The sequence below is a fragment of the Chenopodium album genome, chromosome 12 (genome assembly GCF_948465745.1).
Source record: "Chenopodium album chromosome 12, dcCheAlbu1.1, whole genome shotgun sequence".
Classification (NCBI taxonomy): domain Eukaryota; kingdom Viridiplantae; phylum Streptophyta; class Magnoliopsida; order Caryophyllales; family Amaranthaceae; genus Chenopodium; species Chenopodium album.
In genome coordinates, this window is record NC_137845.1 from 6516643 (window position 1) to 6652431 (window position 135789).

A 135789-nucleotide genomic window follows, 5' to 3' on the forward strand; every position below is an offset into this window, starting at 1 on the left:
ACCCTATGGTACAGTCGTACAGACTACATATCATACATTTTTTTTTTGGCATGCACATCTCTTTAGATTGATGACTTGCTGTCATGCATGATTATTGATTACCGTTTATAATATATATACCTTGCTAAATGTATCAGTTTGTAGTTGGAACATCTTTATTAATATCGTATATACTACTAATATCAATCAACTATGTCGCATCTTCAATAGGACCACCAGTCCAAATTAACACTATACTTCACCATTATTAATGGCTTCCTATATTATCACAATAATATTAAAGATGAAACAACAAGAATATTAAAGATGAAGGCCTTATACTCTAATAATTGGGCAGCCTTGATCAATAATATTCTAATCTTTTCACTTGTATTCATTTTTATTAGTTCCAAATCTTCCAATTATGTTAGAGCTGCTTCATCATTTACAACCATTGATAATTTTCTTGAATGCCTCCACTATTCATCAATTTCAAATCCATCATTTCCAATCTCTAGAGCAATCTACACTCGTAACAACTCTTCTTTCTTACAAGTTCTTCAAGCCTACATACGAGAGAGTAGGTTTAACACATCATCTACCCCGAAACCTCTAGCCATAGTCACGGCCTTGGATGTATCCCATGTCCAAGCAACCGTGATTTGTGCAAAAGAAAATGGCTTACAAATTAGGATTAGAAGTGGAGGTCATGATTATGAAGGCCTCTCATACGTTGCACACGTTCCTTTTGTTGTCCTAGACATGTTCAACCTTCGATCAATTAATATTGACTTACCAAAAGAGACTGCTTGGGTTCAAGCCGGTGCAACTCTTGGTGAGCTATATTATAAGATTTCTGAAAAGAGTAAGGTCCATGGCTTCCCTGCAGGAGTATGCTTTACCGTTGGTATTGGAGGCCATTTTACCGGGGGAGGGTATGGGAACATGTTACGGAAATATGGCTTATCCATCGATAATGTTATTGATGCACAAGTTGTTGATGTTGGTGGTAGAATTCTCAATCGCGAAAGCATGGGTGAAGATCTTTTTTGGGCCATTAGGGGAGGTGGTGCAGCAAGCTTTTGTGTTGTTATATCATGGAAAATCAAATTAGTACGTGTACCAAAAATCGTTACACATTTTGATGTTCCAAGGACTTTAGAAGAAGGTGCTACGGATATAGTTCTTCAGTGGCAACAAGTGACTTCTACAATCGATAGAAACCTGTTCATTAGAATGCAACCAATAGTATATAAACAAGAATGTAACAAGACGATACAAATTTCATTTTCAGGGCTATATCTTGGACGTGCAAAATCACTTGTTTCCTTGATAAACAAGAGTTTTCCTCTTTTGAGATTACAAGCACAAGATCTCATTGAAATGTCATGGGTAGAATCAACTGTATCTTATTATAGTGGCAATATAAGTCCTCTAGAGGTGCTATTGCAACGAACACCTACACCGCCTAACGCATATTTGAAGCACAAGTCCGATTATGTAAAAACGCCTATTCCAAGGGAAGGGTTGGAGATGATATGGAAAAAGATGATGGAGTCGGAAAATATATTTCTTCAATGGAATCCTTATGGTGGGAGGATGAGTGAGATTCGAGAGAATGCAACTGCGTTTCCTCATAGAGCAGGAAATTTATTTAAGATGCAATATCTTGCAACTTGGGAAGATGATAGTGCTGAGGCTACAAGAAGGAATATTGAATCGATTCGAGATCTTTATGCTACATTAACTCCTTTTGTGTCTAGGAACCCAAGGGAAGCATACTTAAATTATAGGGATATTGATATTGGGACAAATGAAAATGGGAGCTTAGAGTTTGCTATGGACTTTTTTAAGGACAATTTAAAGAGATTGTTGCAAGTTAAGGCCAAGGTTGATCCAAGCGATTTTTTCAGTTACGAACAAAGTATTCCAATTTAAGCTAGATTATCAGGAAGGTTATTTTAGCTTGCATGAATTTGGGAGATTATATATGTTACTTTTAAATTGTTATTTAAGAATTTAATTTCTGTGCAACGAAATGTTGTAAAATTAATGATCCCTTGAATTGCTTAAAATGCATTTATGCATGGTAAGAGTTTATTCATGTAATCTGTAGTTGTTGTAATAATGAAACCAACATATATATATGCTACCTAAAACTTGGTGTTAAGCCACATATTAGAGTACTCGAAAGTGTAGAGTTTACTAGATACAACTAGGGGTACGGTGAAGTGATCTTATTTGGGCGGTTGGGCCATTAGGGCCTTTAGGGGTGGCCTGGGGGTGCTAGTTTTTGCGTCATTTTGTTAAAGAAAATCATACTATTACACGTCCCAGAGATTGTGACGGTTTACAATATAATGTTCTAAGGACCTCACAACAATGTGCTGGGTATCGGTGTAGATGATAGATGATGCTGATACAATGCACCAGCTTATTACCTTAGCTACGTAACTCCCAAAGTGTTTTTTTTTTTTTTTTTTTTTTTTGACAATAGCAAAACTCCCAAAGTTGGGTTATGGTAAATATATTTAATTATGAATATGAAATATAATTTAAAATTTTATTAAAAAGGTACCTTATTAATTACCTTATACGAGTATTATACTTCCTCTGTTTTTTTTTTTATTTAGATTCATCGCTTTTGAAATTGCAGATTCATGGTTAATTTTTGGAGTAAAGAGATAGAGAGAAAATAAAGAGGGAGGAAGTAAAACAATAGATGACTTTAAAAAATAAAGCAATGATAATTCTCAAACAGGTACGGATCTAGGGGGGGTTCATTGAACCCAGTGATTTTTTGAAAAAAAAATTAAAAGTGTTTTTTTTTTTTTTTTTTTTTTTTTTTTTTTTTTTTTTGTGAAAAATAATTATAAGTTTTTTTTTGAAAAAAATTTATAAGTTTTTTTTTTTAAAAAAAATTTATAAGTTTTTTTTTTTTTTTTTTTTTTAAAAAAAAAAGAAAAAAAAATAAGGCTAAAACAAATTTTTGTGAGGTTAATAACCAAATGTCTCCTCTTAGGTCTTGGGTTTGATTCATTTTTTTGTTTTTTTTTCGAGTTCTTCTGTTCTTCGTGAGTCCTTGTTGGTTGTACTTGTACTGCTTCAAAATAGTGGGTTGTGCACGCATGAGAAGTTAGCTATAATTTAGGAAGTTGTCCATAGTTGGGTCAGTAATTTTAGGAGTATTATGTTGGTCATTCCGTTAAGTTAGAGAGTCAAATGAATTTAGAAGTTAATGGGTTTGTGAGTGGGTTTAATCATGGCATTATGTTTCCACCTTTTTAGCTTATTATTTTTTGTTTGTTAGCCTATATATATGGCTCTTGTATTTGGTGAGTTAAGCATGAAGAAATATTATTGAGTTCCTTATTTTACTTGCATCATACTTATCTAATATTATTATTTTTATCCTTTAGTATTAGTTTCAACAGTTCTCTTATTCTTCTACTCCTTTTAATTCTTAAATCTTTATTCGTTTGTAAATTAGTCATAATTAGATTAATTACTGATTTGTTTAATTAGTTTTGATATATTGTTGAATACTTGAATTGTTGACAAATTGATTGTAGAAACTTAGAATTTAAAATTTTTACTTGGTCTTTTAATTAATAATTAGAAGAAGTTTACATTGTCAAATTTGTGTTTATTGGGGACTTGGGATTTTTGTTTTATGTGTAATATTGATTTTTTGCAATAGAATTATAGATTTATAGAAGTAGTAATGTATTAGCACGCTTTCAAAGTATGAAAACTCGAAAAATGCTTTTGAATTTTTTTTCTTTTTTTAATTTTTATTTATTTTTAATAACTATGTGATCCATCATCCATTTGTAAAAAAAAAAAAAAAAAGAAAAGAATATTGAACTTATGTATTGAATATTTAATTAATATATGATCATCGTTTGTTTTTTAAGATTCTGAACCCACAGTTCGGAATTCCTGGATGCGTCACTGTTCTCAAATGAAATTATTATAAAGTCATATGTTCAATGATAAAATGTTCTTAGTTTGAAATATCTTAATTTGATATTCTTGATGTATACCTTACCATTATCTATTGGCATAATAATTGAATTTCTTGATGTATACCTTATCATCATCTTTAAATTCCACCAAAGAAGTCACCCATGATTAACATGTGCAGCATGGTTAAATAGACCGATGACATTTGAAATTTCATGTCAACAAAAAAGGACATTTGAAAAGTCTAACATTAATGTATTTGTTAATATAAACCATTACTTTCTTAAGTAGTTTAAACATAATACTATTAATAGAAGCAACAATGCAAGCTATTAGAGATGCACTAAAGTTTTAATTCGAAAATTGAAACCCCTATTCTCTAATATGATTCACTTTAACATTCTACTATTTCCATTCCTAATTTTATTTTTAGGATTCCATGTTACAGCTTCATGTTCCTCAATTGATAATTTTCTCCATTGCCTTCCATCTCAAGCAAAATCATCACATCTGATTTCTAATGTCATATACACCCCCGATAATTCTTCTTTCTTGAATGTACTTCAAAACTATGTACGGGAGAGTAGATTTAATAGATCATCAACCCCGAAACCTCTAGCCATAGTCACGGCCTTGGACGTGTCCCATGTCCAAGCAACCGTGATATGTGCTAAAACAAGTGGGATTCAAATTAGAATAAGAAGTGGGGGGCATGATTATGAAGGCATGTCATATGTTGCACATCATGGTCCATTTGTACTCCTTGATATGTTCAATCTTCGTTCCATCGATATTGACATACCAAACGAGACTGCTTGGGTCCAAGCCGGGGCAACTATTGGTGAGCTTTATTATAAGATTGCCCAAAAGAGTAAGGTCCATGCCTTCCCTGCAGGGGTGTGCCTTACTGTTGGCGCCGGAGGCCATTTTAGTGGGGGTGGCTTTGGAAACATACTAAGGCAATATGGTTTATCTATCGATAACATTATTGATGCACAAGTTGTCGATGCAAATGGTAGGATTCTTAACCGCGAAAGTATGGGTGAAGATCTATTTTGGGCCATTAGGGGTGGTGGAGGTGCTAGTTTTTGTGTCATTTTATCATGGAAAATCAAACTAGTACGAATCCCAAATATTGTTACAGTCTTCAACGTAACAAGAACCCTTGAACAAAATGCTACAGATATAGTCTTGGAGTGGCAACAAGTAGCTTCGACAATAGATAAGAAGCTATTCATTAGAGCACAACCACAAGTAGTTCAACAAGGAGGGAGCAAGACGGTCCAAGTTACATTCATAGGGTTATACCTAGGACGTGCCAACGTGTTACTTTCCTTAATAAACAAGAAAATTCCATTATTAGGTTTACAACAACACAATTGCACTGAGATGCCATGGATAGAAACAACCTTATTTTGGAATGCCCTCCCAGAGGATACTCCCCTAGAAGAGTTAACACAAAGGACACCAACACCAGCCCACTCCTACACGAAAAAGAAGTCCGATTATGTGCAAACACCTATACCAAGGGCGGGCTTGGAGACAATATGGCAAAAGATGATTGAGTTGCAAATGGAAAATAATATTATGTTTTTACAATGGAATCCTTACGGTGGGAGGATGAATGAGATATCTAAGACCGCTACACCATTCCCTCATCGATCAAGAATACTCTATGAAATTCAATACCTAATATTTTGGCAAGATGATAGTGTTGAGGCTACTAATAGGAATCTCCAAATTGCTCGAGAACTACATGATACATTTACTCCTTTTGTGTCTAAGAACCCGAGGGAAGCGTTTTTGAACTATAGGGACATCGAAATTGGGACGAACAAGGATGGAAGTTTGGATTTTGCCTTGGACTATTTTAAGGACAATTTGAAGAGATTGTTGCGGGTCAAGGCCAAGGTTGATCCAAGCAATTTCTTCAGATATGAACAAAGTATACCAGTTTATCCTAAGAAACAATAAATATTATGTTGAAAGAAATAAAATTAGCATGTAGTAGAAAATTGTCGTTATTTGCCCAGATTTTAGTAGATATTTACAATGCATGATGATGTAACATCTTTTCAATAGTTAAGGATGATGTAGCTTATTATTGACTTACTGTATACAGATAGAACAAGTCACTCACTAGCTAGTGACTTTATCAAAGTTCATGCATTAAGTTGTTATAAAAAAATCTGGTTGAGTTTGAACTCTGTGAAGATTCTTCAAAACTGTTAAGGTATTGATTCTCGTGGAAGTTTCACTGAAGTTATATGCACGACGTGTTGGAGTTTTTAAAAAGAATTTTCTCTATCACATAGAAAAGTGTTAGATTTTGGGAAAACTCCTTGGGTTGGAGTGTGTACCATTGAATAATATATAGAGTTACAATACTAGTCCTAATCTTGTTAGGAAACCTAGTACGATAAGAATACAAACTATATCACAAATATATACAAATATATCCTACTCTGCGACACATATTATAATAATCCTATAATATCTATCACACCCCCGCAGTCGTAGCGGGAGGAGAGCGTACGCTAAGACTGGATCTAAATTCCAGAAATAAATCTCGTGGTAGGCCTTTGGTGAAAATGTCTGCAAACTGATATCTAGTAGGAACATGCAGAACCCGAACTTGTCCCAAAGCAACCTTTTCTCGAACAAAATGAATATCCATCTCCACATGTTTGGTACGTTGGTGTTGTACCGGGTTGCCAGAAAGGTAGATAGCACTGACATTATCACAATAAAGAATAGTAGCCTGCCGTAGAGGACAATGTAACTCAAGTAAAAGATTACGAAGCCAGCATGCCTCTGAGACAACATTTGCGACGCCTCGATATTCCGCTTCTGCACTCGACTTAGACAAAGTATGCTGACGCTTAGATGACCAAGACACGAGGTTGTCCCCAAGGAAACAACAATAGCCCGATGTGGAACGTCGGGTATCGGGACAACCTCCCCAGTCAGCGTCAGTGTAAGTAATAAGTCGATGAGAAACAGTCGGATATAAATGTAAGCCGTGATCAATGGTACCCTGAATATAACGCAGAATGCGTTTCAATGCCTCAAAGTGAGGTTCCCGAGGATCATGCATAAAAAGACACACCTGTTGTACCGCATAGGCAATATCCGGCCTAGTGAAAGTGAGGTACTGAAGAGCACCTGCTAAACTGCGATACAAAGTCGGATCCCGAAATGGTGGTCCTGCATCTGCACTAAGTTTGGACTTAGTGTCAACTGGAGTGGCTGCAGGTTTACATGAGCCCATACCTGCGCGCTCTAAAATCTCCTGTGCATACTTTTCCTGTGAAAGTAGCAGATAAGAGGGAGTACGGGTTACCGCTATCCCTTAAAAAAAACTCAACGGACCCAAATCAGTCATAGGGAACTCAGTTTGTAACTGAGAGATGATCCCTGCACGCAACTTGTCAGAAGAGGTAGTTAATATAATATCATCAACATATAGAAGCAAATATGCCATATCATCACCCTGTCGAAAAGTAAACAGAGAGTTGTCACTCTGTGAGATGACAAAACCCAATTTAATGAGAAAATTTGCAAAGCGTTGGTACCAAGCTCTGGGAGCTTGTTTCAAACCATAGAGAGCCCTGCGAAGTCGACAAACATGAGTGGGTGCTTTCTGATCAATAAAACCCGGAGGTTGGTGCATATAAACAGTTTCCTGCAAGTCACCATGTAAAAAGGCATTTTTGACATCTAATTGATGTATCGACCACTTTTTAGCCATAGCTAAACTGAGAACAGTGCGAATAGTGGCCGGTTTAACTACCGGACTGAAAGTCTCATCACAATCCACACCAATTTCCTGCGATCTGCCATCACATACAAGACGAGCTTTGTGCCTTTCAAGGTCACCATTAGACTTGTATTTATGCTTAAATAGCCACATACAATTAACAATATTCACCCCCGCAGGCCTAGGCACTAATTCCCATGTCCCTGTCTTAATTAAAGCACTATATTCATCATTCATCGCTGCATTCCAGTTATGGTCATTTAAAGCTTGTTTATAGGATTTTGAAAGCGGTGATTTATGATGGTGGGGACCCGAAGGTTGAACGGTAAGGTTGCAATATTTTGGATTAGGCTTAAAAATTCCCCGTTGACTACGGGTGACTCGGGGTGAAGGAGGTGGTGGCCGAGTGGGTTGTATGGGCGGAATGCCACGCATAGGTGGCGGGGAGTAAGCGGGGGTGGGTGTGGTGGCGCTGCTGGCTGTTGGTGGTGTTGGCAGTGGAGTCCGCGGGCTACCCGCGGCTGACGCTGGGCTGCCGCAGCCAACCTGCGGAGTAGCCTGCTGGACAGGCTGTTGGGCAGGAGATAATGGCTGGGCGGGGTTTGATTGTGGGTTGACTGGGCTTGCTGGAGCATGGAGTGGGCTGGCAGAAGCTGTTGGGCCAGTTTGTGGGGTGACAGAACCTGCTGGGCCATTTTCTTGGTGAAGTGTATGTGGGTTTTGTTGTTGCGGGGTGTGAAACGTGGGCTGCAACAAATGAGGGGAGGGGGAATCATCACCTAGAAACTCATAATCAAGGCTACGAAATTGATGAATATTTCGTAATGGGAAAGTTGCTTCATCAAAAATAACATGACGCGATATGATTATTTTATTTGTGGTGAGATCAAGACACCGATACCCTCTATGGTCAATAGGATAACCCAAGAACACACATGGTGTAGATCGAGGAGCTAATTTGTGTGGAGCTGTGGCAGATAAGTTAGGAAAACAAAGACACCCAAAAACACGAATGTGATCATATGAAGGAGTTTTTCCAAACAAGGCGAAAGCAGGAGTATTGTTTTTAAGAGCTTTTGTTGGCAAGATATTTAGAAGGTAAGTGGCCGTTTCAAGAGCATAAAACCAATACGAGGGAGGGGGAGACGCATGAAAAAAAATAGTACGCTTAATATTATTAAGAGTGCGAATCATACGCTCGGCTTTGCCATTTTGTGAGGAAGTGTGTGGACAAGAAAAACGGAATATCATTCCATGGTCAATACATTTTTGCTTAAAAGGGTCATTATCAAATTCCCTACCATGATCACATTGAAAGGATTTAATTTGACGTTCAAATTGGGTTTCAACATATTTTCGGAAATTGATAAAGGATTGAAAGGCTTGAGATTTGTATTTTAACGGAATGGTCCACACAAAGTGAGTATGATCATCTAATAAGACTAGATAATATTTGTGACCTTGAGAACTACGAATAGGAGAAGTCCATAAATCGGCATGTATAATATCAAAAGCACAAATAGTAGTATTATTAGAATTTTCAAAAGGGAGTCGAGTATGTTTTCCTAATTGACAAGAATTGCAAAACTGGGAGTCATGCTCCTTATTACAATAAATATGATTTTTGGACTTTAGAAAGCTAAAAACTTGAGCTCCAGGATGTCCTAGACGACTATGCCAAGTAGAAGGTGAAGCAGCAGTGAGTGAGGTAGCAAGACAGGTGGATGGAGTGGAGTTTGTGGTTTTGACTGGATATAAGTCTCCCGAACTATCACATCTCATTATTATTGTCCCCGTACGAAGATCCTTCACAGAAAAACCAAAAGGATCAAACTCAATAGACACAGAATTATCAGTGGTAAATTTACGAACTGAAATAAGGTTCTTTATGAGTTGAGGTGCAAGGAGGATATCACGAAGGATGAGAGGTGTTTTGGGATGGGGAAGGGAGCCATGACCATAACCTGTTACTGGAATACGATGACCATTACCAACTAAAATATGATTTTTAGTGCTTAAATTAAACAGGGGTAAGAGATTACCAGCGTTGTTCGTCATGTGTGATGTGGCACCCGAATCCACGTACCACTGATTGTCGGGATTTGGAAGTGTCATTGTGGAGAAAGATGCTGCCAAATCCGTGGGAGTCATGGGCTGCCCATATTGGGCCGTGTAAGCCTGCTGTGGTCTGGGTTGTCCAAGGATGGACCTTTGTTGCTGCTGAACTGGAAAAGGAGCTGGCGGCCTGGCCCAAGTTGATTGCTGAGCCCACTGTTGGAAACTAGCCCACAACTGCTGCTGACTTGGGCTTGCTTGGTTAGGAGGGGTGGACTGGGCCTGGGCCTGTTGTTGTTGTTGCTGCTGTCCACGCCCCCTGCCTTTGGGTTTGGACTTGCCACCACGCCCCTTATTGCCACGGCCACTGCCACCACCACCCCTGCCTTGCTGTTGCGACGGCTGCTGCTGCTGGCCGACCGCCGCGGTGGTGGTGGTGCTACTGCTCGCTTGTGCTACAAAAGCTTGCCTGGAGTTGTCTTTTGCGGATTTGCGGGACTCTTCTAAGAGAATTCGGGATCTTGCTTCATCAAACCCGGGGAGAGGTCGGATTTGAGTGATAGATTGAGCCACCCCATCATAGTCGGAGTCAATTAAACCTGCAAAAAGACGTAAAACCAAAGTTCTCTTGGACACGGGCTGACCAACATTAGCTAGTTGATCTTTGAGTTCCTTCAATTTCTGACAGTAAGAAGACACATCTGGGAAATTTTCAACAAAGAGATTGTTAAATTGGTTTTCGAGATAAATTGCACGAATTTCACCATTATCTTGAAAAATATTGGCGAGCCTATCCCAAGTTTCTTGTGCCGTAGCATTTTTGTACAACACCGTGCTTCGTAAGTCCGCAGAAATTGTGTTATAGATCCACTTTTTCACAATTGAGTCAAGGCGGTTCCACTGCGCCGTTGTGAGGTCCGTAGGACGGGGTGATTTAGGATCTATATGGTCGATAACATTGCAGGAGTGACAATGAATTTCGAAAAGTTCAACCCAACTACCATAATTCCCTTTGTCACGATCAAGGATTTCAGGAACCTCATTCTTGATGTTGCTAATGGAATTAGCAGGGTGGTAGTCATTAGAGGGTGGAGGAGGAGAAGGTGTGAGTGGTTGATCATCATCCTTGGCCATTGCTTAGGAAACCAAAACAAAATGCTACTGTAAAATAGAATTAATTAAAAAAGCTAGAAGTTGCAGCAAAGTGGACAAAAACAAGGCAGCAAATTAATGTGATGAATTAACCATGAGAGATTAGAGTATGCGGAAGAAAGAAAGGATCGGATTTTTTTAGGAAAAAAAAAAAAAAAAAAAAAAAAAAAAAAAAAAAAAAAAAAATTGTGGAACCCTAAAAAAATCTAGGCTGTGATACCATGTTAGATTTCGGGAAAACTCCTTGGGTTGGAGTGTGTACCATTGAATAATATATATAGAGTTACAATACTAGTCCTAATCTTGTTAGGAAACCTAGTACGATAAGAATACAAACTATATCACAAATATATACAAATATATCCTACTCTGCGACACATATTATAATAATCCTATAATATCTATCAAAAAGGAAAATACAATATTATTTTTTACAAGTTTGAACGAACATGTTATCTCAAGTTCTAACCTAGAATTCTCATCAGCATTAAGCTATGTCATAATTTATGTTCTCTATTGTAAACAAATATAATAGATAGTCCAAGACCCAAAAAAAAAAAATTATGAATTAAATGATGTATGTTGTGTAATGACCTGGGACATTGCTCAGATGAAAGATTAAAAAGAAATAATTGAAAATTATCAGGCATTATCATCAATAATAGTTGTTTAATTTTTATTTATTTTTTTAAAATTCTCACACTCATAATTTTGTAAGAAAATGTATTTAAATTTTATATAAAGGGAGCTCTTAGAAATTTAAAAAAAAAAATTATACAAAAATATAAAATTAATAATTTTGCAAACGGCTAATAACAACAGTTGATATAATGAAAAAATTATGAATCCTTCTTTCTTATATTATAGCTAGTTTGACAATTAAAGGAAAGTTGTTAGATGATACCTATTTATTTTATTTTTTTATGGTAAAAAGAAGACTCATCCTAGTAGGGAGGATGTAAGGAATTATTTTTTTTTTATTAGAATATGCTTGGTGAAATTCGACCCCTGGCTTCACGTCTATAAGTCGAAGAACTAGCCAACTAGTCTAGCCTCCTATCTTTAGATGTACCAATTTTAATTGGTTGTGAGCATGTATAGCTGGTTGTATGAACTACTCCGTATTTACATAGTACATTAGCCTGTTAAATCACCAATATTGTTGAGGGGCCACCAAACAAAGTTTGGTCTAGTGGTAAGGTTTGTCACCTCATAACCAAAAGGTTGTGGGATCAAACCCCACTAGAGGCAATTTGGGGTGGGGATTCCCTTACCCTTCCCCCCACTCCCAAATTGTCTAGCCCGTTAACCCGGGTTGGGTTGGACCCGTGAGAGGTTCCGGCCCGATAGGACCCTCCTTCTTACTTTTTTTAAAAAAAATAAATAAATAAAATAAAAATAAAAAAAAATGTTGAGGGGCCAAAATCTTTGATACAACCGTACAAGGAAATTAATTAACCACTGCACATGTAAGCTGGAATGGTTATTTTATCACTACAATCACAAAGCTGTTAGAAGGCTACAAACAGCTCTTTCAATTCAAAATGAGCCTTTTCGGCTTAAATCTCTCTCAATCAAACACTCCCAAGTAGTAGTTTGAACTAGCCAAAACCTCTCTCGTTTCCCTATTTAATTCCTCTATTTTTATTTTTTTTTGACAAGAAATTCCTCTATTTTAACGAAGTAACGAGTACGGAATACTACTCTAATAAACAAGCTTGTACAGATCTGATCATACTTTTTTTTGGCATGCACATTTCTATACATGGATGATTAGTGTTTATAATATACACTCCTTGCTAAATGTATGTATCAGAATGACAGTATGTAGTTGGAACATCTTTATTACGGATTAATAAAACAAATTACAAATCTGCATCGTATTTATTTAATTTAATCCATTAAACATATTGCATCTTCACTAGGACCACCAGTCCGAATTAATTAACTACGAAGTAATATAAATCATGAAATCATCCAATACGAGCTCCATTATTAATGTCTTCCATACTACTATTAATTATATTGTATAATATAGATCTAACAAGTTACTTACTTGTATTAAAATTGAAACAGGAAACAAAAGAAACCAAAAAAAAACATAAAATATGAAGGCCTCCAATATTATTCTAATATGTTTACTTGTATTCAATTATTTTGGTTCCAATGTTAGAGCTTCATGTTCAACCATTGATGATTTTCTTGACTGCCTTCACTATTCATCGATCTCAAATCCGTTATTTCCAATCTCTAACGCGATCTACACTCGTAGCAACCCTTCGTTCCTAAAAGTTCTTCAAGCCTACATCCACGAGAGTAGGTTTAACACATCATCAACACCGAAACCTCTAGCCATAGTCACGGCCTTGGATATATCCCACGTCCAAGCAACCGTGATTTGTGCAAAAGAAAATGACGTACAAATTAGAATTAGAAGTGGAGGCCATGATAATGAAGGCTTCTCATACGTTGCACATGTTCCTTTTGTTATCCTAGACATGTTCAACCTTCAATCAATTGATATTGACATACCAAGTGAGACTGCTTGGGTTGAGGCCGGAGCTACTATTGGTGAGCTTTATTATAAGATAGGCAATACGAGTAAGATCCATGGCTTCCCTGCAGGATTATGCTTTACTGTTGGCGCCGGAGGCCATTTTAGTGGGGGTGGCTATGGGAACATGTTGCGAAAATATGGCTTATCTATCGATAACATTGTCAATGCACAAGTTGTCGATGTAAATGGTAGAATTTTTAACCGTGAAAGTATGGGTGAAGATCTTTTTTGGGCTATTACGGGTGGTGGTGCAGCAAGCTTTTGTGTTGTTATATCATGGAAAATCAAATTAGTACGTGTACCTAAAGTTGTAACGTTTTTCGATGTTGCAAGGACTTTAGAGGAAGGTGTTACTAATATTGTTCTTCAATGGCAACAAGTTTCTTCTACAATTAACAAGAAGCTTTTCATTCGCATGCAACCAATGGTATCGAAACAAAGATGGAACACAACGATACGAATTTCGTTCTTAGGATTATATCTTGGACGTGCAAAATCCCTTGTTACATTAATAAACAAGGAATTTCCACTTTTGAGGTTACAAGAACAAGATCTTAATGAAATGTCATGGGTAGAATCAACTGTATCTTATTATATTGGCAACGGAAATCCTCTTGAGGTGTTACTGCAACGAACACCTTCACCGCCCCACTCGTATTGGAAACACAAGTCCGATTATGTAAATACGCCTATTCCAAGGGAAGGGTTGGAGAAGATATGGAAAAAGATGATCGAGTTAGAAAATCATGTAATTATTCTTCAATGGAATCCTTATGGTGGAAGGATGAGCGAGATTAAAGAGAATGCAACCGCGTTTCCTCATAGATCAGGGTACATATTTAAGATGCAATATCTAGTAACATGGAAAGATGATAGTGCTGAGGCTACAAGTAGGAATATCGAAGCCATTCGAGATCTTCATGCTACATTTACTCCTTATGTGTCTAACCCAAGGGTAGCGTACTGGAATTATAGGGATATCGATGTTGGGACGAACGAAAATGGGAGCTTAGATTTTGCTGTGGAGTTTTTTAAGGACAATGTTAAGAGATTGTTGCATGTTAAGGCTAAGGTTGATCCTGATAATTTTTTCAGGTATGAACAAAGTATTCCAGTTATACTTAGCTAGATGAATTAGAAAGATTTAATATATTGAATAGGATCTTGTTAACGAACGCCCTCGGGGCGTTGGATAAGCATTTAAAATATTGCCTAAAATAGTATTAATTTGGGAAAGCATGACAAAATCATGCGATCGGTGTTATTAATGTTCATTTTAATTTAATCTTTCTACTTTTAGTTAGCTTATCCAACGCTCCGGGACGTTCGTTAGCTTTTGCCTATTGAATATCATACTTTATATTCATTGTTTTAATTGATTATTTGTGAAACATGTGGTCTGTGTTTGCGTGCAACAAGTTGCATTAATAAAACCAATAGATAATGCCCGGATAAATATCATTGTAAATATAACTAGTATCTAATTATTTATGGATTTACATAGCACACTCACGTTATTGACATCAAAATTGCATTAGTATCTAATTTATCTAATTGTAACCCTTCCACTTAATTAAAGGCCCAAATTAGTCAATACCAAACTTTATACTTCGTATATAGCTATTCAAAAGTCTGCCCATGATCTTTGGATTCCAAACATTGATTAATTGATCTTAATGAGTGTATTGCTTCCATGCATGATGAGAGTTTATAAATAAAAACCTTGCTTAACTAATCGGTAGTTGAAACATCCTTATTACTGATTAATTTGTTACAAATTTACAACGACTTTATATTAGTCAAATACATCAAATCCATCCAAGAATCAGCAATTCAATTTTACTAATCCATCATACATTGCGTAATTACTGGCTTCATACACCACGAAAATTTTTCTTAAATAGATCCAACTAGTCATCATTAGACAAGCAACAAAGATATACAAAATGGCCCTATACACTAACATACTACTATCTCTGCTTCTATCCATGTTTGTTGTTTCCCATGTTAAGACTTCATGTTCATCCATTGATAACTTTCTTGAATGCCTTCCATCTCACTCGAATCCATTAATTCCAATCTCTAATGCAATCTACACTCGTAACAACCCTTCCTTCTTACAAGTTCTTCAAGCCTACATACGAGAGAGTAGGTTTAACACATCATCTACCCCGAAACCTCTAGCCATAGTCACGGCCTTGGATGTATCCCATGTCCAAGCAACCGTGATATGTGCAAAAGTAAATGGCTTACAAATTAGGATTAGAAGTGGAGGGCATGATAATGAAGGCCTCTCATACGTTGCACATGTTCCTTTTGTTGTCCTAGACATGTTCAATCTTCGATCAATTGATGTTGACATACCTTGTGAGGTTGCTTGGGTTCAGGCCGGGGCAACTCTTGGTGAACTTTATTATAAGATTGCCGAAAAGAGTAAAATTCATGGCTTCCCTGCAGGAGTATGCTTTACCGTTGGTATTGGAGGCCATTTTACAGGGGGGGGCTATGGGAACATGTTACGAAAATATGGCTTATCCATCGATAATGTTATTGATGCACAAGTTGTCGATGTACATGGTAGAATCCTCAATCGCAAAAGCATGGGTGAAGATCTTTTTTGGGCCATTAGGGGTGGTGGTGCAGCAAGCTTTTGTGTTGTTATTTCATGGAAAATCAAATTAGTACGTGTACCAAAAATCGTTACACGTTATGATGTTCCAAGGACTTTAGAAGAAGGTGCTACGGATATAGTTCTTCAGTGGCAACAAGTGACTTCTACAATCGATAAAAACCTTTTCATTAGAATGCAACCAATGGTATATAAACAAGATTGTAACAAGACGATACAAATTTCATTTTCAGGGTTGTATCTTGGACGTGCAAAATCACTTGTTTCCTTAGTAAACAAGAGATTTCCTCTTCTGAAATTAAAAGCACAAGATGTCACAGAAATGTCATGGGTAGAGTCAACTGTTTCTTATTTTATAGGCAACGGAAATCCTCTTGAGGTGCTATTGCAACGAACACCTACACCGCCTCGCTCATATTGGAAGCACAAGTCCGATTATGTAAAAACACCAATTCCAAGGGCGGGGTTGGAGATGTTATGGAAAAAGATGATCGAGTTGGAAACTATATTTCTTCAATGGAATCCTTATGGTGGGAGGATGAGTGAGATTCAAGAGAATGCAACCGCGTTTCCTCATAGAGCAGGAAACATATTTAAGATGCAATATCTTGCAAATTGGGTAGATGATAGTGCTGAGGCTACAAGAAGGAATATTGAATCGATTCGAGATCTTTATGCTACATTAACTCCTTTTGTGTCTAGGAACCCAAGGGAAGCATACTTGAATTATAGGGATATTGATATTGGGACAAACAAAAATGGGAGCTTAGAATTTGCTATGGACTTTTTTAAGGGGAATGTGAAGAGATTGTTGCAAGTTAAGGCCAAGGTTGATCCGAGCAATTTTTTCAGATATGAACAAAGCATTCCCATTTTAGTTACCTAGCTAGATGGATTAGAAGATCATTGTTGTTTTAGCTTGCATTAATTTGTGAGATCGTTTTACTCTGATTGTATTGTTTGATTTAATTCACTGCATGTAACATTTTAATCCATAGTTTTAAAATAATGTGTGTGCAACATGTTTTATACTTGTTTTAATGATCTCTTACGTAATACAAGTATATGTTGTGTTAGAATTTGATTTTATTCATGTAACATGTACTCTTGGTTATTAGTGCAACAAGTTGTATTAATTAAATTAAACTAACATAAATTAATTCCCTATTACTTGGTGATTAAGTGAGTATTATAGTACGTAGTACGAGAGTGTACAGGAATACAGGATATAGAACCATGCAACGGTCAATATCAAATGACAAATTAACAATATTACATATTTTTCAAAGTACAATTCGTTGACTTCAAAATTGAATTTTTTTTATCCTCTATTTTTTGTCTTGGAAACTGAATATACAATCCATTGAGACCATTCTAACTAATATCATATTAACCTTATATATTAAGCACCAACATTGGTTAAAAAAGATGGTGTTTATGTATAAGAATAGCGCAGAAGTAAAACAAAAGAAATTGGAGTATATATCATATCATATTCTTTCATTTTCTTTTTGTTTCTCTTAGAGACAGAGCTGAAAATGCCAACCATGAGTCCATGACAATAGCTTTGTGCAACATTAAAAAAGATAACCTTTAATTTATTGTTTCCAAGATAGACATGATTTTATCAACAACAAATTAAAACTTTATGAAATTAACAATTTTATGATAAGAAACTAAAGGTTAGACTAGTAGGACAATAGTACCTCACAAAAGCCAAGCATTGTCAAATAAGAAAAAAAAAATTCATAAAAGCCAACCACTTAACCAGGCCATTAACTACGTATTTTCTCTTTGTATAGTGATGAAATACTAAAGTTTGGAGCTCCTTTTATAAAGCCCCTATATAGTCCCTTATTCCACTCATGCTCAGAACCATCCCCAACCCCTCTCACAATAGACACAAACATTTCAAAAAGTCAGATGTACAATAAAATATTGTACATCCGCTACAAAATTACCTTAAAATGATCAAAAGTTAATCTTTAATGAATGAAAGTTACCCAATATATATAAGTTACTCTGATATAAATAAAAGTTATATATGTTTTATTGATAAAAGTTATCCAAAAAAGTATAAAAATTACCCTAAATTCAACAAAAGTTATCCCGATATGATGTACAGTAATATTACTATACATCGGATGTATACAAAAGTTTTTGTACATTAGAAATGGACTTGCAATCAGTTATTTAAATTAAGATTCGGATTTAACCCAAAGATGAGGACCCAAGGTTAAACGTTCATTTCAAATTATCTTCTTTTCTTTTTCCTCTCTTGACCCTCATTGTGATCCTAGGAAGGCTTTAAAGCCTCTAATTGTCCAATTCTCACAATTCTCTTTTGTCAGTCTAAGCTAGGAAATTGAAACGGAACCAAACCATTCACCATTCTGTATTTATTAGGAACTTTAACTGCAGATGGACGCCGAGTATATATATCCGTTATTTGCACCATTTTGTATTTATTAGAAACTTTAACTACAGATGGACGCCGAGTATATATATCTGTTATCAGATATTATTGCTAAGGATGTTTGTACAAAATAGAAAATCAAATTTATTCACTAAAGAGATCATTGCTAAGGACGTTTGTACATATACAACAACCTTACGTTGAAAGTAAAACATACTTATCACATTATTCACAAATTTAACTTATTTTAGAAATTTTCATTAATAACTTAAAAAATAATAATAATAAAATAAATACAAAAAAAATTAAATAAACCCTCATGACAAAATAAAAGTCAAACTTTTGAGTTGTCGGCCAAAGAAGTAGTAGATTCGTTCGTTATTCACCTACTTTGAACCTTTTTCTTCACCAACCTACCATACTTGGTCTTTTTTTCTACGACTATTGCTAAAAAGAGCACCTAACCTTATCTTTTATACCACTATATAACATCCACTCACCCTTATAAATTATAATACTTCAAAGTTCAAACCACTTAATAATATGAACTTCTCAAACTCTTCCTATACTCGTTTTTTTCTCCTTACAACAATTCTTGCCTTGTTCTTGATTAGGTCTTATGTAAGCGCCTCGAATTCGGCCATCGACAACTTCCTTCAATGTCTTCCTCGCTACTCGAATTCGTTATATCCAATCTCCAATGCTATGTACAGCCGCGAAAACACTCCTTCTTTATCCTTCTTACAGTTCTACATAGGAGATCATAGGCTTAATGACACGAGTTCGACCTCGAAATATAGTATAGAGACCTTGGAGCAAAATTATGTTAAAGCTATTATAGTATGTGCAAGGGTTTGTGGGTTACAAATTATGATTAAGAGTGGTGAACGTGATTTCGAGGGTCTCTCTTACGTATCGGATGTTCCTCTCGTCCACCTATGATATCGCGAATTCGCGGTGTTCCTTAGATGGTTGGGTGTTTCGCATCGGAGTTGTTCCTTATTGTTTTTCTTTTGTTACCTTATTGTACACAGAATGTATATAAAAAACAAAAGTTGTAGATAAATTAGGGTCCCAAGTTGAAAGTTGATAGAATGTTTGGTAATGTGAGTCACTCGATCGTTTTGTGAATATTAAAAGCATCCCTGAAAGTGAAAGTGCAAAAATTATTCAATTGTTTAGATACAAAGTAATCTAATAAATTTGCTTTGTATGAAGTTATAATTAGGGATGTCCCGGTTGGATGGGGATGGGTCTTGGTTTGACGGGTGGTGGGGCTGGAATGGGGGTAAAAATCATACTGGTCATGGGTGATGGGCAGGGGTGGATTTTACATTGTACCCGCCCCACTCCACCTGCCTCACTTCATACCCGCCTCATCCCCACCTCACACCTACATATATATATATTTTAAAAATAAAATTATATATTTTTATATAATTCTATAAAAAAAAAATTATGTAAAATAAAATAGTAGATATAAAAATTGTAAAATACACTAATATTATAATAAAAGAGTGTGTAATATTAACAAATTTATTTTTCTTGTAATCTATGTTAATTATGTTGGATTGTGTATTGGGAGGTGGGGATTAGGCAGGTCTTAGGTGGGGATTAAGTGGGGATACATATCCAAGTGGAGGGTGGGGCGGAGATGGTTTTGAAATTGTACCCACCAGGACGGGGATGGGGATGTATTATGGACCCATTGCGGGAATGGGGATAGGGATGAAAATTTTTGGTGGGGATGGGGACGGAAAGGCCAACATCTATCCCGTCCCGCCCCATTAACATCCCTAGTTATAATTGTCACCCCTACTAGAATCATATGCTGTCATTTTTATTTCACTTTGTTTTCCACGGAATACTTAAATACTTTGTAACTCTTAAGAAGTACATACCTATAAATTTCTCTGAATAACTTTGACTGTCAAATTTCTTCCTTTACAATGACCACGTATGAGATTTGTTTATTCTAGTAGATAAGTAAGGACTAAGAAGAGTGTATCTTATTAGATCGTAGTCTCTTATAAGTCAACTCTGTCCAAATACGTAAACAAGACCCTTTGGAGCTCATAAAAATAGTATGAAAATCTCCATCCCTAAATGGTCTTATAGGATTGATCACACAATCTCATAATTGTGAGATACTAATTCTTTTCATTAGAATGACAAAATATGCATATATATTATTGTTTTATTATAAAAATCAAATACAGAAATAAAATTTGTTGGAGTACTATATACTTACAGTACTATGATCGCCAATAGAGAGATGGGGAGTACGTGTAGCATGCTGAAACTTACTGTACTTTTTTTTGGGTGTACAAGTGTCAGATGCAGAATATGATGCAATTATTGACCAAATGTACGACTTAATCATCGACAAATGTACGACCTAGTGCAGAAAATGATGCAGTTACTTTCTAAAATAAAATCTAAAGTAGTGTACTTCACCACTCATAAAACTCTTACAGTATCATGATTGTTGATAAAGCCCAACTAGCTAAATTTATTGAGAAATGTCTACACTAGGAACTATCAAGGCACAATACTGCAATAGCTAATTATACCAGCCCAAGCCCCAAGATCAAGCCCAACACTTTCAAAACTAACTTCCTAGACTGTTTGTTCGGGATAGTGTTATTAATATAAATTACTTCCTAGTTTTAAGCTAGAATTTGTAAGTAGACTTGGTTATTGGGCGGGTCGGCTTAGTGTTGGTGCGGGTTGATTACGAGTCAAAGAGGGTCATATTTTATAGGGTCAATATCATATTGGGCCAATAAGGATCACATGTCAATAGAGGGTTAATAATGGGAAAAAAATATCAATTAAAATAAATATTAGACAAATCTATGATACAAATTTAAGTGATTAAATTATTTTACATTTTTTTTTCATCTATTAAATTAGAAACACACTTTGACCTTACATTGACCCTACCCAATCATGAACTTTTCCATTAAAAACCCAGTCTATTAAAAGCCCTTTAAGGTTGACCCTGACTCTCTTATCATTGGATTACCCTACTCAATAACCAGGTCTAATTACAAGTAAGAGAGACAAATAGATAATCTCCTTTGATTAAAAGCACCTTCACCTAGTAAGATTTTAACCTTAAGACGGGTGTCTAAACTGTAACATCAAAATGTAAATGTAAAATGTGTGACTACATGTATTACTGCAACAATAAACACCCCTTCAAGTATAACATTTACGAAGGATCATGTCAGAGCCGAGTGTTAAGAATTTGATACGCTATTACTAAGACGGAAATCGCTAGGCTAGTACCCTGGGCTGTAACACTATTGGTGACTGAAAATGACGTAAATGAGTCGGTATGAATAGTAAATCTCGTTCAAAGTTGAGTGAAGAGAAATAGCATGAGTATCATTGTCGTAATAAATGTAATGTTGTATCTTGCTTTGTGTTGGTTGTGTCTTACATTCTCACATGCTTCCAGCTTCCTGCCTATTGTCTGCTCTATCATGTTTAATGTTGTAACATTACTGTGGAAATGGGTTTGGGTCCATGATAAGGATTACTCCTATCTGACAACTAGCCTAGGGTTGTACATTTTTTTGATCTAGATCAAAATATCCTTAACATTTAAGGACATGTTTCATATGTGGTAATAACTTATACGAGTAAGTATATCTACGGATTTAATATTGTTTAGTTAGTTTATAGCCGCTTACCAAACAAAATACGAAGGCTTTAATTTCTTGAAATTTTGAATTGAAGTTCGTTTGATTTTTTTTTTTTTTTTTTTTTTTTTTTTTTTTAAAGAAATATGTACAATTAACATACAACTGTCAATTGATGAATGGAAATGGAAGTGACAATTGGTGGTTGAGCATAACAATCAAGTAATGTCTTCACTTTTTGAGTTTGTGCTGTCAATATTTGTGCATGAACCTCATGTTGTTCACTGGTAAAGTAGTAATTTATCCTACATTGGAGAAATAAAAATGTACTAATTACTCTATAAGAATATTATTTATGATTGCAATTTAAAATCCAATTTCTAGTGTCTAGGACTGTCTACTAAACATGTTTTAGAAGTCAGAATACAGCCCATTATCAAAATGGCATATATTTCTAATTTGGGCCTTATTTCGGCCCAATAGATGACAGTCCAAGATATTAGAGTTACATACTTATATTTGACTAATATCCATTCAAGACCCTTCGGTCCTCGTTTGTGTTTCTTTCATAATTTACCGGTCAAAATCGAGTTAGTATTATATAATCCTAGATCATGTATTCCATTTCCATACCAATTATAATTGAGTTATTTTGCCTAAACCTAATATTATTTTGCTTAAATCTTGTATTATTTTGCTAAAACACTATGTTATTTACTTCAACAACATTTATAAAAAAAAACAACATGCAAGAATAAAATAACATGTACTTATTTAAAAATAACATATATGTAAATTGAAATGATAATAAGTTCATATCAGAGAGAGAGAGAGAAAACATAAGAAAAAAAAAATTAGAACCATAAGAAAAAAAATTAGAACATAAGAAAAAAAAAATAGAACATAAGCAGAAAAAATTAGAACATAAGCAGAAAAAAAAAATTAGAACATAAGCAGAAAAAAAAAATTAGAACATAAGCAGAAAAAAAAAATTAGAACATAAGCAGAAAAAAAAATTAGAACATAAGAAAAAAAATTTAGAACATAGCAAAAATTTAGAATATAAGCAAATAAAAATTTAGAACATAAGTTGAAAAAATGATTTGTACCATAGGAAAAAATTTATAACACAAGCTAAAAAAATAATTTAGAACATAGGAAAAAAATTTAGAACATAAGTTGAAAAAATAATTTAGAACATAGGAACAAATTTAGAACATAAGATAAAAAATAAATAAAAAATTAGAAAAAAATTAGAACATAGAAAATGATTTGAAACATAAGTAGAAAAAATTTAGAATATAGAAAAAACTTTAGAACATAAGCAGAAAAAAATTTAGAACATAGAAAAGTGTTTAAAACATAAGGTGTTCTTACATAAGAAAGGGTTCTTATATAAGGAGAAATTCTTACCGGATCCCCCCTTATATATATATATATATATATATATATATATATATATCAAAATAATATAAATTTTATAAACCTGGAGTAGCTGGTGCATGGTACTCCAAAAGTAAGATAGAAATTGTGATCAAAATCCAGTATGACCCATTTGGGTATTTAGAGTCATTTTTTTTATTTTTATTAATGCCTAGATTCATTACTCTCGTTAGATGGGTGGACAATGGACATTAATATGATTATGAATCTATGATGAAATATTGTCTCATGATATCATTTTTGAATCGACTTAATATAGCTTTTCATATTTACTGTTTTTATACTTTTTATTTATTGATAATTAGAGATATCAATCACTGAACTTGTACGCGGACAAATATAATTAATTAAAATATACAAAATCTAGTAACGTAAGAATTAAGTCTTGAGAAATCACTTGCACTCTACATATTGTAAGAAATTGCCCTTTACTTCTAGCATGAACTCAACTGTAAATTGTAAAATTTGTTTCCTATAAGCCATAACACGTATCGTTATACATCAATCAATCGTTGGGGACATTTTTAACCTTTACCAAATGTATTAATGCACATTCCTTAACCGGCCATCATATAGGGCCCTTTAGGGGGGGGGGGGGGGGGACGATTTCTCAATCGTGTGGTCGAGACCCTTTCAATGAAGTGTAACATACACTAAAAATTCCACAAAACACTCAAAATTAATAACTCAGGGACAAAAAATGGAAAGATAGGGTCCTTGATTCATTAACATATACTAGTAAATAATTTAGTCAGATTATTCCATTTGCTATTACTTGCTTGCTATATGCGTCCAACGAGGGGCCGATCCATATCTCATTCAAGTATTAATCATATACTATATCATATACCTAATTGGCTAATCGATCTTATATTTATTTCAACCTCATTTATATTTTAATAATTCATACTACACTATACTAGTACTACTTGTCAAAGATAAAGACGTTGAGTTTCATTGGTTGAAAACAACTGCCCTACTACCAACTTGGACATCTTTTTCTTGCTAAAAGCTTAGGGCTTTCTCGAAGAAAATTTTAAGGAATCTTTGCAATTTGTTGATGTTTAATTTGTTGATGTATTACTATTAAAAAAAAGGCATTGTAATTATTAGGGTCCTATGTATTGAATTAATTATAAAAAGTAATTGAATTAAGTGCCCAAATATATGTAGTTAATTAGCTAGCTGGCCAAAAAATGTAGGCTCCAAGTCTCCAACATTGCAATATTTTGAAAACATAGGCCGGACAAGGCTAACTGGCTATGGTATCTATATTTCGAAGGAATATTATTGCACTTTAGCTGTGACATGGTTTAAATAGGTTAAAAAGAAAGGTGTCTAGGTCTGTATAAGTAATTCAGTATAATTTGTTAATGTTTGGACATTTACAATTTTATTAATATGATTCCATCTTTGATGATATACTCTTAACCACAGAGTAAATTTTTTCTAAAAAAAAGGGCAATTTGTGTACTATACACATGTTAAAATATTAAGATCATACGGAGTATTAACAAATCATGTATGAGTAGTGGTTTTATCCCTCATTATAAAAAAAAATTAAAAAAAAAATAAAAAAAGTTGATAAATTATATGTTTATGAGTTATTCCTCTTGTTATTAATTGGTTTAATTAAAAATGGAACCTTATAGTGGTTTTACTTTCCTTCTCATTAACTAAGGAATAAGGACTTAAGGAGTGCAATCCGAATTCCGAACCAATCTAAAAGTAACTTAAATTTAACAATGATCAACGATGAATTTAGGATTTTAGCTAAGATTTATAACTCCATCCAATCAAGTGATTTATTATCTAGAATATATATGCATAGAGTATAATAATTGGTCTTAAAAGAAAAGTAATTCGCTTAAAAAAAAGACTCTTGAATAGGATAGTACAAAAATGACTTCCCACCTACGTTCATGTCAAAGTTATCTAAGTCAAGTATACAACGAACCACTCATAGCTTATAGTCATATACATATAATAACTCTCATAACGTAAGAACTTTATATGCTTGTGTTTTAGGGACCGATTAGAATTACTTTATTTTCTTCTTTCAAAAAAGAATTACTTCATTTTGGATACAGAGAAATCATAAATGATAAATAATGCACACAATATAAAATTAGATCTTAAATTTTAGGAGTTAGTCTTAAAATTTTAGACAACTAGACTACTATTGACATTTGTTTATAAATTGTTAGTTGTTTATAAATTGTTAGTTACAATTACGAAATAGTTTGTCACTCCCTTCATTTCATAATTTTAGTCTCATTTAGGGTCTATTCACATTTATTGAACTGAGCTGAACTGAACTGAACTGAACTGATTGAAACTGAACTGAACTGAACTGATTGGAGCTGAACTGAACTGAATAGAGTTAAAATGTATATTTTATTAGAGAAGGAAATAAAGAGCTGAACTGAACTGAACTGATTGGAACTGAACTGAACCAAACTGAACTAAAATTAAGCTGAAGTGAACAGACCCTTAGAATATACTCGTTTATTGCGAGTATATTGTACTCGTATTATTTAATATATATTTAATATTGACAAAAGGCTATAGCTATCATATTTAATTATGTAGTGTTGTACAAATCTTTGCAAACAATTAATTAAAAGTGTGAATCCCATTTATGAGAAATTATATCGAAGCCTTCATATTTTTGACAATTTTGTTATCTTTGTATGATGACGCAATTTACGAATTTAGCAAGAAATTACTCGTAATTTATATGATAACAATAAGTATTATGCTTTTCCTTAATTCCTCCTCGAGCATATTGAAGTCAAATATGTTGTTTTCGTTGACAAATAATTAGGGGTCGTTTGGTTCACATAAGGGAATCGGAATGGAATGAAGAAAGGGAATAAAAGAGAAAGGAATGGATTTCCCTGATTTAGCGTAGTCGTTTGGTTGTGTTCAAGAAACGGAATGAACTGCTCAGTGATTACCTTTGTGACTGTTTGGTTCAAGCCAAGGAATCAAATTTTGAGTTTTTTAATTTTTTTTTTTTTTCCAAAATAACTTGTTATTATATGATAAACCTGTTTCTTCATTGAGTAACACATCAAATGTAGCAACACAACACAATTCTTCATAGTAATTATCCCAATTTCTCTTCCTTTTCAAAGAAGTACCGATTCGAGCCATTTTCTATAGAAAAGAACAACAACACCATATCATTGACTAGTTTACATATTATTTATACTCAAGATATATAAAAATCTCAAGCTAAACAAATATATACATATATATGAACATTAGTATATATAAACATCAAATTAGTATTCATTCAAGGAAAAAAAAAATCAACAAATAACAACTGATTTTGTCATTCCCAACATAAAAAAAAATAAAATAAAAAATAAATAAAAAAAAATAAAAAAAAAAACCGTTCATGAAACCCTTCAAAACGAAACAGTGAACAAAACATGAACAACTATTATTTAGGGTCTCCGGTGGTCGATAACGTGACAAATTCTTCAAAAGTCAGAAATAAAGTATAAATTCCACAACAATTCATGAATAAAACAAAAAAAAAGACATGACGTAGATAACCGTGAAAATTAGAACAAGAACATGATTATTAGGGTCGCCGGTGGTCGTAGCTTGTCGGAACCGCTCGGATATCGTCGCCGGTGTACAAACTCGGGTGGTTGTCGTGGTGGCCAGAGGTTCAGTGACGGGTGACGGCTACTGGGGATTTTAGGGTTTGAGAGGAGAGAGAAAGTGATAGGTAATGAAGTAGTGAATGGGAATGGAAAAGTCTTGGAGGGGTGGGGAATGAGTGTGGAACATATTTGGATAAACTCAAAAATAAAAATGGGTAAAGGAAATGATAGAAAGTGACAAACAAACAACAACAAAGGGAATTGGGCCTATCCATTCCCTTTTCCATGGATTATTACCCCCAACCAAACAACCCCTTTAGTTTAGTTGAAGAAACTAGGCCTCATGATTACGCCATCCATATACACATAGTCACATAGTACACTATCCGAATAAAGATTTCGAATACTATTCCTCACTAAGTAAATAATACAAGACAATTAACATGCAATACTCACTCGATTCCGCGAAATTTAAAATAGTTTTTTGTTTATGCATTTTAAACAACACATTGAAATAAATAGATCTAATAGACTCTCATATTTTTATATTGAGAACAATTTGTCTAATTGGTGTTAAAAAATAAATAAATTACTAAAATAGTGTTCACTTAAAAATATTTCTCAAAGTAGTGTCCATATAGGTTCGGAAATTACAAAGCTAGGAATTAAAAATTAATAGCTAATACAATCCAAATATATATGTATGCCATCAATTCTTTATTTTTAACACTTACGGTATCTTGACCAGAGTATGGATATAACCTTGTCAAAAAACGTATATGTAATATGATACATAATGCGTTATTTAGTCGGATTTAAATTATCAAAAGGCACTCAATCACCATTCTTGAAACCAACTGCTAGTTCTACAATGCAATATCAATTTGGATATGGTATTACTTTATTACAAAATAACTAAAAACATGTCATACTAGCTAAATAAAAAACTCAATTTAGCACCATTTTTTTATGAATTTGGAGATGATGATGGAACAACCTTCAAGGTACAGATGTGTGCTCATGGTTCAAATGAAATTTTGAAGAGTCATGTTGGCCAATAAGTAGAGTTGGAAGCTCCATTTGTTTTGTTAAAAAGTAGACACGCAACATGTTAGTAAGAAAAGTAATTCCGTTTGAATAACTATATATACATATAAGAAATAAAATTATCTTAAAAAATTAGCTAACCTTGATGAACAAGTTTTTTATTGTGTCCCTTTTGTCGACAAACACTACATGTCACCTTTGCTCGATTACCTTCATCCATCTCATTTCGTAATCTTTGGGAAGGAGGTCGTCCGGGAATACGCTTGAGACTAGCATTGGCAACAACTTTTGGTTCATTATAATGTGTCCAATAGTCTTTGTCAGGGATAGGATGAAAAGTTGCTCTATATGTTCTCATATATGAGTATATAATCGGGTGATACTCACGAATAATTTTTCATAATTAGGTTAAATTTTACCAATTTACATTGTTCCGTTAAAGTTTAATCTAATTGTTAGGTAATCCCACAGAAATTTCAGTTGAATTTTAATTAGAAAAGAAGGAAAACATATCTAATTATAGTGATGCCAGAGATTGACTATGCTTCCTTCCCGATTGCATCTACCATCAACGCCTATAACAATAGTGAAGTAAAACCTAAGAGAACTAGTTTTGCCCGTCAAAGAAAAAAAGGGAACTAGTTTTGAGACTCTAATTTTTAATTTAGACTTTAAAACGAATCAATATTAACTCCTAGCTTTGTAATTTCCGAACCTACATGAATACTAATTTGAGAAATATTTTTAAGTAAACTCTATTTTAATAATTTATTTATTTTTTAACATCAATTTGACAAATCGTTAAATATTGTAATGTATACTTTTAAAAAAAAAGTCGACAAAAGCACTAAAATGAGACAAACAAAAAGTGCAATAACTGAATTGATAAGAATAATTAGATGTATTATGCATTAATAAATTTGAGTATAAGGTAGCATAATACTTCATTCATAATATGTAAAGTCATGGTATACACAACTTTATGATCATATATATTCCGTAGGAAGACATTAAAAACTAGAAGAACTACATACATGCATAGTGTACGAAGTACAACAAATTTAATGCGCAATTACATTTAGGATATTTTACCAAAATAGCTAGTTTTACAAAAATATTTACCAAAACGGCTAATTATAAATCTTAATTTTAAAACTAGCTAAATTTATTGATTTGGAAGGATATTATTTATTTCTTATATTTTTTTGAACCGGTTTGGTTTACTATATTTTTTTTTATTTATTTTTTTTTAAATTTTGGTTTTTTGTTTTTCTTTAGGAAATTCTAATGTCATAGTTTAAAATATCCCATTAATTTGAACAATAACAATCAACATAATGTATATGCAACAATTCTCAATTTTTTAAAAAGTTACACAAAATAAACAATCACTCAAAAAATTGATCCAAACTTCCAATTAACAAATAATAATAATAATAATAATAACAACAACAACATAACCTTTTTTTTTTTAACTAAATTCGTAATTCTCAGGATATTCAAATTAAAGTGCACAGGATCAATAAAAACAGAATGTGGGGGCTCTTCATATTCAATATCAAAGTCAGACTCAAGAACTTCAATATTATTCTCTTCAACATTATTTGTTATCTCATTATTGAGCATTGGAACCTCATTAGCCACTATGTACGAGATAAGATCATCCATATTCACATCAGAGGAGCAAGAATGACTTACAAGATCAAGCAATCGAGTAGCAGATTGTTCTCCGAACATTCATTGTCTGCCATTATATATCACATAAATATATGTAAGTTTGATTAATCATACACATTAAACAAAAAAAAAAATATTCAAATTAGCCAACATTAACAAAGAGTTACAATTGACATGAAAAAGATGAACAATACCTTAAAAATCCCTAATCATCGTATAAATTTGCGGTAGTCTTGATAAGTTGATAGAACAATACTACTTGAAATTCCAAATTTTTGTGATTAATATGATCAAGACAAAAAATTAGTGTTTTTTTTTTAAATCGAAATTAGGGTTCTTTAACTGTTTACGTACGTTGTAGTTTTGTATATTGTTTACATTTTCCAACTTAAAAAAAGCTTTAAAAAAATTAAAATAAACCAAAAAAACAAAATTAAAAAAATTAATAAAGTGAACCAAACCAGTTCAAAGGAAAATAAGAAATAGATAAAATTCCTTCCAAGTTAATAAATTAGCTAGTTTGGGAATTAAATTTTTATAATTAGCCGTTTTGATAAATACTTTTTTGTCAAATTAGCCGTTTTGGTAAAAGATCTTTATAGTTAACCCTTAAAAATGTCGGCATATCAATCTGATTCTGTAAATCAAAACTGTAATTATACAAGACAATGAATTCCCATAATTAATTTAGGTCATAAAGACACAAAATAAAATCAGATTAGGTGATTGCAACCTACTATAACGGCATTGAGTACAAATGTTGCATCATCTAACTCCTCTGTGGTCACAAAAGTTGATTTTGGTGCAAAGTTGTTACAATTGTAAACGATTATTTTGTTTTTTTTTTTTTGGCATAAAATCAAGGTGAGGGCAGATAAACTTTGTATCTAGGTAACAAACAGTACAGTTTTAAGTGTGTATACATTCTCTTTGCTGTCATACAACATAACTGTACATGCAAATTTGATACTCTAGATAAAATTGACAACGCAAGCAAGCAATCTAGTCGTCACCTTTTACTTTAGTAGATTCATCTTGAAATTTATACAAGCACGCAATAGTAGATTAGTAGTCTTAGAGATTAGAGTTTATCTAAACCTTGAACATTCAATTACTGTCGATGACTTGACTATTACTCGACGTAATTAATTTGCCCTAATATAAATGTATGACTGTCATTTATACAAAGATAGATATTATATGTACATTAGAGTATGGCCAGCAGGTGACCAATACTTTGGTCATGAGGAGAGAGAATAATATATTAGCATTATAATATTGAAAATAAACAAAAAAATGGGGTTTTTAGGTGATGACCAAGGCTTCCCCATGACCAAAACTAAATTGTTGGGCAAAGTATGAGAGAGTGCCACGTGGTATTTATTAGGGTGAGATTGAAGAAAGAGAATGTATAGTGGGGTATGATAAAAGTAGGAGAGAGAAAGTTCATGACCAAACTTTCTTGAGCAACCATTGGGGTATTAAAATATGGATGGTCATGAATTTTGGTCATTGGTAAAGTATAATAGAGAATAATAATAAATAATTTCATGACCAAAAGTTTTTGGTCATCCATTGGCCTTGCTCTTGATACAATTACGAGTATACACTTCAACACTTGGCAATATTCTCTATTGCTTCTTTTCAATTTGTACAAAACAAATCTCGTGTAGCTTGATCCTTGAAAACTCAAAACACTGACTTAACAAACTTTTTATAAAGATCACAAGCAACTAATTATAAGTTAATAGAGACATAATGAAAAATCGAAAATGACGAGCATACCCTTAATAGCCTCTAATTATTTTTTTACGCATCTATAGTTATTCAAACCTTACATAGATTTTTTTTTTTTTTTGAAACAACCATACACAGATTAATTATACACATTGTAACTCTACTGTTTCTGTCTGATCCCAACTCTTCCAGGAACTCGGACTCGAGATTCTGATACCCCTATCGGCAAGCTGAGAACCTACACAATGAGAAGAAGTTAGCTAACCCCGGGGTGATCCGGGGATAACCACTCCGATGATAAAGTCAGAAAGTGTTTGAGAAGAGAAGATAAGTAAGAGAGAGAAAGTAGAGAGAGAGTGAAATTCATGTCTTCATTAATGAGGTCTTACCTACTTATTTATAGTAATCTACCTTGACAGGTGGCTTTCACCCATGCACAACCTTTTGTGCCAAGTGTCGAGTTTCTGTTGCCACGTGTTAAATTGCGGCAGGCCGACATGTCCTCTTTCTGCAACATATCGGCATCTTCTTGTGATCTGGTCATGCCCAGATATCATCCCATACATCTACTTTAGCTGCATTACTTTGACATTAGCTTTTTACCTCTAATTAATTAAGTAGCTGGACATCATGAAAAAGAAAGAAACAAATAGAAATTTCTAACTTCAGCTTATAATTTTGACACGGACATGCCAGCTGGACCATAAGTGAGCTGGCAGCACCCTAGTGGTTTCCATCTTTTCAAAATTAATTTCGTTTTTGTTTTGTTTTCTTTTATTTAGTTCTGGTTTTCTCTTATCATAATCTCCGTTTCATATTATTTGTAATGATTAGACATTTTTTCTCTTTACTTAATTGTTGCAAATAATATGAAACGGAAGTAGTAGAAATATTTGCCAATTTTTATATTAACAAGTTTGAGCACAAATTGACTTTTCAAAACCTAAAAATTATGCGTGTGAATGACTCAAAAATGCATATGCATGTGTTTATGTTTATCGTTAATGTTTCATTTCATTTCATTTCAAATATTGAGAACGAAATAATACTGTATTAAAGTAGATAAGTATTCTTTATTTTGTTTCATCAATTATACACACTATTAAATTATGCATGTGTATGACATTTGATTTAGCCTAGGTTTGACGGTCCAAAATTATTTACTACTCCACCTTTGCACGAAGTAATTGCTATGTCCTGTTTTTAATTTGATTGGGTGTATTTATTATTGGGATCATACATATATTCAGAAATTCATGTTATTTTAATTATACAGCAGAAGTTAGCTGGAAGTTCGTGCTTGCCTCCAGATAATATGGTGGATCAGACGATCATAACGAGAATATTAGAGCTCCTTAATGAATAATTATCCATATTAGTGGTACAAAGTACGAGTATTTTATAAAAGTATTTAATATGACTCACATTACATTATATATGTATGGGTCATTCTTCCTTTTCTTTCATAATATACTAGTCCTAATTTATCAATTACATGGGATTCTCCTTAACAATAATAATTTATCAAAACTATATTAGTGTGGTTTTTATCTTTTATTAGTTTGTTTATTAATTAAAAGTTGTAATCAGTTTTGTATGTATCCACACTAGACACTGCTTAACATTTTGTGTTGCATTGCCGTAATGCCATTGATCTCTATAACCTACTTTCCCTCGAAAAGCAAATCAGTCATGAAAAGAATACAATTATTTCTTATACTCTTCAAAAAAAAGTTTGGATCTTTCTATTAAGGTTGCTAGTCTTGCTACCTACTCTCTACTTTATTTATAAACTTGTGACTAGACCGTTAAACTTGACCTCATACAAAATGATAGGATCTAGATTAATATTGTGTTTAGATAAATTTAATGTGTAAAATTTATTCGATCATTGAATCATAATTCAAATCTATAATGCTGTAAACGTGAACTGATGTAATTTAATACTCCCTCCATTTTTAAGTACTTGCTTCACTTTTCTTTTTCGGCCGTTTTTAAATACTTACTCCATTTTCTTATTTGAAAAGTTTTTACAATATTTAATTAATTTCTCTCACCTACTGGACTAACCATTAATCATATTTTATTAATTTCATGTTATTTCTCCTCCAATTCTCTTCACTATTTTTGCTTTTACAATTTTTTATTCTTCTCATACTCTACTACCTCTATATTTTATTACTTTCTCCAATTTCTCCTAAAACTCAGCGCATGGAGAAATGGGGCAAGTATTTAAAAACGGAGGGAGTAGTAAATACTCCATATTAAATACGTACCCTAATTACATGTATTCAAAAACCAACCAGCTAAGTTAACTGATCATATATATTTGTACGCTATTCGTAATAAGTTTCGATCACCTAAATATGCTCCAACTCAAATAAACCCAACCCGGATCCTAATGCAAAGCTTCCTCACCCAAATAAACCCAATTCAAACCAAACGACACACCTCTAATTGTGACTCTATAACACTATACTTCGTATGAAATATTGAAATGTCTAATAGGTGAATTCGTGATCAATGATTTGAAAAAAACAAAAAATTATGGTATAGTACTGCCTCTTGCATTTCGAGTAATTTATATAACAATACACCTCTAATTGTGAGTATATAACTACTACCTCCGTTACATATTATGTATAACTTTCGAATTTTTTATACCTGACAAATAATACCTTAAAGTTGCACATAATATGTAACAAAGGTAGTAAAATAAAAAGTGTTAATTAGATCAAAATAATGCACCGAGACGATTAGGGCTCATAAATATTCAAAAGGTCACAGTAAATTAACTTTCAAAAACTGTAGATTATCACTCATTATTTACAGTACAGTACTATCAAGTGCAATTAAATCTTACAGATGTACCTGCTTACATATAATGCTTGATGTATTGTTACTTTTTTTTGACTATAAATTAAAGACATACTTCAAGTTATTGCTTTATACCGTTACAACTTACAAGTAATACTACTATTAGGAGTTTTAATTAATGTACGACATTTGAATTATAGATACCTATAAATTAGCTTTCACCTTTATTCATTAATATCACTTGGCACCAAAATGAAGCATAATAGACTTCATTCCATATTTCCATCAACTGGTTCATTACTTATGATAAGAGTTTTTGACTTTTTGTACCCTTCCAAAACACATACTCTTCCGTCTCACAACTCCTCTGTTTTCGGTCCCTTATATATTACGGAGTAGCTCTTTTCTTTTTTTTCCTCACTTTATGAAGAGTTATAATGTACCCGACCCCATTTATAAGATTAAGACCTTAATTAATTGATTGATTAATACTTTATGAAAAGTTATGTTTAAGTAGATAAATTCATCCTTGTATAAAATGTGACTAAAAATACTTGACTTATTTTCCGTAAAGAAATAAAATGGGACAATATTAATTAGTTATGGACACAGGGATTACTATAAACCACAAATATACATGTGCTCTTGCCTTTGAGGGACAAAACAGGAATTCAATACATGTATTTCCAAATTCAAGTAAAATTTTATCAACATTTGCATTTTGTTTTTGACGTTTTATTGCTGATTACAATATTTCGTCGTACCACTTTACCCCTCACTTATTACAGCCTACAACTTCACCTTTAATTTCCTCCCAAATTTTCCAAGAAGAAAAATGTAAAAATTGAAAAAAAAAAAAAAAAAAAAAAAAAAAAAAAAAAAAAAAAAACTACAAACTATTGGTATGTGTAACATACAACATGTACGAGAAATAATAGTAATAATAATATTAATCAATAAAATAAAATAAACCCAAACACTTATTTTATCTTAGATCACACTTGAGTGCAGGAGGTAAATATATATCCCAAAAATCCCTATAAATTTCCTCATTTGGCGGCGAACAAATTTTGCAAATTATAAGGAGCAACAAGGTTAGATCCTCCACTCCAGAACTCTTTAGAGAAGGCTTGATTAGCCTTGTCTGTCGGGTGCGCGGCGTCGAACCACAAGTACTCACTTGGGTTACTACAAACAGTGAAGCTTTGGTCTTTCTTTTGGCAAGTGAAATCACCATTGTATGATCCACTTCCACAACAAGCTGTTTCGCTTTCCCTAAAACCTGTTATTATCAATTTGACATATATAATGTGATTAGATTACATGAAATCTCCTAATTATCATATGGTAATGTTTGTTTGATTAAACAAAATTTAATGTCATTTTCAAGGACAACTTACTACAATTTATAATGTCATGTTCCATGAAAGACTTGACTTATGCATGTAACAACTAGCAATCAAGCAAATGTAATATACAAGGACCCACGTCACATGAACTAGCTACACATTTTTCAATTGGATTTTTCTTAATCAAAGCCGATTTCTTAGGCTTTTTTTTGTACCATATGTACCTATATACCACATTTTTATCACTAATCATCGAAACAAAAGCACCGACGATTTCATAGTCTAATTACTACAACCATGATTTTAAAGGGAAACCTAAATACGATTGGTTCTTTAATAATGCCTCTAGAAATTTATACCCTTAACCTTTTACTTTTTTACGGTCTTCAGTAAATACAAATTAAAAAAAATCTAACAAAATCTCAATCATTCAAATAAATTGTTAGAATAATATAGGCAATAATACGGCCAAAATTAAGAATAAGAATAGTTACCCGTACATTAATTATCATGAAATTAAACAGGACATGAAGGAAAACTTCTTAGCTTGTTGGCTTATTATAGATCTATGTGAATATGTGTAAGTAATAACCTGTCTCTACGTAATTTTTTAATCAAGAGTCATTAATGTAAAAAATTCAAGATCTTGGGACTCGATTTTGTTCATTATAAAAAGAATTGACACACAGCAAGCTGTAAATGACATGGTTCCTCTAAACTGACAAACAATTAAGGTTTAAAGAAACATAGAAATTAAAAAGACACATTAGTTGAAAGCCACTACTTGACCCATTTTAGTGCAACTATACAAGTGTGCATAAAATAATTGAAGGCAAGGGAATCAAATCATATGATTATAACATAAATAATTACTACTAGAACGTATGTACCACCCGTCGAAAATTTAAATTACTAGAACGTACCGTATCTACTTCCGTATATCACACGGAGGTATAAGGAGGTGTAGAAGTCGTAAATTGAGTACTTGAACCCTGGTAGATTGGTTTGCAATCTCTTGGCTAGTGCGGCGAACTTAGCATTGTGCATCTTGGCTAGCTCTTGTGGCTCCGGTGCGCACGTTCCTTTGAACGCGAGCATGTACTTCATTGATGGCATGCACCCAAGAGGACCAAGGTTTTGGAATGCAAATTTTCTTCCTCCTTGGTTATAGATTGTCTGTATCAATCAAAATCGGATAATATTAATTCAAAATTAATTCTAACCGGTTCGAGTTTTAATTTTGATTAAAAAAGGATCCTCTGCATAGAGAGAATCCCATGTTACACTAGCTTGTTGAAATAGATTAAAAGTCAAATTATGTCACATATAAGTTACTATGCATCAAAAAGACCTACCCTAACAAGGTGTTGAAAAAACCGTACGTGTTGCCATCTCTTATTCCCACCTTATATGAGACATTAAGACCACTTCTAAAGAAATAATACTCTTAATATCTAAGTCAGAAGATGATTTCCCAATTTGTAATTACCAAGTTGCTCCGTAAAGCTTATCTTTCATCCAAGGTATTACTTAAAATGAACTAGCTAATCACTTCCTTTATTAGAGAGAATCCACATCATATCCCATTAGTTCAAAACCTTCTAATTTAGCAAGACAATAAAGCTATGTCACATCTACTACAAAAGTAAGCAAATCGAGCGGTGAATTAGTTAGCTAATGTCTAGCACGTTGTTAGTCATCTTTTCTCATGATATGTTTGTCAACGATACTAATTCTTAGTTTTTGTAACATTCTATTATCATAGTACCTCGTATATTAGTATAGCATGCCATGTACTCCAGTAGTCAATACACAATTTCACAGTTCGGGTTAAAAATTGACAGCGCTAAGGTAAAACACAATTTACAAGTATAACTTTAAGTTGGGGTAAAAAATTGGCAGCGCATTCACAAGTATAACTTTAACCAAATTAAAGTTTACGATAAAAAGCAAAAAAGTAATTAAAGAAGAAAAATAAAAAAGCAAGAATATATAAATCAAGAATTCTTACTTTAATATGTATAGTGAGGTTGCCAAGAATCATATTCATTTGGCGATTCCTTTTGAAATTGGAGAGAGGGAGCTTTTTAACATTCTTCTGAAGAAGGGTAACATAGTCATTTCCAGCAATGTTAAACAAGTATACAGCTTCAGATAACAGCATATTAGCTTGCGCTTCTCCAACTTGCTGCTTCAATTTTTGCACCATTTGTATAAAATAATCTATTTGCCTCTTCAAATTTATCTGGACCCCCCAAAAATAAATTAAATTAATATCAATCCATAAGATAAGCATACAACATAGAAAAGAGGATCCAAAATCAAAATCTACCCAATTATAAATTCATTTTCGGCAATTCAATAATGTAAACACGATATGATCTTAAACTCAATTCAATATGTATTTAGTATTAAGACATTGAAATACTAACCAATTAAGCTAATTTACATCGAAAAATTCTTTAAAATATATGGCGCGTATACAAGGAAGTTGTCACATCAAGTAAATTTCTCCTCAGATTTGCCACAAGTGCCAGCTAGCTAGAGAAGTTGAGCTCATGATATGCATTAAGTTATACTTATATCAAAGATGCCTAAAGTAGTGATTTTTTAAAAAAACAGATGCTAAAGTTGGCATTTACTTCAACTTTTTCACTATTAGCTTGTGATCTTTCGTCAGAAGAGGTAATAAATGGATCATTTTTTCACCTACCAACCTTATTTTATTATTTTCTACCAATTAAATCTCGTGATATAAGTCAATAATCGCAGTAAAAAAAAATAAAAAAAAAAAGTACAGTGTACTAGATTTAACTGATCTCAAGCTAGTAATTTTTACTAATTTCTATTATTATTGTTGCTTCATATTCACTTCAATTTTCAACAAATTCTATAATTTCAACCTTAATTATTTAGTAGGTCAGCTTAAAACATTATTCAAATGAATTTCAATTTTAAAACATTTTAATTTTATTTCTTTGAAAAAGTACACCGACAGAAAAAAAAAATTGTGATTGAAATAGTCAGATAAAAAATAATTACTAAAATGAATTAATATGACATACCGTTTGAGGACGAGTTTCAACAAGAACACAAGCTCCAGCAGAAGCAAAATTAATTCCTTTGGTATAATCTTTTAATCCAGGCAACAAGTAGGGTTGCAAAAAAGGCAACCCCGCGAATTGAGCTGCGAAAAAAATATATATATTTATCAGCTTAAGATTTTGGTTGAGTTGATTTTAACTAAAACAATGTGTGAATAATAATTACTGACCAATGAAATCGGGGATAAGACGACCGTCAGAGTATCGACCAGACGGCTTTTTAAAATAAGTTTCGCCGTAAGGCCAGTACTCGGCCCCCGCGCCTTTGACACCGTTGTATAAGGTCATACCATCGTCGTAGAGCGAATCGCCGAAGACGAAAAGAGGGGGTTTTTGGGCATTGGAGGGGGATATGGAGAGAAAGAGTAGTGTGGTGAATATGAGCAATGTAGGAAACATTGTGGTTGTGATGTTAGGAATGTGAGAAGTGAAAGTTGGGTTGGTTTATTTGATTTAAGTTGTGATTTATTTATGTGCAACCAAAATCAAAATGAAAACCAAACCAGCTTTTGTGTTGGGGTTCTTAATTATTTGGTATTGCAACTGTTAGAGCTAAAGGTTAGGGGCAAGATTTTATTGTATTTAAAGGAGTGAAGGGGGGTTACATATTTTTTTTTATTATTTAATAATTTGTAACGAGGGAAGTTGCGTACCGCGTTGCTTTTTTGACACATTCTTTTATGAGGCTGTGAATTTTTTTTTTTTTAATAGTAAAATAAAATAAAATAAGTAAAAATACTATTGTCAAAGTAGTTGTTTGTTTTAAATAAAATTATTATAAGCGAGGTAATTGAAGTAAACATTGAAAATGATACTACATTCGTTTAAGATGTTAACCTTTTGTATTTAGTCACAAATTACCAATTACAAATTTCACTTTCAGAATTGTGTGTAGCTCTTATTTAAGGAAAATTTTAATTATGTAGGCTTATTATTAAATGTATTTTGATGTAACGACTATTTTAAGTCTTTAACAATAGAATACTCCTTTTGTTTTCTTCTAGTTTTACATTAGAAATCTTGAAAAATTCTATTCAAAATGGTTTGGGTATAATTCAAAATGTAATCATGTGAGATTTTATTAAATTTGTTTTTATATTTTGTTTACAAATACATAATTTTTATATTTTTATTATAATACATTTTACATAGACAAGGATTAAGATTTAAGAGATACATATCTAAAAAACACACCTAGTTATAAAAATATCTATATCTTACATATCTTTTTTTTTTTTTTTTTTTTCAATCTTAAAAGTTAATTGGAACAACTACGTTTGAAAATGATTTAAATGAGGAATAATAATGAGGGTTCTTATTGGCTACCTAAATCAAAGGGCCTTCTTTTGAAATATCACGGAAATACCATAAAAGGTGGAATAGGTGGGTGTTGAGGTTAGTACTTAGTACTCCTACACTAATTATATTTAATTTTCTGAAATTGATGAATTGATGATACAATTTAGCGTCCTCTTTTAATCTAGGACATTCAATACAACTGCACATAGTATAGGGTTTTGCACTTTTGCTAGTTTTTTATGAATAACCATAGAAATTATAATTCTAATGACATTGAATTATATGAGTAAATAATAATGGATATGATTATTATGTTATGTGTCGACATGTAGATCATTAATCAATTAACTTTTACCATTTTATACTTATATTAATTAACTTTAATATTAAGTTTTGACTATCTCATGAATTTAAATTTATGGTCTATGGCCGGGTTTAATAAGTAGTACTAAATTAACATTAATATCTAGCTAAATGTTACACTACTTATTGGTGGTCTTTAAGTTCGAACCTCTAGTGTTGACATAGACATCCTTCATTTAAAAGTAAAATTGCATTATTTGAGACGTTTGAAATAATTTATTATCCTTTACAGAATATTAATGATACAGAACTAATAATTCATAAGATCAAGACCCCTGTTTCAGAAAAAAAAAAAAAGAAAAAAAAAAAAAAAAAAAAAAAAAAAAAAAAAAAAAAAAAAAACCTTGATCAAGACCTTAATTATTTAGATTGTGTGAAGGTAGAATATGCTCACATATAGACATTGTTATTGACACGCGTCTTTCTCTTCTCATTCCATCAATCCTAGATTTTAGGTGATAGTATCTTGCATGGTTAATGTAACCGATCTCACAGTGCACTTTTGAATAAGAATTTATTTGTCTTTCTCTTTTCATCATATTGAACCCTTATCAAAACAGAAAATCCTTCGGAAAATGTACTCTATATATATATACTTCGATAATTTCCTAGTCATATACTATAAACCCAACACAATAAATTAAAAAAATTACTCCTTATAGCAATAATAATAAAATTCTTATAAACTATGTTCTATATTATAATGGAACAATATATATTATATAAGATCAGAAATACAAAATTAATATAATTTAAGAATTAATTCTACAAATACTATAATTAGCAAGTTCAAGTAATCTTATTATAATCCTAATTAAGTAAAAGTGGTTAGTAATTTGGCAGGGAACGGAGACGAAATGACCAAAGGTAAATAGAATCCAAAAATCGATAGCGTGGCCAGCCAAATTTAAGAACCTAAACTCATCATTGAAGGAGGTTATCAAGGCATAATCACGCTGTCAAACCACATTATTTGAATAATTTAATTTTATGTAAGATTTAGTTTTCGTACATAATGTATATTTCATAAAATTTAATTTATGTATGTATGTTTGTATCTTCCTGCCTTAAAAAATGCAGCTACCTTACTTTCTTGCTTGCTCCTGCTATTATTCGAGTTATTATTGCTTGTGATTCAGTTTTGGTACTTGTATTTATATCATCGGTATTCATGCCATAAGAAATGCAGCTAACTCTCACCTTTTGCTTCTACTAATTATTATGCATTGTTGTTTAGCAAATCTACACTCTATTTTATTGTCCATGAGGATCGGAATGGGAAACAAATGTGTTATACATAACCTACCAAATTAGATCACGCTCTCATGAACAAGAAAAACTATTGTATACACCTGGTTTACACTAATGTATACATTGAGCTATATAAGGGTAACTTTTAACTAATTTTAGGATAACTTTTTGCCTTTTTTGGATAACTTTAAGCATAATACAATTTTTATATAAATAGACAATTTTTATATAATTGACTTTTAGTTATTTAAAATGTGATTCTTTACTAATAAAGCGTGCGTAGATAATTTTTATTTATATTGGGTTACTTTTATGCATATTTGGGTTACTTTTATTCATTTCAGGGGTAAATTTTGCTCATTTTAGAATAACTTTATAACGGATATACAATATTTTATTATACATCCAATTTTTTTAAAAGTTTTTCCATAAACAATCTACCTATACTGTTATTTTGTGGATAAGACTTTACAGGCTAATTTTGGTTTCGCTCTTTTGACTAGTTAGAAGGTTTTTATTATACTACTCATAGCGTTTATACAAATGAAATTATTACTATGTGACTGTATAATAATCTCAATAAATTGCTCGGTTGTAATTGAAGTGTCAATCAGTGACCATCTATATATCTAAACACGTTATATTGAGGATTTACCTTACTGTGGAGGCTTTACATTATTAATAAATATTCATCACTTTTTTTAGAAGTATTTATGATAATAGTCATCCGTATATTTATAATGGTAATTAATTAGGTTAATAAACACGAATACATAAATCATGGATAAATAGTTGACAATTGATGCAAATACTTGTTAATTTTTTTTAAGGAACATAATCAACTACTACACTTAATCAAAGAAGAGTACTTTAAATTCAATAAAAAATATTTAGTTTAGGCTTCTTCTTTATACTCCTTCCGTTTCAATTTATTAGTCCTATATACTATTTTGGGCGTTTTAAAAAGATCTACCTATATTGAATGTATTCCACTTTTAACTTAGTTTTTAATTCCTATTTTATACATATTAAATTCTGATTAGTTAGATTAATTGATTGTGAATTAATGACATGACTCTAAGTAAAGAAATTACTCCCTTGATTTATGATTCATGTAATTATGGTTAATGCTTTCCTAAAAAAAAAAAAATTAAATAAGACAAAACTATTGAAAAATTGTTTTTTTTACTTTAATGCTAGATTCCAAATATTCTGCTTTTCTTATTTTACTAGATTAACCCCGTGCGATGCACGGTTTGAAAATAAGAATTGAATTATAGACTTTTAACACGTATTGAAAGAATATAACTTCCTCATTCCTCCTAACTAATTTCTAATTAAACATGAATATACAATTCTCAAAAGTGCATTATTTTCATATTTAATTAAGAAATTTCAATTAAATTATATTACCTTCGATTTTTTTTAGTTGCAACTTTGGAGTATTATTTGAGAGATATGAAATATTCTAAAGTTGCAACTAAAAAAAATTGGAGGTAGTATTTATTAACTATTGTTAACAACTCGTAAATAACTAAATAGCATAATATGTGTAGAAAACCCAAAATTTAAAATTTAAAAATTCATATGGAATATATTTTCAAAGCTATATTAAATAGGGTAACTTAAAAAGGAAAAAAAATATGACATCATTCTTGCATTTTGGAGGGAAAAAATTAAATAAAAAAAGTGACACGTAGGCAATGATGACATCAGCTGTTATTATTTTAGTATATATATACATAGATATATAGATGTGATTGATTCCATATGGGACAATCATATTGAAACGGAGGGAGTATTATAGTAAACGAGTAATCTATTTTGTTAAAATCTTAAGAATTGCTAGACCTAAGAATAAAAAAGAGATTATTTTTTGCCCTCGTCTAACTATCTTACGTATAGCTAGCTTAATTAGTTACATTTAAAACTTAAATTATTAAAAGATGACACTTTATAATACATTGTTGATTGTACATGTCAAACCATAAGTACAATTAGCAACAAAATCAGGACTCAAGCAAGAATTGAATTACGTAAGTTGATTGCTATTGATTAAAATCATTCATGAAGTATATTGTATAGTAGGAGCATACGTAACTCAAATAATTATAAACTATAGGTAAATGAATTGACATACACCCTCTATTCATGGACATATAATTATAATAATGCATTAGTTTGTATTAGCGAGTTTTGTCGGCCAACGACAATTGTCTGTTCCCAATCTTTGATTTTTGGAAACCCTGTAACAAATAGCGCCTCTTCCTCATATATTAATGAAAAAAGAATTTGCATACGTTATAGACTTGTAGTACGTTACTACGTACAATCAATATTTATATTACATTGTTTTTTTGGAATTAACGATCATATATTCATATACTTCGTATGTCTTATTTATTTGATTATTGTCTACATATGAATTAGTAAAAATCGGTTTAGATAGATAAGATGATTGCAAACAACATAAGCGGAATAAATTAGATAGAGAGTAAATGAGATCCGAAGAATTTCATTAAACAAATGTAATATTTCAAAACAAATTAGAGAATGTCATACTTCCTCCATTTCTATTTAGTTGACACGTTTTTTTAGTTGCGTTTATCAATGCACAAATTAAATCATTAATATATTTAATTATCGATAAGTCAAAAATTATAAAAAGTTGATATTATGAAAATATACAATGTGATGAATCTAACAAAATCCCACTTGACTATATTTTTTCTTGAATATAAATCACAAAACATGGTAAAAGGGAGGTGTGTGAATAGTGTTAAAGTCAAAACGTGTCAACTAATAAAAAATGGAGGTAGTATGTTCTAAATTAAAAGAAAATTATGACTAGTATTTCTAATGTGACCCTACTTAAACGGAGAACTAGATGGTTGCATAAATATTAAGTTCAGACTGAGAGATTATTATGATAAAGTAACTGTCAATCACCACTAATAATGGAATCTGAATTCAATTCGGCTTTTATTTATGATAGAACATAAAGTCAAACAAACTCTTTAATAAATAGATGAAATTATATTCATAATTTGCTCAATGAAGTCAATAATCATGTATAGGATCGGATTATTCTCTTACACAAGTATGCAATTTGATCTTGTAGTGCAGAAGTAATGTAGACATGTAGTAGTACTACTAGTAATATACATACACATACTTGTATAAGATAAGATAATTAATTAATTAATTCAACCACCACAAAATTACAACTAACATTATTAATTATAGTATATGCTTTACACAATTATGCATGTGGTTATGCTATTCTTGTCCCTCTAATAAATCCATGCATGCATATTATCAAACATTCCGCTGGCTCTGCAAAACAAGAATGGGTTGTTATGGGTCAATAATTCATATGATGGCTAAGCACCCCAAATAATTTATACTAATCGATTCTTTTTTAGCCTTTTTTCATTGGAAAATCTTTAATAAATTAATTAGATTTTTACCCTTAGCTTGGACTTTTTTTTTTTTTTTTTTTTTTTTTTTTTTTTTTTTGGCTTAATCATAGCACGAACGAATCTTATCAATTAAAAAAATTTAAAATAATTGAGAAGTTTTCTATTTTGAAATGTTATCTTTACTCTTGTTTTTTGGAGTATACTGTAACTAACAATTAGCAACAAGATTAGAATGAGATAACATGAACGATAATTATGAAATCGATTTTATATTTTATATATACAAGTTAAGAGGTACACGCTACACATGTACGGAGTATAATATAAAATTCTTATACTGTACATACATAGCGTGATCCTCTAAATTTGTGTATGATTAAAAAGAATAGGTTTTATTTTTTATTTTTTATTATTATTTTTTTTTAATTAAAGAAAAGCAGGCGTGATATATATATTCTTTATTTTGTTTTTGTTAAAATCAAATTTTATTGGTGGTTATTTTTTTCTATTTCGCGTAAATAATTGTTTTAAGGGTATTTTTTTTTTTAAAAAAAAACTTGAATAAGGGGAAGTTATTATAGGGAAAATATTTAATGTTTAATGTGGATAAAAGATATGTAATTTTGCATTTTAGAGGGGTATTTTGGGAAATGTCAAATTAATCAACCGAGATACCTTTTCTCTTTATATAGTACTATTGATAATTGGAGAGCCCATTATAATTAAAAAGCAAATATGGTCTTATAAATTTTGAGTAATTTTGAAGAGATTTGTTGTGAAAAAAAAACCCTCATCAAATGTTAGGATAGACATGCATATGTTAGCAGTGATACGCGTCATGAGATTTTTTTTTTATTTTTTACTTTTTATTTTTGGCTATATGGTAATTGTCAATTTTGTTGATGCATTAAAGTTAACTGCTTTTCAAGGTGGAAGAGTTTTGATAGAGTAGTTTTTTTTATTAAAATAAAAGAGTAGTTAGGATAGAGCAATTTTTTTATTAAAATAAAATTAGAGGTAATTTTTAATATTTAGAAGGGCATTTTGGGAAGACACAAATTTATCACCCAAGATTACAATAGATATATATATTTTTTTTTTTTGAGGGAAATTTTTTTATATAATCCATATTATTTATGTATTAAGTTGTTTTGTGCTACTTATATACTCTTTAATTTGTTTATTTCTGGTCTTAGTTTTTATTACATTGATTGTACATTATATTCTCTAATGTATATACATATATTTAAAGTATTATAGGGTTGATATGCTGTTATATAGTAGTACAGTGTTAAGTCTTTGCACCTTTCATGAACCAACTAACTAATACAGAGTACAATTCAACGACTAATAACAACATTAGTTATATAGTAGTACTAGTTAATTAATTGTATGTAAATTGCATGCATAAATCACATATTCACATGGTAGATAAAAGTAGTCAACCTTGTGAAGCTAGAGTTACAACTTTTCTAATAAACACATGTGGTAGGAATAAGCAAGGGAATTAATTTAAGTTCATGAATCATATGATTAAGTTTATAATAATGTCTCCATAAAGTGGTTTAATGAAAATATACTAATCCTAGTTGGGTAAGACCTAGTAAATATCTTATCAATTACTCATCATAAAAAAAAAAAAAAAAAAAAAAAAAAAAAAAAAAAAAAAAAATCAATAAATCAAATTCTAACACCCAATAAAAAAAATTGTAAAATGTGGTCCAATTAATAATATTCCAATGCTTTTAGCAAAGGGTCCCAAAAAAAGAAGAAAGCACAAGTGTTAAGGAAAAAGTACCAAAGGAATTGGGTATAGATTAGAGGACAATAAACTAGGCAGGAAGCAAGAAAAATAAAGGAAGTTGATTTTAGAGGAAGCGGGCCGGGCTTGTTGGGCTTGAAAGGACTTATGGGTGAAGTTGAGTTGCGTAAAGCCACCCCGCTGGCTGCTGCATGAACGGGCCCACTCAACCAAATGTATCGGGCCCCTCTTTGAATATAGTTTAGGTGGAGCATTCTTCGTAACCCCAAGAATTTCCTTGTAAAACATTCATTTTTCTTGGACCACCGTCTGGTACTCTGGTGCATGGATTTTTTTTTTTGGGTGTGTGTGATGATGTGTAAACTACCAAGTTTTTAGATAAGAAATCATATGTTAATGCACGAAATATACGAATAACTTTACTACAAAGAATGCACGAGATAGCACTACTGAATGGATATAATTGAATGTTTTTTGTTTAGTAGATTGTATAGCTTCTTCGGGATTTAGTATTTGAAAAATTATGATTATAAGTTGTAATATTAGATTTAAAGCTTACTAAACTTCGACGATAAAGGATTCAAGTCTTAACTAAGCTTTAAGCCATAGAAATTAGAAAGCCCTCCCTACACACCAAGCTTTCTACATTTCCAAAGCCAAAACGAACTCAAGAGTTTCTTTAGTTTAGACGGAGCAAATCTTTTGTTAGCTGATCAAGATAATACAATATATACTATTTAGGTCTATAATGTATACCCAGTACGTTGCATGATCTATGGACTATGGAACATCTATCAAGAGATCAATTACCCAACTAACTAGATTGTTAATGTTAATTATATGTTTATCATAATCAATTATAATTATAATATTTTAATTTATCCACTAAATATGTATTAGGAGTTTCTTACAATAAAAGTTTAATACTTTGTACGGAGTATTTCTTTTTGTTTGCCTTAATACCTTTCTATCTATTTTATAATTTTATTACTATGTGTGTTATGTTCTTGATAATTTAATATATATCCCTTGTCTTTTTTTTGAAAAAGACTAATCCATTCTGTCAAAAAAAAAAAAAAAAAAAAAAAGACTAATCCACCTATACTTTAAATGTGTGTCATCAGTTCAGGAAAAGAATCTTCTTTGTCTAAGCCTACCTGTACTCTAGAAAAGCAAAGCAGCCAGACATCCTAATTCGCCCTCTTGGAAGTTTATTGAATTTTCTCTTTCAAAAGTGGGCTTCATTTCTTTGAAAATTCTTTATATCAAGTATATTGTATATACTGTATTATTCTTGTATTAGTAGTTTTTATGGCAAAAGAAAGCAAAGGCAAGCTTGATTAATGATTGCAAATTAAGTAAATTATAGTATATATCTTTGATGCTGTTTTCCACCCTTTGAAATAGTTGTCGCCTTGATTGTTATACTATACTGATTGTTGAAAAATAAATTATAATTTCCTAATCAATACGAGTACTATTGATTGATGATAGAATTTTTCAAGATCAGATCTTTATTATATTTAGTTTAGACAACACTTACGGTGCATAATAAAACAATATATATTACGTAATAGTACTTAATTTTTCACATTGATTTCATCATCAACATAATTAATAGATTCACGACAAGCTAAGTGAGAAGTATATATTAAGGTAAGTGTAAATTGTTTGAAAATTTTAGACACATCATATCATCTACTAGGATAATTTTTAACATTTCACTCTGATAGAGCATATAAAAACACTCTTAGGTCTCAAATATTAGCTTAAGTTTTTAGTTGAATTGGTCCTTTAACATGATATCAAGAGCCAAATCTCATCCACTACTTATTTCAAAACTAAACGTTGGGTATGGTGGTGGTTTATGTTATATCCACAATTCAAATCTAATGAACTCTTATATGAGGGGATACGGCTGTATGGGTATGATAAAGTATATAAAACGCTTATAAACTTTAACCATTAATTTAAGCTTTTGATTGAGATTATCCACTAACACACTCTATAAATGATTCTTAGCATGTGAAGGCCAAAGTGAGGACAAATATACGGAGTGTTCAAGAAGGTGAAAGCAAAGATAAGGATAGGAGTGAAAAGCTACGTGTTAGCTATATAAGGCCAAGTTTCTTAGGTCTAGACATACACTACTAGTTTACTACATAAGGTTAGAGTAAAGTTGTAAAAGATTTTTTTATTTTTTTTATTTTGTCCTTTGTAACTATTGGAAATAAGTCATTTTCGTGTTTTTCATAGTGGAAGAATTGTGATGGTTTAGAAAATGACAATACTACGTCCAAATTATAATAGTTACAAAATTTAATTAATAATATAGTAAACGTGCTACGCTATACTATACTTTTTATTCCTTTATATACTATTGCCATTTGGTGGCTCAAATAATTGTACTTCACAAGTAAGAGCAACTCCTAAACGAATAAATTGAAGTATTTTGGATGACCAATCATTAGTAGTGGTAAGCAAGATACAATCGATTGACGTGGGGAGTAAAATACAATCGATAAATTTCTTTAAACTTAACATTTTCGTAATTGTTAATCTAAAGATTTGACTAATAAAGTCTCTAGTAAAAAAATATTAAAATTGATATCCTAAAAATACTTGTATACATTGAGATAAATTTAATTAACAAATTTGCACATGAATATAGTTTTCCTTATACGAAATATATAAATTACAAACGATGATTAAAGCGAACTTTATGTCTTTATAATCAATGTTAAAAGTCAAAGTGCAAAGAACATAGAGAAATGGAGGTGTACAAAGTTTATTTTAAATTTAGAAAATCTGTTTTGAAAATATTAAAACATACTCTTCTTTTATGTCTTTTACCTAGTACAAGAAACTAGGAAGGGAGAAAATAAAGCATGAAAACATAGTAAATAATCATTTGTTCAATCAATAGAGAACTAGAGATCTTTAATTATGACAACCATATTCTTTCATGACAAGTGAAGCAACGATATACACAATGAAATGCAAGATATGGCAAAATTTTGTATAGGAAAAAAAAAAAAAAAAATCTTTCTCTAGGTTTATTTCTATCATCCTCCTTGAGTAGAAATGTCAGGAAATGTAATCATAATTCATCATGCAACTATTAAATCTAAACATAAGGCGACGAAAGAATACAACGTGAAATTCACACTTGACATATACATTAACTTTGTTTTCTAGTAATTTGTTTCTACTTGAATTATTTAATTTGCTTTCACATATTAAAGTTTATGAACTTATGTCGTCTTAAACAAGTCAAAATAAATCAAACATAGCACTTTGCAAGTGTATAGCTTTGAATTTATAGCGGAATATTTTTTTTTAACACAAAATAGAAAGATATATATATTCCAAAATTTATAGTGGAATACAGCTTAACATTTCATATTAAAAATAAAAAATCAATATCAGTAAAATAATTTAGGGACGCGTTGTTGTTTTTGTTGCTGTTTGTAGTATAAAGGGCTAAACATTTGCTGGACTTCGCATGCTGTCGATCCTATTGGGCCAGAAGCCCATATTTTTGGTAGACCTCTTATATCATTGGGCCGAAGTACAACATCCACTGGCCCAATATGTTTTGCCATTCGTTGACTGTCGAGGCCCGTCACCCAGTCTTCATGATCAATTACTGGTTCAAGAATTTAGTGTTGCTAAACCTTTTTTAGCTCAAAACTACACATAAAAATAATATTTGAAAAAAATAGTATACATTTCTAAATTTTCTGTCTAAAACTAATAGTTACATTACCCTTAACATATGTAGACTAAAAATATTTTTTCACGAGAGTTAGGGTAACTCAAGTGGTAAGACTTTCCCTCCCGGTTTCAGTAGATCTTGGGATTGTGGCTCTCTAAACATCAAAAAAAAAAAAAAAAAATGAATATTTTTTCATAGGGTTCAATCCTCGTGACTAAGAATATGACACAATTGTACATGTTGTTCACCTGGACAACTATTCTATTACTAGCCTAATACTAGTGATTTGTGTAATGTAAATTTCTTTTGCCAAAACTTGCAAAATATAGATTATAATTATCGAATGAAGGGAGTATATAGTAGGAGGTCTAAATGAGCAAATGGACCTTTGCTTGATCAGTTGCAACGAGCTATGTGAGGAGGTTTAATCAACTCATGGCCAAGAAACTCTGCAAGTTATAAGGAGCAACGACGTTGGATCCTCCCAACCAAAATTCACTCGCGAATTGCTCGTTAGCTCTATCGGTAGTATGCCCTGCATCGAACCATAAATAGTCGGCTGGATTGCTACAAATTGAGAAGCTATGCCCTTCCTTCTGGCAAGTGAAGCCGCCGTTGAAGGGTCCACTCCCACAACATGCTGTTTCACTTTCCTTGAATCCTATCATTCATAAATTAGGTGATGAATTATAAAAGTAGATTCTAAAACAAACGTACATATATTATAGTTACATATACAGAGCACTATTTTTAATTTAGGACGTGTGATAAAAGGGGAATTCAAATATAGACGTACCAAATCTATTGCCATTTAAGACACGGATGTGTAAGGAGGTGTGGAAGTCATATATTGTGTATTTGAACCCTGGTAACCGGTATTGCAATCGATTAGCTAGTGTCGCGAATTCAGCGTTGTACATCCTGGCTAGCTCTAATGGCTCCTCGAGACAACTTCCATCATAGTGTAGCATAGACTTCATTGATGGCATGCACCCAATAGGTCCTACATTTTGGAACGCAAACTTCCTTCCTCCTTGGCTGTAGATTGTCTATATAATTGAGGACATACATAGACAACGTTATTAGTTGATTAGTTTGAAAGATTAGTCCGGGGTTTTATAAGACTGTGAGTATAAGTTATCTTTCAAAGAACTATGTACGTTAAAATTTCTTGTATATACATATTTTATTAGTCTTCTTATACCGAATGTCACACACATAACCAATTGAATGTGGAGCTAACTCTTAAAATCACAAGATACTAAAGTAGAAATTAGATTTAAGAAATCTTACATAAATGTGATTGGTAAGGTTACCAAGTATTTGGTTCACGTAGTCTCTCTTCAAGAAAGGGGAGAGAGGGAATCCTTCCCTATTCGTCTCAAAAAGGCTAAATAAGTCATTTCCTCCAATGTTAAACAAGTAAACTGCTTTGGACATTATCTTATTGGCCTCAAATTCTCCAACTTGCAGTTTCAATCGATGAAACATCTGGTTAAAATAGTACATTTGCCTCGCCAAATTTATCTGGAACAAAAACGTATGAACAAAATGATTTAAATCAAATTTTGTTGCTCAATAATGTAAAATGGTACCTTATGTTGAAATTATTGAAATGTACTGCGAAGTATATAGTAACTACAGAAACACTAGATGAATTTAATTCATTTTTTCGGATATCCCCAATCATAATCATCAGGCCAAAACTTCAATAAACAAACCTATTTGAATTTAGTTATAAACTAGTTATTCGTCCGGACGATGCCCCGGGTCATTGTAAATTTATTACTTTTAATCGCACTATATATATTTTGGCTTGTTTGTCACTGAGAGCTTAAGTGTTTTTTTTTCCTTTTTTTTTATTAAAGATGATAGCTTAATTAGCTTGTTGTTTGTATAAGCTGGTTTGATTATAAGAATAATTTTTTGCATTAATAAATATAGGGTAAATGATAAATCAATCTGTTGGGTTTGGAAAAAATTGATAAATCAAATCTGTATAAATTTGATGTCAATATATATATTATTCCGTAATGCACAAAAAAATATTACTATATAATTACAATTGTAATATATATTTGCACAAAAAAAAAAAACAATTGTAATATATAAATCAAATCTTTTACTCTATAATTACATTTTTATGAATTAATGCACACAAAAAAATAGAGTAATATTAATTTCATACAAATTTTATTATTGTACAATTATTAGGAGTTTGGTAGAGGGATATTCGGTCGTTGGACGATCACCCTAAAACCAAACAATATTTCTACCTAAACCAACCTAAGACAAGTCTAGGGTAAGTAGAGGATCGTATCCACAGGGAATGGGTAAGTACACCGAGAGTATGAAACGGTTGCAATCTAGTTCGGTCACAAATTGGGGGTTTTGATTAGATAACTACTATGGAGACAAACACTAGGGGGGAATAGGGATCGACTCCAACCAAACCAACGGATCAAATCAATAGGCAAGCACGAACACAAATTGGGTGATAGAGGGGGCACTCAATGTTACCTTCTTTCGAAGCCACAACACTAAGCATTCCTAAGCCAAACTCAACTAACAAGATAGGCCAACCAAGTCTTAACAATGAGAAGTAGACTACTAACTCGGGTTTGTCTTTCGATTGGTCCAAGAAAGCATTAAAGCACAAGCAATTGAGATTTCTCACCTAATTGTTGCAACTAAGACTACTACATCATTCAAACAAGGAACCATAATCAAGAGGAGATTAGCATAACCATATAAGAAAAGACTCACAACTAGACTTCATCTCTCAATGCAAGCATAGAAGTGAATACATGAGCAATAAGTGGCCATCCAATTACACATGCAATTAACCATCTCTTTAACAATCAATTATCAATCCAAAATGAACATGCAAGCACAAACATCAATCAACCCATGGCTTGGTTGGGTCTTCACCCAACCCCTAGCTAATTAACTACTCACTAAACATGGTGAGGGACATCAAAACAACAAGTTCTAATCCAAACATTAAGTTAACAAGTTAAGAGGAGTAGTAGGAAATAAGTAGATTGGACATGCAACAACAATTAAGCAAGATCAAGAGAGAAATTAACAATTCAAAGTAAATAAAAACTGAAATTAAAGAGTAAGAGATAGAGGAAAGAGATTACTTAAAATGCTTCAAAGTTGAGAAAATGTTGAAAAGAAGAATACAAACTTCAATTAATCTACTTCAATGATTGAGTTGAGAAGTTCTAAGCTAATAAATAAGGGTTGAGAAGAACTAAGGGCCTAAGAAAACTAGAAGGGGAAAGAAGATGCAGAAAACTGAAGCCAAGGGTCGTATTTATACACCCCGAAATAACATTGTAAAATCCGCCCAAAAAGTCGGGTCTGCATGTAGGAGCGCCCGCTCCTACATAGAGGAGCGCCCGCTCCTCAGGCTGGAGCGCCCTCTCCTGGATCTTGCGCGCCCTCTCCTCCTGCAGCAATTTGAGGCAGTTTGTAGGAAAACAGGGAGGAGCGCCCGCTCCTATATAGGTGCACGCCTGCTCCTAAAAGTGCAGGGGAGGCAGAATGTGGCAGTTCAGGCAGGAGCGCCCGCTCCTAACAGGCTGCACGCCCTCTCCTCTTGTGTTTTGCTTCCAATATAGTTCTTCATGTTCATGCTATGTGACCAATTTCTCCTTGCATCTACAAACACGAACACACACATAAAAAGGAACGGGGAAGCCAAAAGTTGTAATCATACACAAAAAGGAGTCGGAAAGGGGGATAAAGAGGGGAAAATGACAACAAAATTGTGCTAAAAATACCATGATAAGTGGACAAATAAAACACTTATCAGAGTTACATTCCAAGGGAAATTTAAATAAGGTGTTATACATATGAAGAGTTTTCCAATGAAACTAAACATTAATACATGGAGATTAATGCATGGAGTTTTTCAATATTAATGGACTAATATGATAAGGCGTCACATTATATGACAAATGGCAAAACTGATGACACATGACAAAATAGCATGTCTTGTCATGAGTTTTAATAATATATATTGATTGAATTTGAGTAACATTTATTAAAACTTGTCTCAAAGATAAAAACGAACACTTTTTAAGGCCATATGTTAGAAATTCTTTTAGAAGAAATGTATTTGAGAATGAAGGATAACTCAATTGGTAAGAGCTTCTCCCAGTTCCAATCCCGGGGTCGATTCTCCATATTTTTTCATTTTCTATATAAATGATTAAATGCTCACTGCCCAAATTTTAAAATGACACAAAACGTAAATTTAGCAAATAATTATAAGAAAAATAAAAAAAAATAATACCGTTCCTGGACGAGTTTCAACCAGAACACAAGCACTTGCAGATGCAAAATTAATTCCTTGGGTAAAGTCCTCAAGCCCTGGTTGCAAATATGGCCGCAAAAATGGCAAACCCACATATTGAGCTTCCATGACATGTACAAATACGGAGAAAATATATTGATCAATGGAAATCACTCAAATCACAGGGTTTATTTAACATTAGATAACAGTATATGTTAGTGGTCAAGTAATTGCTTAACTAAAACAAAAAATATTGAACAAAATTTTAATGGTAGCAATATATATACATACCTAAGAAATCTGGGATTACACGACCATCACTATACCTCCCAGCAGGTGTCTTGAAGTAAGTCTTACCATAAGGCCAAAACTCGGCACCGGCCCCCTCGACACCGTTGTACAAGGTCATACCGCCATCGTAGAGCGAATCGCCGAACACGAATAAGGGAGTCTTGGATTGGGCATTGGAGGTGGTAAAGAGTAGAGTTGCATATAGCGCCAATGTTAGCAATATGTTCCTTGTTCTTCTTCCCATGAAAAAAAGTCAAAGCGTTTAATTTTGTGCATCAAGAATTTAAACCAGCTTTATTTGTTATATTTTTTTTGGTTAAAATTTGGAGTGTAAAATTGGGTGAAATAATGTATGATACAGAGTTTGATTAAATGGAAGCACGTTAGTGATTAATTATTAGGACGTGGTATGCATTCTACCGTAATATGTGCGGTCCATTTTTTTATTCATAAAACACCATATCTTATGATTTATGCTTAATGATTAGGGACTATATCATGTTTAATGGTAGATTATGGGGAATAATCCTATCCTTATTAGGTTGAAATTAATGGCTTATTTGCAGTAAGGGCCTGTTCACTTCAGCTTAATTTCAGTTCAATTCAGCTTCAATCAGTTCAATTCAGTTCAGTTCCAATCTGTTCTGTTCAGTTCAGTTTAGCTCCTAATTTCCTTCTCTCATAAAATATTCATTTCAGCTCAGTTCAGTTCAGCTCCAATCAGTTCAATTCAACTCAGTTCAGTAAATGAGAACAGGTCCTGAAACTAGTAGTCTTTTTACTATTGAACTATTGAGTATTTCAATCGTTTATTAATATCAATTTGTTATAATGTATGTATTATACAAATAAAACAAGTACTCCGTAAGAAATATTTTATACGGTAAAATTGAAAATATACTACTTGTGAATTGAAAGTTTGAAACAGTCCATGTTCCATTTACTACATTATAGGCCAGCTGATTATCAGTTTACCATGTTTATTGGCTAAACAATAGGAAGTACTTTCTCTGTTTTTATTTAGTTGCAACACACCCCTTCGGCACGCATTTTAAGGAAGATATTAGACTATGTAAACGGATAAATTAATTTACAAAATTTTACTACCTATAAGAAGAAATGGATAAGTTGCTACGGTTTAAATTTCATAGCTTAATTCATTCGTTTACTTAGTTTAATCTCCTCCTCGAAAAGCGTAATAGAATATATGTTGCAAGTATAAAAAAACAGAGGAAGTACATTTTAAATATTTTCCCCTTTTATATATGAATAGCTCAATGGTTGACATCAATTTAATTTATAGCTATTATGGAGTATAATACGTCATTACCTATGTCAATATGTCATCAATAGGTTAGACGGAAGAAGTCAAGTACATGGGAGATTGGGAGTAAAAAAAAGGAGGAAATATCCACATTTTATAGTTTTTATAAAATACATTGAGAGTAAAAAAAAAAAAAAAAAAAAAAAACTATCATGACAACTGAAAAATAGATGATTATTTCCCGTTTCAAGCTTTTAGCTGGGGAAGCAATAAAAAATACTACTCAAAATAAACATCCTCCTCAAAATAATGAGCATCTAGTGTAAGAAAACAAAATGATTAAATAAATAATGCATAAAAATAAAAATGTCATATGGGCTGATAGTCTGGTACCCATCATCATCCATGTGACAAGATAATCAAGGTTTTTTAATTGATCTGATCTGATTCGTTCAACCAAATCTAATAATCTATATTCTCCTCATATTAATATTACAAATTTATAATTGGTTTAAAAAATATATATATATTACAAATTTATAAGTATAGTATATTAAGGGGGAAAAAACATTTTCTAGTAAAACTTTGCTGGTTCCCACATGCTGCTGATCTTTTTGGGCCTGAAGGACTACTTGTTGAGTGTTGCGCGAGAACTCGTATCATTGGGCCAAAACAATAGCTATAGGCCCAAAATTTTGTTGCTCAAACTGATCAGCTCCATTATCCAGTCTAAATTCAAGAATTAAGGTTTGTGTTAAGTCATCAAACCCATTGTATTAATTAGTCAATTAATTACAAGTATATAGTATTGCAAGATATATTAATGCTAAAATTCTTGTAGTAACTCAAAACTAAAGATAAAAAGAATCTTCGTTGAATAAATAATTGGTTTCCATTTGGAAATACTAGTCATATTGTCTTCCTAAGACCTCATGACAAAAAATGACACAATTTTACATGCCCTTTACAATTGTTGGACTATTTTCATACTTTTCCTAAGCACTCAATCTACATACGGTATAATAATAACATTTACCAAGTAATACAAACAGCAAATGTGACAACTTTTTCCACACATGCTACAGGTAGTATATATCTCACTATTATTATCGAATGGCTTCTTGTTTCATCGATTGCTACGAGCAATGTGTGAAGCTTTAATTCAACTCATGGCCAATAAACTCTTCAGGTTGTAAGGAGCTACAACGTCGAGTCCTCCCGACCACATTTCATATGCAAATTGCTGGTTGGCTTTCTCGGTAGGATGACCGGCATCAAACCACAAATAATCGGGTGGATTACTACAAGCTGAGAAGCTGTGCTCTGTCTTTTGGCAAGTGAAGTCACCGTTGTACATTCCACTTCCACAGCATGCTGTTATACTTTCCTTAAAACCTATCATACATAATTGACATGAAAAATGTAATCAATCATATTCAAATTCAACTGTATTGCATTAACATTATAGTCACGCGTACTATTTTAGATTGTCTTCTTTTGTTATTATAAGGGTGTCAAAACAGAAACGTACCATAACTATAAGCATTGAGGACACGGAGGTCTACCGCGGTGTAGAAGTCGTATATTGAGTATTTGAACCCTGGTAATCGTTTTTGCAATTTGTTAGCCAGTTTAGCAAATGCAACGTTATGCATCCTAGCTAGCTCGTCTAGATCAGCTAAACAGCTCTTTTCGGGTCGTAGCATACAAAGGGTCTTCATTGAGGGGAAGTGCCCAAGAGGACCAATGTTAGGAAATGCAAATTTCCGTGCTCCTTTGTTGTAAAGTGTCTAAAAAATCAAAGCATAAACATAAACAAAGTCACTTGCTAGTTATATTGAACTTATTTTGTTTGAAATAAGTCTAACTTAGCAAAGCTTTTTATTAGAAGAAAGAAGGATTAGGAGTTCTTACATAAATGTGGGTGGTGAGTTCACTGAGTATCAGATTAACGTAAGCTTTCTTGGACTGAGGATTGAGAGGAAGCTGTGGAAGGTTAGTCTTATTCGGCTCGAAAATGCTAAAGTAGTCATTTCCTCCGATGTCAATCAAGTAGACTGCCTTAGATAACAGCTTGTTGCCCTCTGATTCTCCAACTTGCTGTTTCAATTTTCGCACCATTTGAACAAAGTAGTACATCTGCAGCGCCAAATTTATCTGGCAGGCAAAAAACAGAAGAAAAAGTTATAATTGACCAAAGAAAATGTAGCTTATACTGATTTTTTAAATGCATATTGTAACAATTGAATTTGGCTTCTCCATTTCTTTGGCAACAGAAATTTGGTCTTACAGTGACATATTTCATACTTGGTACTAAAATAAAGGGGATGTTAAATACCACGATCCAAAATGATCAAAATCGCCAACATTTAATATGAATGGATAACCATGTCCTTAGTTTTCACCACTATCTTCCTTCTTGCTGCTAATCACTAACACCTCGGGTATGTCCTCCACAATTGTTGATGATCATACCTTAAGCTTTATACCGTTGAACCACTCAATTGATATTTATACAGCAGTAGTTGAAACAATTGTGTGCCAGATATTCATGCCCATCAACTGTTTGATCAAATGTTTAGTAGAACACATACAAGGTAATTGCCTCACTCCTTCCTTAAACCCCCCAAACACCCAAATTAAATATTATAGAGGCATGTGATCGATCCCATTTATTTAGGCCTCTTCATTCGCCAAGGATTCTGATCTTTTTGAAAACTCCAATGATGTTCTGCATTGTGTTACAAACTTACAACAAATTCATGGATACTTGTCCTAAATGAAGGTTTCAAGAGCAATAAAGAAAGCCATGAACTCAGCCTCGTTCAAATACCCTTTCGAATCCCTTGAAACTAATAGAGCCGCAAACAACAACAAAAATGATAACCATGAAGTCAGCCTCTTTCGAACCCCTTGCACCTAATAGAGCCGCAAACCTACCCAAGCAGCAAACAAGAGCAAGAAATGATAGCTAGCCATGAACCCAGCCTCGTTCAAATACCCCGGCATTCTTTGATCCAAACCTCAGTGCCCTGAATAAGGGTATACTGCCTTGAGTCTTGTTAATTTTTTGGAGGAGTCCAACTAATAAATTAACTCAGCTCTAGCAGAAGCAACGTTATATACCAAATTTTTCCATGATTACCAAAGCCGATCTGAGGTTGTTTTGCTTGGATCTTGTAAGTCTCATCCATTCATCCCAATTCCTCGCCAGCACAATTGTATCAAAGTAAGAGATCAACTCCAATCATCCCAATTCATTAATCGCCCACTTTTTCTCTCTCCAAAAAGCAATTCGATTCTGATTTACTACACCTAATATTTAACCCTAACTCTTCGTAATAATTCTATAAACATGTATTCAGAGTAATCATATTTCCGTACTTGTTTTCAAAAAATTACCTTTCCAGGACGAGTTTCAACCAGCACACAAGCACTAGCAGCAGCAAAACTGGTTCCTTTGGTATAATCATCAAACCCTGGTTGCAAATACGGCTGCAGATGCGGCCACCCCGCGTATTCAGCTGCCAAAACAAGTACGATAAACATATGATTCATCGACTAATCAAACAACAAATATATAACAACTCGTTATTCAAAATAAGTACCTAAGAAATCCGGGATGACACGCCCATCACAATACCTCCCAGCAGGCTTCTTAAAGTAAGTCCGACCATAAGGCCAGAATTCAGCACCATCTCCCGCAACACCGGTGTACAAAGTCATACCGGCATCGAATAGCGAATCGCCGAACACGTACAGGAGATTCTTGTTCTTGGCATTGCAGGTAGTAAGGGATACAATGAGTAGTGTTGCATATAGTGTAGGCAAAATGTTACTTGTTCTTGTTGTTGTTGTTGCTGCCATGAAGAACGAACAATGTCAAGTATGCTAACTTTGCGCATAAAAACCAACTTGTATTGTTGTATTTCTTGAAAATGGTTGGTAAAGGTGTAATAGAATTGGCTATTGAGAACACGTTTATGCTTTGTTAGAGACGTGGGAATGTGGATTGGTGTGCGACAACTGCATTACAAGAGGGTAAAGTGGTGCAACTTGTGCGATGCCGCAGGGCCCCCAACATAATTAAAGTTATTAGCGAGTCTTTTAATAGATAATTTGGCTTAATTAATTCAAGTGGGGAATACATGTGTGAGTACTTGAGGATGTCAGGTAATTGAATCTGGTTAGCTGTCTTTTTTAACAAATCAAATATTTTTTCTCGTTCACTTTGCTTGTTTGAGGTCGAATCTAATTTTTTTTACGATTACTAGTAAATGAAATGATATTACCTCCGTTTTTTTTAGTTGACACATATTCCTTTTTAAGAAGTTTTTTTAGTTGACATGTTTTTTTTAAGGTAAGTTTTTTTACCTTACATTTACAAGCTACCCCACTTGCTTTATCATTCTCTCTCACTCTCGCTCCTCTCCTTAATATATGTGCCTAAATCAAATACGTCAACTATATAAAAACGGAGGAAGTATAAGTTTTTTTCATTGTTGTGGACTTGTTTGGTAATGTTGACTGATTCACTTTGCTTGTTTGATGAGTTCACATCCTTTGATTTGAGTGTTTAACTAATTAGATTACTAATGCTACATTATTTCATAGTGTTTCATTTTGCACAAGAAAGTGATTAAACGTCGGTTACCAAAGAAGACAAATATGTTGATTAGTTAAGGATGTAGGGAATAATTAACTCATATAATGGACAATTAGTTAAGGATGGAGGAAATAAATAGCTTATATAATAGAAGATTTGTTAAGGATGAAGTACATAATTTATTTATATTAGGTGCAAATCAAATAATCTAACACCCATCATATTCATGGCTATATTTTATACTCTTTATTCCAAAAAATGCTCTAGTTTGATATATCTCGTTTAACAAACCAAATTTTAAATACTATACTAAATAAAATTCTGTGATATACGAAGTATTTTATTAAAAAAAAAGGTATCGTATAGCCTTAATAAATTGTCATGATGTGTAGTTTTAAGATATATTTTCAATTCTTGTCAAAAAAAAAAAAAAAACGACTAATATTTTTTATTAACACATATAAATATACTTCATATATTAAATAGAATAATAACTAGAGTTTAACATTTTAGAAACAATAAAAAAATAACAAACAAAAAAACATCTATAACTATCATAGGTAAGTGAATCATTAGCTTGTATGTAGTACCACTTAGGTTGTCGGATAAAATCACATGCTTGTTTCAATCTTTGATATTACGAAACAAATAACTTATATTCCCTCCTTAAAATAATAAATATTAAGATTAATTAATTGATCAAAGTGCTAGAATACTGTAGAACAACAACCAATTTCATAATGATCCTCATCATCCATGTGCAAAATAATAAGTTAATAAGATTTGATTAAGGACTTGTTTGATTCACTTTATTTGTGCTTATCTAAACTTATGTAATTTGGTCTAATCTGATCTGATTTAATCTGGTCTGGTTTGATCTGATCTGATCTGATCTAAATGTTAAATTTGACCTAACTTTGACCTTAAATATACGATAATCTATGCGGAAAAAATATATCAAGTCTGGTCTGGTTAGATTCGTAATATTGTGTATTTTATTAATATGTAATTTTCATAATTTTTTTCATTACGAACTTAAAGATATTTAGCGATAAAAAACTGCACATAAAACGATGATCTGATCTGAATTTTTTTGTTTTGATATGATATGATATGAACTTATTTAATCTGATGTGATCTGATCTGATCTAAATTTATTTTTTCTAAAATAAATAAAAATAAGGTGAACTAAATAAGGCCTAAGTATTATTTTGACAGTCTAGACACAAATCCGAGCATCTGTAGACGAATACATTTCGCTGGCAAAAAATACGAAGAATGAGTCAAAGGTAATGCCAAAATATTTAAATGATTATGTTTTATGGATTAGTTTATTAATTTTGTTTTTGGTACAGATTTTTTCTTTTACAAGTTTTTTTTTTTTTTTTTTTTGGGGGGGGGGGGGGGGGGGGGCGGAATTTCTTCTCTATTATATCACCTTTGACTTTCTACTTTAATGCAATTTGTGATTTATGAGAAAAGTATTCAATTGTACAGTCTAAGTTGCACGCATAGTAAGAGGATGTCAATTTTTATTCCGGTGAGAAAGTTTCTTAAGGATAAGAAAAAGACATACACTATATATCCAAATTGAATCGAGTAGATATATGTATATTGTACAATGGATTGTTGTTTTATGATGTGCATGTTATGGGTGTAGTTCTCTTGTACAATATACACAAATAGATATGCTACTGTATACTTTGTATCTTTATGTTTGCAAGTTGTGAGTCCAAAATGTTTATGAATATTGACCCGTCAAGATATTCTACTCCGATTTATCAAAATATTCTACTCTAGCTCATTAAGATATTGACCCGTTTACATATAATAAATTTTCTTATTTTTTACAAATATATAGACATATTAGGGTATAGTATTACGAGAAGACGTTCCTAATCTACATAATGTATCTTATATTTCCAACAAAAAATAAATATATATATGTTTGAGAAGCGTGAGTCAAAATGATGGTCTTATGTTTTTATGTCTAATTTAGATTTAAGAAGTGGCTTCTATGACAAGGTTGAAGTTGGAGATTTAATTGTTCTATCCAAAAGTCAACAAAGAGTAGATGAGTACCAAGAAACACACGAACAAAATAGAAAGAAAGAATGAGCTCTAATCACATCAAATTGTTGTGCGCTTTCTGTTTTTTCATGTATTGGTTCAATTACCATCTGATGGATTTTACTCTTACTAGCTAGTTCTAACTATTCTCAAAATTGATATTGTAGTGTTGTTGCTCTTACTGTCTCTGTTTGTCATAGCCTAGTTCCATCTAGCTTTCTGTTGTATGTATGTAACTATGTACAAATATTTCTTTCAATATGATACTATTTAGGAGGGAGAGATCATTCATGTATGCTTTTAGATTTTGTTTACTTGTCTTAAAGGAACATTCTTCAAATCAGTTTCGTTCCTGGTAAATATTGATTAGAAAACTACAATATGTCAAAAGCTTATCCTTACAATTTGGAGTATCTTTGCCTCATTTCAATACAAAAATAGTGTCACACTGAACATTAATATAGCCCGTCCTCTCCGTCACTTAAATTTAGAGAGCTGAGTCAAAGCAAATAATGCTGAGCAAAATTTTTTGTGTATATATGACTCTGTTGTTGTAGTTGCTAATGCCTGATAGTATGATAATTTATGAACTTTTTGCAAATTATGATTTACTTTGTTCTCTTTCTTGTAAATCTTCAAGTGTGTCATCTTAGTAGCTGCATTGTAGCTCAGTCTCCAAATGAAGAATAGAAAGGTCATGTAGGCATCAAATAAAAGGAATTTGGTTTAGAGTGTATCTTGGTAAATATGTGGTAAATTGTTGTGGATAGGTGCAGGGATTGATTCGAATAAAGCTAAAGAAATGTCACTTTGAATTTCAAACTTGTCCTTTTTTATTTTCCACAGAAGTAGGCATTGTTATGACAGTTTAAACTTCAAAGCCTTTTCCAATTTGTTCTGAATGCTATTAATTTATTCTTTGCTTACTCAATATGCCAGCCCCTTTTGTTATCCTCACAAACTTGTATTGTTAGCTAGTGACGATAATTTAGTGGGTTTAAATTTTTTTGTTCACGAGTTGATATTTATTTAGATAGTAATTGGAAATTCTAGTCTAAGAACCAAAACCTTAATTGGGTCGTAATCCCTGGCTCTTTGCAATATGACACACCTTTGTGTAATCAAAGAAATCTTTCATGTTTGCCAGAGACAAATTAGGAAGTGTTAAATTTTTTTATTTTTTTATTTCAATTGAGTTCTCATTTGCGTCTTAATCAAGGAATTAATTTTGCAAACTAATTCTATTTTTCAAGATGTATTACGGACTGTGATTAAGAGGGTTTGAAGAAGTTTTTTCTCCACTTACTGCTTTTGTGCTAATTTGGTGCCTACAGCCTACCTAATCTCCCTACTCTCTTGTCTTGCTGACATAGCAGCCACACTGGAAACCTCATGGCAGGTGACTAGGCAAAAGGTTGGGTGTTGCAGGTACGTATCTATTGTTGCTTCTGTTATTAATTATTACTTATCTGAGCTGATTTGTAGCATTTTGGTATTCCCAGGAAGGGCAAAAGAATATTGAGAGTGAAAAGGGTAGCAAATTTGTTGCAGAAATGCTCCTAGCTACCTGATGTCAAGAGCCAATCTGATGTTTGGTTCATGTTTTGGTGCATATTATCCTTATTTCATGCTTATTGCTGGTTTGAGTGTTTTATTTTTGCAAATGATGTCTTAGCTTGTCTTCTGAGTATATGGATGTCGTGATACTTTTGGAAAGTTTTCTACTCTGTAATTGGTTTTGAAAGTTAAACTGTGATTTTGGTTTGATTAGGTGGAAAATGGTTTTCGGAGAATGTATTCTCTATGGCGCCCTGATGTTACTAATTTTGGTCTATTATTGTATTTAGATTATTTTGGTGATGTCTTGATGAAAATGTTGAACTGTTGTGCAGGGTTAACAGATTATGTGGACATCCATGTATGAATACTGAGAAGCAATATAAAAGAGCTGACATCTAACAGTGCAAGATTACAAGAACAGAAGAAGGATATTTTTAGCTATGTAAAGATTTACTATCGATGTCTCAAAATTTGTTCCACTACAAGTCTACAACTAGTTACAAATGAAGTATAAGTTGGAATTATATTTGTTGTAATAACACTCATTACTATAAGATATTGTACACACTAGTAGAATAAATGTGATGGGAAGCTATTATTGGCAAGCGGTTTTAATAATCCGCTTCCCATTACTTAATTAAAAAAAAAACCAATGAAATGGCAAGCGGTTATGGCGCGAACCGCTTGCAATTTAACTAATGGCAAGCGGTTTAGGGTTGAACCGCTTACCATTAGTTAAATTGGCAAGCGGTTCAACCCCAAACCGCTTGCCATTTTTAAAAAAACCCTAAAACCGTGCCCACCCCTCCCTTTATTTCTCTCTCTCCTCTTTCTTTAGTCAGCTCTCTCTCTCCTCTTCCATTTTCGGTGCTCTGATCTATCTCTCTCCTCTTTCTTTCTCCCGTTTTCCCCCTCTCTCCTCTTCTCTTTCCTTCAATAATCCTTTCTTCTTTCACTTTCTTTTTTTCTTTGTTCTTTCTCATCTCCAAAAAATCGAACCAAAACCAAAAAAATTCGACCAAATTCAACCAAAACATCAAGTTTTCGAGCAGATTGAGGTCAATTTCGAGCAAATTTCGAGTACAATTTCAAGCAAATTCGTGCATGCGTTTGGGTGGGTGGGTGGAGGTCGTGGTGGGCTAGATGGTTTTTTTTTTTAAAAGGTGGGTCGATTTTTTTTTTTTAAATTTCTATTGTAGATTTATTTTTGGTGGGGGTACGGTCGTGGTGGGTGGTGGGTCGTGGTTTGGGTGGGGTCTGGTTGTGTGGGTGGCGATTGTGGTTTGGGTTAGGGTTTTGGTGGGTTTCAGTGAGGGTTTTGGTGGGTGGGGGTTAGTTGGTGGTTCTGGTGGGTGGGGGGTCGTGGTGGGTTTTGGTGGGTTTCGGTGAGGGTCAGTTGGGGTTCTGATGGTGGTGGCTGCTCGTGGGGGTCGTGGTGGGTGGTGGTGCTGGACGGTGGTGTTGGTGGTCGTGGCTGGAAGTCTGATCTGGAACATGAGTTTTTTTTTTTTTTTTTTTTTATTATTTGTATTAATTTTTTTTTTGAGGAATATTATTTGTATTAATTTTATTAGTTGAATCAATTTTTTTTAATGTAAATGTAATATTACAACAAATAATTAATAAAAGTATTAATGTTTTTACATATGTTTGGTTTATATTTCAATTTTTGTGGAAAAAACCCAAAAAATTATTTTTTTTTTTTTAATTTTTTATACCCATAATGGGCAGCGGTTTGGCGCCAAAACCGCTGCCCTTTCTCTAGTAATGGCAAGCGGTTCTGAACCGCTTGCCATTTAAATGGCTAATGGCAAGCCCCCTAATCCCATGCGGTTCAAAACCGCTTGCCATTAGGGGGTTTGAACCGCTTGCCATTACGTTTATTCTACTAGTGACATATACTATAATAAAATTTATATGCAATAAAAAATTAAAAAAAAAAATGGCCTAATTTTCAGTGTGAAATATTTTTATTTTTTTTGGTAAATATATTCTAGATATTTTTTAAAATATAGACAAGAGAAAGCATCCCAATCTTAGAAAATATAGACAAAAAAAGCATCGCAAAAAATATAAAAAAAATCAAATATTTAAAGCTCTGGACACTAAAAAGCGTCGCCAGATTAAAGATTGTAGACACAAAAAAGCATCGTTAAAGTTGAGAAAGTGCGTCAACTATTGCAAATTTCGACGCTCCGTATAAAAATTTAGACACAAAAAAGCGTCGAGATTTGCGACGCTTTTTAATGACACCGTTTTCTCGAATCACTATTTTTCAACTCTTTTTTGAAGCGTCGAGAAAGAAATTTTCAACGCTTTTTGGCGTCCAAAAAAAGCTATAAAAGCGTCCTAAAAACACGGATTTTCTAGTAGTGAGATGCAAATGGATTATAGTTGGCTAATCTTGAGTATAATAATAACGGAGTATGAAGCTACGTCGCTCAAGGATCTCATATTATGTGTTCGAGAGGAAATCAGGATAGAAAGAAGCAAAGGCGTTGATGAAAGACTTAATGATGATTATGAGTCCCGTCCACTATTTTGATCTACAAATGATATTGGAGTGATTCAAATTGCATTGGAAAGTAGACTTCAAAATCTTTCCAACGATGTATACACACCTCAAACAAAGCTCTAGAGCTCAAGTTATGACCGTTTTAAGAAGAGTTACGCGTGCAGCAGCGAGACACGTCCGTGCCTTTGAGAGGCACGTCCGTGTGTGGACAATTCTTGGACGATTTAGCCCGAATTAGTTTCCTAATTCTATCCTAATTCCTAGGTTTTTTATAAATACTCCTTAGCTTTATTATCCCAAAATCCCCATTAGATTAGAACCCTAGTTTTCTCTCTAGTTTTTATTTTATTCAAGTATTACATTTTCTTCTTCTATTTCTTTTATTTTATTTCTTTTATTATGTTAGTGTAAACTATTATTCTAAGGTTAGGTTAAACCTTAGCCATGATTGATACTTGATTTGTTCTTTTAAATTCTCAATTAATTATTTATATTGTTCATGCTTAATTGATTGTGCTTATGCCAATACTAGATTAGAGATAATTAGTATTGTTATTATTCCTTTGTTTTAATCGCAACGAGAGTTGGGTTTTAACGGATTTGAATAGATCAATTAAGGATTTGAAGTTCATCATGAAAATAGTTGAATGGAGGATTAGGAAGTTAGAGTAATGTGCTTAATGTCTCTAATTTGCATGATTCTATGAGAATAGGCTTGACTATGATTAGGGAAGCCATTGATAACTCGAGAGAGACCTTTGATATTATCTAGGGATTACTTTTCCTTATGAACATATGATTGACTGACTGGGGTAAGAATTTGTCTTGTATAGATTATGCTAGTGGTAGTACTTAATTCTAGATCTTTTTATTATTTGATTTTCTTGCTTTAGTAGTATAACACTACAAAAAAAATGTCCATATAGAAATGGAATTCTAGCGACGGAATTCAATCCGTTTCTAAATTAGAGACGGAAATAAAAAAAATCCGTCTCTAAATTAATTTAGTGACGGAATTAAAAAATCCGTCTCTAAATTAGCAACGGAATTGAAAATCCGTCTCTAAATTAGCAACGGAATTGAAAATCCGTCTCTAAATTAGAAACAAATTTTTTTTCCGTTGCTAAATTAGAAACGGATTTTTTTTCCGTTGCCGAATCCAGCAACGGATTTATTTTCCGTTGCTGAATTTAGAGACGGATTTTTTTTTTCCGTATCTAAGTTCGAGACGGATTTTTCTTTCCGTTGCTAAATTAGAGACGGATTTTTTTTTCCGTATCTAAGTTCGAGACGGATTTTTCTTTCCGTTGCTAAATTAGAGACGGATTTTTTTTTTCCGTTGCTAATATGAGCGACGGATTTTTAATTCCGTCTCTAAATAATTTTTGAAACAAATCACGTAAAATATTACATTAGAGACGAATTATGTAAGTTAAATTCGTCTCTAAACTAGAAACGGATTTTCAAATCCGTCTCTAAACTAGAAAGGAAATTTTAAATCCGTCTCTAAACTAGAAACGGAATTTTAAATCCGTCTCTAAACTAGAGACGGATTTGAAAATCCGTTTGTAAGTTAGAGACGGATTTTAAATTCGGTCTCTAATATTTCTTTCACTTATTATCAATTATGTGCGTAGAAGTAAACAAATAATATTTGGTATAGTTGCTAAGAGTTTCACTATGTGACTTTGAGGTCACGGGTTCGACTACTACAAATTGCAATTCTTGCGATTGGGGATTCAAGGAGCCTTACATGCAAAGCCGAGTCGGGTTGACCCGAGTAAGGTCAAACCAAGTAGACTCTCCTTTTAGAGACAAAATATTTTTTTCCATTGCTGATATGAGCAACAGATTTTATTTTCCGTTGCTAAATCTAGCAACGGATTTTTTTATCTGTTGCTAAAGCTAGCGACAGATTTATTTTTTCTGTTGCTAAATCCAGCGACGGATTTATTTTTTCTGTTGCTAAATCTAGCGACGGATTTTTTTTTCCGTTGCTAAATCCAGCGACAGATTTTTTTTCCCATCTCTAAATCCATTTAGCGACAAAGTTTTTGCCAACGAGTGATTCTGTCGATATATCCGTAGCTAGCTATGTCCAGCGACTGATTTTTAGAAATTAACAACAGATTTCACCTGTCGCTAAAAGGCCAAATTTTTGTAGTGTAATAATTCCAACCCTATTTTTATTTGACTCGACTAGTTAATTATAATTTATAACAATTCAATATTAATACTACCTTTTCTGTGGGATCGACCCTGACTTACCCTACTACATAGTTAGGAGGTTTAGTTAGGTATTATTTTTGTTAGGTGTTCAACTGCCTACCAATTGGTAGATTAGTTAAGCTAAATCCATATTTCTTTCAACAATGGCTTATTGATCAGCACATTGGCCCATAACTGTGGTTGGACTTAAGGGTTGTGGCTTATGAAAACTTGTACCCTGAAATAATAGCAAAGTTGTTCCATTTTACAATTTTTTTAGCACTAACTTAGTAAATTTTATAAGAAGTTTGAGATTATCACAAGATTATTTGTAAGAAGTTTAATTAACCCATGCCAAACAAAGTCCTTAAATTATAAGGAGCAACAGTGTTGTATCCTCCACTCCAGAATTCTTTTGCTAATTGCCGGCAAGCTTTTTGGGTCGGGTGCCAAGCATCATACCACAAATAATCTTTCACTTTGTAGCACACTGAGAAGGTCATTGATCTATTCTGGCAAGTATAATCACCATTGAACACTCCACTTCCGCAGCACGCTGATTTGGTTTCCTTGAAACCTATAGTTGATTTCAATCAATGTAATTAAAAGACAAGGAAGTATATACAAATCCAAAAACATGTGTTCACTCGATAAATTTGATATATAGAAAAAGCTCATTTTTTCACTAGTTAGATTACTTTGATATAAATTGAACTGAATCACACATTGTGTTTGGCCTATCACTTTGCATAAAAAGGTGTATAGACTTTTTTCGTTACATTGTTGTAATCATGACCTATTAAATAACTTTGAGAGGAAGGAATAAATTGTACGTACCATAAATGTTGCCATGTAAGACACGATGGTGTAACGCGGTGTAGAAGTCGTAGATTGTGTAAGTAAATCCTGGTAATTTGCTTTGCAATGTGTTGGCTTTGGCAGCAAAAGCAGCATTGTGCATCCTGGCTAGCTCTAGCGGCTCCTCCGCACAAGTTCCATTAAATCCAAGCGTATATTTAATTGACGGTATGCATCCAATAGGACCAATGTTTTGGAATGCAAATTTTCTTCCTCCTTTGTTGTAGATGGTCTAAATTAAGGGTGATAACATGAATATTTGATTACTTTAGAAATTAATCATCTTTGATATAGAGAATCCCATATTTCCAACAAGTATGTGATCATGAATGATTACATTATAATTTGTCATCATATAATAGTCACATTCTCACATATGCTATTTTAGTTTGTCATCAGTGTTCGTTACCTTTCTAATTTAATGTTCTATAATTGTAATTTACTACTCGATTTCTTAGTATTGTATGCACACTTGCTTAAATTAAATTATTGAGAGAGAATAAAAATATTACTTTGATGTGGATGGTGAGGTTGCCAAGTATTTGTTTCATGTAGAGACTCTTCTCGGAAGAAGAGAGAGGACGTTTTTTGCTATTCATTTGGAGAAGAGTAACATAATCATTTTTCCCAACGTCAAATAAATAGACTGCTTTGGATAACAGCCTATTAGCCTCCGATTTCCCAACTTGCTTGGTCAAATTTTGCACCATTTCAACAAAGTAGTCCAATTGCATCTTCAAATTTATCTATATAAATAAATTAAAATCCCCAGATTAAAATATTTAATCAATTACAGCGGGATACAAAGAAATTGTAACCATTGTAAAATAAAGCTTCTGTATTAACTTGTTAAAAAAAAAAAAAAAAAAATGAATATCACCTTAGGGCAATTTTCAACGAGTACACAGGCACTTGTGGAAGCAAAATTTATTCCATTGGTGTAGTTTATATTCCCCGGTAGTAAATATGGTGGTGGCATATATGGCAAACCCGCAAATTGAGCTGCCAAAATCATGTGCAACAACAACAACAAATAGGACAAGAAATACAAATATATTATTCTTCAAAAAAAAAAAAAAGTTATTGAATATGCTAAATTATATTTGTATGATATAATTGACATTTTAATATGCTAAATTGAAATTTAGCATATTACTAATATAATTGACATTTTAATATAATTGACATTTTAATATGCTAAATTGAATGCAAACGACATATATTTGTATTATATAAGCAATTACCTATAAAATCAGGGATATTGAGGCCATTAGAATACCTCCCAGCAGGCTTCCCAAAGTAACTTTCGCCATAAGGCCAATACCTTGCTCCGGCTTCCTTGTCGCCGGTATACAAAGACATACCGTTGTCGTAGAGCGAATCGCCGAAGACGAAGAAGGGAGCCTTGTCTTGTGCGGCAAAAGAGATGGCAGGGTAAACAAAGAGTAGAGTTGCACATAGCTCTAATAATAATGCCAATTTAACACACAAGTTTCTCACTGTTTGTGCCATGTAATACATATGAATATTGTTCTGATCACCAAAATCAGCTCTTTTCGTTCCTTTGAAACTTTTGGGAGCTGAGATTAGAGATGAGGTGATAAATACTATGACCTTTAATTTGGGCTTTGGATGATATATGCAAGGAGCAGGCTTATAATCAATGGTTTGTTAGTCAAAAAATTGAAGTGTTATTTTTTTACCAAGTCCTTGTATATGTCATATTGTGATTTGTGATAATTAAAGGATCAAGTATCATTGAGAACTAAATATTTTTTAAACATTAATTACATGAATTATTACTCTTGATGCTAAGAACGCTAAAATTTATTAAAGGATCTTGCAAAAATGGTAGCATTATCTTTTAAATTGGTAATTGAAGATTATATTCAGGATATTATATAAATAATCACCCTTCAAAATACCTTATTTAGTAGTAACTACTCCATTTATCAATATTTTTAAATACCACCCTTAAATAACTAAAAGTTTCATTTAAAAAAAAAAAAAAAAAAAAAAAAAAAAAAAAAAAACTTTGTAAAACTTGCTCGATTTAGGAGTCATTTTAGTCCCTGGATTCAATTTCAGGTCAAAATTAGAAATAAAAAAATTACTACCTTCGTTTTAAATTATTTGCAACAATTTGATATGTTTGTGAATAAAATATGTCTAATCATTGCAAATAATATAAAATTATATGATAAAATTAAATTATCTCGCCTCTCCTCTCCTCTCCTTTTCTCTCCTCCCCTCTTTTAGGGTTTCTCCAAATTCTTGGCCGTTTAGGTCGGAAATAGTTAATTTTTCAGAAAATTAGACTATTTTCGACCCTTATCTCTTAATTTTCTTTTGTTTTGCAATTTAGTTTTCAATAAATCTACATGAGTATTTTTCCTCAAAAAAGAAATCTACGTACACGAGTATTTTAGATATTCATCCGTCTCCCTATGGTGGAGTCGTTAGTTTTGTTATTTGTTTTTATTTAGGGGTTTTTTTTTTGTGTGTTAGGGTTTATAAAAAAAGGTAATCATCTTTTGCCCTGTTATCAGTTCGTTGGTAAAGAGTTGTCCGGGATTGCAACGGTTGTCGAATCTTCAAAGGCGTTAAAGTGAATCAGATAAAAATTATCCTTACGGCCACAACAAATCGTTAGACTGTCTCTTCAAAAAGGGTATATTCCAGCGATGTGTGCGAGAGATGTGCCACAGTGCAAGATCTATTCAACGATCGTGATGAAGGAAACCCTTATTTGATTCAATTTTATGTATTTAATGATTTAAATTTCATTTGTACATGTTGTATGGCTTTTGATTAATGAATTGATTTGTTTCAGGAAAAAAAAAATGAAATAGCAGTAGTATTAAAAATGACTCATTTTGCATGCTAATGATTACATTGACTTTACCTAACATACAAACTGAGGCATTATTTTAAAAATAAATGTAGAGCCTATTCTGATTTAGTGAAGCGAACTAATTGGAGCTTATCTGATGAACCGAATAGAGCTGAAATGAATATTTATGAGAAGAAAAAAAATTAAAAACTGAAATAAACCGAAGAGAAAAGGCTTGTAGTCTATTATTTAAGGACGAATATTGAGTCATGACAAAAAAATTCCACAAATATTCCTCCGCTAAAAGGAAAAAATCCCAATCGAAACCGAACGGCTAGACCACAAAACCCAGAGCCAAAAAAATAAAAAAATCAGTGTTGCCTTCAAAAACCAGAGCAACTTATTCATCTAAGAGAGAGAAAGATCAAAGAGAGCAGCAAAAATGGGAGTGGTAATCATCGACGGAACAACAGTCAGATCCTTCGTAGCAGACGAGCCCCAATTCAACAAAAGCGTCGACAAAACTTTCGCAACCTTCGACCTCAATGGCGACGGCACCCTCTCTCGCTCCGAACTCCGAAAAGCGTTCGAATCGATGCGACTCATCGAAACCCACTTCGGCGTCGACTCCGGCGGCCCAACTCCGGCGCAATTGACTACCCTTTACGACTCTATTTTCGAAAAATTTGATATCGATCACAGTGGGACTGTTGATCTCGAGGAATTTCGATCTGAAATGAAGAAGATTATGCTTGCGATTGCAGATGGTTTGGGTGAATCGCCTATTCAAATGGCTCTTGAAGGTGGGAGTGAGAATTTGTTGCAGAAAGCTGCTGATCTTGAGGCTACTAAGATGAAGGAAGCTGGAAAATCGGCTTAGTTTTCTAGGTTTTGGGAGTTCTGTGATGGGAATGGTGTTTTGAAGGTTTGCACGCTAGGTGTTTGTGTTAACGCCTGAATGAGTACATATTGTTGTTTAGATTTTACTTTTTCTGGGTTAATTCGTTTCTTGTGTTTAATTTAATGTTTTTCTTGTTAATCTGTGCAAATGAGATGTTTGTCAAGTGTGTATGTTCGTGTTATTTACTTATTTGGCTACATAATAAAGTTGTACTACTCCGTAATAAGATTAGAAAAGTTTAATCTTTTTTTCCAATCAGTTCCTAGTGTATGTTTGCATATCTAGTTTAATTGACATAGAATATACTATTAGTCTATTAGAGATGGATACAGCTTGTATCGATTTAAATACTCTCATGGTCTATAATGCTAAGAACCTAAGCACTGTCACACCATACTATGGACGTGTGTTGAAGTACGATTTCATAACAAGTTTGGATGCGTAAACATCATGCCTAATTCACCTAAATAATGCGTTATAACTAAGAATTGCTCCATTTTCTAGAAAATAACGAGATCCTTTGGGATTTAAAAATCGACGGAAGAAAAATGGTATTTTAAGTAAATGAAAGTGATCAATAGAAAATATGTCAATGCTCTTTAAAGTTAGGATAGTAGTTTAAGTCAACGCTCTTTTAAGCTAAGATGGTACATGGTAGTTTTGATAACAAAGGGAGCGACCAAAGAGAGGAATTGAGGGTTTGTTTGTAGACTTTTGGCATTACAGAGAAAGGGTAAGGTGATCCATGGAATGAGGGACATTGAGAGAAGAAGAGCCGAAGAGGGATCATAATATAAAAAAGATGTGTAACCAAAGAAATGAGAAAGTAATTTTTTGAAAGATATAGTGTATGAAATTGGTAAAACAACTGCTCCGTACAGTCCGTAGTTCATTAATGCTTTTGTTGCATATTCAAAAAGCAAAAATCTCTTTTTCGTTTTAATTTACATACATTTTATATATAATATAGACATAATTCTCTGGAGAAAAAAATGAGAACATTCGTGGAGGGAATAAAACAAAGTTTATAATCCATCAGCATTTTAAACCTATTTATTAATCACGCCTAAGCATAACCAATCTGAATATCCAGGTGATGAACTTTTCAAATTTTATTAGGCCGGATTTGGTCCTATTATAACAGTCGTATCTAATATTTTGGGCTGAATTGTATTAATATTGCTTGGCCTTTTATATACGTAGTAGTAGGCTAGTTGCTAGTAGCTACACTATCTAGCTAATAAAGAGGTCCTTTGAGTTGACTATCAGAACATAAGGTACTAATCTAAGCCTTTTTTTTTAGACGGATAATCTAAGCCATTGTGTACTTGTGTTAAACATTACTCATATCCTGTTTTTTTAACTGCTGAGAATTACTCTTTTTTTTCTTTTTCTTTTTTTTTTTTTTTTTTTTTTTTTTTTTTTTTTTTGGAAAGAAGAATTACTCATTTCTAATGGATTGCTAATCTGACTAGTGTATAAAAAAAAGTTCTATTCATAAAGTTATTTGTTATTATTATAATTATTATTATTGTTTGTGTAAATTGTGGCTCCAAATCTAGTAGTACCGACTTTAAATGCAAATATCTCCCAAACTATAAGTAATTCCGAGGTGATTCAAGTTGGAGGTGATAGCTTGATTCAAGAGCTTTCCAACAATAGATTATATGCCCAATTTGAATAAGAAATGAGAAAGTTATGGTTGTTTTACAAAAACCTGACGAAGCTAGAAAATTGCGACGAGCAGGCGAGCTATAGCTCTAGGCGAGGGAGCAATACCTCGGCCCTACGAAGACTTGCGGTAGGCTTGAGCTAGCTTGGCAGTTCGGTTCTTCTAGAATAAGAATATTTCCTAAAATGATATCTTTTTTATGATGGCTATTTGAGTATACTTGAGGAACAATTTGGGGTTTTATTGGGATTTATTTGTGTTATACAAAGACCCTTTAGTTGATCAATTACTTCATGCCTTTTTGAGCCATTAGATTTAGGACTCCTTGTATTATTCTCTTGTTCTTTCTCCATTATAGTGCAGAAGCTCTCGAATCCCCACCCGTAGATGTAGGTCTAATTTGACCAAACTAAGTAAATCCTTGTGTTCTTTGTTTATCTTTTTTATTGATTTTCTTGTTCTTTTTTTTTTCATTGACTTGTTCCGCATTAATCAAATACAATTACACCCTTATTTTCTAACAGTTTGAATCGATCTCGAAATCCTACGGAAGAGGAGTTGAAGTTCTAACCATTTGAGCAATCCCTTCCTCTTTTTTTTTTTTTTTTTTTTGGGAACAAGTAGTAGTAGTTGTTAGTCATTAGAAAATACTAAGCTTATGTTCATTTTGCTTAAAATAAGCTAGATAATTCAAAATTAGTATTTATATTTTAGCTAGGTTGATCCTATCTTCAATAATGATTGAACTTAGACTATATTGTAAGTTGTAAAATAATAGATATATATGAAAAAAACATTATTTGGTGGTCTCTTATTAGATCCGTCTTAATGAGTTTTTTTTTTTTTCAACCTACCAATTTTCATATTTTTTTTATTACTCCCTCCGTTTTAATATGATAGTCGCATATGGAATCAATCACATAAAATAAGAAAAGATGAATATTTGGAATCTAATATTAAAGTAAAAAACAGTTCATAAATAGTTTTGCCATATTTAATTTTTTTGATATTTTTAAGGAAAGCATTAGCCATAATTGCATAAATCAAGGGAGTAATTTCTTTACTTAGAGTCATGTTATCAATTCACAATCAATTAATTTAACCAATCAGAATTTAATATGTGTAAAATAGGAAATAAAAACTAAGTTAAAAGTAGAATACATTCAATATAGGTAGATCTTTTTGAAACGCCCAAAATAGTATATGGGACTAACAAATTGAAACGGAGGGAGTAATATAATTTCAAATTTTTGACAATAATCAAATGTTTCTCTTATATTAAAGTTAAGGAAAGAGAATGTATCCTAACTAAGAAACTTTAATAATTCCCCAACCATCAAAGAAAAAACTCTGATTTTAGACAACTAAAGTTATTTTAAAATACCATACAACTAAAGTAATTCAATATAATGATATATTGCCTATATTAAAATATATTTCCCATCTCAAAATGATTTCCTTTCCCTTTATATCAATCTCTCAATAATGAACCCTACTTGTACATTACCTCTTTGGGTTGAAATCTCTCAATATATATTAAGTCCAAACTAATCCAAACAAAATTTGAACTAATTAGGTTTGTTTAGTTTGGACTTTAAGTCAAATAACTTGCGCCCTTCAATGCCACGCCACACACGAGATATAATAACAGCAATAATAGTACAATACTAAAAATAGAAAACGTAATTAAAATAGTATTATTAGTACAACCCATACTCTTCGTTCCACTCCCTCCTCCATTCCCTATGCAAATAAGTCACACCCTTTCGATCATTGAAATATTAATTATGTAATGCCTTTCTCGTCCAATACAATAATAATAAAATGAACAATAATTTTCTTCTTCTACGTTTTTCATCCACAAAATTTGTTGCTGACCTTCCTAAGTATTTAGTCGTTCTTAACTCTATTTAATCGGGTTTTCATTTCCCCAAATCTCTTCAACCTTAACTCTAGGAAGTCAGTAAAAACAAAATATCGTAAACTAAGCTAAGACAAGTAAAATAAAACGAATTGAATAGAGTATGTAGCCAATAACTTTAAGATGACCTAGGTATGAACATTTAATATATTAGTTATTCATTTTTGTTTAAAATGAATTTGAGCAAAGCTCCATATGTTCCTAATAGATAAAATGAGTCAAAACTCCAAAAGTTTATACTTGGACGTTACATATGGGATAAGAATATAGGATACAGATAAAGGTCAGGATTGGATAAAACCAGAATAAAGAAATAATGATGAATTTGGAAACTTAAAATTGTTCTTAGCCTTGTGTATCTTCCCTTACTACAATAATCTATAATTATTGATCTTTATGCATGGAAACTTAAGATTGTTCTTAGCCTTTTGTATCTTCCCTTACTATAGTCTCCATATTTTTGATAGGATAAGATTCATTTTAATCTTAACTCTATCTCTATCCCTCAAAACGAACAAGTCATTTCTCTTATCCTTTTCACTTATCGTTACATTAATGTAGTCCGAACCTATTTGTCACATTACATGAAGAAATGAATATTAGCAGAGTTACAAGACAGATTAAGAGAAGTAATCATAATGACGGAAATATATATAATATAAAAAAAAAAAAACTAAAAACGGCCGTGTAGAATAGATCTGATAAACACACCCAATGAGGAAAGTGGAAGAAAAAGTAAGAATAAAACAAACAAACAATAAAATGATCAAAGCAAAGCATAATAGTAGTGCTCTGGACTGGTGCTACTCTAACTGTTCCCCCTCGGCGCATCTTAGCTCACAGAACCCCACCAACTAACTACCCATAAAATTATTTTCTTAATTAAAAAATAAATCCAAAAAAAAATTCCAAAAAAAAAATAATTTTTTTTAAAAAAAAGAAAGCGTGAGACAATGGCCAGGCCTGATCCATCGACTTTAGGTAGTGCAACGTGGACGGCTAAGATGAAGTCCATGTCGCAGAATATGATTGGTTAGAGTGAAATCAACGGTTTCCACTCTCTTCAGAGTCGCATCATTCTCTCCTACTACACTATTATTGGTCCACGTACCCCCTCAAGATGGGGCCCACTTTATTAAAAAAATTAAGGGATAAAAATGGACCAAAGACTCTTCCCCTTATTAAAGAGTAGAGAGAGAAACAAACCAAATTAGAGAGAGAATTTTTTTTTGTTGCTCTTAAATTTTGAGCGAATTGCTAGACAGCCGACACTTGTCCTTAATTAAAAACTTTCCCACTGGTAAATAAAAATTCTTTTTTTTTTAAAAAAAAAAAAATTTGTTTTTGTTGTTTTAGTTTTTTTGGAAGTTTAGTCATCTGATTATTCAACCCTGTTTTATTTTTGGATAATTGATTTGCTATTTTGGAATTTTGGGTTTTTATTTTGTTGTTTGGGTTTTGATCAGTGTGTGTTTTGGTGGGTGTTTAGTGATTTGAGTTGATGAGTGATGGATGGATAGAAATGATGTGATGAATAAGATGAGATCTTTGTTGAAAAACCCTGATTTTTTTGGGTTTTTTTTTTTTTTTTTTTTTTTTTTTTTTTTTTTTTTTGTGTGATTTTTTGTAATGTCATTGATTATTGGTTGTGATTTTGCAGGTTGTGGTTGAAAGGATTGTTGGAATTGAAGCGGGTTTTACTAGTAAGGATTTGATTTTGTGCAATTTTTATTGTTGTTATTGGTAGTTTATGGTGGTAATTTTGGTGTTTAAAGTTGGTTAGATTTGTGGGAAAATAGCGGAATTTGAATAGGGTGTTTTAGTTTGATAGTTGGAATATTGAAAATAGGTGGAAAATGGGGAGTAATAGTAATATGAACTTTGGTAAGAGTTTTGGGAATGAAGCAACAGGTGATGGTAGTGCTGGTGGAAGTGGTAGACCACCAGGGTCTGGGTTAGGGTCAGGGAATTTCGGGTTAGCAAGGCAGCTTTCGATTTATTCGTTGACATTCGACGAATTTCAGAACACATTAGGAGGGATGGGGAAGGATTTTGGGTCTATGAATATGGATGAATTGTTAAAGAACATTTGGAGTGCTGAGGAAACACAATGTATGACAACAGGAGCGGGGGCAGCAGCCGCGGCTGCTACAGCTGCTGCTGCTGCTGTTGGGAGTAGTGGTCAGGATGGGGGGAATTCAGGTGGGTATTTGCAGAGGCAGGGGTCATTGACACTACCTAGGACGCTTAGTCAGAAGACGGTTGATGAGGTTTGGAAGGATATAGCGAAAGAGTTTAATGGAACTAAGGATGGGGGAGGTGGATCTAATGTACCACAGAATCAGAGACAGCAGACACTAGGGGAGATCACTTTGGAGGAGTTCTTGGTGAGAGCTGGGGTTGTAAGGGAAGATACTGAAGTGCTTGCGAAACCTAATAATGCTAACGCTGCTGCTGTTGCTGCTGCTGGAATGTTTGCGGATTTCTCAAGGTCTAATAATAACAATAGTAATAATAATACTAATACTGGGTTTGGAATTAATTTTCAACAACCTGGTCGAGGTGTTGAACTGATGGGTAATCGTTTAGCTGAGAATAATCATCACATGTCCTTGCAATCAGCTAACTTGCCGTTGAATGTTAATGGAGTACGAACATCACAACAACAACCAACACCAGTGCAGATGTCTCAGCAGTCACAGCAGCAACAACAACAGCAGCACCTGCAGCAGCAACAGCCACTATTTCCGAAACAGCCTGCTGTTTCATATGCATCTGCGATGACTCTATCCAGTAATGCTCAGCTAGGTAATACAGGATTGAGGGGTGGTATTGTAGGATTAGCTGATCCAGGGATGAACAACAACTTGGTTACTGGTACAGCTCAACAGGGTGGTGCAGGGATGAGTATGGTTGGGTTGGGAGGAGGTGGAGCAATAGGTGTTCCTGCTGGATCTCCCGCAGCTTTGTCATCCGATGGGCTTGGGAGGAGCAATGGAGATTCATCTTCTGTTTCACCGGTTCCGTACATGTTTAATGGTGGTGGTCTTAGGGGGAGAAAAGGAATCCATGCAGTTGATAAAGTCGTTGAAAGGAGGCAGAGGCGAATGATAAAAAATAGAGAATCTGCTGCAAGGTCCCGAGCACGGAAACAGGTTTTGCATATATTCCTATTCTTCTTGGTTCTATTGTCAATTTTATGGTTCTATTTCGTGGGTGCAGAGTTGACAATCTGTTTTGTTTTGCCTGGTTGTTTATCTTTTTGTATTTTGTGGTATATCTCGTATTTTATCATTGCAGGACATGCATAATATGGCTAATTGGTTGTATCGTGGTGTATGAATTGAGCTGTTCATAGATTATAATTGGCTGTTTTGGTTGAAACATATGATATAGGATCATGGTACGAATGTGGTACTAGTAACTACTTGTTTGTGTAGTCTTTGCATACCTTGGTTTTACTGCTCTGTCATGAAAGTATCTCTAATAACTTCAAATCTGGTCAGCGTTAGCAGTCTTGGCGCCTGACAAAGTGTGATGAATGCTTTGCTGAATCAAAACAAAAGTGCTGAATGTTAGTTCATGTTGGTGAACCACTTTATAATCACAATATTTGTGTTTCTTACCTAAGGCATTGTAAAGCTTCTTCCTCCCGAAGGAGAATAGAGCCTGGAGGGAATGGAAATATGATAAATTTGTGAAAATAAAGTTACAGAAAATATAGAGAATGATAGATCAGATGGAGGTTAGAGTAAACAGGGGAAAGCAATGTTACGTTGAAATGCCAGTAAATTAGTTCTGAATGACATGGGACATGAATGCTAGCTTGATGCTGTCACAGATGCTATGCATGGTCCTTTAAACTACGTTTAATGTGGCAACTTTGTTGATTTCAGAGATCAGTTAATATCACTTTCCCTATATAAAGTTTTTTAGTAGCTGAAAGTATATTGGGACTTGAAAGTAAGGTATTTCATGTGTAGTTTCTATCTTGTGTAAAATGGTTGAGACCTTATGAGTAAAGCGTCCTCTGATATAGACAGAACAATATGTCCTAATTTTTATTTTTGTTTCCACTGATGAAAAGGGGAGAGGGGGACATTTTGTTGTGGTCCATTTAAAACCTTAAACATACTTGAAATGCAATGATTAATTGCTGGTGCTGTTGTAATATACAGTAGTTAGCCTATTTCCCTTTAATGATACTCTTCCTTATAATTAAACATACTTGAAATGGTTTTTGTTTTTTTTAAAAGCACAATTGATATGTAATAACAAATTGTTGTCGCTGTTGTGAACTTGTGATATCTGGCATGCACTTTTCCCTTCATTTCTCGACAGCTAATCATGTTTTGTTCTTCAGTAATTCATTATGAGATGACATAGACACTGAAGACTATATAATCTACTTGTAGTAGTTTATAATTGTTTCATATCTTTGCCTTTTTCTGTGCATGTCTCACTTACTCTGCTGTCTGATTTCTTCTTTAGGCCTATACAATGGAACTGGAGCAGGAAGTTGAGAAATTAAAAGAGGAGAATCTAGAGTTACGGAAGAAACAGGTGCGTTTATAAAAACTTTTGGCTGAAACTTAATTCTTTCTTTGAACCATGATCTATGCAGCTTACTTAATTGCTCTTCCGACTGCAGGCAGAAATTATGGAACAGCAGAAAAATCAGGTACACTATGTTTGTTTTATCTACAGTACTAGTTATTTGGTTCCTGCAAGTCTTAGTGTTCTTTGTCTTGAGCTATAGGGTATGCATTTGAGTAGTGTTGAGTCTTTAACAAGATGAACTAAGCTGAGTATGGTATTATTGTTGCGAAACAGGTGATGGAGATGATGAACAATGCACAAACTGGTTCTCGGAAAAAGCTCAGGAGAACGCAAACAGGGCCGTGGTGAGAAACTGGTGCAATACTTACAGTAGGTTTTTTCTTTTGTAAATATTTTCGAGGAAGTGGATGCTTTTCTGTTATTGGATAGCTGAGGATTGTATTTTAGGTTAAAAGCTTCCAAATTTATAGTTTCCTTACCTCTAAACATCAGTATTTGTAGGAAAGAGGAAGTGTGACATGTGATCCATATAAACCTGTTGGGATATGTAGTTTTAGGGCATGTCCAGTTCTCAACATCTATTTTTGATGCTTTTAGATTTTCTTTACTTTGTTCAATCTGATTTTCATAGCTTAGAATTATGCTGTTGGCATGTCGTTTCGCAAAATCAAAGCAAAATTTATTGTAAATTGCATCTCTGATGGCCATTTTTCATCAACATCAATCAGACTTCCATTTATTAGTCGTTCTTTTATGAGAATCTAATACTTCGTACTTCTATGAAAGTACTCCCTCCGTTTCATAATGTTAGTCCCATATACTATTTTAAGCGTTTTAAAAAGATCTATCCATATTGAATATATTTCATTTATAACTTGATTTTTTTGGAATTAATTGGTTGTGGATTGATGACATAACTCTAAGTGAGGAAATATTTACCTTAAATTATGCAATTATGACTTGTGTTTTCCTAATAAAAAAATCAAAAAATTTAAATAAGATAAACTAATTATGAATTATGTTGTACTTTAATGTTATATTCCAAATATATTTCTTTTCTTATTTTATGTGATTGATTTCATATGGGACTAACATTATGTAACGGAGGGAGTACTGATTTATGACCTACTTAACTTTGGATAAAAGCTTATAGCTTGATATAAAATTAGAAATTCTGTTTTTTAATTGTTTGAGAATATATGGTGGTAATTACTACTACTAGTATTATTTTTTGTTTTTCAATTGATATTTTGACTTTTGCACTTATTATTTACTAATGACTTCTGTAATTGACTGTTTGATTTTCAAACAATCTTATGTTGTTTCAAGTAGTAGACATTAGGCTCGCAATCAACAAGCGTTTGAACAATTTGTAATCTAATCTTTGTGGTATAAAATCAAGGAAAAATTGGCCGCAACAACACCAATTATGATGAAGGTGCGTGTAGCAGCACAACCTTTTGAGGGTGCACTCAACATCACAAACTATGAAATTGGGTGCACATAACAACATAAATGACCTTGGCACAACTTAGATTTCTGTAGAAAGTGGAATCTTAAATATTTTTAATGCTTTTTATTTATATATAGATTTTTGTTTAATTTCATTCTATTTAATTTTTCATCTCACGTAACTAAATAGTCTTCTCTTCCATTAATTTTTTTTTACTTTAAACACTATTCAATTTCCTCCATTAAATTGAATTATTTTAAAAAGTTTTCGCCATTATTTTTTATCGTTTGTTTCTTCAATTACTTTTTTTTATATCTTATGTGAGTGACTTAGTTTCCTCTTCCATTATAATTAATTTTTTACTTTAAATTATTCTCTCTCAACCTCCACAATTGAAGTGTTGTACATCATAAACCAGAAAAATCAATTTGGCATATCTCAAAATCCAATTCTAAAATTGTTGTTTGAATTAAGTATTTTGAATCATTTTGTGAGGCTTGGTATTAGAAAGTTACTTATGTATCCTGAACTCTAATAGAATAAAGATTTTCAAATTATTTTTATTTATTTATTTATCAATTTAGTATATGACTAAGTGGATAGGGAAAGGAAACTAAGTCAATCATGTGAGACCGATATTTTAAAAAAAGTAATTGAAGAAGCAAACGAAAGAAAATAATAGCTCAAATTTTTTGAAGGAATCTGCTTAAATGGTGGAGGTTAAGAAATGCTTAAATGAAAAAAAAAAAAAGAAGAAAAGGCTAATTTAGTTAGGCGGAAAACCATTTTAAGTTTAAAAAATGTTTAAACAATTATAAAATAATGAAGATTCCATTTTTTCCATAGAACCTTAGTTCATTAGTGTCATTTATGCTAATATGTGCACCCAATTACATAGTTTGTGCTGTGGACCACACCCTTAAAAGGTTGTGATGCTACACGCACCTTTATCACAGTTGGTGTTGTTACGGCCAATTTTTCCTAAAATCAATTATGCTCAACAAAAGCAACAAGCGTTGAATACAAACTTGACAATGAGCTGAAAATACACGTAGTTTACAATCTTAACTGTTTTACACATTGCTTTCTTTCATTCTGCCTGATTTAGGATAAGTAGAAGAGCTCCTTGATGCTGTGTGATCCATATGAATGTAGATTCCACATCTCTTCAGCTAATTGCTCATAAACTTTCTCGGTGAAATGGGTTGAATCCCAGAAAACATAATCATTTACATTTTCGCACAATTCAAACTCTTTAACTAGCCTTGTTCCACCACAGCTCCATATCCCTCTGAACTTGCCTGTTCCACAACATGCCGTCTTCCCCTCCTTGAATCCTGTACATCATAACAAAACACCAGTGAATTCGCAAAGCTGTATTTTCCCATTTAACATGCAGAAATCAGCTCATTAATTATATGGGTGTGCAAAATATCAATCTTATAGTTGGGAGGATGAACAACATACCGTATTTTGAAGGGTAGTCAATTCTTTGTTGTGCATAAGTAGAGAAATCATACAATGAATATTTGAACCCTGGTAACTTCATATTTAATTCTTCGAGAACATGGAAAAGAGCTTTGTTATGTAGCATCGCGTATTCTGAAGGCTCTGTGTTGCATTCGCCATCTGCGTTTGAAATTCTAGACACAGGAACACAACCAATCTTTGGCACATTCAGGAATGCAAATTTTCTGCCTCCTCTATTGTAGATTTCCTGCCAAATCAACAGAAATCTTTAGCAATGATAACGAACAAATCGATCTGCTAGCAATGAGTACATAGGAAAAAATCTAAAGAGAAAGGACTTACAGTGATAACAGAAGTGATGTTACCAATGACCAAGTCAACATATTCGGATTTGGTGTAAGTAGTCAAAATTGAGGAATTGGTTAAGAATAAGGAAAGGTAGTCATTTGCTCCAATGCTGAACAAGTAGACTGCACTTGTTAACCTCTTTTTAGCTTCAACTTCACCAAATTTGTGCCTAAACAACTTCTCGACTTTCTTGTAATTTTGCAGCTGCATATGGAAATCAATAACCTGCAAATTGATATCGAATCCCATTATAACTCGAATCAAATTGAATAGGTCGTACTAGCTCTGTAAGAGACATACTAGGCCTTGGTTAGTTTCCGCGAGTGCACCAGCTGCAGCTGATGCAAAGTTGACTCCGTCGTAAAACTGATGCTTGCCCGGTTGGAGAAATGGTGGTATGAATGGAAGATTAGCATGTTCCGCTGTTCATGAATCATGATTATAATTGAAGATGCTCAATAGTTTAAACGACTATAATTATACAAGTAACATAACTAATTGAAATATAGGTAGGCTTTCATCAAACAGAATTGCAATATTGCTAGCATAAAATGGAAAATACATTTACATTTTTTGATAATAATCACCCCTATATATCTTACCATGCAATTGTACATACAAGTACAATCAGTCGATAAAGAGTCAATAAACTTTAAGTTTAAAATAAACGCAACACGTATTATGATATGATCAAAATATTATAAGATGATGTTGAAATATGCATACCTATAAAATCACTAATAATACGACCATCAGAGAAACGCCCCGTAGGAAAATGGAAGAAAGTAATGCCATAAGGCCATATATTGGCTTGAACCAAGGTTGAAGTGTTAATATAATTGTTGTTTCCAGCATCTAATATGGAGTCCCCAAAAATGAATAAAGGGTTTTTTGCTAATGTTGGGACAATTAGCAAAGAAGCTAGGATGAATATTGAGAGAAGTTGCAAATTTATTTTCTTTTCCATTTTGTTTGATCAAATTGTATGTCTTCCTGGTATGCTTGTTACGTGGTATCGACCAATTTATAGATTAATATGTTAATGATCAAAGTTCGTTCTTGGTGACCGAGGAAAAAAAAAAGTCGGAAGAACAAATGATTATTTAAAGAACGGATATATAGATTACAATATTTGTCCTAATTAAGTATATAGTTAATGCTAAATGTTGTATTCATAGTTTGATTTCAAGGATATAATATACTGGTCTATTGGTACTGAAAATGCTCAAGTCTATGCTCAATTGCTTCTTAAATTAGCAAAGCAATAAATGGATATATAATATAAGCTGATTAATGTTATCGAGTGTATCAGTCAATGTTAATTGAATATTAAAAAAGGTTAAAAATTCTCGTTTTGATGAGCTTATCTAACCCCTTGTTTAATCTTTCTTCTTGACAAGGAGTTTATCACATAATAATATATAATATAATTCCGTCAATGACAACTAATTATGTAGTAACGTATTAGCATGGAAGATCTAAGTCAAACTCAATTAATTAAACAAAGTATGATTATTATTATGCTTGTACATCGATTTTGTACTTTGAATGGGAACATTCTAGACAAAATGACTTTATTTTAATTAATTAGAGTTTGAGGTGGGTTAATTCTTATCAAGGAAACACGATAATAGATTGTAGACAGGATAATATTAACTAGTAACTAAATTGTAACGCGTAGATTGGTTACTTGCAAATTTAAATTGTATCCAAAATAACTACAACACTCATAGTTAGATACTATGTACTTCGTATATCATTCATGATGAGAATTTGCTTCAATAAGTTACTGACCTCAATGATTTCAAGCTGTATGTAGTTTTAAGCAGAAATGAACAAATCAAAGAATATGATATAATCGATTGATGTTAGTATAATTGTCATAGTTTAGTTTTATAAAAGTAAATTGATCATAATGTATAAATAATATTTTGAATTATGGTAAATGGAAGAGATTATTGATGGTATATGAAGAACGATGAAAATCATCAAGAACGTAATTTTTGTTGCTCCATATTTCATCTACAATTTGTTTATTAGCCTTCTCCGTGTAATGCAAAGAATCCCAAAATATATGGTCGTCCACATTATTGCACAACTCGTACTCTTTTACTGGTCTTTTTCCTCCACAACTGAGTACTCCTCGGAATTTGCCCGTCCCACAACATGCTGTCTTCCCCTCCTTGTACCCTATTTAACAACCATTTACCCCATCAACATAATTTAACAAGAAAAAAATGAAATACGAAAAATCAAGTTAGGTGATTTATTTTAAATTGCCGAAAACTGGCCTTAACAACACCAAATATGCCACGGATGCGTGTGGTAAGTGACAGCACCCATGAGTAGTAACTAGAACACCACCAACTTTTACAATGGATGTAGCGTGTGTCATAAATATTTATTTCTAACTGTTAGAAAAAAAAACCAAGTATGCTTATCCATAAGGCTGCAAATTTTGGCACCTGTTGCATCTATTGCAAAAGTTAGGGCATGTTCACATTTATTGAACCGAGTTGAACTAAACTGAACTGAACTGATTGGAGCTGAATTGAATTGAACTGAGCTGAAATGAATATTATATGAGAGAGGGAAATTAGGAACTGAACTGAACTGAACTGAACTGATTGGAGCTGAACTGAACTGAAGTGAAATTAAGTAAATGTGAATAGGCCCTTAGTGTTATTTTAGCTACTACTCATAGGGGTGGTGGTGTTTACTGCACCAAAGCTATAGTTGATGATATTAAAGCCAATTTCGCATTTTAAAAATTTTGCAGTTACCAATTGTTTTGACAATGAGCCCCTCGTGATGTTTATTTCAAATTTTGTAGTGCATATAATAATAATAAAAATAATAATAATAATAATAATAATAATAATAATAATAATAATAAAAAGGCAAGGAAGAGGCCAGAAAGATACCATATTTGGAAGGGTGGTTGACTCTTTGCAAGGTACTAGTGTAATAATCAAAAAGAGCATATTTGAACCCTGGTAACTGCTTTTCTAGCTCTTTTAAGCCTTGTAAAATAGCTTTGTTATGTAGCCTTATGTAACTTGTAACTTCTTTGTGACAGCCGCTATCTCCTTCTGAATTCAAGATTCTAAGGGCTGGTAAACAACCCACTGGTGGCAAGTTTAAAAACCCAAACTTTCTCCCACCTATCTTGTATATATCCTGCATAATCAAGACTTCTAAATTAAAAAGAACGCGATAAATCAATAAAGATTCATGTAATAGAAAGAGGGTTGGGATGATATTGTCTTTGAAACAATATTAAATTATAGCCTTAATTACATACGTAATAACTAATTAAGCTTTTAATAGTATTTTCAAAGCATGATTACGTTATTTCTTATTTGCATATGTAGTCGTACTAATGAAGCCTGGCCTTGACTTCTAAACATTTAGCGTATAATGATAATAAAATGTCACATTTTTCATTTGAATTGAAAAGGTATGTAGCTTTTTCACTTTATTTATATCAGATGAAAGAACGTCTAAATATTATTAGCTCTATTGTATTCCCTGGTTGTTCGACCATATCTTCCATATGTTATCACATAAATGATATGCTTCGTATATGACTCCAATCAATTTCGTCTTAAACGACCTATCTATCACTCCTATATCTTTTTAAACGACCTATCTATCACTCCTATATCTATCGGTAAAGCTAATAACCTAAGAGCTACTATGTACTAACGTGCAAAGTAATAAAGAGTAGTAATACAAAATCGATTCATGTTTTTATAGTCACCTAATAAGCTATTAATTGATAATTTGGTCAATATTGCCAAATGATTTAGGTAGAAATCACGTGTGATGGTACAATAACAGTGTATTAGACTATTAGTGTAAGTCTATAAACAAGTACGGAGTACTCCGTAGTAAACAAAGGTAGGGGCCTTTGCATATACTTCCTCCGTTTTTAAATATTTGCTCCACTTTTTTTTTGCACCCGTTTTTAAATATTTGCTTCATTTCTTTATTTAGAAAACTTTTATAATATTTAATTAATTTTTCTCAACTAGTGGGATCCAATTTTTTTACTTTTAGATTCTCTCTCCTCTAATTTACCTTCCACTAACCCCACTATCTCTATATTTTATTACTTTCTCGTAATATTCCGCGCATAGAGAAATGAAGCAAGTATTTGTAATATTATTACCTTGATAAGAAGTAATGTCAAAGTTAAAAATAAAAAAGGTGGTCCAAAAATGAGGTAAAACTTTAGTGCATCTCTCATTGTCATAGCCATTAATAGATGGGCCGCAAAGCAGCAGCCTTGAATGCCTCTCATTCAGACTTTTGGAATGGTCCATATTATATTGCTCGCTGCTATAGCATATCTTTTTATGTATTTTAGCTAGTCCCAGCTCTTGGAGATCTTGAGAGCTTTTTTACATGCATGGGCACCACTACTTTCAATTTTTAAAACTTCATCTTAATTTGTGCTTCAATTCTGCATTATTTAAACCTTCGATAAAGTCAAACTAAACCCCCCCGCCTAGGCATACAATATAACATTACTCATATGTATGGTAATACGAAAGATTTTTCTATTATGTATCACTTTAAAGGTATTGGCCTAATGGTAAAACTCGACATTTTATGTTGATTTAATGACTGAATCTCAAATCAGCCACCTCAAACATGTTGTTGTTCTATGTCAAATCATATGACTTTACAAGAATATTCCAATAGATTAGGGGAGCTTCAAAATAAGTTACGTAAGTATAAATATAAAAAAAAAAAGTGCATCATTGGTATATGTATAATAATCTTGTGTTTTTTATAGGAAAATTCATGAATGATTAACAAAATAATACTCGTATATATCTAAAGAAAAACAAAGAAAACTTACATTGACCACGGAAGTTATGTTGCTGATGACCATACTAACATATTGAGATTTGGTGTAAGTAAATCGAGTTGATGAGTTTGTCAAGAAAAGGCTTATGTAATCATTAGTTCCAATACCAAAAAAATACACAGCCTTTTTTAACTTCCTCTTTGTTTTTACATCTCCTAATTTGTTTTTAAACCATCTTTCCACTTTCTTATAGTTTTTTAACTGCATATGAAGGTCAATAACCTGACAAAATCATTCACATTAAACAAGTATTAGTAGAAACAATATATAATTAATATCATAAAATATTTGTAAGTCAAATGTGCGGAAGATATGCTTACAATACTTCATTATGTAAAAGATTGCATTATATCATTAACAATAAAGAAAAAAAAGTTGAGGATGATTAAGAAAGCCTTGCACCCTAAGATACATACCGAGCCTTTGAAAGTTTCAACAAGAGCACCACCTCCGGCAGATGCAAAGCTAACTCCATAGTAAAATCGTCGTTTGCCCGGTTGAAGGTACGGTAGAATCAATGGAAGATTAGCACGCTCCGCTGAGGAAAATCGAAGGTGCTGGTAAGTCAAGGTCCGTACAATTTTTATTGTTGGATTAATACATGCAAATGTAAAAACTAAACATTGGATTGTTTTATATTGACGACTTTTTGAACATGCGTTTATATAGGTACACTATAACTATTCGAATACTTTTTCAACTAAACTAGCTAACATGCATGAATTTTACAAAAACATCAGAAAAATAATATTACCAATAAAGTCGGAAATGACACGACCATCAGAGAAACGCCCCGTGGAGTAGTGGAAGAAATTGACTCCATAAGGCCAAAAATTAGCTTGGTCAAGAGTAGTGGTATTGATATAATTGTTGTTGCCAACATCTAAAATAGAGTCCCCAAAGATGAACAAAGAATTTAGTGGGTGGTGTTTATGATGATGATGATGATGATGATGGGATAAGATGAGGCAATTGATATTGGAGGGCAAGGAAATTAGCAAGACATAAAGAAGAGAGATTATTAGGCTTTCCAATAACATGGCTTGGGATGATTTTTGGTCCTCTAGTTTGTTTGGAATTGGTTAAGTTGTTTATGTGTGGAAGTTGTAATGCCCCACTTATTCACATGTATATATTTTCAAATCTAAGGTTGATGATTTTTGGTCTTATAATATTCGGGTACCATGAGTTCGACTAGTAGGTCATGTGTCATGTGAAATCAAGTTTGTATATAATAAAGGCACTTTCATGGTCAAAAAGAAGGGAAAGGGAGAGCTCTAGCTATGAATAGAACGAGCATGTATTTACCAAAAATCAACCATAAAAGTAGATTATTTCTTATAATATAATAGTTGACGTACTAAAAGGTTTGATGATTAGGAAGTTGCTTGCAATGAAATAGAAACAAACATGGGTATGAATGATTGAATGTGATATGAATACATATATGAACGTGATCTTATAAATAAAGGATTAGATGGTAAAATTAATATATAGTATATAAAGAATAATACAGAGAATTAGTGACAATTTGCTTTGGTTTATGCTAAGTATTTGTGTGTTAAAATAATGATTACTTGATTATAGAGAAAATACGGTGTTAAAGGATTTATGCTGTGTAAGTATAATATAATATTGTATGATGATTTGGCATTAGTTCAAATTACGAATGTAATAGGAAACATACATAGCTTGTCAAATGATGGAATTGAGGTAAGATAGGCATCTTAACTCGATCACAAGAGGTGAGATTATTCAAAACGACATTTACTTATTGCTTAATATTCTGCAATAATTCTTAGCTTGGTTATCTTTATTTTATTTTACTTTATATATATATATATATATAATCTGGTGTACTTCTGTCTTTGAATGTGAGTATCACTAGTTAAATGTAATGGTGATTGGGCATTTTAAATAATTGTGCACGCACATTCCTATTATACGAGTATAAGCCAAATTTAGATATGTTTGATGCCCACCTATAATACATAAAACATTTTTACTTTTAAATACTTTTAATACTAATATAAGATGAAGTATGAGTTATTATACATGTTTTTAAATATTTGTACTTTTAAATTTAATATAGCTCAAAAATAACATTAAGCTAAGGTGCAATAATCCAATAACTTAAATGTCCACAAATGGAATGAGAATATTTAAAATGGTGCTTAAACTTTTGATTTGTTCAATTGTAAGACAACAAGTGGCATATTGGCATGCATCAATTGGCTACTTTCGGCACTTTTAGAAGGAACTTACTCCAAATAATGGCTTCATTTCATAGGACATGAGATTGATTGCCCGAGTAAAAAGATTGATTGATGGGTCAAACTCCTGGTTGACCCGTTTAATAGGCTTAACCCCCAATTAGTGATAAATCAGCGAAAGTGTAATCCTTATTGTATATTAGCACCGCATGCTTAATGAAAAAAATTGTGGTCAACTAGAAAAAATTCAAAAAAAAAAAAAGAAAAATACTTTGCTTTATCAAAGCCAATGTTTCAGGTAAAAGAGTTATGAAACATATTGTTTTCATTTATTAATATTAGACCAACGTGGGAATATTTCTTTTTCCACTCTTTCCCAAAGAATAAAGATCATCTTTCATTATGCATTCTTGATTCTCCATTTAAAATTCTCCCAATATAATACGAAGAATTAACATACATACATTTATATATCAAATATCTACCGAGTAATTCAAAAATTGATTACAAATATTATTTAAACAAATAAGTGGTCGGGTCACTGAAAATTAAATTTTACTCAATTGATTGCCAATTGAACAAGATTTTAATGTCAAATTGATAAAATAGAACATTTGAACCACATGTCACTAGAGTGAAATTTTACAACAAATCGGAAAATCAAAGTTTTTTTTTTTTTTTTTTGTTTTACTTTATACTCCGTACATAATTTAACCGAAAGTTGGAAAAAAAAAAAAAAAAAAAAAAAGTTGAAAGGAATATAGGAGTTGAGGACTTGAGGTGGTGGTTGTTGCCACATTGTTGAGTCCCATCTCCCAAAACATTTGGTCATTATCCTCAAAAAATTGGTACATGAAATGACAGAGGAGAACAAAGGCAAAAACCCACTCACATACACATCAAAAGGAAGTGAAATGAATAACAAAGTGGCAACTACTAGAATGAATTGCGAATTTGTCAATAAAGCTGCTTTAGAAGCATGCAACTTAACCCAGACATTTTAAAGAGGGTTTCATCCTCCCTATACTATTAGATGTGCAACATCACCTGTCACAAATTCTCAATTCTATACTTCTTGTACGATCATAAGATTAATTCAAAAGCTCGAAACTTTAAATTGTCTCAATAAGTTAACCACGAAGCGTATGATTGGTCATTCGATTTGCATTGATTGAATCACTTGAAATCATAATTGAAACCTAATGGGCTAACAGTTGTTTTCTTATAAACATCCAAATACTCGGGATGCATAATTAATCTTCTTGGTTTTCTAGAAATTAAAAGGCCGGGAATTTGTTTGGTTGATTACATTTATTTTCCACGAAATGAGAAAACTTATTTATCTAATTCTCTAAACAAGTAAATTTTTTTATGCAAATTTTAACTTCATATTCAACACAGATAATTATTACTTACTTTAATTCCTAGAAATTTTAATTGGTGATAATGCACATTCAACCAAATAGTTTGCTCACTTCCTACAAATTGTGACACTGGTGATGCTCATTCACTACCTAAGTTATGCTAGTATATTCCATAATATATTAATAAGTTAAATTACAGTACTTTAAATAGAAGTTTGATATGCGCAGAAAGTTGAGACAAAGTAAATTTCAAAGTCCAAACTAAAGCTAATTGAGGTATACAGTCATTTTCTAGCCATACATGCTGCTGGTCTTTATTAATTCTCATATTTTGAGTTATATTGTGTATATATGATTTCATTATCATTTATTATTAGAAAATTTTCATGCTCGAGTTTTATTATGTTACTAAAAAACAACTCCTCATGTACGCTGTCAAAAAGTTGTAGAGTCAATTCACCAGAATTTTTTCTCGTCATATCTACATAAAAGCTAACCACACAGGAAATTATGTTGCATCATTGGGTCATTTACATCAAACTCATCATTAAGATATACAAGTACTTTATTCTTAGATAATTCTTAGTAAATTTCTGCTCATATTTACCTACTTTTTATGCAACAATTCTCATAATTCTCAGTAAAGTTTTTATGGTGATATTAAATGAGATAATGTAGATATGTAGTTCCTCAAACAAAAATAAAAAATAAAAAAGATAATCTAGGGTCACACATATAGCCATAGGCTGAATCTCACTGTTGGTTTTATAGAATTGGGCTATTATCTTATTTTGTGCTCATTTCAAGCCCACCTTTCTGAAAGAATTAAGCCCATTTCACTTATGGACAATAAACTGATAAAGTCGTTTTCTTAAGGGAACTCGGAATTAGATTAAAAGAAAATTAAGGTTTTTTACATCAACAAAACTCCACTGATGTGTATAAGTATAACACACCCGAATTTACGATAAAGTCATTATAACACAACTCTTTATTTCAAAATGAGAGATGCTTAATTGGACTTCAAGAATATGAATTTGTAATACAGCAACGATATATATTGAGCCAGCTGTTTAAGGTTAAAGGCTTAAAGGTAACCATATCTTTGCTTGTTATGTTTCATTTTTGTCGGATTATTGACAAATGTACTATTTCGTGTTAATCTTAACTTATTAATCAGAACATGTTTTTTTTTTTTTTTTTCCTTCTTCCAATAAAGCTTCATTTAGTCAAGAGGACAACAGTTAATCTACATATATGAATTTAAAATTATTCTTCATATTATAATATTAAACTTAACGCGTGTTATTTATCAGTAGTAAAGCTATTAATTCCATTATGAGTAAATTATATTCGAAAATTAATACGAAATATATACATTTCATAGATCAAATAGTATTTCAAATTCACTTGATAATAAAGTTTTGCCTCAGATTCTATTGCGTGGGGCTAAACCACTAATACAAATATGAACTCTCTGGTCTTTACCCTAATAAATACTCCGTAATTAAATAAACCCTCATGTTTTGATGTTTATAATCGAAGACTATTTTGTACACTCGGGTGTAGCGTACACCCGAGTAATTTGCTCTATAAATAAGCAAAATTTAATGAGTAAATAACCTGAATGATCGGGTGTATAAAACAAATTCTAGTCGACGCAAGGTCCGTGTTAAAATCAATTCTTTAGAAGAAATCCACTTGGGCTATAATTTGGAAGATCTTAACATCATCTTTCAACGTGGAAAGAACATAGTAGTACAATTGGAGCTATAATTTTACTTTACTTCATAATTATATATATGTTAAAATTAATTAAGAGGGTAATTAGTAAAGCACCGCCATTATTAATTTATTATTAAAGCTTTATAATCTATGGTGAAGTGACCAAAAGAAGAGTTGCCCTCATCCTAAATAGCCAGATGTCTTGGCTCTATTGTTAATTTGTTATGGCCTTATCTCCCTTATGGGATAGAGTAATTTAATAATTCATTTATTTTAAGGTGAAGTTATCGAGAGAAATTGATACTCTAAATGGTAGGTTTTATTCTTTATAAAAATTATGACAATAGGCTCCACTAATCCCCCTCAAGTCAAAGATATAACTAAAGTAGTATTGACACATAAGATGATTGTACAAATATGAAATATACAATGACCACGAATCTACAATAATATTGATTTAGTGGGGAATTTTATGAATCGATTCCGAAAATTTCGAGTTTTGCACATCTTAATCACAACCATCTTTTACATGGCTATAATTGAAACGACATCAAAATATTATCGTGCATATGCTAGTATTTTCAATAGGGATTAGATATTTGAATATTTCATATTTAGCAAATCTCTAGATCGAACTTGTATACTACGTTTTAAATAATTTACAATGATTTGACATTTTCTACTCACATTTTATGTCAAATGGTTTCAAATAATTTGACAGATTCATTTCTTGATCTCATCAATCAGATAATAGCGTTTCTAAGTATACCTAAATAAAGTACCTAAAATAAAATAGTCACGCACACTTGGATGTGTGTACAATAACTCAATAGGGTCCTCTCAAAATATTGAAAGGTTACTTTCATCATAAGCAACTTACTTATTTTAGACCTATGATTAATATGACATTACTATTTCAACAACTACACAAAACCCTAAATGGCCATCAATCATTAAGTACTCTCTTGATCTAGAAAAAATAAAATAAATAAAAGAATCACATTATTTATTTCAATAGTGGAACTATCACGTATGTACTATATATATTAGTAATGTACTATATCTTATCAACTTCAAAAAAAAAAAAAGCTAAATCCCCATGTATTTAGCGATGAGGTTTTAACCTTTAGGGCAAGATTTTGGTTTGATCACTACATTCTACTAATAGAAACCATTATATCGTCATTTTTAAATACTTTACGACCTTAAATATCGTCGTTTTTAAATACTTTACGACCTTAAATGTACTTTGTATGTATTCATTTGTTTTATTTGCTACTTTGCTAATGAGCTTAATTCTTGTAACGCTTTTTTTATTTTACATGAGGGTGTGTTTTAGTTGCCTTTTTGTTCGAGTTACATTTATAATTTTAAACAAAATGGTGTAATAAATACAGACAAAGAGGTGAACCTTTTTCAATTGACTCAGCTAGGTGTGTACTTTTATAATACGCCACGAGACTAGCCTTTAATAGATAAATTGTTTTAAATTAAATATCTACGTCACTCATTATGTAACAATATTAATATAAAAAAAATATCAACAAATAGTACGCATAAAAAATTAAACAAATAAGGAACGAACCTTTAATCTCTAAATTATGAGGTGACACACTAAGAAATCAAAGCAACTCTAAAATGAATACACATCACTAAAATCTAAATTTTATTATGTATCAGTCCACCACCCCTATCTATGAACAACAGTGAATCATCTACATAAATGACCAAATGTAACACTAAAAATACAATTCACTCACATCATCCTAAAGAAACACAAAGAACTTGGAAGTTCCAACGTAGAACGTCTGCGCAACGCCGCAGCAACGAGTCGGTCAGCGGCACACCGACATCGCAACCATGGCCTTTCACGTGAAGAATGGCGTGTATATTGGCCATTAACCATACCCTAAAGAGGTGAATTCTCCGGACTATATCATAATGCAAATGAGGCCAAACCAAGTAAAGCTAAAACAACACCCTTCAAAATGGGGGTGATAACATACGTCCACTAGCAAAATGGAGACAAAAATGGGGGGCCCCAACATATTCTATTATATCAAAGACGTGACAACTGAAAATATTACAACTTGCTAAATTATTTAAGCGTTACGTTTTATAATAGTACTAAATAGTACTAAAACATTTTAGTAGCAACTAGCAAGCTCAAAGTTTGAGAGAGTTGTGTTAGTTTACCCCAACAATTTTCCAGGAACTAACGTGTTCCTTGAATTAGTAACGCTTCAAATAATGATTTCATTATTTGTACGTCTTGACAACTATACAGCAATGTGGTACTGAGTATTTGCTAATACGACTTGAGGAAAATCTTACTTCGATTATTCTTTGTTTTCCTTAACGGAAGGATGATAATGTACATCTTTAAGACAAGAAGATTAAAGGACCCAATTTCATTTTTGGTATCTCGGGATTTTTGCTACTCCGTAGTACTCCGTAAATACAAGCTTTGATTGAAAACACGAGAGATTTTGAAACATTATAAGGTATGGAATAAGCAATAGCATCCGTAAAATGGATTTTAAGCATTCCCTTTCAAGGGACTAAACCTATCAATTGTGTCCAAAAATAGCTTTCCACTTTAGGGGGTGCCAAACCTATCAATTATGCTTAAGGCTCTATCTCAAAATAAAAATTAAAAACAAAAAATTTATAACTTAAAAAAATAAAAACCCTAATTGACATTCAAATATGGCAAAAGATAGGATGCCCTGATCAAATAGACAATGTTGCGTTTGTCCAACTACTTACTACCTATGTTTCAAAAAAAAAAAAAAAAAAAAAAAAAAAAAAAACTACTTGCCACCTAAATTCTCACAACCAAACTAGTAAGCAATCTATGCCCAAGGCACTAGGAAGATAGCTTGCAAAGTCATTGACTCAAAATCCTACCCTTTGAGCCACTTCCGAAGGACTCGATAAAATGCCGGCTTAGCCAGCCAAAATACATTGACATTCATTGAAGCTTTATCCTAATGGCAGCCACATTAAAAATAAAGCAACAAACTATAATTAGAGGTGCAATAACAAGACTGAAAGCAAAGGTTCAGCTTTCATGAAGTCGGGATTAACATAGCAAGTACATATTCTGAAACTTAAAGAGTCTCAAATGCAAGAACAAACCTAAATTTACCTATGTACTCCCATATAATTGCAACTGCCCAATAAGACCACTATGCAATCTCATATTTAAAAGTCACCTCGCGAACAGACACTCCTGAAAATTGGACAAAAACAGATTCTAATCACCACCTCTAGATTAAAAATTAAACTCGAAATCCAAATTTTGTTTTTAAATGATTTGCGATACAAAGACTAACTGACTAGAGGTGGTAACTAACATGTTTTATTTACATAAGGTCTGCAAAGCGCACCCTTAGCTTAGAAGACTCCTCCGGGGAAGTCATCAAAGCTCCACAGCTCCATTGGATTAGCACCTCCATTAGATGCATCACCTCCAAGAAAAGCATCAATAGCCCAGTTCTCATCAAGGTATGGCGTCTCCAAGAAATTCAACTGGGATTCAAGATCAGCATCAGAAAGCTCCTCAGACAGGCTCTTGCCGCTATTCTCCTCAACATCTCCTGATGTCGATTTCATCTTCTTTGTTGCATTTCCGTTGTCATCACTTTCGAGAGCAGCTGAGAAGAATGAGGATATCTCTGGGGTTTTTGGGCCGTTCTCTCCCCAATTAAAGTCAGAACAATCAAAGGAGTTACTACCTTCATCTGAATTGAAAAATAGATCAGTACCCCCGGAAAGGGAGTTAAAGGGGTTGACTGCTACGTCCCCCAGAGCAGGCATTGGGTTTGAGTACTCAAACTGATTAACTTGCGGCTTCTCCTCCACAAGAGCAAAATTATTGTAATACTCATTCTGAGCATTGTTCATGATATTGAAGCACTGGTTCATGTCCTGCATTGGAGCAGGAGAGGCTGTCTTGGCAGCTGATTTCTGGGCACGAGCTTTAACAGTGCGCCTAGGAGCAGCAGCTGATACGGGGGTTTCCTCAGGGAAATTCACCTTGGCTTTTTCACCACGGATCCTGCGTGCCTCAGCATCATATGCTCGAGCAGCTTCTTCAGCAGTGTTGAATGTTCCGAGCCAAACACGAACACCCTTCCTAGGGTCACGGATCTCAGCAGCCCATTTGCCCCATGGGCGTTGTCGGATACCACGATACTGGTTCTTTCTCTTTCTTTTGGCGGTTTTCTCAGCCTGGCTATTGAACTCTACAGGCTTCAGTCCTGCAAACATCAGAGGAATGACATATTAAGCAAAAACACAAGCCAGCTATTTTCCGGGTAAACCAAGATTAAATCAAACTAGCAGAAACAGTAAATCTGAAGACATTAGTCAGACCAAAATTTCCTAGAAAGTTCAGCAAGATGACATTAATCAGTCACATGGTAAAATAAGTCCTGTTGAAATTTGACAGCAAAGTATGAAATTTTATTAACAGCTGAACATTTCAACTTCATCAATTCTACCAAATCGAGTCAATAAGAGCCGTGCAGAAATTTGACAACAGCAACAAAAATAACAAAGCATTAATCCCGAATTTCCGAAAGGATGGGATCGACTACATGAACCAAGAATTTATCTCGGGAGAGAATTCCACAAAAATACAGTACTTTTTTCTATCAACTATTCTATGAATTCTATCTAATGCTATCTATGCTCTTCCAAAATCTTTTTCACCATATAATTTTTAATCACGTTAAATCAGTTCATCTTCCCAAATTTGATACACACAACAAAATGGACATTTTTTCTTTCTGCAAAAATTCCTCTAAAACACACGCAGACAAAGGGCCTAAAAAATCAATCAATCCATAAATTCACATCAACCAAAAAAAACGATTCATCAATCAAATGGAACCAATTTCAACAAAGATTACTCCTTTTTAAAGCAAAAAATTATACTCTATGTATCATGAAAATGATATAAATAATTGTAGAGATTTCCAGATTACTAATAATAATTATCATTATTATGATCAAAGAAATTGGTAAAGCATAATCAAATGTTAAACAACCAAATTTTAAGCAGCCAATTAAGCAAATACAAATAGAACTAAACCTACCAACCCACCTAAAAAAACCCACAAATTTCAAGCAATAATCAAGTTGTTTCAAGGTTGTAAATTATCAGAAATAAAAATAATCATGAACAAATGTCTTGAATAATTATAATAAGATTCCTAAATAATTAATTAAAATTATTATTATGATTAAGGAAATTAGCAAACATAATAAAATGTTAAACAACCCAATTTCAAGCAACCAATTAAGCAAAAATTCAAGTTGTAAACTAAACCCACCAACCCAACCAAAAAAACCACAAATTTCAAGCAAACAATCAAGCAAATTACATAGCTGTAAATCATAAGAAATGATACCCAAAAAAAAAAAAAAAAAACATTACTACCCACCTTACCTACCATGAATTAACTGAAATTAAAATTTCAAGAACCCAAAAATTTTTATCTAGTAATCAGCATTTCCCACAAAAAATCAGCAACCCAGATAAATTTCTCACCAGAACATAAACATAAAAACTCTAAAAAAAAAAAAACTCAAATAATAAAATAAAGAAATGGGTAAAAAGGAGCATACCATTAGAAGATTTGGGTTTAAAAAGGCCAAAAGAAAAGGGTTTAAAGTGAGGAATGATAGAAATATCATCATCAGATTCATCTTTAAACTCAAGAAAATCAGCCTCAAAAGCTTGATCAGCAACAGCATCATCATCTTCATCAACAACATTAACAGTTTCAGATCTCAAAGGCTTAGAGTATCCGCTAACACCCTTTTTTAATTCAGGCCATAAATAATCGGAATTCAGACGATGAGATCTGCCTGCCGGAATGAAGTCGGAGATTACAGCACCTCCACACATGATTGATTGTTTCTCTAATTAATAAAGCTTGAAAATATTATTAGAAGGTTTTTTATTTTTGGATGAAATTGGTTTTTGTGAAATTAATAAAATAAAAATGGGTGTAGAAATGAAGGGGTGGGGTTATTTATAGGGAAGGTCAGGTGTGATGTCAGTTGTGAATTTGTGATTATAGGACAAAGGACAATGGATTGAGAATTGAGATGGCTTGTGCCTTGTGGTATGGTAAGACACTAAAAGTTGTGTGGCCACCTTGTGTCCCACTTTTTTTATTTTGGATCTTAATGATGAACGTATTTTGGGCGTTGGATGACCATTTAAAATATCACCTAAACTAGTATTAATTTGAAAAAGCATTATAAAATCACGCATTAATCGGTGTAATTAATGTTAATTTTTGATTTAATGTTTCTACTTTTAGCTAGCTTATCCAACGCTCCAGGAGCGTTCGTTAGCTTTTGCCTTTTATTTTTCATCAAAACGTTTATTTCCTCTGTTTTGTAATACGAAGTACTTGATACATTAAAATTTAATGCATTACTTTGATCTAAGGTTTTGTTTACTTCACCTTAGAAAAATATTTAGTAAAAATAATTTCAATTCAGTCAAATAAGTAAACTAAAAGAAGAAATATAATTGAAAATCAGTAAAAATAATTTCGTTTCAGCAAAAATTAATCTCAATTTAGTAAAAATAATTTAAATTCAGCAAAAATAATTTAAGTTCGGAAAAATAAAGTAAATTGAACGGGACCTAAATATAAATAATTACATATTAATAAAAACTACTCTATATGTAGAATACGGAGTAGTTGATGACCTAATAGAAAATTATTTTGATTAGCTAGTGTTACATTATATTACATATGAGTTTATTTGGGTGTCAATTAGTTTAGTTGGCTTAAGTTTTAGGGGTGGTGTCCAAAACCTGTAATTAAGTCTCGTATAAATCACTATCCTTTAATTTGTGTGCAAAATCACACAAGATTGTACGAAATAATAGCAGGTATGTACACAATTAAAACAGAATCAATTAGGATCATACAAACGTATTTATTTCCTAATAAGATCAACTCAATCCTGTTTTTAGCTTAAACAACGGGCGCCTAAGAATACTGTCATAGTTTGTATTAGCAGTATTATGTTTATAATTATGTACATTATTACAAGCTAAGGGTGGTGCCTAATACCTGCAATTAAGTCTCGTCTACATCACTATCCTTTGTATGCAAAACACACGGGATTGTACGAAACAATAGCAGGTATGTACATATTTAAAACAGAATCAACCAGGATCATACAATCATATTTGTTTTTTAACAAGATTAACTCAATCCTGTTTTCAACTTAAACAACGGGCGTGTAAGAATACTTTGAATGCTGTCATAAATTTGTATTAGCAGTATTATGTTTATCAATAATGTACATTATTACAGGGGTGGTGTCTAAGACCTGTAATCAAGTCTCGTATACATCATTATCCTTTGTGTGCAAAATCACAAAGGATTGCATGAAATAATAGCAGGTATGTACATAATTAAAACAGGATCAATCAGGATCATACAATATTATTTATTCCCTAATAAGTTAACTCAATCCCGTTTTCAACTTAAACAACAGGCGAGTAAGAATATTTTGAATATCGACATAAATTTGTATTAGCATTATTAAGTTTATCAACAATGCACCTTATTACCATGCTCATAGCGTGAATTTAAAAAACATGTACTCCCACCGTTTTTATTTATGTTTGTTCTATTCACGTGTATTTTAAGTGGTTTTCGATGCACATATTTAACCAATTGTCAGATTTTTAACTGCGCACGAACAATTGTAACTTCATGTAATGATTTTTTTTTTATCCGTATTTTATGTGAATGATTTTCACACGAAAATAAATCGCGTTGTTAAACAATCAGCAGCCAACAAGCAATTGCCAAACAAGATTTTAGGCTTTTATGTTGGCTAGTTTATGTGGGTTATTACCTTATTTGGCAATTGCTTATTGGCTGCAGGCTGTTTAACATGGCTAGTTTGACTAGCTTTTAGCATTAGCTATTTGTACTGGTTGTTTAACGAGGTCATTTGTTGTATTTAAATGTGTTTAGTAAAATCAGTTGTTAGTTGTTGGCTGTAACTATGCAAAATAACCTTTTAGGGACATTATTATGTGTCTTAGTTCTTATTCATCTATTATAAATACTATTAATTATTAACAAGCCTTCTGGTCGATTGTCATAGAAATTTTGTTCATAGAAAATTGCACTGAGAAATGAGCAAGGAAATACCAATAAATCATTATGGGTGTAATAGGTAAAAAAAAATAAAATGATTATAGGTATAAGTTTTTTGGGATTTTATTCAAAAGGAGGTTTGAAAAAAAGAATGCAGAGGAACTAATACTTCCTTTAGTTGCAACACTTTCTTATTTTGAAAATTGTTAATTACCTGCAACACTTTTCATTTTTGACATTTCTTTCTATTTATCGCTCTCTTACCCACATGGGTTCCTTTTTTTTTAAAATCTTTATCATCTTTAAAAATTGCCTAGGAGACTGTGAAAATAAAAGTGTTGCAACTAGTGCTGGCAATCCCTGACCCGACCCGAAGTTACTGAGAGAAACCCGAACCCGACCCGAACAACCCGAATTCGCCCCGATTTTACCAAAATTTCATATTACGTAATAATATTAAGTTTTACACTATTTTTTATTGTTTCTAAGCATAACCCGAAATCGACCCGAAATCTGACCCGAACCCGACCTGCTGACCCGAATTGCCACCCCTAGTTGCAACTAAAGAAAGCAGAGGAAGTATTAAAGAAAGAAAAGAAAAAGGTTGAATTGAAGAAGGAAGAGGAAGATGAAATGTTTAATGAACGAGCTAAGAAAGATAGTGTAATAAAAAAAAATTAAAATGTAAGACGACATGTGCAGTGGTATATTGGCCTGGGTTGGAAAATAAAATAGGATAGGAGATAGGACATATATCTTTTTCGGTTTGAGTTTTTAAATACTAAGTATAGATAGATTTCTATATTAATTAGGGCATGTTCTCATCTACTAAACTGAACTGAACTGATTGGAGCTAAACTGAACTGAACTGAATATTTTAAGAGAGAAGGAAATTAGGAGCTGAACTAAACTGAACTGACTGGAGCTGAACTGAACTGAAATTAATCTGAAGTGAACAGACCTTTACTAATTTTTAATTATTAATTACTATTACCAATTATTAATTATTAATTACTATCATAACTACTAATTACTAATTATTAATTACTAAATACTAATAATCAATTGGTAATTACTAACTAATACTGGTAATTATTAAGTACTAATAAATTATTATTAAGTAGTAATCACTAATTATTGTACTAATTATTAATTATAATTTACTTATTATTAATTTTTAATTATTAAGTACGGAGCAGTAATCACAAATTATAAAGTATTAATTATTCATTACTAATTAAGGATCAAAATGTAATTATATTAATGAAAGCCAAAATCAAATAGCTAGTAAGACTAGTTTTTCAATAAAAAAAAAACTAGTCAAAAACCATTTTCCAAACATGACCTTTACCTTATGATTATGTTTTGAAGTATAAAAGATAACATCGAAAATGTCAGATTTCATTTTTTATGGAATTTCTCAAGATTCCAAATGGTACAAATATTTTAAAACAGAGGGATAAGGGTTTTTTTTTAATTTTTTATTATTTTTTTTTTAAGGTGATAATAAGGGCATGTTCTCTTCACCTTAATTTCAGTTCACTTCAGCTCCAATCAGTTCAGTTCAGTTCAATTCCTAATTTCCCTCTCTCGTAAAATATTCATTTCAACTTTATTCAGTTCAATTCAATTTAGTTAAGCTTCAATTATTTCAGTTCAATAAATCAGAATAGGCTTTGATTCCACAATATGAGTAGGAGTTATGAAGTTTTGAAGTGTAGTTGTTGTGCAGATTAAACTAGTGATTAACATGTTACATATGCTTACCAAATTCTTATCAAATTCTTACGTTGGATTATATGCATTTGACTGTCTGAATTTCTTTTTATTGCCTCCGTCGTGGTAAAAGAATGCGGTCGCCTGGTCGGACTTTTAAACACCTTCACTAAACCTTACGAATAGTTTCTAGACCAATATTGCAAGGGCTCATAAATGCAATTATGCATAATTGCCAATTCTTATATTTAATTGCATATATTGGAAAATTTGTTAATACTTTATACGTTTTTTAAAAAGGAAATTCTTCTAAATTTATATTGCTCATACACTTAACGACATAATATTTGTTACTAAGTGTATTTATAAAGAGAATCATAATCATGCAATTTTTATTTATTTATTTATTTTTTGGCAAGGAAAATTATCATGTAATGTTTTGCTAGTTTGATTTTAATCCAACACTTCTCATATATCATTTCTTTATTATCAATTGTTGAAGTATTAACTTCTCAAACAACACATATATAAGTGTCCAACATCGAAAAAAAAAGAAAGAGTTAAATACTTTATAAGACTAAGAGACTATTCCTTCTATTGTCATATGGTTTTGGGATGGAATCTTCTTTAATCTTGTGAAGTGGACTATCTATCTTGATTACGGATGCAGCTAAGACCTGTATTTAATATGGGACTTTGCATGTGAGGGGAAAGTATAATATTTCAAATAACACATGTAAGTAACCCACACTAAGAAAAGAAGAGAAAAACCACAATTGCACATTAATTTTCTTTTGTTCAGTTCCATTTTAAAAAAGTTATAGAGAAATAGGGGTAGGAATGCGAGAAAGGGGAAGAGGAAAGCAAAAAAGGAAGGAGGAAGGATGAAAAATGTGGTTTTTCTTGTTTTATAAAGGAAAATGATAAACAAAAAAAAAGGAAAAAATAATTTTAAAAACATTTTACATCAAACAAAAGAGCATAAATAAAAATGGAAGAAATTAAAGATAATTTTTGTTTACTTTGTAAAATAATCAAGGTGATCTTTCCTTCAAGATTATTTAAAGAGATTGATGAATTGAATAATCATCCCTCTTTAATTTGCAATTTTGTCCTATATATATATATATATATATATATATATATATATATATATATATATATATATATATATATATATATATATATATATAAAATCAATCATATATCATGTTTTCGTAATGCATGAATAATTCACAAACTAAAAGTACTACAATGTTTTTTCTTAAATCAAATTAATTCCAACTCTTTAAATAGAATTTTGACGTTAATAATAATTTCTCCATTTTTTAATACTTGCAACACTTTTCTAAAATGAAATTGTTATAATATTTGCAACACACTATAAATGGAAAGTTATTTTAGGGAATAATTATACTATTTCCTTTATTTAATGCACATGACCCATTAAATTACACTACTAACAACCACATATTCCACTTTAATGTATATTATATCATGTGAATCCCACATTATTTAAATACCGTGAAAAAGTATGTGTTGTAACTGTTAAAAAACGGAGGAAGTAGTAGTAAAAATTTGAGTTTGTACTATTTTAACCATATTAATTCGTAGAGTATTCCTATATTTTACCGGGTAAGAGTAAAAGTAAAAACTTATCCAAAAAAAAAAAATGTAAAAACTGAAAAGTGAGGTAGAATTGAAATTGAAAAGGTAGGAAGATGCATGCACCAAAATCTGCTGTTAGTTGGGAAAAGAAGACAGAGAAAGGTAAAGACGACAACAAAAGCTAACAAGAAAGAATTTTATGGGCCCACCTCGGTCAACTATTTAGGCCGTCATCACATTTTTAACTCGTCTTATAATATAAGGTCCATACTCGTATAATATATGGTCATAAATCATAATAGTAACGCAGAAAAATAGAAAATAGACCACACAACCCAGTTAATTAAGGGAAAGGGTGAACGAGATTGGGGATTGCTAAAGCTTCTTACTACGGAGTATTTTACTCGTATGCATTTGCTAAGCAACCCCCAATTGCGTGTGTTCATCTGCTTGCAACTGTTTTTGCATTTGGATTTGAAGCACGTATTGTACATGCAGTATACGTGGTGGATTGGACGACAAATGTAGATCATCTTATTGATCAATATTCATTGATGATTATTTAATTTTGTGTAGTACTATTATTTGGTACGGAGTATGAAAATTTGTGTTACTTATAATGGATGCATGCGAGTACTTATAAGGTAAAGTGGTAAATAAAATAAGCTATGACACTACAATATGAAATACACCATTAAATAATAATTGTATTTAACTACATATTGGAGAAGACTTTTAATCTTAGGGATTAATAATTGAGAAAACGCAGCAGCTGAACTTATCATTAAAGCTTAAAGCTCAAGCTAACTCCATTAATGGAGGTCGGAAAATACAGAGAGTATTTCTCAGCTCAAATGAAATGCTGAGTAGTTACAGGGAAAATGAATGAATAGTTCAGCCAACTAATTGTGGGCCTATTTATTACAAGTAGTTGAGGGTAATAAAAGCTATGCTGACTGTACTAAGCCATAACAGAATTTGTTATAACTGACTAAGCTGAGCTGGCAACCCACTATGCTCAATACCCCCCCTCAAGCTTGGGGTGGTCTGAACCATACCAAGCTTGGACAACAAATCTGCAAACTGAGCTGAAGGAAGAATCTTGGTAAAGACATCAGCAATCTGGCTTGTTGTGGGTAAATAACTCAATTGTATGAGACCTTCAAGAACCTTGTCTCTAGTGAAATGGCAGTCTATCTCGATGTGCTTAGTCCTCTCATGGAAGACAGGATTTCGAGCAATGTGTAAAGCACTCTGGTTATCACAGTGAAGAGTGACTGGAAGCAAATCAGACACTCCCAATTCTTCTAACAGTCTGACAGCCCATGTAACTTCTGAAGAAGCTGAGGCCATAGCCCTGTATTCAGCTTCAGAAGATGAAGTAGAAGTGGTAGGCTGCTTCTTGCTCTTCCAGCTAATAGGAGAATCCCCTAACATGAGAATATACCCTGTGATGGACTTCCTGGAATCTGGACAGGCACCCCAATCACTGTCAGAAAAAGCCTGTAGAGTAAGCTTAGCAGAACCTTTCAGCAGAATGCCTTGACCTTGTGTAGAAGCAACATACTTAAGAGTATGTAATAAAGCTTGAAAATGAGGAATCCTTGGAGACTGCATAAACTTGCTCAGAGTTTGGACAGTATATGACAAATCAGGTCTTGTATTTGTCAGGAAATTAAGTTTACCCACAAGACACCTATATAAGAGAGGATCATGAAACAAATCTCCCTCAGTTGAACTGAGTTTGAGTTTCTGAGGTAAAGGTGTAACAACCTTCCTATCCAGCTGCAAGGCAACACAATCCAGAAGGTCCTTAGTGAACTTCTGCTGAGTCATAGTAATACCATCAGTAGTATGACCAATCTCAATGCCAAGAAAGAAACTAAGAAAGCCAAGGTCTTTGATACTGAAAGTAGTATCAAGATGCTGCTTCAAACCAGAAATAGTGATAGGATCTGTACCAGTAATTATCATATCATCCACATATACAGCCACCAAAGTAATATGAACCCCAGCTTTCTTGATGAAGAGAGAATAGTCATATTTAGATTGAACAAATCCCTGAGCAACTAACTCACCAAGCAACTTAGCAAACCACTGTCTAGATGCCTGTTTCAGGCCATACAAGGATTTCTGAAGTCTGCAGACTTTGTTACTTGGATTAGGAACCCCTTCTGGCAATTTCATGTACACTTATTCATGCAAATCTCCATAGAGAAATGCATTGTTTACATCCAGCTGGTAAACAGACCAATTCTTGCAGGCAGCCAAAGCTAGAATGCACCTTACAGTAGACATCTTAATGACAGGGGAAAATGTCTCTTGGTAGTCTATCCCCTCCTTCTGGGTATAACCCTTAGCAACCAGCCTAGCTTTGTATCTCCCCAAGGAACCATCTGACTTCAGTTTGACTTTATAGACCCACTTACAACCTATAGGTTTCTTGCCTGGAGGTAAATCAACCACATCCCAAGTATGATTCTTCTCCAAAGCTTCAAGCTCTTTCTGCATTGCCATCTGCCAATTTGGATCCATAGAAGCCTGCTTATATGAATCAGGTTCTGACAGAGAAGAAAAAGAAGCAATTAAGCACTTATGAGCAGATGGTAAATCATTAAAATGAACCAAATTGCACCAATGCTTGTTGATGCCTCTTCTAGAGGTAGAACAATCATAAGCACTCAAATAAGATGGTGTTTTAGTAGGCCTTGAGGATGTCCTTAGAGGAGGAAAATCAGTCAAATCCAGAATATTAGGATTATCAATTTGTGTTTGGGTATGAGAAGAAGTTTGAGATTGGGTTTGTGTTTGTGTTTGTGTTTGGGTTTGTGATTGTGTCTGAGGTTGGGTTTGTGGTTGAGTTTGAGGTTGGGTTTGTGTTTGAGTTTGAGGTGATGCTGAGGAAGGATCATCAGTAGACAAAGTAAACATATCAGGAAAATCATAGGAATGATTAAAAACAGTGTTTACAGGTAAGTAAATGTGGAAGGTGGAAGAAGAAGGTTGAGTTGGGGAATCAGAAAAATGATAGGGGAAGTGTTTTTCATGAAAAACAACATCCCTAGAAATCTGAATTTTCTTAGTATGTAAATTCAGAACCTTATATGCCTTTTGGTTTGGGGCATAACCAAGAAAGACACAAGTTTGGGCCCTAGGGTCAAACTTTGATCTGTTTTGCTTGATGGTAGAAGCAAAACACAGACAACCAAACACCTTGAGATGCTCAATATGTGGCCTAACCCTAAAAAGTTTCTCATATGGAGACACATTCTGCAAAACCTGAAGAGGCATTCTGTTCACCAAGTGAGCAGCACATAACAAACACTCTCCCCAATACTGAACAGGAACCTTAGACTGAAAGAACAAGGCTCTAGCTGTCTCCAAAAGATGTCTATGCTTTCTTTCCACTACCCCATTCTGTTGGGGTGTCTCAGTACAACTTTTCTGCACAATGATCCCTTTCCTATTGTAAAACTGTAACAATTCTCCTTCAGTTAATTCTCTTGCATTATCAGATCTTACACAAAGAACCATAGCACCAAATTGTGTATCAGCATAAGCCACAAAATCTTGCAAGATTTGAATAACATCAGATTTATACTTAATCAAATGAACCCATGTATTTCTTGAAAAATCATCTACAATTGTAAGAAACATATTAAAACCATTGTAGGTTGAGGTTTTATATGGCCCCCACACATCAACATGAAGTAACTCAAAAGGCTTCCTGGTCTTAATACTACTTACAGGAAAAGGGAGTCTTGTTTGCCTAGCAGCAGGACAAACCTGACATACACAATCATCTAAACAAGAATCTGTCAAATTGTCTTTGACAAGATGTAATCTAGAAAATGGCAAATGTCCAAATCTCAGATGCCAAAGTTTAGATTCCTCCTTGGCTTTATTCTTCAAACTTGCATCAAAGGAAGACACATGAGCAGCATGCTTATTAAAGACCTCTTCTAGCTTTCCAGAACTACCAGACTCCTGCTGAGCTCGAGTGCAGTAAAGACCATCTCTTAGTTCACCAAGAACTAGTGGTTGGGTCAGATGAAGCCCCTGAATAATACAAGTATTAGCTGTAAAACTCACACCACAGTCCATGTCTTTGCAAATCTTGTGTACAGAAATCAAATTGAATTGAAATCCTGGTACATGTAACACATCTTGCAAAAGAATGTCATCATTTAACCTCACTGTTCCTATATGTAAGATCTTAACCTTTTTACCATCAGGAATAGTAATAGTATTCTCTAGATCATTCATCAAGGTATAGGACTCAAAAAACCTTAAGTCATGACATATATGATCTGTTGCACCACTGTCTACAACCCATTTGCTACTGAAAGAAGCCATTAGACAAAATTTACCTGCAATAAAGGCATATCCACCATTCTGGTTATCAGCTTCCTCAACACTAGATGCTCCTTGCTTGCCTATATAAGCCAAATACTGATTATACTGATCAGTAGACATCTGAACTTGTAAATCTGAACGAACATCACCATTCTCATCACCATCAGTTTTAACAAAATTTGCTGTTCTGGCTTTATTAGCATTACTAGTCCATCCAGGAGGAAAACCATTCAATTTAAAGCACCTCTCTATTCCATGTCCTGCCATCTTACAGTGATCACAATACCAGTTTGAAAGTCTTTTCCCTGTCTGTAACCTTCCATTGAAAAACTGATTTCTGTTAGGCTGCACATTACTAGACCCATTATATTGTCTGTAACCCTTGTCTACTAGCTTATCAAAATACCTCCTCCTGTCTACAGCAAAAGCCATAGCTTCTGAATTCATACCTGCAGCAATTTGACTCACTTCCTTGTGCCTTTCTTCTTGCATGCACAACCTATGTGCTATGCTAATAGTAGGCAAAGGCTGCATCATGAGGATATTGGTTCTAACCATAGCAAACTTATCATCCAATTTCATCAAAAACATCATTAACCTCTGATCCTGTTGTGTTCTAAGTATTTTGTGAGTGACAGAACAAGTACAATTCCCACAAGAACAAACAGGCAACGGATTCTCACAATCAATTGCATCCCAAAGAGTCTTAATCCTAGTGAAAAACTCAGTAACTGGTTCATCTCTTCCTTGCTTAATGTCTACAAGTTCTTGCTGCAAGGAATACAACTGACTAACAGAGGTTTGTCCAAAACGTTCCTCTAAATCTTTCCAAATCTCATAAGCAGTCTTGTAAAACCATACACTCTTAGCAATTTTCTTATCTAAAGAAAATAAGAGCCAACCAACTACTAAATCATTACACCTCTGCCAAGCATTAGCAGTACTGTCTGTACTAGCAGGTTTAGGCACAGAACCATCTATGAAACCTAATTTGTTTCTAGACGAAATACCTAACATCATCGTCCTCTTCCAGTTATTGTAACCAGTTCCATCAAACAAATCATTCACTAACTTCGTGTTTGAATTATCAGAAGGATGAATATAGAACACACTACCAAGCACAATTGTAGGATCAACAGAATTTCCAGCAGCCATTTCAATTAAGAATTCAAAAAAAAACTCAATCGATTCTAACTAAGAATCAGACAAAATAATCGAATCAATCGATTCAAGAACATCAACAACCAAAATAATCAATCAATCACCAGATCAAGCAACATGCAACATCCTCAAAGCATTCAATCGAACAAGAGAATCAACAATCAAGGATCGACAAAAACTTCGCTAAAGATCGAAGAAATACCTCAAAAAAAACGATCGATAATCGATCAGAAAAACATCGAACACAAGCGCGGAAATCGCAAGCACCAGATCTTCAAGCTCTGATACCATGAGAAAACGCAGCAGCTGAACTTATCATTAAAGCTTAAAGCTCAAGCTAACTCCATTAATGGAGGTCGGAAAATACAGAGAGTATTTCTCAGCTCAAATGAAATGCTGAGTAGTTACAGGGAAAATGAATGAATAGTTCAGCCAACTAATTGTGGGCCTATTTATTACAAGTAGTTGAGGGTAATAAAAGCTATGCTGACTGTACTAAGCCATAACAGAATTTGTTATAACTGACTAAGCTGAGCTGGCAACCCACTATGCTCAATAATAATTAAAAATAAAATTATATTGGGTTAAAAATGAAATAAATCGAGAGTTTAAGCATAATTCCCTATATAGATAGTCTGAACAAAAAAATCATTGACTCTTTGATATTGAGCCATAAGAACATACCATAGACAAGGTCGAATAAGGGCTTGTTTGGTTCACTTTATTTTTGCTTATCTGATCTGGTCTGATTTGATCTAGTCTGATCTGATCGAATGTTAGATTTGACCAAACTTTGACCTCAAATATACGATAATCTATATGGAAAAAATATATCAAGTGGGGTCTTATTAGATTCGTAATAATGTGTATTTTATTAATATGTGTTTTTCATAATTTTTTATTGCGAAATTAAAGATATTGAGTGATAAAAAACTGCACATAAAACGATGATCTGATCTGAATTTATTTTTTCTGATTTGATATGAATTTATTTTTTTCTAAAATAAGTAAAAATAAGGTGAACTAAAAAGATATTAAACTACTTATATTATAGAGGCTGGGACAAATATTTTCTATTATTACTTCAAAACTAAACAAGAACTGAATTTTGTTAATACAGAAAATTTATGGCAGCTAGTAACCTATTTGGAGATGTACTTTCGGTTCCTATAATTAAGGCTATTAAGCTAGGCTTTGCAACAAGCTTAGCTTAGAACAACTCTCATGACAAGCTAATTGTCAAATTTAGCACCATCAACTAGATTTGTTTAGGATTGTCTTTTTTGTCCCTGCTAACTTGCTAAGTGTTTAATAGTGCATTACACTTGGTTGCCCCTCATTACAGTTAGGTATATGCTTTGTTAGGGTTGCTATTTTCGGTCCACAGGACCTCCAAAACATTATGCTTCATTTTCCTCCGTGGAAGGAAATCGATTCTGGTCTGTAACTAACTTATTGGCTATAGCCTAATGTTATATATTTCGTTATTTTAGTTTATGGTGAATTGCCTATATATATTAACCCCGGATCAAATTTATGCTTGTATATAATACTCTCATTGTCCAGAATTAGTATTTATGTTGATAGTGAACTTTAAAGTGTTCAAAGTAGTAAGTATTAATCTCCGAATCTAGTTAGATGGAGGGGAGAACTCTCCTACAAGCTTTACATGCATGATGCAACAACCAAAAAATGTACTCTTTTATAACAAATTAGTGTTAGTATACATAAATGTACAATAAGATCAAGGAGAGAGGGGAGGGGATAAGGGGGGACCGGAAAAAAAGTACAGTTAGATGAAGCGTAGGGGGAGGGGAGGGGGGGAACTCTGGACAAAGGAAATGAAACAAAATAGAGAATAGATAAAACAATCATTATTAATGATCCTCATTTTCTCTTAAATCATCTACTAAGAGTACATACAATACTACGTGACATATTGAATATTGATCAATAGAATTAACTCTGATTGAGGAGTTTTCATACAATAATCTAATATATACTTCGTATATAACAATGATTTATTTCAAAGTATGGGATGAGCAATAGAGATAATATTTTGTATATATATATATAGCTAGTGTGTGTAAAAGATTATTCATTATCCCAATATACTACAAGTATCATTTTATTTCATGCTAATTCATGCATATCTTTAGGTAGCTAGGTATCTTTGCACTACGCATGTAACTTTTATTTCATGTAGAAATCTCACTTTCCTATATATATTGCCTTAAGTATTTATTCCACACGCAGCAAAATGATTATATACTCTTCGATCAAACCTTTAATCATATACTTTCTTCCTTGTTATGGGTCGACGAATATCTTAGATTCTGTCACACAATCCCTTTGTTCTTTAGGTAAAAAAAAAAAAAAAAAAAAAAAAAAAAAGGCAGCACTCCCTTTTTCTGTCCTTAAAAACACCTAATGCATCTTATCGAATTATTGAATCATCTACGGTATTGGTATCTAACTAATTACTCGTATATTTCAACCATATATGTTGTACAATTTTAATATTTGTGCCAAACCGTACCCTATCATGTAATCTTAGCGAATTTAATTAAAATCAAAATAATAATAACAGTAATAATTATTATTAAAAATACTACATACGCTCCCATGGGAATGGGATTGTACGTAAACATCAATATACAATACATATACAATATAATATTCGTACAATCGTACATAAAACTATAAAAGCATAAAACTCCGTATAATTAATTAAAGCTAGAGCCTGAAGCTAGTCCACTTGTTATATGTACGTACTGTTTAACACAGAACATATGTTGTACTACGTATTTCTTAAATACCCATCTACTCAATCGTCAACTTTGCCTCTCGAGCTAATAGAGTAAATATAAAATACGGTCCCTAAACTTTGCTAAAAGTTTGATTTTGGTCCCTATACTTTCAAAAGTCTGATTTTGGTCCCTCAATCACCAATGACTGGTGGTGGCTAGTACAATGAGTCAGCAAAATTTTGAGACCTTGCCTTATTTTATTGCTGACTGGACCATAGTTTAGGGACTTCTAATGCTGACTGGACCATAGTTTAGGGACTTCTAATGCTGACTGGACCAAAGTTTAGGGACTTTGCCTTTTTTTTTTCCCAATTGCTACTAAATATGTTAATTAACTATATATACCCTTAATTAATCTAATACTATTATTTCCCTTCAAAAAAAATCTAATACTATTATTTTATTTCTCTATCTAATATTGAATTTTTTTAATTTCCCACATTAATTTTAATAATTTTATGTTTCTCTCTCCTCAACTTCTTACCTTCCCCATTTTTAAAGCTCCATCACCGTACATATCCAACCCACTTTCACCAACACCACCCTCTCCCACCGAAAAGAACCTAAACCCCCACCAAAACCACCAAATTCCCCATTGTACTACTCCCACTAAAATCACCCAAAACCTAGTCACTCCCTACGAAAACCACCAAAACCCCCCAACACCATCAACGAACCACCAACATTGCTGCCATCAGAAACGAAACACCAAAACCATCAACACCCCAACCAAAAACCACCAAAACCTCTATCACTCTCACTAAAACCATCATCACTCGCATTGAGATTGACCAATACCCCCACCATTCTCAGCGAAAACCACCTACAACGCCACCACTCTCCCCGAAAACCACGCACCACTTCTAGATTTTCAAGCTTCTAAGTTACCAATGCATCCAGATCTATAACCTATAAAATTATAAGTATATATTATATTATCCAAATTTCAAGGTGGTGATCGTCTCGTGAACTTGACATGGGTTAATCCTTTATTTTTTTTCTTAAATTCAAAACTAATTGTTTTCGATTTGATTTTTTTTTTTAATTTTGGTTTTTTTAATTAGTTGTAAGACAGTTGTGGTGTAATGATGGTGATGGTGATGGTGGTGGTTTATGTAGTGGCGGTGGATGTGGTGGTGGAGGTTACTATTGTGGTTTTATTTTTGGGGCAAAGCGAAGACCAAAGCACATCGTTTTATTTTTGTGGTGTTTTATTACGACATGTCTTGCTGAGTCTCTAAACTTTCCCCTTAAAAAATATGCTAAGGTCCCTAAACTTTCACCATTCTTAATATAAAGTGACATGTGATATGGGCAAAGTCCCTAAACTTTCCCCTTCATTTGACAACTCAGCAATTTAGTCCCTAAACTTTGCCTAGTCATTAATTTTTTCGCCGAAATAAGTGTTTAGTAGTGGTGGAGGGACCAAAATCAGACTTTTAAAAGTTAAGGGATCTAAATCAAACTTATACCAAAGTTTAGAGACCGTATTTGATCCTTACTCCGAGCTAACATACAATATTATATAAATCAGCTTTATTTAGGTTGTATAGAAATTTGAAGCACTTAAATTTACGTGTCCTAAGTCAATGATTATCAATAAGTATTGCTACTGCAAGTTGGACACTTGAACCTATGCGTGTCACATCTTTTAATTTGCAATTCTTATCTTTAATTTTCCTATGACATATTCTTCTTTTCTGTTTATTTATTCGTTTTTTTGGTTTAATAGTAGTTGGTTAGATGAGATTGGCGTTGTAACGCTATTAATTTTATGAGAAAAAGATAGATTATTACCCAAAATGTATATACTATGTGCAACTATCTAACTTCAATCATACTTCTAGGGAAAAATTAATAAACTATTACTATGCAATGTAATTTAATCATGGGATCCATCATATACTTCTATTAAGATGCGTGTATGGGTCCAATGTCCAAGAGTACAAGTGGGCAACTTGATATAGTACGTCAGTACGTGGCCTGGTTCTTTAAGTTGATAGAATTTTCTTTTTTACCATGGAATTATTTGAGTTTATCCAATGTCGATATTCGACATTTAACTATCTACTTTCTGGTTTATAAATTGAAACAATTATACATAGAGGAAATATATATATATATATATATATATATATATATATATATATATATATATTTCCTCCGTTCTATTAATACTGTAACAATGGACCTTTTGTACTATTCATTATTCATGTTTGACAATGTAATATAATTTATATGTTAAGCTACATATAGTTATGCGAGATCTTGTTGGATTCGTCTAAAAAAAAACTTTTACAATATCAACATTTTATAATTTTTACTCTTACACAATTATAGATATTTAGCATATAAAATGTGCTTTAGAATACGTGATTTCATTTTTGTTGCAATATTGATAGAACGGAGTACGTATATTTTTATGTATATTTTATATTTTTATTTATTTATTTATTTTGTATAAAGATTAAAGAGCGAGTTGAGTCATACAGATAATTGATGTAGCTACAGCTACACTGAGTCCACCTACCCAAAAATTAATATATAGGGAGTATTTGCTAATAATTTGTATGAAACTTTAAAATACTTGCATAATATTTCTTAAAACTTATATCTAAATTATAAAAATTGAGATGTTCGCTGTATAAAATGTCTTATAACTTATATCCTTTTCATTGTAATGCGTGGTTCCTGTAGGCGGATGCACGATCCGCATGGTGCATCCCTTTAAAAAAAAAAAGGCGGAAAGAACATTGTATAGAAATATAAAAAATATTTAGTTAAAGTGAAAAAAACATGTCATAGAATTGTAAAGAACATTATATAAAAATGTAAAGAACATTCAGTTAAAGTGAAAAGAACATATTATATAATGTTAAATAATGTTTTTTGAAATGTTTATTACATTAAATTATCATTATAGGTGATCAAAAATTCGGGTCGAGCCGGATCTTAACATAATATCTTGTGCCCAAACCCGGAAAATATAGCAGGCTTTTCGGGCTTTTTTCTGGTCGGGTTTGAATTTTTAACTAAAAATGCATTTTTAGGCTTGCCCAAACCTGCCTTATTTTCAGGCCAGATTGGGCCGGGCTAAAGTTGACCACCTCTAATTATCATGTTCTTTATTAATATTTCGGATGTTCTTTAGATATATATATAAAAACGTAAAGTTTGATTTTTTTTTTTACAAAATAGCTATATGTTCTTTACAAAACAACTATATGTTCATTACAATACAATTATATGTGATGTTCTTTATAAAATAACTAGATGTTCTTTATAAAATAACGGTATGTTTTCTATTGAACAATTAAATACTCATTCCACCTTTTTAAAAAGAAAACGGATGCACGGAACATTGTACATCCGCCTTTATGGAAAAAATTTCACTTTTATTGTGAATTCGATTTACATAATATCTTCCTATAGAGCCTAGATAGATCATGCAACGATAGATTTAACAGCTAATTTATGAGGTTGACATGGATAACCAGATTCACCGTATCGGTCAATTAGTCAATTTTAGAGAAAAACATACGAGTATTAGTCACTAACTCACTTACACGAAAGCAACGGCTTCGTTTTAGCCAAAAAAACGTACGGAAAACCTAGAAAAAGCCAAACTCGTTTTAGGAAAGGTCACACGCCCTTCAACTTTGGTTATATCCATTTGTCTATGCTAATTTGCCAACAAAAAGTCACTGACTAAGGAATCCATTTGTACTATTTTAAAATATATTACAAGAAAAGTTTTTATTTTTTTTATTTTTTTGGATTTTAAAATGTGTTTCTTGGTTTTTGCACATATAGGTTTGTAAATTAATCAATCTAGATAATGATAATTATGAAAAATCATATGTTATGTTTGAATTTGACAAACTTCAGATATCTCATTCTGACATGAATGTATTAAATGGATTTGGAATTTAGAACTATATATCTTCTAGTTTACATTTGAATGTGTTTATGTGCTCCATACAATTTAGTTGACAAATCACTCTAGGTTATATAGAACCTATATTGAGAAGGTACTTTCGAAAACTAATATTGCACACGAATTGAATGTTTCTGGTTTGGCCAAACCAAGAATGTGACAAACCACGCATGTTGATTACACAATTAAGACTTGATGTTCGTTTGCGCAATACAAGGTATGCAATAGAAAATGCTTTTAGGAAAATAATTAAGAATACTTTTCGTATTCTTTTTATTTTACGACACTTTATTATTTATAATTAGTGTTCGGCCCAGGCGTTGCTCCGGGTGTTACTTTGAATATTGTTTTTTGAGCTTGAAATAATTTTTTTTTAATTATCAATAAATTATAATAATACAATGACAATAATAAATAGGCTTGAATAATTTTGCTTTTATTTTTAATATGTATTTATATATTTATGTGCATAGATAAAATATGATTAGTTTCTACCTTAGACGGTAATAAGTTGGTCTACAAAAATATTCTAGACATACATGTGACATATTGAATGATGATATGGCATTATGCTGATGCAAAAATCCATATTTCAAAGTTGTATGATAGCAACTTTAGTAAAATATTTTACTACTATATTTATAAAAAGAAATATCATGCTAGATTAGCCTCAATATCTAAAATATCACTAAAATTAAAGACCAAAACAGTGAGTTTGTAAAAAAAAAAAAAAAGAAAAAAAAGACTCTCATAATTTGTCTCTTAAAAATTTGCATTGAATGCGAGAGGAGAGAGAAAATTTTATTAAAAGAAATAATTGGGTACATATTAAAAAGCCCAGGCATCATTGGATCCTACTAAAAGAGTTCAAAGGCCACAGTGGTCCGATCACAAAGCTCCCTAACAAGCTTATCTGACCACATGGCTTTCCATCAATTGCAGCCTTAAATTAGGCCCATATTCTATGGTACATATGTATGCTATGATGCTGATGACTTGATGGGCCATTTCATTTTAGTATTTTTCATTTTTAATAAGCCATCACTGCATTTGGTAAGCTGACCCATACCCGATTTAACTCGAACTCTACCCAAAATCATTTCTCTCCATAATCTATACCCATTCCCGACCCGATTCAGTAACAAGTTTTGTTTTGTTTTGTTTTGTTTTTTGTTTTTTGTTTTTTTTTTCTTTCCTTTTTTTATAATGATCAATTTATTAAAATTACATATTGTCAATAGAATCAAAATGATCCGATTGTTGTCTCTACTTATCACTATTTTAGATTTTCAGTGCTACATATTATGTGGCATGTAACATTTTTTTTTTATTTTTTTTTTTATTTTAAATATAGTACTTGTAAGTGTTAGAAAAATTGTTCAGTATGGGCCTCTTGATCCTGGTTTTGGCCCAGCCCTTTACTAGCTACATAGTATAATTATATATTTTCAAAAAAAAAAAAAAAAAAAAAAAAATTAAGGTAAGAAAAGGAAAACATTAGCTACATTGCCTAAATTTATCTATTACTGTCTTCTATAAAACTTGATGTTTGAGAAATATTTGGAAGATATACAACTCAGTCGAATGGGTTAGAATGCTAGATAAATAGTTAAAATTCAACCTATAAATGTAATTTGTATTTTTAATATGCCTCTTTTGCACATCATGCTCATTAGATGAGAAAGAAGGTTAACTTAATCAATGTAATAAGTAAAAGTAGACAGAAATAAACTTACCACTGTATAATGTACTTGTTTTAATGTGTAAATTCCATTACATTAAGTAAATAAGGAAAAAAAAAAATACAGTTTTTTTTTTTTTTTTTTTTTAGTCTTTCCAAAATGAAGATACAATTAAAAAAAACAAGGGTGAGACATGTAAGGTCTACTTCTTAAATGTGAATCTAGGCCCCCTTTACCAAAGTGACAGCAATTATTGGTCCTTTGTTTTACTGAAAATAGTTACATGAAAGGTTAGATTTAGAGCGTAGGCCCCCTTTTACCAGTTTATCAGGAATAAAGATGCTAGAAACAACAATATCATAAAAGTTCATACCAATCATACTGTTAAACCTGTTAATTAATGGATAACTATTACTGGATCGTACTACTTTAATATAATAACAGCTTTAAGATATGCTTACTACTAATTACTTTGACACTTCAAAAAAGTTGGAATTTTGAATATTCAAACTTCTATTGTCCATGTTTTCTTCTAGTTTCTATTGTCTTGGTTCAGTGGACCTCCTCCTGTCTTCTGATTAATGAAAACCCAATACTCTGATAAAGGATTTCATATATAGTTTGTTATTTGGCCTTTGTACTGAACACTTCAGCGCGGCAGTGCCTGGTACTCGAACATTGGCTCGAGGCATTTTCTCTACCTTTTTAAATACAGTTTAATCACTACTCCGTATAAGAGTAAAGGTATAAACATTTCGTCCCTTATTATTTGCGTAATTGTTACTGTATGCAAGGAGACTTTACGCATATAAGTTAGTACTGGTGTTAAGAGTTTTGGTCCTCAAACTATGATATTTGTTATTAATGCTAGTACTAGTTTATTCACATGCAATGCTAAGCCAAATAATGTTGTTTTGTTCCAGCAGAAGAAGCCAGCCAATACTCCACTCCACCAAACTTACCACTGCTACATAACCATCAACAGATTTATTTGCACAAAAAACAAAGCTCCATTAAATTCAATACTAACACATGAAACCCACAGTATTTTGTTTTTTCCTATGTTTTGTTTTTGCTGTCTCTTCTAATCAATTTTATACACTTATAAAAAAGAAGCTTAATAATTATACTTGTACAAAATTCATATACTAATAATATTATAGATTCTGTTACAACATTCAAGATACTCGGTCCTCTTCATTCACTTGTTTTCTGAAGTGGAAAACACCCTGCTGAGATTCTCATAATTGTACTCACTCAAACTCACACTCCCATTTTTTTTTTTTTACATAAAAAGTTCTATGATTCTGAGCCAAAAATATTACTTAAGAATGTTACATTTAACAAGAACTGCTACAAATACCTATAGTGGTTGTTGCATTGTTACAACTAAAGGACTTGTGACAGTATGCTTTCCATCAGACCATATTATTGCACCACTTCTTGTGTTGGATGATCCTGCTGATAGTGGTATGGCCTCGACTTGAACCCGAACCAAGAAGTTTAGTTTCTGACCAACACGTCGAAAACTGAGCTGCTCAGGTTCCACGGTCACATTGGTGCCCGTGGGTGGGAAGATTTTAACCCGATAAACTGAGTTTGGATCCCCTACATTGGTGGCGATTCGGATTGAATGGCTAGACATCTTATGTTGTCCATATTGTACAAAAACGTATGAGATTGAGGGGTAATTTAAGTTACCCACATGACCTGCCCGTTTTGCACCTTGGCAATTGGCCTTTTTTGGGGCTATGAGCTCAATGTTGCTAGTTGTGTAATTGGAGTTGCAAAGGAAGTCTATGTAATCATAAGTTGTAAGGTCATAAACCAAACCTGGGTCCATGGCCTTTTGAGGGTGCACATGACCTGCCCCGAAATCCATCACCGTGGACTCGTTTCCGGTTGACTCGTCCCTCATGGTGCCACCTTGGTTGTCGAGGGTGTACGCCGTCGTCATCAAGGCGGACCGGATGGCGGCCGGGCTCCAATCGGGGTGGGCCGCTTTTAGCAAGGCCGCAAGGCCCGACACGTGCGGGCATGCCATCGACGTCCCCGACAATATATTAAACTCCGCCCTGCGCCGGTCCATGATCAAGCCCGATGGGCCAACCCGCTTGGTCCATGATGCCAATATATTCAACCCGGGCGCAATCAAGTCCGGCTTGAGGATCTCCGGTGTTTCCGGGTTCGGCCCACGGGCCGAGAATGCGGCCACCACCGGGGCGGGCCGGACCCCAACCCGGGTCCCTCGGAACACAATCGTCGCCACCGGCATAGCCGACCGCTTCAAATTATCGGCAATGTACCTTCGGATAACATCCCCGTTAGCGGCCCCGACAGAGGTAGCGGGCACCACGTGGCAATCAGCCACCAACCCTTCCCCATCAAACACAGCATTAGCTAAAATCATACCAACTCCTCCCGCTTCTTTCACCACCTCTCCTTTAGCCACTCTAGAATTAATCCCTCTATCACACAACACAATCTTACCTCTAACCAAATTCGGATCCAACGAACCTTCCAAACACAACGAAGCCGAATACCCTTGACCACCTCCACCACCACCCTCCCTACTACCCGCATACACAAGCGGGTACAACTTACCGGGCTCAAGCCCGTCGGGCCCTCTATAAACACTCACCCCAGAAACCCTCCTCCCATTTCCTAACACTACATCCGCAGGAAAATCCCTATCAATTGACCCTGCACCCACAGTAGTCACCCAAGGGGCTACATTCGTCACCGACGAGCCCCCAGGCCCACCGTTACCGGCCGAGGCCGATACGAAAACACCGCTTTGAACAGCCCTAAAAGCAGCAATTGCAATAGAATCAAGATAGTATGGAACTACTACACCACCAACTGACAATGATATAACATCAACACCATCTTTAACAGCTTCATCAAATGCCTTGAGAATATCCGAGTCGTAACACCCTGATGTCCAACATACTTTGTACACTGCCAACCTCGCCTTGGGAGCCATCCCCGCGGCAACCCCCTTAGCGTAGCCTAGGGTGTCCGCAGGGAAGACATACCTCCCTGCAACGATAGATGCAGTGTGTGTACCATGCCCGTCGGAATCCCTTGCAGAGTGAAACTCTGTCGAGCCATTCATCTTACCATTAGTGGCCTCGTACCCTTCAAAGAAAAACTTAGCCCCAATAATTTTTTTATTACAAGGGAAGTCACTAGGACAAAACCCACGCCATTTTGGAGGTATAGCATTTAGCCCACGGTCGTTAAAACTCGGGTGTTCGGGCCATATACCTGTGTCAATGACACCGATAACAAGGTCAGACCCAAAGTCAGACTCCTCAAGCAATGACGAGGTGTTAGTCGAGGAAGGTTCGAGGCCGAGGAAAAGAGGCGAGCGAGTGGTGTGAAGGGACCGGACTTGTTCAGGTATAAGCGAAAGAATGTGGAATTGTTTCGAGAGGATATCAGCATCAGCGTTAGTAAGCTGAGCGGAGAAGCCATGGAAAACGGTATCGTACGTATGAAGAACTTGTTTAGGAGGATGGGAGGATAATGAGTCTAAGGAAGCTTGATACCAGTGAAAGTGACTAGGGAAAATGGAGGGTTTAACATGGTGATTAACACTGATTATGAAGGTTCTTTGTTCAAGTTTTGAAGAGGTTGGAAATGAATGTATTGGGAGGGAAAAGAGGAGAGAGAAAATGGAGAGGAAAAAAAGCAGAGAGATTTGCATTTTTTTGGTTGGTATAAAGAAGAAATGAGGGTGCATGAATAATTTTGGGTTTATATGATGAGGGTGAAAGAAATTAGGAGAATTTGAGTAGTGTGGTGGACTGTGAAGTGGGGTTGAGTATAGTGTGATTGTTAATGGTAGGTGGGATCTTGTGTTTCCTTTTTAGTTGTTTTTAATCTTACTTTGGGTTTAACATTTTCACTTTCAAATAATTCTTGTGCCTTTTTGGCTCGAGTTTTCAACAGGTCGTGTTGTGACGTGTTTGAAATTAATTGTCATGTTAATAGTATGATTTAAATTAGAACAGTAACATTTAAAGTATTTAATAATATACATGGTATAATATGACAACTATATACAAGTATATAATGTACAGAGTAGCAATTTATGTACTGTGTATTAAGTTAGTGCTTTTCACCAATTTGTTGAATGTGGACAATTGGCTTGGTCTGTTTGTCCCGACGTTTCAAGAATGTTTTCAACAGAAAGTAGTTACTATGATACTGAAATTTTATATGCTTATCTAAATTACTCATGCATCTAATCTTGCTGAGCACTGCGCCACTGCTGGTGTGTAGTGTGTAATGCATCAGAGTGGCACTGTTAATTAATTAATTAATTATTACTAGGAAAATATTCATATTAGGACTACTTTGAACGATAATACTTTGTACTTCATAAATTACACGTATTCGTGGCCATCGTGGGAGTGTTAATACTCTGTACTTACATTAACACGAATTCATTCGTGAGAGTGATAATACTCTGTACTTCTTACATTAACACGAATTCATTCGTGGGAGTAACTTGTAGGTCTTGTACTAGATCACTCCTACAAATTTATAAGTTCTCATTAGGAATGGTTAATATTTTCAGAGAATATTCATCTTCTAGCAGTATGTATGAATTGTTTGATACATGCAGTATGAAATCATGGAAGAGGATTTCCTTTACTCCTCTTATTATTTGATTCTTGATTGAAACCTGGAAAAATTTGGCTAACTTTCTGTGAGAATATTCTTGTGAAATAACACGGGTGCAATTATCTACCTACAATTATTATGTTTGTTTTCATCCAGTCAGATATAGATGTGTAGTGTATGTCTAACATGTGAAGTTGTGAACACATATAAAACCAATTTACAATATTAGATACCATAACCCCTCCAAAATGGAAAAGGGGAAAAGAAAATAAATGATTATTCACTACTTCTTCCTACCCTACACAATACAATTGATTAAGATAAACTCGCTACAATATCACAGGTCATCTCTAACTCTACACACTGTATAAGTTAAGGCCACTAATTTTATATGTTAAGGCATGTTTTCATTTACTGAAATGAGCTGAGCTGAGCTGAACTGAACTGAGCTGAGCTGAGCTGAACTGAAATTAAGCCGAAGAGAACAGGCCCTTAGTCATTTTCTTTTTCTCTACGACAGTCTCAATTTCTATGTGGATTATCTTCCAAATAGAATCACTACGTGATAGAATTGGAGTTTAGGGTTGTGGAAATCGATAAATATTGAAATAAAAATAACCTACTTCAAATTAGTGGTTTCCACATAAGAAAAGAAAAAAAGTAATAAAAACTTTTATGGAGTGATTTACATTTACTACGGGCCTGTTCTCATTGACTGAACTCAGTTGAACTGAACTGAACTGAAATGAAAATTTTATAAAAGAAGGAAATTAAAAGCTGAACTGAACAGAACTAAACTGAAAATAATCGTATGAGAATAGGCCCTACGTAGTCCATTGAAAATAGAGGTTGGCTTAAGCACAAAAATTGCGCCAACAACAACAGATGAGACGACAGCTCACGTGCATAATGGAGTGATCTCAGTGACTGTGGTTACTGCTACACTACTAGCAAGTGGACTTATACAAACAAAATTCAGTAACTAATTTTATGTTGTTCACTTGTGTTGTGCCAATTTTCAATGATACTCGTAATACATACAGTGACACAGACTATACAGTATAAACCAGTTATTTTGGGATCATACATTTTGTCACTTCTCCTAATACTATTATTAATACAGTAATACTATTATACAAGTATCATTATTCCTCTTTCTAGCTTATATGTAAGAGTATGCCTTAATAATTCTCGCAATTGTATGTGTAAGCTAGCTAGCTATTAGTAGTCGATTACTCTGTAGTTGATAATGTTTTTACGATATTTTTAAAATTTGAGATTAGATTCCTACCTCTTGCACCAATAAATCAAAAAACAAAAACTTTATGGAGTGATGGTGCAAGAAATTACATTCTCATAATTCTTGTGAATGTTAAAATATCCCAATATTTTTTTGTTCGACTTTTTTGCATTTCCATAGCCTTGTTTGAGATCGACAACCCTTGAGTGTTGACTATTGACCATACTTTCACATGATATAATATTAATTGTAGGGCAACCATTAAGTAATGATGTTAAAAGATGAAGGAAAACTTAATTACAACTTTGGTGGTAGGACATGTAATATGATATGGGATACATAAAGACCCCATAATGCAATCATAATATTCCACTCATCATCATGGCTAATTGGCTAACCCATATTGCATGCATCTTTTTTTACCCTTCCAACTCAGTTTCACATCACGCCTTGTTCTCTATTTCATCATTCTTAATCCTTATTTCCCTCAACCTTCAATATAAGAGGTGACATTCAAATTAAAGCATTAAGGGTCTGTTCTGATTGACTGAACTGAACTGAATTGAACTGAATATTTTATGAGAGAAGGAAATTAAGAACTGAACTGAACTTATTGAAATTAAACTAAACTGAAAACAATCTAAAAAGAACAAGCCTTAAGTTTCCTAGTAAGTGGATACAATAAACACTTAAAAGTTTATGTGATTCTACTAATTTATATATGGCCATATTGATTTTATAAAAGCATGTATAGGTTTTATGCATGCTATAGAGAGAAGAGGAATATTTATATAAACACTTAAATTATGAACGTTTTTGTAATGGAAAGTGTTAAAAATATTAATATAGTAGGACTATTTGCAACTTAGCCAAGGAAGGTGACACTTTTGAATAATAACTAGTATTCATCTCGTGCGATGTACGGGTTAATTTTTTACTAATATATATTTTTAATTAAAGAATAATTGTACTATTTTATTTAGATTGTTCTTGGATTTTTGTAAAAAAAAAAATCAAAACATGTTAAATATGAATTACATTTTATTAGTAAAATAAAATACTACGTTAATGTAATGAAATACATTCTTTAAAAAAACAACAAAAAAGAATTTTAGAAAGAAATTTGGATAAAAAAAAATTGTACTCCGTAAATAAAGTTGAGAAAATTTACATTTGATTGCTCCCTTAAATTAATAAATTCAATACAAGGGTTAAAGAGAGGAATAGTAGAGAGAGGGAACATTGATAAAGAATAAAAAGTTGAGAAAAAGAAAAGATAAACTATTAATTTTTTATATAATTGAAAAATGATATGAAGTATAATGAAATTTAGAGGAACCAAGAGACACAAATGAAAATTGAGCATTGTAATTTTGAAGTGATTGGAAACATTTGGGATATAGAATAGATTATTATTATTATTATTTTACACTTTAGGTTGAAACAATTTTTTTTTTTTTTTTTTTTTTTTTTTTTTTTTTTTTTTTTTTTAAAGGAAAATCAGAAAAAACAAGTGTCCTTTAAACTTCCGGTTTTAAAATAGAACAATAATGTAATGCTTCCTCTGTTTTTGAATACTTGCTCCACTTTTCATTTTCGGCCATTTTTAAACACTTGATCCATTTTCTTAATTGGAAAACTTTTACAATATTTAATTTATTTCTCTCACCTAATGGACTCAACTTAAATCATATTTTATTAATTTCATATTCTTTCTCCTCCAATTTTCTTAACTACCTTTGTTTTTTACAATTTCTCCTCCATTTTCTCTTATTTTTAAAATCATATTCTACATTTTCTCTTGAATCATATTCTCTTATTCTTCTATCAACTCCACTATCTCCATTTTTTATAAAAAAATAGAGCAAACATTTAAAAATAGAGGGAGTACTTACATACTCCATGATAGTTAGGAAATGGCTGAATTTTGGAAGCTATTATCCCGGCCCAAATTCAAAAAAGTTAAATCCACAAACTAAAGCCCACAAAAGTTGCTACTTTTTGAGACTGTACAAAATACAAATATCCAAAAATACATTAATCTTCATGACCTAACCAAATTACCAAAGCTGAGAACCAAGCAAAAGCAAGGATATCAAACCACTACGCTTCTACGGGCTCTTTAAGCGTACCCTTCCCCTCGCATTTTGGGGTCTAAATGGTTAATTACAATCAGATTAACCTGAGCAAATTTTTGGCCCTATAAAACTTTCTTCTTACATGTCGAGAAATAATAGACAAAAACAAACCAAAGCTCTAATAAACATTTTATTTCTCAACAATTATACACTCCCTACTTTATGATCCTTATTTTAAAAAAGGGAACACTATGCTATTAGGTCATGTTCTGTTCACCTTATTTTCATTTATTTCAGGGTTAATAAGTTCAGATAAAAGTTAATAAGTTCAGATAAGTTCAAATAACATAAGTTCAGGAAAAATAACTTCAGATAAGTTGTAATAAGGGTTAGGCCCTATTTTGTTCACTTTATTTCCACTTATTTTAGGGTTAATAAGTTCAAATAAGATCAGATAAGGGTTAATAAGTTCAAATAAGATAAGTTCAGGAAAAATAAGTTCAGATAAGTTGTGATAAGGGTTAATTAGGGCTACCCTAATTTAATTTATAACTAAAATAAGTTTTAATAAGGGTTAATAAGTTCAGATAAGATCAGATTAGTTAAGATAAGTTCAGATAAGTAAAAATCAGGTGAATAGAACACACCCTACCGTGTAATTTTTATAGTAGTGAAAATCACACAATATTCATATGCTCCGTATTTAATTATTTTTGTTCTTGATCATTTTCTTTAAATTAGAAAATGAAAATAATTCGAATTTATGTTACTAAAGTTATTTACTTATGAATACCTACATGTCGATAGATTTTTATTAAAAGGAAAAATTAAAGATATAGAGTACTTCCTCTTTTTTTTTTTTTTTTATAACCAACCGGTCAAATTTGCACATTTGTCGAGACACAACTTTGACCATCAATATTTTTAACCAGAGATAATAAAAATTATGAAAAAATTAATTATAAAAATAGACATTATAACAAATTCAAAAATATATTATAGGATCATATTTATATATTACGGAGTATATATTAGTAAAAAAAAAAATTAAATCAATGATAAGATATATATAGTGGAAAATCTCAACTATAGCTTATAAAAAAATGAAGAGTGTACAATTTAAAAGAGTCATATATATTGCTCCGGGAAAAACTAAAATTTGGAAATCCCTTAAACCGTTTAAGTACCTTTTGATTCTATCTAACCAACCAATACTATCAATGCTTCATCCTCATGTATTGATCTCAATATTGTCCCAAAAATCGTAATTCTATCTTTTTAGATTGTAACTAACAGTTTAAATTAATATCATTGATAATTTGACATTACCATATACTACGTATAAAAATCTGTTTAAAGTATTATCTCTTGGTCAAATCCAACGTATTCTATCAAAGATAATTAAAAAGAGCTAAGATTTCCACGAATTAACTCATAATAGCGGCCAAATACACTGGGAATCTAATATTGAATAACGTTGATAGGTTGAAGACTGTACATCTTTTTTACCCCAATTTTATTTCTCCAAAAATCTTGGGGAAACAAATTAAAAAACCAAAAATATTAAAAGCTGAAATTTGGAAAGCCTAAAAAAAACGTTTAAATTTCCTTTTTAATTAAACTTAACTAACCATTTCCAAGATATCAGTCAATTCAAATTTAATTACTATCAATACATGTTAATGTTAATACTAGTACTAATACTCAAACAAATTATTTTCTTCTTCCCTTAAAAATTGTAAAGTTTCTCAATGGCTTCTACAAATCTTGATCTTTATGTTGATGAAGCTTATCTTTTAGCTTTGATCAATGAAGAACCGATTCCGATATCGGATGAGAAATATGCAGAAGAATTACACCTTCAAGAAGCTCTTTACTCATCTTCATCAAATCCTTCAATTCAAGAAAATCATCCCCTGTTTAAAATCCCAAAAACAGAGGATGGTCTTTATTCATTTTCATCACTTCCTTCAATTCATGAAAATTTCCTGTTTAAAATCCCAAAAACAGAGGATGAAGAACAGAGCATGTTAGAAAACAGAGAAAGAGGTGAATCATCTGAAACTAAGCCCATTTTCTGTGGAATTTGCATGGATTACAAACTAAAAACAGAAATTTTCAATGGTTTAAACATTTGCAATCATAAATTTTGCACTGATTGTATAATCAAATACGTGGCGTCGAAGATTAGGGAAAATCATGAAATGGTGAATTGCCCTGATCCTAAGTGTAATCAAGCAATAGAACCAGATAATTGCAGTGCAATTTTACCTAAAGAAGTGTTTGTAAGGTGGGAAAATGTTTTATTTGAAGCAATGATTCCTGGGGGGCAGAAATTTTACTGTCCATATAAAAATTGCTCTGTTTTAATGGTGGATGATGGTGGAGTGGAGGTGAGGGAATCGGAGTGTCCGAGTTGCCGGAGATTGTTTTGTGCACGGTGTCAAGTGCCGTGGCACGACGGCGTAAGCTGCGAAGAGTTTCTTGAGCTGGGGAAAGATGAGAGGGAGAGAGAGGATATAATGGTGATGAAGCTTGCTAAGGATAAGTCATGGAGGAGATGCCCTAATTGTAAGATTTTTGTTGAGAAGAGTGATGGTTGTGTTCATATGACTTGCAGGTTAGTTTTCTAATTTTAAATATTAATATATAAATGTCTAATTTTATTCCTTATAAATAATAAATAGGAATATATAATTGGAATTTTAGATAAAACCTACTTGTTACTCCCATACTTTCTCAATTATTCATTTAAAATTACTTTCAATAATTTAGCTTCAACTTTTTATTTTGATTATAATATTGCATTATTAGAGATTCATTTCACCGAAGATCAATCAAAAAGGTATTATAGGAGATGAATATCGTTATTTTTATACTACTAATATCATAAGAATTATGAGGGGAGAAATATAAGTTCATTACTATGTAGGCCTAATATAAGAAGTATTAATTTAACTATTTTATTGTTTTTTTTTTTTTTCAGGTGTCACTATGAATTTTGCTATCAATGTGGAGATAAGTGGAGTAGTACCCATGTTCATGCTTAACGAGGAGGAATATGAAATTTCTACTACAGAGAGAGTTTGACCGGAGAATCTAAGTTTTATTTCCAAATTTTCTAGAGTTGTTTAACATTTGATATATTATTTAGTCTTGAAAATTACTTTTCTATGCAACTTTGTGTAGTTTATTTGTTTGATCCACTTTTATGGATTCTAGATCAGCCTTGGTTAACATTTGATATCTACTCTTGATGATTTTAAGTTATATTGCCCATATTTCTAGAGCTTATACGTCTTTACCTACCTGGTCTTTCTTAGTTGATATGGTGTGAAGTATCTCAATGCAATATGCAAAGGAAGTACTCCGTTCTACAAAGCAATGATCTTATGAATAATATCAAATGGATAGGCATTGGCACTATGTCAAATTCATTTTTGGTTTACAACTCTATAATGCTCGAGACATGCTCAATTTTTAAAATTAATATGTAGTAATGGAAATATAGAAGTCTATATATATATATATAAATCAATAGCCAACCATAAATAAGTAGTGAAGTTTGTAGATAAACGAAGGATAATAGAATGTAATTGCTTGAGATTTCCTTAACCAAAAGTCAGAGTATATACTGTGTACAAGAGTCAGTTAGGCCTAGGATTAAGCCTTTGATTTAGGAGCTAAACTACAGCTTAATAACCTATAATTATGCACAAGATAAATACATGACTAATTAAGGATATACAATAAAATCATAATATATTATCATATATTCTAACAATAAATTAATGATATTTTGTTAAAAAAGAAAGATCGAGTTGGGTTTAAGAGGTAAAAAAATACTCCACTTTAGTATAGGTTATCAAGTTGATGTCAAAAAAAGGTTATCAGGTAAAAGTTATAGCCATTGGTGTTTATAAACATATGTTATAAGAAAAAAAAAAAAAAAAATTCGGATTTTCGGATACAAATTACGATATTTTCCTTGAATCTATGGCTATTTTACAATAAACATTAATTGTATAACAATTATATTAGCATTTAGCAAGAACAGTCGCATTATTTCATCCATAATTTAACATTTGATCGAGCTTCGATTTCTCATGGTACATGCATATTGAAAATTCAGCGGCTAGCTAGCCTTTGGTATTATTCCAAGATAGTGCAAGGGACGAGATTTATATTAGATAGCAAACTTATTAGCAGGAGTTTGGTCAATTGGTTTTGTCCCTTAAAGGTGAAAAGAGTACATGTGTCAATTGGTTTTGTCCCTTGAAGGTGAAAGAGTATAGTATGTTAACTTGCAATTTATGTATCGAATTCATACACACTCGATTTCTTTTTTACACGCTCGTATAGTCGTATATATTAAATGTGATATGAATATAAATTCTATAAAATTGGTATTTAGAAAAACATTTTAATCTGAATTCAATATGATCACACAAGATATAATTTTGAGGTTTATAATACTGAATTTTTATTGTTAAAATTTTACAAAGTTGACCATAAAAGTCAAATTCTAAAAAAAGAAGAATGCAGAGAGTGACTATGTAGTAATAATTCTTTTTTTAGTGGAGAATAAATACTACGGAGTACATTTTTTTTGAACTAAAATTTAGATTTTTTTTTTAATCAAGAAAACATAATTTAATAATACAATCTCATAATTTAGTGGTAATTAAATACTTAATTTCTTACTGATTATATCTTGTATTAGGGCATTTATTTTATTTTATTAACACAATTATAATTCTTTTTTTTTTTTTTTGAAAGGGGGTGTATAATTCTATCTTTTTAGCTAACTATAACCGCTTCAAAATAATGTCATAACAGAAAATTATCCACCTAAGTCTATAACCCTAATCCATCTTTTATTTATGGAAAGTACCTTTTTATCCAAAGGCAAATTTGCCCTAGCTTGCATAATAAGTTGTAATAATTTAAGTGTATATATACAGTGAGTCCATACATCTTTTCTTTCAACAAAATCAGATTAAATTCTCTTCACTTTTCTTTCAACAAATAGACCTTCTTCAAGTATCATAAGCTCAAATAAAATAATCATGGCTAGTTCGAGCAATGAAACGGTAAATTTCTGGAATATGATTCCTCCAGGTTTTCGGTTTGACCCAAAAGATGAAGAATTGATTACTCATTACCTAGTTCCGAAGATTAATGGCGAAGCTTTGCCACCAAACAAGATGCATGAGACTGTATTGTATGGTGTGCTCGCTCCTCAAGATCTAACACGTAAGTTTTACGATGATTTTTTCCGGTCTTGATCTTATTTGTTTTCCTTTTAATTTATCCGTCTAAAACTAATTAATTGTTGATAGTATGCACGGTGAATGTTATTAATGTTTGAAATTAACTAGTTAAATCGATTATACAAAGATATATTTTATGTTGATAGTACGTGCATGCATGTTGATTGTATACCTTCATATGATTGTATTGTCCAATTAATTATTGCATATCAAGAAATCATGAATTAATGAAAAGATAATTTTACTTAATTAATATGCATAACCTATATAATTTTTGGCCAAGAAAATTATATGTTATCAAGTTATCCTTAGTTTATATTGCTCAAGATATATTCAAGAATAGCCTTTAAAAAAAAAAATATTCTATGTGATGGGTGTTTAGTACTTTCTAATTTAATGGTTTAGTATACCTGGAATTATTTCATAATTTGATGATATGGACTCCTAAGTCGTAAGCATTAGTATGCATGTTTTTCATTCTTGATTGTGTTTACTATGGTGCGTCAAATTTATACTTGTGTTTTGTTTAATAATAATTAATTACATTGTATGTATCTGATGGTGATTAATTAAGATTATGTGGGTATTAATTGTATATAATAATTAATTTCTTGATTTATGATGCAGTGTCTTTATGAAGCGGAAAGTGAGAAGACTTGGTATTTTTTCACAAGATTAGAAAGATTATACGAAAACGGAAGTCGACCTAGAAGATCCGCTGGCAATGGTTATTGGAAGGCTACCGGAGTGGATGCAACAATAAGGAACAAACAAGGAGTAATAATTGGTTATAGGAAGGCTTTAGCATTCTTTATTAAAATCGAACCCCCTCCAATCAATAAAAACGAACCCAAGGGAATTAAATGCACGAATTTCGGCTTGCTAATCATCCTTCAACCTCCGAGCCTATACCCAAAAGACGTAAAACAAATGATCATCATGGTACATCACAATCCCAAGGCTCCAAACCAAAAAATATGGTAAGCAATCACACTATGAATTTAGATATTTAGGTTATATGAATTTAGATGTTTTATGTATTTACGTTTCTGTTTTAGATGGATTTTATTCAAGTTATTTGTTTTCTGTTTGCAGTTGGATGGCTGGGTGCTATCCAAAGTTTATAAACTTGGAAGAGATGTCGCGGTTGATGAAGCTCCAATAATCCCGGTTGCTCAAGAGGAGCACAATCAAGTAGTGGTACATTCTCAAGAGGAGCATAATCAAGTTGTACATGTTCAAGAGGTACATAATCATCAAGTGGTACATGCTCAAGAAGAGGACAATCAAGAGGTACCGGTTGCTGTTTTCCCTAACAAACCTAATTCTACAATAAAGGATATTTTTCGA

The 135789-nt window shown here is 32.6% G+C and overlaps 11 protein-coding genes and 5 pseudogenes across 12 annotated transcripts; 7 read left to right on the top strand and 9 right to left on the bottom strand.

Moving 5' to 3' along the window:
• Positions 1-306: 306 nt before the first annotated feature.
• On the top strand, positions 307-1917 carry LOC145570741 (berberine bridge enzyme-like 14 pseudogene; annotated as a pseudogene).
• A 2412-nt stretch (positions 1918-4329) lies between these two features.
• LOC145571802 (berberine bridge enzyme-like 3 pseudogene) lies at positions 4330-6049 on the top strand (annotated as a pseudogene).
• A 1248-nt stretch (positions 6050-7297) lies between these two features.
• Positions 7298-10894, bottom strand: LOC145570742 (uncharacterized). Its single transcript, XM_081629889.1, has 4 exons — positions 9353-10894; positions 8252-8977; positions 7546-7630; positions 7298-7362 (listed from the first exon to the last, which is right to left on the bottom strand). Exons 1-4 carry the CDS (start codon positions 10892-10894, stop codon positions 7298-7300), a joined length of 2418 nt encoding a protein of 805 aa, XP_081486015.1.
• A 2126-nt stretch (positions 10895-13020) lies between these two features.
• On the top strand, positions 13021-14598 carry LOC145570743 (berberine bridge enzyme-like 4 pseudogene; annotated as a pseudogene).
• Positions 14599-15415: 817 nt separating this feature from the next.
• On the top strand, positions 15416-16984 carry LOC145570744 (berberine bridge enzyme-like 3 pseudogene; annotated as a pseudogene).
• An 18444-nt stretch (positions 16985-35428) lies between these two features.
• Positions 35429-39520, bottom strand: LOC145570168 (GDSL lipase-like). Its single transcript, XM_081629184.1, has 5 exons — positions 39129-39520; positions 38920-39041; positions 37866-38099; positions 36778-37030; positions 35429-35787 (listed from the first exon to the last, which is right to left on the bottom strand). The coding sequence occupies exons 1-5, from the start codon at positions 39355-39357 to the stop codon at positions 35555-35557; spliced, it is 1071 nt and encodes a 356-aa protein (XP_081485310.1). The 5' UTR covers positions 39358-39520; the 3' UTR covers positions 35429-35554.
• Positions 39521-51187: 11667 nt separating this feature from the next.
• Positions 51188-55617, bottom strand: LOC145570745 (GDSL esterase/lipase 4-like; the record flags this gene model as incomplete). Its single annotated transcript, XM_081629890.1, has 5 exons — positions 51188-51434; positions 51570-51822; positions 52067-52300; positions 55080-55201; positions 55371-55617. Coding segments are annotated over 5 exons (1089 nt in total), but the record flags the coding sequence as incomplete, so codon positions are not given.
• A 1869-nt stretch (positions 55618-57486) lies between these two features.
• Positions 57487-60613, bottom strand: LOC145571803 (GDSL lipase-like). The gene is made up of 5 exons (XM_081630841.1): positions 60243-60613; positions 60037-60158; positions 58549-58791; positions 58166-58424; positions 57487-58029 (listed from the first exon to the last, which is right to left on the bottom strand). The coding sequence occupies exons 1-5, from the start codon at positions 60499-60501 to the stop codon at positions 57797-57799; spliced, it is 1116 nt and encodes a 371-aa protein (XP_081486967.1). The 5' UTR covers positions 60502-60613; the 3' UTR covers positions 57487-57796.
• Positions 60614-69937: 9324 nt separating this feature from the next.
• On the bottom strand, positions 69938-71963 carry LOC145570746 (GDSL lipase-like). The gene is made up of 5 exons (XM_081629891.1): positions 71696-71963; positions 71332-71453; positions 70964-71197; positions 70431-70683; positions 69938-70170 (listed from the first exon to the last, which is right to left on the bottom strand). Exons 1-5 carry the CDS (start codon positions 71961-71963, stop codon positions 69938-69940), a joined length of 1110 nt encoding a protein of 369 aa, XP_081486017.1.
• A 1642-nt stretch (positions 71964-73605) lies between these two features.
• On the top strand, positions 73606-74440 carry LOC145571804 (uncharacterized). Its single transcript, XM_081630843.1, has one exon. The coding sequence runs from the start codon at positions 73727-73729 to the stop codon at positions 74162-74164; it is 438 nt and encodes a 145-aa protein (XP_081486969.1). The 5' UTR covers positions 73606-73726; the 3' UTR covers positions 74165-74440.
• Positions 74441-78895: 4455 nt separating this feature from the next.
• On the top strand, positions 78896-82955 carry LOC145570169 (ABSCISIC ACID-INSENSITIVE 5-like protein 5). The gene is made up of 5 exons (XM_081629185.1): positions 78896-79078; positions 79439-80933; positions 82270-82341; positions 82430-82459; positions 82612-82955. Exons 2-5 carry the CDS (start codon positions 79635-79637, stop codon positions 82684-82686), a joined length of 1476 nt encoding a protein of 491 aa, XP_081485311.1. The 5' UTR covers positions 78896-79078; positions 79439-79634; the 3' UTR covers positions 82687-82955.
• A 1729-nt stretch (positions 82956-84684) lies between these two features.
• On the bottom strand, positions 84685-87213 carry LOC145571806 (GDSL esterase/lipase 5-like). The gene is made up of 5 exons (XM_081630845.1): positions 86336-87213; positions 85910-86031; positions 85604-85834; positions 85259-85508; positions 84685-85128 (listed from the first exon to the last, which is right to left on the bottom strand). Exons 1-5 carry the CDS (start codon positions 86574-86576, stop codon positions 84896-84898), a joined length of 1077 nt encoding a protein of 358 aa, XP_081486971.1. The 5' UTR covers positions 86577-87213; the 3' UTR covers positions 84685-84895.
• A 249-nt stretch (positions 87214-87462) lies between these two features.
• On the bottom strand, positions 87463-91603 carry LOC145571805 (GDSL esterase/lipase 5-like). The gene is made up of 5 exons (XM_081630844.1): positions 91243-91603; positions 90905-91026; positions 90480-90710; positions 88534-88789; positions 87463-87799 (listed from the first exon to the last, which is right to left on the bottom strand). Exons 1-5 carry the CDS (start codon positions 91526-91528, stop codon positions 87546-87548), a joined length of 1149 nt encoding a protein of 382 aa, XP_081486970.1. The 5' UTR covers positions 91529-91603; the 3' UTR covers positions 87463-87545.
• Positions 91604-98795: 7192 nt separating this feature from the next.
• On the bottom strand, positions 98796-101825 carry LOC145570171 (ethylene-responsive transcription factor RAP2-12-like). 2 transcript variants are annotated; one of them, XM_081629187.1, is made up of 3 exons: positions 101428-101825; positions 99150-100055; positions 98796-99025 (listed from the first exon to the last, which is right to left on the bottom strand). In XM_081629187.1, exons 1-2 carry the CDS (start codon positions 101708-101710, stop codon positions 99190-99192), a joined length of 1149 nt encoding a protein of 382 aa, XP_081485313.1. In that variant the 5' UTR covers positions 101711-101825; the 3' UTR covers positions 98796-99025; positions 99150-99189. The 2 variants fall into 2 exon arrangements, with proteins under 2 accessions (XP_081485313.1, XP_081485312.1); XM_081629186.1 differs by having other exon boundaries at positions 98796-100055; positions 101428-101824.
• Positions 101826-122337: 20512 nt separating this feature from the next.
• Positions 122338-124950, bottom strand: LOC145571807 (subtilisin-like protease SBT1.5 pseudogene; annotated as a pseudogene).
• Positions 124951-130917: 5967 nt separating this feature from the next.
• LOC145570747 (E3 ubiquitin-protein ligase RSL1-like) lies at positions 130918-132216 on the top strand. The gene is made up of 2 exons (XM_081629893.1): positions 130918-131786; positions 132153-132216. The coding sequence occupies exons 1-2, from the start codon at positions 130918-130920 to the stop codon at positions 132214-132216; spliced, it is 933 nt and encodes a 310-aa protein (XP_081486019.1).
• Positions 132217-135789: the final 3573 nt, after the last annotated feature.

Bases quoted from the DNA above. Each gene is read 5' to 3' on its own strand.
- LOC145570747 (XM_081629893.1), top strand. From the start codon at position 130,918: ATGGCTTCTACAAATCTTGATCTTTATGTTGATGAAGCTTATCTTTTA. The intron at 131,787-132,152 runs GTTAGTTTTCTA...TTTTTTTTTCAG, and splicing joins TGTGTTCATATGACTTGCAG to GTGTCACTATGAATTTTGCT.
- LOC145571803 (XM_081630841.1), bottom strand. From the start codon at position 60,501: ATGGCAGCAACAACAACAACAAGAACAAGTAACATTTTGCCTACACTA. The intron at 60,159-60,242 runs GTACTTATTTTG...TTGTTTTGGCAG, and splicing joins TGTCATCCCGGATTTCTTAG to CTGAATACGCGGGGTGGCCG. The intron at 58,425-58,548 runs GTAAGAACTCCT...TTGATTTTTTAG, and splicing joins AACTCACCACCCACATTTAT to ACACTTTACAACAAAGGAGC.
- LOC145570169 (XM_081629185.1), top strand. From the start codon at position 79,635: ATGGGGAGTAATAGTAATATGAACTTTGGTAAGAGTTTTGGGAATGAA. The intron at 80,934-82,269 runs GTTTTGCATATA...TTTCTTCTTTAG, and splicing joins GGTCCCGAGCACGGAAACAG to GCCTATACAATGGAACTGGA. The intron at 82,342-82,429 runs GTGCGTTTATAA...TTCCGACTGCAG, and splicing joins TAGAGTTACGGAAGAAACAG to GCAGAAATTATGGAACAGCA.
- LOC145570171 (XM_081629187.1), bottom strand. From the start codon at position 101,710: ATGTGTGGAGGTGCTGTAATCTCCGACTTCATTCCGGCAGGCAGATCT. The intron at 100,056-101,427 runs GTATGCTCCTTT...TGATGTTTGCAG, and splicing joins TAAACCCAAATCTTCTAATG to GACTGAAGCCTGTAGAGTTC.
- LOC145570168 (XM_081629184.1), bottom strand. From the start codon at position 39,357: ATGTTTCCTACATTGCTCATATTCACCACACTACTCTTTCTCTCCATA. The intron at 39,042-39,128 runs GTCAGTAATTAT...TTTTTTTCGCAG, and splicing joins TCTTATCCCCGATTTCATTG to CTCAATTCGCGGGGTTGCCT. The intron at 37,031-37,865 runs GTAAGAATTCTT...TGATTGATACAG, and splicing joins ACCTCACTATACATATTAAA to ACAATCTATAACCAAGGAGG.
- LOC145571804 (XM_081630843.1), top strand. From the start codon at position 73,727: ATGGGAGTGGTAATCATCGACGGAACAACAGTCAGATCCTTCGTAGCA.
- LOC145571806 (XM_081630845.1), bottom strand. From the start codon at position 86,576: ATGGAAAAGAAAATAAATTTGCAACTTCTCTCAATATTCATCCTAGCT. The intron at 85,509-85,603 runs GTAAGTCCTTTC...TTGATTTGGCAG, and splicing joins ACATCACTTCTGTTATCACT to GAAATCTACAATAGAGGAGG. The intron at 85,129-85,258 runs GTATGTTGTTCA...TATGATGTACAG, and splicing joins TGACTACCCTTCAAAATACG to GATTCAAGGAGGGGAAGACG.
- LOC145570746 (XM_081629891.1), bottom strand. From the start codon at position 71,963: ATGGCACAAACAGTGAGAAACTTGTGTGTTAAATTGGCATTATTATTA. The intron at 71,198-71,331 runs GTGATATTCATT...TTATTTATATAG, and splicing joins TCGTTGAAAATTGCCCTAAG to ATAAATTTGAAGATGCAATT. The intron at 70,171-70,430 runs GTACGTACAATT...AATCAACTATAG, and splicing joins CTTACATGGCAACATTTATG to GTTTCAAGGAAACCAAATCA.
- LOC145570742 (XM_081629889.1), bottom strand. From the start codon at position 10,894: ATGGCCAAGGATGATGATCAACCACTCACACCTTCTCCTCCTCCACCC. The intron at 8,978-9,352 runs GTTTTTAGCTTT...GACCCTTTTAAG, and splicing joins TAGGACATCCTGGAGCTCAA to CAAAAATGTATTGACCATGG. The intron at 7,363-7,545 runs GTTTGAAACAAG...AGTTGCGTGCAG, and splicing joins ACTTCGCAGGGCTCTCTATG to GGATCATCTCTCAGTTACAA.
- LOC145571805 (XM_081630844.1), bottom strand. From the start codon at position 91,528: ATGTTATTGGAAAGCCTAATAATCTCTCTTCTTTATGTCTTGCTAATT. The intron at 90,711-90,904 runs GTATGTATCTTA...TGATTTTGTCAG, and splicing joins TTGAAACTTTCAAAGGCTCG to GTTATTGACCTTCATATGCA. The intron at 87,800-88,533 runs GTATCTTTCTGG...GTTGTTAAATAG, and splicing joins CAACCACCCTTCCAAATATG to GGTACAAGGAGGGGAAGACA.